This window comes from Mustela putorius, unplaced genomic scaffold, assembly GCF_011764305.1.
Source record: "Mustela putorius furo isolate JIRA1106 unplaced genomic scaffold, ASM1176430v1.1 tig00000832_pilon_pilon_pilon, whole genome shotgun sequence".
In the NCBI taxonomy this organism is placed as follows: domain Eukaryota; kingdom Metazoa; phylum Chordata; class Mammalia; order Carnivora; family Mustelidae; genus Mustela; species Mustela putorius.
Window position 1 is genome coordinate 1,588,228 of NW_025421491.1, and position 141,774 is coordinate 1,730,001.

A 141,774-nucleotide genomic window follows, 5' to 3' on the forward strand; every position below is an offset into this window, starting at 1 on the left:
AGTAAGTTATCAACCTTTAAGCAGACAGATTTCTAATTATCAAAACTGACCCAACAAGTAGAAAGAACATTTGAAGAGCCCTGTATCAATTTAAAAAATTAAGTTATGAATATAAAACCTTCTCAAAAAGAAAGCATTAGGCCCAGATGGGTTCACTGGTGAATTCTAACAAAATCTTAATGAAGACATAATATGGATTCTACACAAACTCAGAAAATGGAGAAAGAAGGAAACTGCTCTCAACTCATTTGATGAAGACAGGCTCCTCAGACATCAGAACCAGTACAAGGCAAACTACAGACCAGTATCACTCATAAACGTAGAAGGAAATATTCTTGACAGAATCTCTACAAATTGAATTCAGCTCAGGGCATGATCTCAAGGTCCTGGGATGAACCCCCTGGGGCAGGCTCCACACTCAGCAGGGAGTCTGCTCAAGGATTCTTTTTTTTTTTTTTTTTAAGATTTTATTTATTTATTTGACAGACAGAGATCACAAGTAGGCAGAGAGGCAGGCAGAAAGGGTGGGGGAAGCAGGCTCCCCACTGAGCAGAGAGCCCACTGCGGGGCTCAATCCCAGAACCCCGAGATCATGACCTGATCCGAAGGTATAGGCCCAACCCACTGAGCCACCCAGGCATCCCTGCTCTAGGATTCTTTCTCTCTCCCTCTGCTTTTCCCACTGCTTGTGTGCTCTCTCTCTCTAAAACAAATAAATCTTTTAAAATTAAAAAAAAAATAAAATAAAAACAAAATGAAACAACCTCTCAAGAAACTAATAGAAGGGAACTTCCTCCGCCTGTTATAGGACATCTATGGAAAACCTATAGACAATGACCTAGGTAATGGGGAAAGAATGTTTGCCTCTAAGATCAGACACAAGATACTCTCACTACTTTTATTCAACATTTTGCTGGAGGACTGGTGAGTGCAGACAAGAAAAGCACATAAAAGACATAGACAGTGGTTGGGAAATATAAATAAACTGTCTTTATTTTCACAAGACATGATTGTGAACAAATGACCACCAATATGCATATGTAAAAACACTCAATCTCGGGGCCAGGTGTTAGACTCTGGGGGAGTAGTTCCAGGAGAAAAGAACTTCTGCTTTTGTTTACCATGGTCTCCTAAACACCTAGCACAGTGCCCATCATAGAAGCAGTCATATTTATTTCATGAATGAACGAATGAAATGCATCGGCAAATGTTAGACTGGGGTGGTTCATTTCACTTCAGCCAAGACTTGATTTTCATAACTTTCAATTTTGGAAAAGATATCTTAGATAACAATCTTTTTTTTTTTTTTTTTTTAGATTTTTTATTTATTTATTTATCAGAGAGAGAGGGAGAGAGAGTGAGCACAGGCAGACAGAATGGCAGGCAGAGGCAGAGGGAGAAGCAGGCTCCCTGCTGAGCAAGGAGCCCGATGTGGGACTCGATCCCAGGACGCTGGGATCATGACCTGAGCCGAAGGCAGCTGCTTAACCAACTGAGCCACCCAGGCGTCCCTCTTAGATAACAATCTTAAGTCAGAAAGGAAATAACAAAGAAAAAAAAAAAAACTGTCTTCCTTTATCAGTTACTTGTGATGGTTGATTTTATGTGTCAACTTGCCTGGGCCACAGAATGCCCATGTTAAATGTTACTTCTGGGTGTGCCTGTGAAGGTGTTCCTGGAGGAGATCAGCGTTTGGACTGATGGAATTGGTAGAGTGGATTGCCCTCTCCAATATGGGCGGGCATCTTCCAGATCTGTTGATGGCCTGACTAGAACAAAAGGTGCAAAAAGGAGCAATTAGCTCCTTTTCTTTCTCCTGGCGCTTGGACACCTCAGCTCGTTTTCTCCTGCCCTTGGATTGTAATTTATACCACTGGCTTCCCTGGTTTTCAGGCCTTGGTCCGGGGCTGCAAGCTTTCTTGATTCTCCAGCTTGCAGATGGCAGATTCTATACACACACACACACACACACACACACACACAAAGGGTATATATATAGAGAGAGAGAGACAGAGACAGAGATTAGAATATATAAATATTTTAAATATATATATAATCCCAATATACAGAAAGCACATAGAACAAGAGAATTAGATTATTATAAATTATATATTATAATTATTAAGTATACATAATTATGTATTATAGTTATATATTATTAAAGATAAAAATTATATATTTATATATAATCCTAAATTATATTAAAATTAGACACATTAGAATATATATATATATTCTGTGTGTGTGTGTGTGTTTAGTCTAATAGTTCTGTTTCTCTAGAAAACCCTGATTAATAGATTACTCTTATGCTATGTTTACTATCATAGCTAAGATTGTCAGTCCAAACATTATAGGTTTGCTGCACACTCTTCTGTAGTTCCTTTTTAAAGGAGCTCACTCCTTCTGATTACAAAAGTAATACATGCCTTCTGTTGGGAGTCTAAAAAATGCTGAAAAATTAAGAAGGAAATGAAGATTCCCTAAAATCCCATTGTCCCAACTGCTACTAAGCTCTTCCTCCTTCTAGTTCCTGTTTTCCTCATAATCTGTTCCACTAATTTGGCATCCTACAGGCATGGAGACAGAGATTGACATGAAAAGGAATCAGGTGGGTACCTTAGGGACAGAGGGGGACATCCATGTGGAATTTTCCAACAGGAAATGCAGCCATAAACTGAGAGATTTTCAGTCCCTATGTGGGGAGGGAGAGGGATTGCATAGGTATCAGATGAAATCTCAGGAAGGGGAGGAGGCTAGCCAGAGAAGAGAAGCAGACCAAGAAGAAAAGTCTCTTACAATGTAATTAATTTATACTCGCTCCAGATAGCATATGGAATAAAGCATTAGAAAGAACCTATTTTCTCTTGAATTCTTTTTTTTTTTAAGATTTTATTTATTCATTTGAAAGAGAGAGAGACAGAGAAAGCTCAAGCAGGGGGAGCAGCAGGCAGAGGGAGAAGCCAGCTCTCCACTGAGCAGGGAGCCTGATGCAGAGCTTGATCCCAGGACCCTGGGACCAAGACCTGAGCCGAAGACAGAGGCTTAACCCACTGAGACACCCAGCCGCCCCTCTTGAATTCTTATCTATAAATGTTTTCCTAGGCTCTTCAGGAGATGCTTTCTTTATTCTCTATACCTATGGACTGTGGCCAGCATTCCTTTCAAGAGAAGAACAAGTTGACATGTGAAGGACACAGAATTAACCAGAATTATTACTTACTGAATGCCATCTTTTCCTTCCTCTGAATATTGATTTTACCTGCTCTTTAAAAAATACGAGTTTGTTTGGAATGGCTTTTCAGAATTATTTTCACACCCACATTAAGAACACATGAATCCGCTTAAATCTATGTTCTCTGAGACAAGGCAAGTTTGCAAGTCGATCAAATTGTCTTGCTGAGTTTGATCTGTTGCATGCACGTATCATCCTCCAACCATCTTCTTCATAGGCTGCATTCCTACTGTATCAAGGTCTGCTCACAAAGGATAGCCCTCCTGAGTTTTTGTCATTTGCCAACAATTTCCTGTTGGAATATTTGACTTGTCTGCCTGAGCAGATCAAGAAAGAAATCCACTCACAGCTGTAAGAATGGCTGCCACGTGTCCCCAAGCAGAGAGGAGTTGCCATCTTCCAAAGAGAAAAATGGGAGAAAATACCACCAAGGCACCCACGATCTCGCTGATAACGCAAGTTCCCCAAACAACTTGTTTAAAAGACTTCCTGAACATGAGCAACGTAAACATGAACAACCCCATCCAGCAATGAACCTTCTAAATCTAAATTCTTTTTTTTTTTTTAAGATTTTTATTTATTTATTTGACAGACAGATCACAAGCAGGCAGAGAGAGAGAGAGAGGAGGAGGCAGGCTCCCAGCTGAGCAGAGAGCCCAATGCGGGGCTCGATCCCAGGACCCTGGGATCATGACCTGAGCCGAAGGCAGAGGCTTTAATCACTGAGCCACCCAGGCGCCCCTAAATCTAAATTCTTTACCTCAAGCACGAGAATCATAGAAACCAAATCTTCCCCCTTATGCATTCAAATCTCAGTAGGATGGTGCACAGAAAATGTTCTGTCAGGCCCTCAATCCAACAGTCATTCTAGGGCCCAATCGCCACAATGCATTGGATCCCAAAACAACTTTTTTAAAGATTTTATTTATTTATTTGACACACACATACACACAGAGAGACAGAGAGGGCACAAGCAGAGGAAGCTGCAGAAGGAAAGGGAGAAGCTGGTTTCCCGCTGAGCAGGGAGCCCCAAACCAGGACCCTGGCTGGGATCATGAACTGAGCCGAAGGCAGACGATTAACCAACTGAGCCACCAAGTGCCCCAAGAACTTCATCTTCTAATGCAATGTTGATAGTCCTACAGATGACAACTCTTATGGAAGCAAAATGGGTTTAAAGAAATGGTAATAGTAGCTCAAATGAGAGAGAAACAGGTAGTAATATGAAGTAGATAATGGGTGAGCCTGAAAAGAATATTTGGGATCAGGGTGCCTGGGTGGCTTAGTGGATTAAGCCTCTGCCTCCGTCCGGTTCAGGTCATGATCTCAGGCTCCTGAGATTGAGCTCCGCATCGGGCTCTCTGCTCAGCCAGAAGTCGGCTTCCCTCTCTCTCTCTGCCTGCCTCTCTGCCTACTTGTGATTTCTGTAAAAAAAGAATATTTGGGATCAATTTTGTTTGTTCCTGCAGCAAATAATTAAGACTACGTTTCTCTCATTTTAAAAGACACAGGCAAAAATTGACAAGGCAAGAAACAAGTGTTGGAGAGGCTGTGGAGAAAGGGGAACCCTCTTACACTGTCGGTGGGAATGCAAAGTGGTATAGCCACTTTGGAAAACAGTGCGGAGGTTCCTCAAAAAATTAAAAATAGAGCTACGCTATAACCCAGCAACTGCACTATCGGTATTTGCCCCAAAGATACAGATGTAGTGAAAAGAAGGGCCATCTGTACCCCAATGTTCATAGCAGCAATGGCCACAATAGTCAAACTATGAAAGGAGGCGAGATGCCCTTCAGCAGCTGAATGGATAAAGATGTGATCCATATATGCAATGGAATATTACTCAGCCATCAGAAAGGATGGATACCCACCATTTGCATCGATGTGTATGGAACTGGAGGGGATTATGCTAAGTGAAATAAGTCAAACAGAGACAGACAATTAACATATAGTTTCACTTATTTGTAAAACATAAGGAATAGCATGGAGGACATTAGGAGAAGGAAGGGGAAAATGAAGTGGGGAAAATCAGAGGGGGAGACAAACCATGGAAGACTATGGACTCAGGGAAACCAAGTGATGGTTTCAGAGGGGGAGCAGGTGGGGGGGATGGGTGAGCCCAGTGATGGGCATTAAAGAGCGCAGGGATTGCATGGAGCACTGGGTGTTATATGCAAACAACGAATCATGGAACATGACATCAGAAACGAATGATGTACTGTATGGTGATGAACATAATAAAAAAACTATTAAAAAGTAAATAAAAAAATAAAAGACACAGGCGTACCCTTCCTTCGTCCTGCAGCTTTCTCTTGATGCCGTTACAACCTGCCTTCACAGCCAAGTGTCCGTGAAATATCTCCTTTTGCCTTCCCCTCTTGGATGCACGTCAGTCTGGCTTCTCTCGGCACCCACTCCTGCCAGCGTTCCCTCCTGGGATCCTAGATGCTGTCAGGTACTTTCCAGTCCGTGTCTTGCCACCTGCCATCTTTAGCACGAGGCAGGGCTGACCTGGTCTCCTGGTCTCTTCTTTCTCAGCTTCTTCTCCCAGCTTCTTCCCCCTTCCAGACCTCTGTTCCCCGCCTGCTTTCCCTATTTTAGATCTTCCCACCCCTGGCTGTGCGCTAATGACTCCCAGGTCTCCGCTTGCTCTCAGCCAGCTCTCCAGGCTCCACAGGTGTTTACCCAACTGCCTCCTAGACATCTTCACTGATGTGCCCCTGGGGCACCTCGAACTCCACCAGCCCCAGAAGGAAATCATGTGGCTCTGGGCATGTTAATAGAATCGGGCCTCACTTCCTCAACTATGAAACAAGGCATTACTGATAGCCACCTCAAACAGAAGCCTGTTACAGAGATTAAATAACACGGAATTGTGTATTGCATAGACTCCAGCACATGGTAAAGAATCTACAAGTGTTTACCATCATTCTACCTTCACTCAAACCCATTCCTTCCTCCCCATAGTCCCCAAATTGACTTACAAATCCACCACACACAGCTCTCATCCAACCAGAACCTTGAGCAGGCTCCTTGACAACTCCCTGTTCCTCAATCTGTCATTCTGTCCCAGGCAGTTCATTCTACTTCCTAAAAATCTGACCTTGTCTTTCCTGCTCCACTCTGTTGCCTTAAGTCCCCGGTATCCCCTGGGGCTTAGAGCCATGCTTTCCCTGACCCCACTCTTGCTGCTACACCTTCGTTCTGAAAGAGCACAGGGCATGACACCACCCTCCCCTTAAAACCTGTCTGTCTCCCCACTGCCTCAGGGACAAAATCCAAACTCCTTGTAAGCCTACAGAGGATCTTCAGTACCTAGTCTCAGTCACTCCCTCTGAGTCCACCCCAGCCCCTAAGTTCCGCGGGTCCTCCTCAGGGGAAGGGGATGGCAAAGTACTCATCAGGCTCAATCACTCCACAGCTTCTTCTCCAACAGCTGCTGCTGCTTCCAGATTTACCCTGGGGGCCACTTCCTCTGAGAAGCCTTCCTGGACGTCTAGTCGGTTGGGTATCTTTCTTCTTTGTTCCCCTGGGTCTCCGTCCTTAACATTTATCATGCGTTAGGTCTTATCTGCTCATTTATCTTTCCTCCCCACTAAACTGAGTGGTCTGCCGGCAGAAAGATTGCCTTTTACTTCCATATCCCCAGAACCTAGCAGAGTCGCCAGCCAGCACACAGTTGGTACTGGAGGCACGTGAACCGGGGCAAAGGGCTTCCACCAAAAAGGAAACGTTTGGGGTAATCTGCAGCAAGGGTTAGCGAATCCCGCGACAGAGGGCTTCACCGGGGTTCCTTCGAGTACCCACTGCCTGCACGTCCTTCTCAGGGCTTCACTCTCGAAGTTAGAGCAGGCAGGGCTGCACAGGCAGAGGCTGCACGGGAGCCAGCAAATGCACGCTCAGCGGGCTGAGGTTAAACCCTGCGCCCTTTGTTCCAGGCAGCGGAGAGCAAGTGGGTCCGTGCCCGCCCTCCCGCCCGGGCCGGGTGCAGGGCCTGCTTGGGCAGAATCGCACAAAAACGCACCGGGGAACGCCGCGTCGGGCAGGGGCGCGCGTGTGCGCGGGCCCTTTCCGTGCCAGCCTCCCGACTCCGCGGCCCCGCGCTCCCCAGAGCCCTCGCCGGGGCTCAGCCTCACTGCCCCGCTGTCTCCCGGGCCAGCCGCCACCGCCGGCGGGAAAGCGCCGGGCGTCCCGGCGTCACGCGCCAGCAGTCGGGCGCGCGGCGCGCGGGACGGGGGCGGGACGGGGGCGGGGCCAGCACGCCTGAGGCGGGGCGGGGCGGGGCGGGAGCCGGGCACAGGAAGCGCTGGGAGGCCCGAGCCGTCCCAGGGTGCCCCGCGCGGCGTGGACTCGGGCCGCTGCCGCCATCCCGCTGGCGAGAGGGAGAGAGAGGCCCGCCCGCTCGCCGGTCGGGCCAGTGTGGGCTAGTGCGTGAGGGCGCGGGGGGCCGTGTCAGCGAGACGCAGAGCGCAGCCGCCACCGCCAAACGGACATGTTGGAGCCCAGCGCCGCCGCCGCCTCCTTTTCCTCATCCTCCGAACGGGACTGAGAGGGGGCCCGCCACCCTCCGCCTCTGCCGCCCGCCCCGCCGCCTCGGCCGCAGCCTCTTCCTGCCCGGCCTCTAGCTCCGCCGCTCGTCGCTTCCCACCGCCCCTCAGGCCCGGCCGGTTCCCCGGCCCCGCTCCGCCGCGGCGCGAGGTCTATGTGACCGGCGGGCCCGGAGCAGCCGCCGCCGCAGCGCGAACATGGACGCCGTCAACGCCTTCAACCAGGAGGTGAGGAGTGCTCCGGGCTGGGGGGTGCCGGGCCTGCCGCGGGAGCCGGGGCTCCGTTTCTCCCGCCGCCGGAGATTTAAAGCTTTGGTCGGGGTGGGGACGCTTCCTGCCCGGGTTCCGGGGCGGCGGGGCCTGCGCGGAGCGGCCTGTGGTCCGGGAGAGGTCGCGGCGGCCACGGGAACCGACCCTATACCCCTCCCCCATCGCCCACCCCCGGGCGGCGACCTCGGGCTGCTCCCCTCGCCCCTTCCGGCCTCCCCCAGCCCGCTTCGGCGCTGGTACCTCTAACTTCGCCCTCTTTCAGGTCCAGGCTCTCTCGCTGTCTGCTCCCAGCCCCGTTACTGGCTTCGCAGTGCCGGGAGCCAGCAAGGGGCTAAGAAAGAAGCGCGGGCGGGCGTGTGGGGTTGGGGGCGGGGGAGCGGGAGCATCTGCCGGTCGCTGGGCTGGCGGAGCGGCGGCCTCGGCTCTCCTGTTGCTCAGGCCGAGTCTCGGCGGCGGCTGGACTCTGATCCCGGGTCGGGGAGGAGGAGTTGGAGAGGGTGTTCATCCTCTTCTCCCGGGATGCACACACTTAGGAAATGGGGTTCCCAAATGAAGAGGGGTGGCTCTTTATCACTTCCAGTCATGAACGCAATCCTCTTAATGGACTCCGTGGCCCCAGCGTGACACCTAAAAAGTTGAATGGGAGAGGAGTACTTGGTCCGCCTCGGTCCGGTAGAAAGTCGGCTTTGGCCTCCAGTCCCCCACCCTCGCATTTCTTCCGCGGTAGTTAATTCGCGGCTCCCTTCTAGAGGAACATTTACATGTGAAAACCTCCCAAAACCAGGAACAAAGCTGCCTGCCGCCCTAAAGCGCTGTAGTTTTATCTCGAGTCATTCCAGGTGCTCTTTTTGGGGCATAGAGTCCACACGTCTTCTTCAGAATGACTTGGGTGGAGGGGACTTGACCATTTAAAATGCAGGTACGGAATGGAAACTGTTGTCATGTGTTGAATTGGATTATTTTCCTTTTCCAAACACTCGAGATAAACCCAACATTGAAAAAGTCAGATGTAGTTCTGTAGCTCTAGACGTCTTGATACGGCGTTAAAAACTTGTATCTCACAATAAGATTTTGTAATTTCACTTGTAACAGAATTGACGTGCGATAATTTTCCTTTAGATTTGCAGTGCCGTAATAGCGGTAATATGGGATCCTCCAGTAACACTGCATGTAGGATCTTTTATTGCCTTACACGTTATCCTAGAAATGATTTGTCTTCAACCGATGAGTGCATAAAATGTCTTAATTGGAATAGCGACTGGCGTTGGACAGTGGGATGATTTTCAGAATAACGAGATAATATTTGCTAATGTTTGATGGCTAGAGAATTTGTGATAATGCTCCAAAGATTTCAGGTTTGGAAGTTGACTTGGTTTCCTGAAGGCAAAATTCACTGGAATGTTGGCTCTATGAGGGCAGGGAGCTTTGTTCTTTCCTCCTCCCTTCAACATAGGAGGCAAATAATGGTTGAATGCATGAGAATTTTACAAATGGTACGGCAGTTTTTTAAAGATTATACATACATTTCTTTTCCAAGATGAACGAAGAAGGGGATTTTTAATCGGAAGTATTTGATTCTGAGTTAAACAAAGTGGAAGTTGACATTAAGCAAAATATCTTATGCTCTGGAAAAGTGTGAGCAGAAGTTTTTACTCTGAAAAACCAAAATAAGGTGTAGCAGTGACTTCTCAAAAAAGGAAAATGGTGTTTTAACCTTTTTAAAATGTACAAGATGAGAATTTTCCTGTCATTTTTCACCTTTCTGCTCAAATTTTTATTTCCATTCCTACTCTTTATGAACTCCAAATTACGTTATGTTAGGTGAGTGTTGCCAGTTTTAACTTTCTTCTGAAGAAACTTTCTGGAGAAATTAAAATTCATCCTCTTGTGCTGTTTGATTTGCAGTACTTCTCAGTTATTTCTCCCCACTCATGAAATGTTATTGGTTAGTTTTCCTGTAACCTCAAATCTCCCAAGTCTTAACTTAGTTTTATAAACTTTTAAGTACGTGCTCCGCTACAAAGCTGTGTCCTGAATACTGTGGAGCTACCAAGGATCTCTGTCTCTTAGGAGCCTGATGGAATAGAGGACACAAGACTTATGCAAATAATTTTAACATGTGATAGAATAGCTTCCTTTGGGGCCCTTAAAAAGGTTGACTATGGTGGGATCAGCAAAGACTTGGGAAGAAAAGGTGGAGTCAGTTTTAGGATTTCAGAAGGTGTAGAAAGTGATTGAAGGGCAGCAGTGCTGAGGAGTGAATAGTAGTTTGATTCCAAGTGCTACTGGAAAGTAAAGGTGGTTAAGTAATTTGGGGCCTGACAAGTTTCATGTCTGTCTTATGTGTTTAAGTTCCACTTTTAGGCTCTGGGTAAGCTGAAGATTTTAAGTAGTGAGGTGATATAATTAAGAAAACTGCTTGAATTGTATATATATTGTAGAAGGCAGAGATTTGAGGGAGATGGGCATTTTGAGGACGGAGGTAGAGTAAAATCTGAACTTGGCACATCTGTAGTGGCAGGGAGAGGAGGGGAAGGATATGGACCAGAGGAGTCCATGCACCTGCCATCTGAAAGGGTTATAAGCACCTTTTACCCCCACATTTTGGGTGCTGGGAAAGTGGTGATGCTACTTACACAAGTTAAGGAGTCATCAAAAGCATATTTAGTGGAAGAGGAAATATGTTTGGGTTTTGAACAGGTTGAGTTTGAGATTGAGTGGAAAAGTCATGTGGAAATTTTTGGCAAGCAGTTAGTTGGGCATGTAGGACTCAAACTCGGAAGCAACCAAGAAATTGAGGAAGACATCTGGGAGTCACTTTCAGATGTACCCTGGAGAAAATTGAGGGGGGGGGTGCCAGGGTGAGAAAAGGAATTAATATTTACTAAGCATCTCTGGTGTATCAGGCATTTTATAAATACATATCTGATAGTCTCACAACCTTGCATAGACATCCACTTATAGATGAGGTAACTGATTTTCAAAGAAGTTAAATAATAATTGGCCCAGGGGCATATTGTTAGCTAATGGTAGAGCTGGGATTTGAATGCACATCTCCTCATCTTAATTGTTGCCTAAAGATAATATTTTGTATAATACCGGGGGAGTGGTTAGAAGTTAAGACTTAGGGGAAAAGCGACCTGTACCCCTGGGGCAAATAATACATTATATATTGATAAAAAGAATTAACAAAAAATGTAAAAAGAAAAGACTTTTAAAAGCTACTAGAATTTGAGAGTAATGGGATCTGAAATAAGGTTGAATGGTGTTAAAGGAGGTAAGGAAATAAAGATCACAAATGAAGTCTTTTTTAGAAGTTTGGTTCTGAGGGATTTAAGGACAAAGTTGCTTCAAGAATGAAGGGAAAGAAGTACAGTTAACAGTGTAGTAGACACTTATGCTAGGCCATTTGTATGTTTATATAGCATATATGTGATCTTAGCTTAATAAGTAATGTTGAAGCCCTGATCTCAGATGGGAGTAGAAGTTTGAGCATGTTGGGGGAGGGAAAGTGTAGAGTAGTACAGTTTAAAAATAAGAGGGCTTGCTTAGAACACAGTTGTGGATAAAAGGAACGGTACAGATCAGCACAGGTAAAAGAGGTCCGTATTTCTGATACAGGAAGGAAGATAAAAAGAATGAAGTTATTAAAGACACCCATTAAACAGAGGACTTTTATGGTGAGGCAGTTTGTTAAGTGTTGTTAAAAAATGTTGTAAAAAAATGAGTGACCAATTATAGCTAATACTTAATTGTTTTCTCCTGTGTTTATATACTCCTCAGTGTGAAGAGTTTGGTATTTTATAAGCTTGTTTAATGAATAAAAGTTATAGATTGGATTTTTTAATACATTGATTTCATTTTTAGCCTTTAACCAATCTCTCTAATCCCAAGAAAGAGTGTATTTTGGGAGGGGAGCATCATCTGTGATTTTAAGACTTTTAATTAGGGGCAGCTGGGTGGCTCAGTCGGATAAGCACCAGACTCTTGATTTTGGCTCAGGGTCCTGAAATCAAGCACATTGGGCTCAAAGCTCATCATGGAGTCTGCTTGAAATTCTCCCTTTCCCTGTGCTCCTCCCCCCACTAGCGCAGGCACCTGTGCAGGCTCTCTCTAAAATAAAATCTTTTTTTTTAAAAAAGACTTAATTAAAATATAAAAAAGTGCAGAGATGATATAACAAGAATGGACAGTTGTTACTGTTATAAGTGTTTTTAATTTAAACTTAAAATACTTTCCTCCTGCAGATGCAATCAAAATGAATTTTAGTATCAATCTGTGGTACATAAGTAATATATAATCTGTATTTTGATATCTGTAAGTGGTATATTGTACATATTTGTGGGGTTTTTCCCCTCAGACATTGTTAATATTAAGATCTCATTCTAATGCTGGGTAGTGTGCTGTCATTTGAATAAACCATGTTTTATGTATCTGGCTCCCCAGTTGATGAACATTCAAGTTGCTTCTCAGTTGTTGCTGACAAACACTGCAGTAAACTTTCTCAAACATGTCTGTATTGTACAAGAGTTTCTCTGGGACAGCTGTTCTCAGGACTACAGAGAGCTTTTGTATCTGTGGCTGATATCGTACATATATATATCATATATCTTTGGGATATTTATCATTTTAGAAATTTAGTCTGAGAAATGCATTTATTGAAATAACAAACCCATTATATTTTAACATATATTTACCATTTTAAATGAAAAATAGTGTTTCCCCCAGAAAATGAGAAGTGACATTGTTTTACATTTTGCAAATCTCATTTAAACTTTGGTTTATAAACCTGGATTCTCATATGTACTTCTTTATTCAGTCTCTTCCAATTAGACACATCAGGTAGCCTCTGGAAAACTTTGCTGTACACTTGTGAGAAAATGAATGAAGGGGGCAAGAAATGTTTTAGTATTAAAATGAAAACGGTTTTTACCTCACAGACCACTGAAAGGAACTCAGACCCCCAGGGATCTGCAGACTATTGTTAGAGAACTACAGCGCTGAGTTCCTGAGGTTAGGGTTAATACTGTGTTGGAAATGCAAGAAGAAAATACGAGAACTTTGGCATTCATTTTTATCTTTAAACTCAGACTAATTAAGTTTTATGAATATTTTATGTATGAATTTACATTGATGCACTTAACCACTGGGTTGTCAGTCTTGAACCACCACGTTATCCTGAAGGAGGAGTTGTGTTCCACATCTCAGTGGGGAGTTGCCACCCCTTTGTTTTCCCACTGGAAATTTTTGTGTATGAACTGTTGTATGTTTTACCTACTGATTTCTACGTATGATTATCTTCCAGAATTTAAATCATATGAAGATACTTTAAGTATTTTTTTTTCTTTATCTGTTAATGTTCGTCTTCACTTGTTTTTGATCATTCCCTCCTTGGAGAGGTTTGTCTAAAGCAGTGGATAAAGAGTTGACACAAGATTCTTACTGTGTGGAGGAGACATAGAGGACCAGGCCACAGTTGAAGTAAAACTGGAGGTTTTTTTCCTTGACTCATTTGATCATGTTACGCTGCTACCACAGGAGTTTTAGATATTAAAAGTTCTTGTGGTATTCCTCTGCTTTTTCTTGACTCTCAGAGAATTGCTCATCTCCAACAACGGTAGAGGTCTGGCCTTACGGTGAGTGTAATAACGCTGGCTCTTCAGAGCTTTCTGTTGCAGCATTTATCACTGATGTTCTTTTTGAAAATGTCTCCTATCCTAGAAGTCTGGCCTTTCATTTAGTATTATGTTTCAGAAAAAATTACATGGATGCATGATAAGGAACTTCAGAGAAAAATTGGAATCCTAGAAAAGTTGGCTTATAAATCTTGTGAAACAATTCAGAACTTAAAACTACGTGGCAGAAAATTAACAGATGGTAGTTGGTATTGGGGTAGGGTTTTTTTTTTGCCAGATAAAAATTGTAGGTTCTCTGCCATGGAACCTAAGTGAATATAACTTACTTCAGCATTCCAGGTAACTTCTGCACACATTGAAATCTTGTTTTAAATATATTTTAGTAACATGGTAGGAAAAAAGTTGTTACAAACATGATGAACCTTAGTATTATTCATAACATTTGTTGAGATAATATGCCAGATTTTTTTTTTTTTTAAGCATACTTCAGAGCAACAGCATACATCTTTAATGATGAGCTAAAAACAAGCTACACTACATTATTGGCTATATAGAATAAGCGGTGTACCCATTATTGGTTCAAATTTTTGGTAACATTGGTTGATTAATACTCTGTTCCTATGGAACAAGAAAAAGTAGAGTTTGGTAGGACTAGGCCTTTAAATGATCTGTTGAAAGTTTAGACTTGAAGAGACATGTCTACATTTCTTTGTTAATACCACATGTGACTAACAGTGTACTACCATGATTTTTTTTGGAAAACTGTTAAGATTTCACAAACAGTATTATAATTTTATTATACCCTGGTCACCTTTGTCCTATTAAATATTTGCATGGTTTATTGATTACATTTCATTGCTGTATATCTAAAGCTCCTTACTGGTGCTTGTGAAGGCATAAGTATAGAAACTTTGATATTTCAGTGAAACACATTGTATTGACTTCTAATGAATTCTGCAAGAAATCCAATGTAACTCTAGAGTGAAGTTAAGAATTAAGAAGCTAAGGTTTAGATGGAGTCACAGGGTGGGGGGTGGGTGGGTATTGGTGACAGCAGGGCTTAATGAAAAGTAGAGAGCCATCCAAGTTCTTCTGAAAGTTATCATTTGTGTTTGGATAATTGGTGATTTTGGTATAAACCCATGTGGGTCAGTAGTCCTAGTTGGGAGAGACTGTAGAGCAGTGGCACGCCTTGCATAGGTGACATCCAGAGCACAGTTTTTCTTTTTAATAGATCCCTTTTCTACAACAAAATTTATTCCAGAAACAATCATGAGAATGGCCAAGAAAAACCTGAACTTTATGCCCATTGCAAATATATATTACAGTGGGAAAGGTTAATATTTTTAAATTGCATTGATACTTTTTTTTTTTGGGAAAAAATAGAAAAATTTGCCTACATACGGTCTGTCATAATGACTTACTAGGATATTCCAGTTTCTTTTCAATCATTACCTTCTACGTATTTATCGGTGACTGTCAAGGTGATCTTCAACATATTTGTGTTCATAGACCGTTATAGCCCGTTTGATCAGTCTTCACCTGTAATTGAAGAACACTTTTATTGGTTTTAATTATGAAAAGTTGTAAGTAAAGCAACAGACATACACTAGTTAAGGAGTCTTAAACATAAGTTATCTTTGGTTAGAAATTTAGGGGAAAAAACCACTTCACAATAAATTCTAGAAATCTCGAATGTCTTTCTTCCACATTGATTGTAGTGATTTTCAAATATCTCCTCAGCCCCCAAAAAATTAAAAATTCACTGAAATGTTTCCACCAAAAAATTGAGTATAGATTTCTTATAGTTAAACATTCTTTAAATTATCTGTAAATGTCTGCTTCCTTACATTTTGTTGAGTAGTAATGGCATTCTCCGTGATTTTTATTCATGGATCTTCAAGCTCTGTATTCCGCTATACCTTTGTTCAAGGCTGATACTGGCTGTTTGTAAATATTTATACCAGAAAAAAAGATCTCAGAAAGGAGAATTGCATTCAGCTATCGTATTTTGAATGTACTCTTTAACTACATACACACTCGTATATGGGAACCATAGGATTGGAGAAACAAACTGAGCCTGAGTGCAGGCTGTGTACACTAAATCTCTTTGTAGTGACTCTCCAAATGAACAGGTAGGGCGAATCTGCATTTTTGGGGCACTGACCACATAACTGGGGGATTTCCTAATGAATTCCCACTTAGAGTAGACGGCTTAGTAAAGGACATGTAGTAAAAATGTATAAATTTGATGCTTACATATTGTTGAAACTTAACAGTAACCACAGCAATAGATTGAAACCTAAACATCTCAATCAACATGTGTTCGGAGAAGGAATATTTTATACCTGATATTATTTAGAATTGCTAGTGCTCAGTGATGACAGAATGATTTCAGTCAGTTTTATTACTGTGCTTAGAGTCTTCAGAGACAATTTACCCACTGACTGCTTGACCTGTGTTAGTTTCTCCCATTGTCCCATTGTCGGTGCTGTTAGAGAGCAATAGTGGACCAACTCTGTAGTCTCTCAATCTCCCTCTGCAGTGTTTTTAAGATATCTTTATGCATGCATTTCTTCATGAGTATTCTACTTTCTTCCCTCCTTTTGACTTTGTCAGAGCTGAGTTTTAGCTGAAGTGGAATTATATGCTGCTTAAAGGAAGCCTATAATATGGAATTTACAGTAATAAGTCCTTTAAGCCTTTAGGAAGCATAAAATACTCTTCAGACTTCAATGGCCATATATCACCTTATTCACCTTAATTAAGAAATGCTGAATGATAAGTTACTTTGGAAAGGAGAGCCAGGTTTGGGGTTCATTGGAGATATGTTCAAATCTTTATAAAGGCTCTAATTATTGATTAATACCAAAAATGGGCAAATTCATAGAGACAGTAGATTATTGGTTGGTGGGAGGGAGGAATGGGTATAGAATTTTTTGGAGGGGATCAAAGTATGCCAAAACAAAATAATGCTGATGGCTGCCCAACTCTGAATATAGTAAAAAAGCAACAACAACACTGAATTGCATACTTTAAAGGGGTGAGTTTTATGGTATATGAATAGGAAAACATTAGTTTTTAGCACATGATTTCCATTATTTTGTTGCTTGATCTGATTTTCTTTCCATTGAAAACAGTCCCTAGTAGCTGCTGAGTGGCTCTGTAAATTATTTTGTTGATCTTGAGTTCTAAGTTTGTTTTATAGGATATCTTTAGTTTTTACATGCTATTTTAAGAAGTAATCCAGTGGGGACAGTCCAGGGGAAGGATAGGAAAGGAATCCTGCATTTGCTCCTTAACTACCAGCCAGATGCCAGCTAATGGGCTAAGAGTATTTTTTATAGGTGTGTCTTTCCATTCTTTTCATTTTGAAGTTAGGGAAATAGAAGAGGTGGTGTGAATTGACCAAGGTCACACCAGGTAATACGGCAGTTCTGAGACTTTTCTGAGTATTTTTAAGTACCCATCTGAGCCCAGTCCATAGCCCCACATGGTTGTGCTGGAGATTTTTAAGCAGTGGCTCTTTGTCTGCTGGAGTGTTTATGAGGGGAGAGGGCTCACTAACAACTTTTTTACATTATACTATAATGTATACTTCTGGAAGGATTTGTAGAAGTTTAAGAATAATGAAGTTTGGTAAGTTTTTGAGTCATGCATAGATACTCCATATTTAAAACTTAAATGCACTTCTAAGCATTTATATTTCTTTTACTAATTTATATTCACAATTAAAATTTTAAATTGAGGATTTTATAAATTTTAACATTTTCCTTTTTAGTCCCATACTTGTGCATAAATCCATTCATCACAACTTTGTGGAGAGAACTGGTTATAAATGAAATACATTAAATATGGGATAATTTTTCTTTTTTTCTTCTAATCAAATGATTTTATATCCAGGAACTAATTTTATTTCTTCAGTTGAAGTCTAGGAGAAAATTATTTAATTCACAAAAAAATAAATAAATAAATAAATAAAAATCCCCCCTCCCCCAAAGATTTGATTTATATGAGAGAGTGAGAAGAGAGAGCAGGGGCAGAGGGAGAGGGAGAACAGGCTCCCAGCTGAGCAAGAAATCCCTTGTGAGGCTCAATCCCAGAACCCTGGGATCATGATCCCAGCTGAGCATGGACACTTGAACTACTGAGCCACCCAGGCACCCCTCACAAAACTGTTTGAAGACAATTTGGGGGTGGGGGACGACACAAAGTTCACTAGTGTGAGGCACAGTAAAAGTAATTTTGCAATCTGGAATCTGCTAGTAGAACAATGACATAGAGAAAATATTTGCCATTTCTTAAAATCACCTTCTGGCCTATTTCTTGATCAAGTGAAAAGAAGTGGAGGATTGATTGGAGTTCAGTGAACCAAAATGTAGCTAAGGACTAAAAAAATGACCTGTTGTCCTGAGCTGGAGCTGAATGGGTTAAAAGCCCTGCTAAAGAGACACAGCCTTGGTTCTAAAGTGGGAAGTTTGAGTGAGGGGCTCTTGGTTGTTGGCTGGGTCAGTTGAGCATGAGACTCTGGATCCTGGGTGGGGTGTAGCACCAGGTTGGTGTAGAGATTACTTGAAAAAAAATTGGGGGGTAAAGGATAGATTCTTGGAAATTCTAGCAGAGTTACTCTTAAGTGAAGAATTAATTAAGGGCATACTTTACAGAGTAAGTTGTGAGAAATTAACTACTTAGACAATTAGTTCTGCCAGCAGCAAAGGGTGACAAATAGGGCTTGGTGATATAATTAAAAAGTGTGGAATAATGCAGAGGATGTTTAAACTGATAGCCATGCTCTGTTTTCTTTCTTTTTTCTTTAAGATTTATTCATTTATTTTAGAGAGGGAGAGGGAGATAGAGAGGGAGACAGAGTCCCAGGTGGACTCTGCACTGAGGGCAAAGCGGGTTCAAGACCCTGAGATCATGGCTGGAGCTGAAAGCGAATTGGACACTCAACCAACTGTGCTACCCAGATGCCCCTGCCATATTCTCTTTTCTTTCTTTTTTTTTTAAGATTTTTTTTATTTATTTGACAGATCACAAGTAGGCAGAGAGGCAGGCAGAGAGAGAGGGGGGAAGCAGGCTCCCCACTGAGCCACCCAGGCACACCCATACTCTCTTTCCTTAATGCGCACAGAAATAATAAGTAGTCAACTCAAAAATAGTTTCATAGTTAATATTCACAGTTTTTATTTGCACTTATAGGTGTGTATTTTGTAAAGCATTACTCCAAATTCTGGAACTAAAACTTGGAGAGTTTGTAGGAGGATATAGTAAGGTAAAGATATAGGAAAATTATGAAAATTTTTTTTGAACTTGAGAATATTCTGTGCAGCTGTGTTGCTTGTAAAAATATCTGGTTAGGATAAAAAAGAAAAAGAAAAAACCCCAAATCTTGCCATTTACGACGACGTAGGTGGATCTAGAGGGTATTATGCTAAGCAAAATAAGTCAATCAGAGAAAGACAATTATCATATGATCTCTGATACAAGGAACTTGAGAGGCGGGGTTGGGGGGGAATGAAACAAGATGGGATTGGGAGGGAGACAAACGTAAAAGACTCAGTCTCAGGAAACAAACTGAGAGTTGCTGTGGGTAGGGGGGAGGGATGGGGTGGCTGGGTGATGGACATTGGGGAGGGTATGTGCTGTGGTAAGTGCTGTGAATTGTGTAAGACTGATGATTCACAGACCCCTGACGCAAATAATACATTATACATTAATTTTTTAAAAAAGAAGGAAAGAAAATATCTGGTTTAGGGATCTTTAGAAATCTGAAAAGTGAATTTTGTGGAGAAATAAATGGAACGATTTTCTAGTGTTTAAGTCAAATGAAAGACTGCTTAGTAGGAGCAGGGAGACCATGGTTTCTTTTTCCTGACTTTTTGTTTCAGTGGCCTTGTAAATTTGCTCCATCTTAGGAATAGTTTGTGTTAATGCCAGACTGTCTTGTCTCTCTATACCTTCCTCTAAGCAGGTTGAAAATTGGCTACCATTGGGGTTTCAAAGGGCTTCTGACTCTGGAAAGTAAATAGAATTTGCTTGGCAGTAAAGTATGTCAGTAACTAAAGGGATACTTTCTTTAGTGTGCAGAGATCAACAAAATACAAAGATAGTGATTTCTCAAATTTGAGTTTTATATCCACAAGGGCATCAGGTATTATAAATATTTAAAGGGGCAAAATTTTAAATTTATTTTTAAAAATGTTTTAATAATTTTGAAAAATTTTGATAACTCAAGGTTGACAAGGTTCAATCCATGAATAAGCTATATCTGATAATGATGGTTCTGTATATTATTTTATTATACTTATAATCAGAAGTTGGGAAGTGCATTTTTGTCTGATTTTGAAAATCAATAGATTTTAATCTCTTCCCCTTCAAAATTAATGCAAGTTATATAAACTTAAATTAGGAAAAAAAGAAACTACCATCCCACTGAATACCATTAATATTTTAGGGTGTTTTAGTCTTTTTCCCCCTCCACTTGTGTTTGGAAATTTTTATACGGTTACCAGATCAAAATTTTTAGTAAGTTATTTTCTGATTTTAAAATGGTCCTTATGGAAGATTGGAGCATGTATTATTGTTTTAGATAAATTTCTAGAAGTGGTATTGTTGGCTTAAAAGATAAGAAATTTTTTTTTTCAGTTCTTGATACATAGCTTTAAATTTTAAATTTCTTCCTGAAATTAAAACTCCTCAATTAGGTCTCATCAGCAGAGGGCTCTGTTTGCTTGATGCCAAGCCACATTCATGCCAGTAGACAGCTGAAGAATTGTGTCTCATTGTTTTACTTTGTGCTTCTTTGATTATTGGTAAAGTTTAGCTTTTTTTCTATGTTTATTAATTGGCTGTTGCAGTATCCTTTGTTAATTGAGTTACTTTCCTCTACATATTTTTCAGTTTCACCGTCTCTTACTGTTTGCATATGTTCTACTTTCAGGTAAAACGGCATCATTGGTAGAATGGCATTGTACATGTGATTGGTTTGCAACTCTCTGTACCTGTCAACCCATCATGTCGAATTGCCCAGTACTAAGAAAGTATTAGATTAAAGATTTTATTTATTTATTTGACAGAGATCACAAGTCGGCAGAGAGGCAAGCAGAGAGAGACAGGGAAGCAGGGTCCCTGCTGAGCAGAGAGCCTGATGCAGGGCTCGATCCCAGGACCCTGAGATCATGACCTGAGCAGAAGGCAGAAACTTTAACCCACTGAGCCACCCAGGTGCCCCAAGAAAGTATTAGTTTGAACAGACTTTTGATACAGTGTACTTAAGGCATAAAGTGAAATGCCATGTAAAAGGAGCTGTTAACTATCCCTTTCCTAATTGTTCCAGCAGTATTTTATGGGGTGGTCTTCCAGCTGTAATTAGATGAACAAAGCATCTTTGCAGAAGAAAGTGATTATATTGAGTCAAATGAATGAAAGAGGAAGAAAGATTAGAATTAAATGCTTTGATACCTGCATCTATTAGGAGGGAGATTTGACTATCAGCTTGTCACTTTAAGTGTACATACTTCCTTTTAGAAGGATTCATATCTTTTCTTCAAAGTTTGTAAATAAGTATTAATAACGCCAGTTTAAGGCAGAATTTGTCATCGTGGAGAAGATAATAGCAAGGAAGGATACTGCATATATAATCAGTATGATTCATTATAAAATAAATTTGAGGAAAGCACATTTTTTAAAGTTCAGGGGGAAAAAGGTAGAGGTAAGCATTCCATTGGAAGATTCCTAAAGGAAACATTGAGGGATTAGGTACTAGTAGAATTATTTAGGCTAATATGGTCTTCTAATTCTTTTCACTGCTTTGATAACTCTATTTCAAAGAACAGGAAAAGGTATACTCCAGAAATCAAAGACTCAGTGCCAATAGCTTTTATCTTTGCTGATTCTGTTACTAGAAATTTCTAAAATACTCAGAGCCAGAACAGGTTCACTAACAATTCATAGCAGACCAAATTAAACTTTTTTGTGATGTGTGTTTTACCTAGTGAGGACTATAAACTAAGTATTTCAGAAAGATATGTGTCTTGATTTCATCATGAATACGTTAGAAAAATAAAGGCAGGATAAGAGTATTGTTAAGTCGATTTTAGCTGACAGGCAGTGTCCAACGACCGTATGGGTCATCCCTCAAGTAGGTCCTGTTCTTACTAATTTTAAAAAACCATTGAGTTGGAAGAAATAATATAAAGCACATTCATGAAAGTTCATGAAATTTATAAGCTGATTGGAGTCGCTGCTTCATCAAGTAGCAGAAAATTATTTCCAGATGATCTAAGTAGATTGAAAGGACTGTCAGAAAACAACAAAGTCAACGTGAAGATCTAGTTTTGATAGAGATTCCATTGAAAACAGTTTGAGGGTTTTGGTTTGTTATAGATGTGGGTTAACAAAAACACATAAACTATTTTTTTTTGTTGTTTTTTTAAATATGTTCTGGGGTCCCTGGGTGGCACAGTCAGTTAAGCACCTAACTCTTGGTTTTGGCTCAGGTCATGATCTCAGTTGAGGTCTAGCCCTGTGTCTGGGTTCCGAGCTCAGCAAAATCAACGAAAGTTTCTCTCTCCCTCTTCCTCTGCCCCGTCCTGCCCACACGTGGTCTTTCTCTCTCAAATTAATCTTTTTAGGAAAGAAAATTCCTCCCCCATCCACTTTAGAATTCTAGAACCTTATTATATTGCCTTACTTTGCAGATCTGATGGGGTTAAGGATCTTGGAATGGGTTAATTTTCCTGAATTATCTAGATGAGCACAATGTAATCCCAAGGGTCATTATACAAGAGAGGGAGTAGAGTCAAGAAAGTGATGTGACAGCAGAATCACAATCCTCAAGTCAGGGAGGAGAAGATGCTACCATCTTGGTTTTGAAGATGGAGGAAGAGACAGACCATGAGCCGAAGGAATGTTGGCACCCTTGGCTTGGAAAAGCCAGGGAATACATTCTGCCCTAGAATCTCCAGAAGGAATATAGTAGCCCTGCCAACGCCTTGCATTCAGACTAGGGAAATTCTGACCTCCAAAACCATAAGATGAATTTGTGTTGTTTTTAAGCTGCTAATTTTGTGGTAATGTGTTACTGCAGAAATAGCAAACTTAAAAAAAAAAGCAATCCACTGGATTCCATTAACACAGTAATACATATGGACGATGTCCATTTGGGGATATCATACTTAAAAGGAATTAGCCATATCAGTAGAAGTACAATCTCACTAATAGTTGAAGAAGATACTTCAGTGGGAAACATGTTTAGTCAGCTTTAAATATTTTATCCTGCAAGAGAGCTCACTAACCAGAATTGGAACAGGAGAGAGAAGGTATCAGAAAGGAGATTGGGGGTTAGTACACAGGAGGCCCCTGTAACTATTGGAGCTGATTAGTTAAGAGTTTTAAGCCATATGACACTTGGCTGCAGATACGTTATAAAAGTTATAAAAGTACTTTATAAAAGTAGTTACAAATTCAGTTTATGTACCGGGTTAGATATTAAAGTGCTATATGGCTTTAAGAGTCTTTGAGACTATGGTATTGCCATTGTAGAGAAGATTTCTCTTAAGTGCAGTGTTTGAATAGTAGATGTATTACAAAAAAGATACTACAGTAAGCCATAACAAAAAGTGTGTGTAGAGATTCTCAGGGCATTGTATAGCTTTATTTAGTGAGTCACTTATATGTTAGGTACTAGGCTGAGATTTGTGTCTATTATCTCATTTAATCCTAATAGCCTTAGGAGATGAAATGTATGCTGTTAATCCCCGTTTTCATATTCAGAAGATCCTTGAAGTTTAGAGAGGTTAACTAAACTTGTTAGAGTTTATAGTGTTAGTAAATAGCAGAGTATCATGTTACGACTTTGACTACCTCAAACTGAATTCAGCATGTGTCACAGGCCAAATAGTCTCATTCTTTACCTTCTCTTGAAACTATTCCTTATTGGTATAAGGGATTGCGATGAATGATTCTTCATAATTTTTAGACTGCTTTGTGTATCAGGCGTCTCTATATGTCCCGTAGCAAGACTGTGTTCACATTTATTACTTTCTGTAGTTATTTTGCTTGTGACAGAGGAAAAAGCCAAACACCTCTATTGCTGGCAAGTACTTTTTTCTACTAATGCCTTCCATGTGGGTCTTGCACCTTTTTCTGCCTACGCTTTCTCTATTTTGTATTAGAATTGCATGGGTTTCTTTGGCTGCCTTGACATACTTGCTTTCATTGACAGATGACACAAGTGGTGACTAGAGGCTGTAGTAGTAGGGAGAGTGCAGCTCTTAAGTGATACTGAGCACTCGCAGATGATACACTAGTCATTCATCTGCAAAAACTCACTCAGTTCTCATTGAAGCCTCTGCAGTAGGTAACTGCCATACCTTTTTACATACGAGGACACTGCATTCTATAGAATATCTAATTTCCCCAGAATTGTTTACATTGCTGGACCCAGAATCAAAACCAGGTTGTTCTGACTCTTTCCAGAGTACCCATGTATCTGATTTTTTTTTTCCACTAGTAGAGTTTGTTGGAATTATATTAAAGTTTATGGTTCTCATGCTTCTATATGAAGCCAGTGGGTTATTTTCTTGAGGTTTGTTGGCTGAGATTGGATGTTGGTCAGAAATAACAAGAGCCCAAACTATCTTTATCCCTCTTTCTACTCTCTATATGCTGTGTATTCTAAACTTGATTGAAAAATATGAAATTTTTTTTTAAGTTGACGGTGCTGCTTTTTTCCCCACAGATTGTTCATAAGAAATATGTTAATGGCTTAAGGACTCTCTTCATTATTGAAAGTTGACAGCACTTAGTTTGGGGCTTTATTTTCCCTCATTTCTAAGACAAAAGACTTTTTCTCTGAGTCATTGCCTTTGACTGTCACCCTTGTAGTAAGATTTATAATATTACATAGGTGTTTTTGCATACATACCCACACACAAAACTGAGAAATTTCACTAAGTAATACTTACCTTGCTGTATACAATTCTGTTTATCTTTTTATACTCTATTCCACTAAAAATTTCTGTCACCCATTAAACTCATTTTTATATTCTAATGTATCTTAGCCCACAGTTTGAAAAAACACTCATCTTGATTATTTCCAGGATTTTTTCTCCTTTCAACAAAATTATGTGTGGTGGTAGTAATAGGTGATGTCTGTTGGGTACTTTGTGCTAGGTGCTGCATTAGTGTTGTTTGTATTAAACTTGCCTTAATAATTCTCATTTTACAGATGAAGAAACAACGAAGAAACAACTTCTCATTCCTAGCAGATGGGGAGTCCGGATTTCCCAGACAGTTGATTATTGATCTTGTTCTTATCATTACTTTAACAGAAATTTAGTGTTTTTAAAAATTCAGGAACTATAACCCTAGGACCCAGCAATTGCACTACTGGGTATTTACCCCAAAGATACAAATGTCGTGATCTGTCGTGACAGGGACACCTGCACCCCAGAGTTTATAGTAGGAGTGTCCATAATAGCCAAACTATAGAAAAAGTCTAGATGTCCATCAACAGATGAATGGATAAAGAAGATGTGGTGTATATGTATACAATGGAATCTCATGCAGCCATTAAAAACACCGAGATCTTGCCATTTGCAAGGATGGGGATAGAACTAAATGCTATTATGCTGATGATCTCACTGATAGGAGGAATTTGAGAAACAAGACAGAAGATCATAGGGGAAGAGAGGGAAAAATGAGACAAGATGAAATCAGAAAAGGAGACAAACAATAAGAGACTCTTAATCTCAGGAAATGAACGGAGGGTTGCTGAAGGGGGGCGGGTAATTGGGTGATGGACTTTGGGGAAGGTATGTGCTATGGTAGTGCTGTGAATTGTGTGAGACTGATGAATCACAGACCTGTACCCCTGAAACAAATTGTATATTATATGTTAACTTTTAATGAAAAATGAAAATAATGAATAATAAATAAATAAAGTGAGTATACCTGTGGGGGGAAAAATTCAGGAACTATAATCTGAGTCTTCTTAGATCACCACCACAAGGTTGTATACTTCTGAGAGATTTCTCAGCCAACATGTCAATTAACTCTTTCTTATCTAAGATTATTAAATTTCAGTTTTGCTCTAGATCCAATTAAGAACTTAGTACATTACCTCTAACTTACTGCTTCGCTGGACATAGCACTTTATCTCTGTTCACTTATTTTTTGTTACTAAAAAAATATTTGGGTCCGGTCCCTCCATAACAGTTAAATATTGGTATACTTTCTTATTTGGGTCTTCATGTGTACACACACACACACATAATTGCATATATATGTGTATATTTTATATAACATTTAAAAACTTAGTTGTATAGTCTATCATCTTTAATATCTGTGTGCTATTTATTCCTCTAGGATAATGTAGTATTAATGAAATAATTTCTTTATTGTTAGGCAGTTATTGGAAAGAACTTGAGCTTTGGGTAGTGGTAGACCACAGATTAAATTTACCACCTGAATTATGATTTTGAGCAGATTCTTGAACTTTTATGCCTCAGTGTTCTCATGGGGAATTATAATAATCTAACTACCACAAAAGCAATTAGTGTTTCTATTTAAATAGGTAGTGTCAGTGCACATAGTTACAGTAAGGTATATCAATTTCAGCATAATTTCTGGGTCTCTATATCCAAGGAAGGTATTGATCTAGATATCAGCGAAACTTTTTGCCTTGCAAAAGGTAGAAACTGATGAATTTATGCTTCAAAGAAGTCAGTAAAGTATGAGTAACATTCATTGAGCTTTAAAAGGTAATTTTTTTCAGCCTCTGGTTTTGAAACTTCTCTCTCTGCCTGCAGTAGTGTTTTTCTTTATAAGTTATATCAAATACAGATTTTTGGCTTTAAGATCTAAAAAAGTCATTTGTAAAGGAAAGCAAAGACCGTCTAAAAAGAAACTTAAATGTGACAGAGGCATCGTAGTGCTTACAAGTAAGAGATATTTCAAGGGCGATCATCTGTAAAGCACTGAAACATGGCTCTGCCTCCTCTACGTACCACTCGCTGAGTTTGACACTTCCTGAGAGCTCAGAAATTTGTTAAATTAATGAAAAATTACCCAAAACTGCATTTCTACCTCCTAACCTCCTGCTTCTTTACCAGTTGGCTTTTGAAATCACTTTCAAAAACTAGTATCTTAGTATCTGTTCAGCCACCTAATAGTCAAACCATGCACCTCTGACCACATTTGACATGGCAAATGCCTTTAATTTCTGGTATTTATCCTGATATTATTCATTTGTGCAACCCCTTTGTCTATACCACAGTGACATTTTGATACATCCTAGCTTATGTGTTCTTTCTTGGCTTTCTTCTTACCACAAATTTCTTCTCACCCACACTCATGGTCTTGACTCTGTGACTTTTCATTTTCTAGACTGGACCATTTCTGTGTTCAAGAGCCGTATTCTCATGTCTGCCTGAACTTCAGTATAAATTGAATATGTTTAGTCATTATCCCTGAGTCAATAGATAGATAGATAGATAGATAGGCAGGCACAGATGCCTGCTTCATGTTTTTGTCTGTATTCCCCATCATAATGGTCTCGTATATATTTAATCTAAAAGCAGCATTGTATTAAGGGTATAAATGTGCTATTAGGAATTGTGAGCTATAGGGGCAGCTGTGTGGCTCAGTTAGTTAAGTGGCTGCCTCAGGTTATGATCCCAGGGTCTTGGAATCCAGGCCCTTGTTGGGTTCCCTGGTCCTCTGGGAGCCTACTTCTCCCTCTCCCTCTGTCTGCCACTCCCCTTGCTTGTGCTCACTCTCTCTGTCAAATAAATAAATAAAATCTTTTAAAGGGGGGGTGGATTTTGAGCTATAAAATCTACAAATTATAATTCAAACCCATTCCCTGGGCATCATCCGAAACAGATGTGTAAGTAACCCTTTTGAGTATCATCTTAAACAGGTAGAAGAGAATCTGTGTTAGTTGTTAATATGGATTTTTTTTTCCTCTCAACTTTTTATATAAATTCTGGTTAATTAACATATATGGTAAAATTGGTTTCAGGTGTAGAATTTAATGATTCCACACTTCCATACCGCACCCAGTGCTCATCCCAGCAAATGCCCTCTTTAATACCCATCACCCATTTAGCCTACCCCCACCCTCCTTCCTCCAGTTGTTAACATGATTAAATAAAATTATACACCACTAAATTTAATTCATCCTTATACATCATAGGCCCTCAGATGCTGGTTCCCTCCTCTCTTACCAAGTCATCCTTCTTCATGAAATAATTAACATCCTTTTTACTGGCTCTTTGATAATAGCACTTGAGGGTTCTCTTGCTGGTGTTTTGCATGAATGGTTATAGTGCTGTATGATATAGTCTGTATTTTTATTTTTTAACAAGTTGTAATTTAAATAGAGACTATGGAGTATTTTATGCGATGGTACATTGGTCTGTCTTGTGTGCTCAGTTGGCTGAGGTTTTTTAATAAGGCAAGTTGCTCACTGCTGAAGTAATCAAGGAGTGCTATTCGATACATTAAATGAGTACTTTTTGCTTAGGTTTCATGAAAATATGATTCTCTAAGCTTTTAATGACCAGAGAAGTAGTTCTCACTGTTGTTCATTCCTAAAGATCATGTATAAACTTTTTTGCATCCCTTTTCTCTGCATTAAGTTACAGAGAAGAAAATAGAACAGCAGTAATAACAATTGCCTTAATAAATTTTATGACTTATAAATGGTAAGAAAATATCCTTTATAAAAATGCATACTATATATCTTATGCAGTGTTTATATTTTTAGAATTTGTATTTAAATTTTAATATTTTAAATTGTTTTTTCATTTCCCATCATTTTATATTAGTCTCAAAGATTACTGTCTCCTTTCTAATTGTTTTCTGTTAATGAGCATTCTCAAGGATAACTTTTATTACCTTGGTAAAGAAATAATAAAGAACTGTGACCCTCTTCAGAGAATAACATTTTTTAAAACTAATTCCTTTGTTTACTATCTATGTTTTCCCCAATTTTTAAAATCTTAATATTACTTACGAAAGAATTCTACTTTTCTCTGCTTAAACCAGAGTATCTAATTCTTGTATTGATTATCTCTGGCATTCCATGCCTTTTCTAATATTACTGTTACTGTTATCTGTAGTCACGTTGTGTCTATAGTTGTGTGAAAAGCTGTGAAAATTTTCTGAATTTTGGGGGTATATTGCCAAATAGGGCTGTTTACCTTACAAAAAGAGACTTTTGTACTTTAGGTTAACTTCTTAGTGATCTAGTAAAGATCTGTGTCTTAGAGATTACATATGTGGAGTATCAACATTGTTTGGAAATATGATTCATATATAGCCCTGAAACTTAATTATTTCACAGTATCTTTTTAGGAGTGCCTTTGTTGACTCCTTTGGTTAAGCATATGACTCTTGATCTCAGCTAGGTCTGGATCTCAGGGTGGTGAGTTCAAGCCACACTGTTGGGCTCCATATTGAGGGTGGAGCCTACTTTAAAAAAAAAAAAAATCCCACAGATTATCTTTATAGAAGTCCTAGGGTGAGTGTGTGCCCATGATTAAACAAAATGCAAATGGGCACCCGGGTGGCTCAGTTGGTTAAGCTGACTCTTGGTTTAGGCTCAGGTCCTGATCTTAGGGTCCTGGCGTGGAGCCCCCTACATGGGCTTTCTGCTCAGTGGGGAGTCTGCTGGTTTCCTCTCCCTCTGTGTCCCCCACCCTGTGAGTATGTGAGCATGGCCTCTTTCAAATAAATAAATTTTTTTTTAAACCAAAACAGAAACAAACAAAAGAATTTAAGAAGCTAGATACAAGCTTCTTAATGTCAGGATTTTATCTTTGTAACTCTCTGTGGTCTCTGATTATGTCTTGTTTTGATTTAAATATTGGGGGGAAAAGTGTGCATGTGTGGTTGAATCTCATGGGGAGCACCTTATTGTTGGATTTACTGTCATGAGATTTGGTAAATATGGTGCTGTTTTTATGCCTGACTAAATCAAGAAATTGTGAATTCCAGCATTTTCAATTTCTTGCCTAATTTAATACATCTTTCTCCAAATGAACCTTAGAATTATTTGAAGTTCTCCAAAATCTCAATGAGGTTTGCATTAAATATTGAGTCATACTATTGCCAGTCTCAGAAACCCCTGGTATGTTTCCATTCAAATTATTTCTGAGTTCTCCAGTAAAATTTTCTAGGTGGTTTTTTTTCTTTCTTGCTCTTTTTAGTATCTTTTCCATTGTATTTTCTTGGTAGCGATGCAGGGATATAGGAAAGTGCTTGGATTTTCTTTACGAGCTGAATTGTTCAGCTTAGTTCCAAAAGTTATTCTTTTGATTAATAAATTGTATTATCTTTGCAGAAGTGGGAGGAATTGACCTCTAACTTCTAATTTCTAAATTATTTTTGTTTTTTAAGCTCTTTTCACTTATGGATATGAAACCTCCCATCTCTCGAGCCAAGATGATTCTTATCACTAAAGCTGCTATTAAAGCTATTAAGGTAAGAATAAAATATATTTAATTCAAAAAATGTTTTTGAAATTTTGAAAATACTTTTAAACGTGAGAATTCATCCTCTAAGTTTAGGTGTGAATCAAAGAAGTAACTAGCTTTTGCTGAAGACACGTGATAATACGGTACAATATATTTGAAATGTAATACATTATTTCAAAATCTGCTTTTTTCCTTTTTTGTTGTTTTAGTATCTCCCATTTATATTTTTTCCAACTTATTTAATTGACAAAATCAAATTTATTTTAAAATATTTGTTTAAATACATTATTTTTTTAAACGATGGTTTGATACACATTATGAAATGATTAACACAGTCAAGCTAATTAGCACATCTGTTGCCTCATGTATTTGCTGTTGTGTGTGTGTCAGAAAGTTGAATAGAAGTAGAGAGTAGAATGAAAGGATATATTCTTTGTTTTAGTTAATTCTTGCCATAAATCACCTGAGTATTAGCCTCATATTTACTTTAAAAAAAAAACAACTCAGTCTCCACGAAGTTAAATGCTTTCCTCAAGATCACACCTAAGTAGCTGACTCACTTTAGAAACTGCATTATTTAGTTCCAGTTCTACTGTTCTTATCAGGCTCAGAGTTGCCTGAATACACTGCCTTATTAAGGTTTATTGATTAAAAATCTTTAATAAAAGGACCTTTTGGGGGTATTTTTGTAGTTTCTGTTTTGATTAATTCTCTTCTGATTCATGAATGTTCACTTACTGATTAGGGATTATTTGTCATGGTTCATTCAGTATTTTGAGAATTCACATTGTGCAAATTTTAAGGTTTGAAGTATTTTCTAATTATATTACTGAATATGTAGAAATATGTAAACTGCACAATAATTTTCTTTTAATTCTTTTCAGCTTTATAAGCATGTAGTTCAAATAGTAGAAAAGTTCATCAAAAAGGTAACTATCCATTTCCTTATTACTTCATTTTAGTTATGATCAGTATTTGTAATTTACTTTGTAAATTGTAATTTGGTTGCTTGCTTCTAAAGCCACTCTACCAAAAAAGTTGTCACTGGGTGTTCTTATTAATCGCGTGAGTTTGTTTTTTAACCGAAAATGTATAGCAGTGCTGTTTATTAATTAGTATAAGGTGGGCACTCAACAAGTTTCCTGTGTACTCAGCATGACTCTTCTCTGAGTCTGATACGCCTCCTGTGCCATTTGCCCTGTTTACTTCGTTGACCTTTAACTCATCTTGAAGTAGTTCAAATGAAATCAGTTTGTAAAATTTTCCAACTTTTTCCTGCTCCTATCATAATTAAATCATTTTTCACTTCTACAGTTGTATTTGGTTTTATAACCATGCAGTTAGCATACATCTGTCTCACCAGAGGAGGACTGAGAACAGAGACTTAATAAACCTCTCTGTCTTCCCCTCCCCTCCCCAAAACCTGGAGCTGTGTTTTGTAGTACAAACCAGTAAATGTGCGTGGCATTGTCTTTAATCCATGGCCTTTGAATAATAACTGAGAGTTAGGAGTTAGAGTCCCAACAGACCAAAAAAATGATCAGGAGAAGTTTTTATAGTAGCAAATCAAAGTACCAATAAGTAAAATGGAAAAAAATTAAAATTACCTGTTTGCCACCACCCCAAATTACTATGATATTTATATTTGGACCTACTCCTTTTTTAATTCTGTACACATACATTCATAAAAGAAACTGGTGACATCAATAGCTGCTTTCCCACTGAATTTATCATAAAATGTCTGCAAAAAGTACTCCATTGCATGATTGTTTCCACAATTTACTCAGCTAGTTCCTTTTGGACATTTCAACTTCAGGGGCTGGCCTTAAGGAAAAAATTAGCCACATCTTAATGGTTTTCCTTTTGATAAATTTCTAGATGTAGAATTGTAGGATCAAATAAGGCTTTGCTTTTATTGCTAAATCATCATCCATAAAGGTTGTACCACCAGAAATATATATGTGTCTGTTTCTCCTTTCTTCTTATTAATTTGGTGGGCGAAAAATGTGATCTCTCCTTTCAGTATTTCTTTTCTCTGGTACTATACTTGAGTAGATTTAAAATTGATGTTACTAAAACTATCTTTTTGATAACTTTAAGAGGTAAGAAATTATTTTTTTAAGCAGGATGAATTGGGAGTAGAAAGTATCATAAGTGGATTTGTGTGGAAGTGGCTTAGGGATTGGTAAAAGTAATGTTGATTTTGGGAAATTGTTGGGGGAGAGAGGGATCAGAGGAAAGTAAAATATTGGGGATCTGGAGAGTCAGGAGAATTTTGGTAGTTCTGTACAGGCCTGTGGGAAATTTGACAAGCTAGCCAGTAAAAGAACCAAACACTCAAACAGTTTCTAAATAGAAACAGTCATTGGATACACAGAGTTTATCCACATAAAAGAGAGATTATTTGGCATCAAATTGTGATTTTGCTTTTCTTGTATTAACTTTGCATCTTTATCTTTGTAGTGTAAACCAGAATACAAGGTTCCAGGATTATATGTAATTGACTCAATTGTGCGACAGTCTCGTCATCAGTTTGGAACTGATAAAGATGTTTTTGGGCCAAGATTCTCTAAAAACATAACCGCCACATTCCAATATTTATATCTTTGTCCATCTGAAGATAAGGTATAGTTAATAATTTTTAAATTAAAACTTGTATTATTTCTATATTTAAATGTATGAAAATGTATATTATATATTTGAAAGAGAATTATATGTGAACTTGAAATAAAACCCAGTGTTTTCTCTTGTGGCCATCTCATGTTTATGTATTTTCTTGTGAAATTCTTCTGGAATGTTGTACTGTTGAAAAGGGAGTTGGAAATATTGACTTGTAGTTCAGTGATAAATTCTGCCATAGAAAAAGTCAGTATTTATCTCATATTGTTGCTTATTGCAGAAAGAAGGGACCAATAATTGATGGCTTTTCCTAGCATTTTGAGAGGCTGGAGCATAAATGGTATTCATTAGCAATCAGACTACAGTATTTAATTCCTCATTTTTACAGCTGACTTTACTATGTACTATAAAAAGGGTAGAAGAAAGAATATTATAGACATGATAACTGGACTCCCAGCAGGTGGGAGAAATACACTGCTAAATCCACTCAGAAGAATGAAGACATTTACAGTGAACACTGTATAAATTTGGGTGTTGTGGATTCTCTATTTATATTCTTAGACGAATGTTCTTAATGGAAAAAAATATACAAGACAAAAAAATCATTTCCTGAGTAGGACATAAGAGTTATTTTTCCCATGAATAGCACATCTTCTCTCGATTGCCATTATATTTACTGGGCCATAAAATGACTTAGCTATCGGTTAAAGGCCATTTTCTTAAATATTTTAACGGTTAAAATCATCCTGAAGAAATTCTTCTTCACTTCATTTACTTTTTCTAAGATAATTACTTCTTTTTGTCAGTGACGGTATTTCTTTGTAATCATAAATACAATGAAAGCCTGAGGTAGATTTTTTTATCATGTTTGTTTTTATTATCTAGCTTATATTTTTTTCTGTTTCTTTTTCCCCCTTGCTTTTTAGTTTATACTACTGAAGAAAGGCTGATTAGGGTAGTTTTAACCAGGTGGTAATTCTAAAGATACATTTTTTTTATTTAGGAAACAGACTTAGTATGGAATTATTAGCTTAGAGATTTCTTTCTTTTTTAGAGGTATAATACATTATTTGTGAAAATATTTATTGTATATTCATGTTTTATTGCACGTAACAGAGTAAAATAGTTCGTGTGCTGAACCTTTGGCAAAAAAATGGAGTATTCAAAATTGAAATTATTCAGCCTCTTTTGGACATGGCTGCAGGAACCAGTAATGCCGCCCCAGTAGCAGAAAATGTTACTAATAATGAAGGTATGGCCAAGTATATCTGTCAACTTAGAAAAATACTTGTATAACTTGTACATGAGAAGTTTGTGGTCTGATTATATTGGTGGAATTTTTCCATAACAAAGACTTTTGAATTTACATCTTGGAAGGAATGGTTTTCTTTTCACAGTTCTTATTTCTAATAAAAATAAGCTCTTTCATGTATTTGCTATAGTACAGATCTAGTACCATGATCTTTATTTTTCCTGTATGTTAAACTAAATGCAGTGTTCAGTAAAAAAGCTAATGGAGTTTAAAAAGGAAAATTTGAAGATAAAAGTTTTTGCCGGTCTTCATGGCCTTTTCTTTTTTAGGTTCACCTCCACCTCCAGTTAAAGTTTCTTCTGAACCGCCCCAAGCCACTACAAACTCTGTACCAACTGTACCACAGCTGCCTAGCTCTGATGCTTTTGCTGCTGTGGCCCAACTGTTTCAGACAACTCAAGGTCAACAGGTAAACTACCATCTCAAGATTAAATTCCATGCAGTTAGGTACTATTTTCAGTTTTTATTTTCCATTCCTAACTAATGAACATGTTCAAGGGAGGAAATATTTCTCCTTTTCACCTAGAAAAGCACTTACAAGGCAGGTAACAGCATAGGGATAATGGGCAGTGAGGGGCAGGTGAGAAATAAGGGAGCTGTGTGCTGAGCAGTAGCAGAGCCCTGCGGAGAGAACTTCAGAACTGCTGGCTGGTTGGTATTGTTGCTCATGGTTTTAGCATTTCAGACTGACTTCAAAATTCTTTTGGGGTTGGAGATACTTTTTACATTTTCCTAGAAACATTTCTTCACCTTGTTCACAGTTCAGTGTATTTTCTCTTTTTGACTGTTGTTTTCTGCCTGTTGGGGTATCAGCATACATGTTTAACCTTAAATGACACACATTGTGTCCCTGGTATTTACAACAGACTTAACCTTTACTAAAAGGTGTATTCTTTTTCCAGTTTACTTTGTACCTGTGCTGTTTTGAGTTACCTTTAAGATTTTTTTTTTTTCCAGTAAATCAACCTTTGATACTGTGATTATACTTTGTTATGTGGTTTATCAGTTCTCCCATTCTTTAAGCTTCAGCAGATCCTTCAGACTTTTCAACAGCCTCCAAAACCGCAGTCGCCGGCCATTGACAATGCCGTGATGGCTCAGGTCCAGGCTATCACAGCTCAGTTAAAGACCGCTCCTGCACAGCCGCCTGAACAAAAAGCTGTTTTCCCCCCACCTGAGCAAAAAACTGCATTTGACAAGGTAGGCTTTCTTCTCTTACACCTTGACTGTTCATACCACTCAATTTAGCATATGGAAGTTACTTCTCTCTTTCCCTCTGGATTGTTCATTTTGTTGTTTTGTGGCTTAAAGGATTTCCACCCCTCCTTGACAGCAAAACACTGATTATTTTTCCTGGCTGTAAGTGTGTACTATATACTCAGTGCAAAAATTTTAAGTAAATTGGAAGTAGGAAAGTCAACAGGAGAACTTTCACCATTAACCCCTGTACTTAGAGATAACTACTGTAAGTTTTTGCTGTATGTCTCTTCTGAACTAATTTCCTGTGGATAGGTTTTTCTTTATTGGGTCATAGTATGTATGTATATTATAATATATAATATATGCATGTTTTATGCATAATATATAAATATATACGCACACAGTTTTTAACTTGTCTTGATCTTAATTCTCTTGTCATTTTGAAGGTTTAGATTTAGGTCTACATTTTTACTGAATGCCTACTGTGAGTATTCATTACACGTGCACCTCACAGTTTAGCCATTCCCCCTGTTGACAGAGACTGAGGTTGCCTTTTGCTTTTTGCTCTTAGAACTTACCGTATATAACTTGAGAGTTTCCTTGATTCAGTGTCTTCCAGCTGCTCTGTTGGAGGCATGTTTAAGGAGCTGCAACTAAGGATAGAGATGTGCTGGATTCATAGAGCTCAGAGCTTCCGCGGAAATGTCAGCCTAGACAACTCTGTCTTACCTGTTTTATGTCTTGTCTGTTTATTGGGTTTATGACTATATAAAATTTCATTTTTTTGGTCTCACTGCCAAAAATACAAATGTTTGAAAACCCTAGAACTAAGTGAAATCTTTTAGCTTAATCATCTGTAAAATGTTTTATTCTTTCCAGATTTTAATTTTAAGACATAATTTTATTGCTGGTAGTCCAAATTAAGAATCCATTTGGTAAATACTAGTTGTCATTATATCTTCATGATTTATGAACAAACTCACTAAAAGAAGTTTGGATAAAATTTGAAGTCGAAAAAGAGTGCATGCTTATAGGGAAAAAACACAATACAGGAAGTTCTAAAGTGAAAAGGGAAGCAATTACCTGCTTGGAACAGGTTTGTGTATGTTTTTTCAGAGTTTAAGAAAACTCTCCACTCATATATTTTTTTAATTTTATATTTTCTTTTCGTAGTTTTATGTTCGTCTCTTCCTTCCATCTGGAACCTATTTTAGAATATGGTTCAAGATAGTTGTATCTTGAACTTTTTGGAAGTAGCCAATTCTCCCTCCCTATTTTTGTCATACATTGAATTCTCATTTGTTTCTGTGTCTGTTTCTGGGCATTTGAACTCTGTTGTGTCCTCCTAATATTATTTCTGCATCATAACAGTTTAACTACTTGCAGCTTCTGTACTAGATTATTTCATTTCCAAGTATTACACTCATACCCACACACATGCAAAGTGAGAGAGGGACAGATTGGTTAATTTGTAAGGAATTGTTTGACACAGTTGCGGAGGCTGGCAAATTTGAAATTTGTAGGGCAGAAGGCAGGCTGGAAATTTAGGCAAGAGTTAATGTTGCAGTTCTGAGTCTGAATTCTACAGAGCAAGGTTTTTATGTTGCTGTCTTGAGAATTCCTTCTTGGGGAAACCAAAGTTCTTACTTCTAAAGCCTTCACTGAGTGGTTGAGGCCCACCCATATTATGGAGGGTATTTCTTTATTCAAATTCTATTAATTTAAATACTAATCACATTTTTAAAAGACCTTCACAGGAACATTTAGATGAATATTTGATCAAACAACTGGGCATGGAATTGATAAAATTAACCATCACATCATACTTTTCAAGATGAACTTTAACATAAATTTTAGAATTTATAAGTTAATTTAAGAAGTACCAAGAGCTTTACACAGAATATCCATTTATTAAAATCCGTTTTCATACAAGTCTTTTACATTTATTACATCATTTATTTCCAAGATGTTTAGTCATTTTTCCTGTTTGTTTCTTTTATCTTTTAAATGTTCATAATACTAAACACTTAGTTTTTTAGTTGGTTCTCAGATTTCTGGGTAGGTGCTAAATTTGACTTCTCCTCTTCAATATGTATGCCTATTTCTTTTTCTTATTGTACTGGTGGCTGGGATTTCAAAAAATACTGAATAATAGTAATGCTGATGGAGTCCTTTGTTTGTCAAGTGGTTTGGCTGGTCAGTGTTTGTCAGTTACATGAAGTTCAGAAAAAGAAATTCTGTGATTTTCCATTGACTAAAAGGTCTGTTTTAAGCTAGTAGAACAGCTTCAGCTGCTTCACAGATCTTCACTTTCCTAAAAAGCAACAAAAATGTCTTTGAATCTTAGTTTTAATTTTTTCAAATCATTTTCAAAGCAATAGCTTTAAATCTTAAAACTTTGAAGAACATATCTATGTGTGAAAAACAGTAAAGACCAGAAGTTTTGTTTTTTGTAGATAGTCTAGACCTGAGTTTTAATTTTGACTCCCATCATTGACTCTGTCTTGATGCTGAGTCACTTAAGTATTCATTGTGCAGCACTGTAAAAGTGACGGCAGTGTGTAGGCTTTGCTGCTTTGAGGGTTAGATGATATGCTAATGTGTGTAAGACAACAAGGTGTCTGGGTTGTAATTCGATCACTCAGTTACTATAAGAATTTTTTTTTAAGATTTTATTTATTTATTTGACAGAGAGCATGCACAAGTAGGCAGAGCAGGAGGCAGAGGGAGACAGAGGGAGAAGCAGGCTCTCCGCTGAGCAGGGAGCCTGATGTGGGGCCCAATGGGATCATGACTTGAGCCAAAGGCAGACGTTAACCGCTTAACCAACCGAGCCACCCAGGCGCCCACTGTAAGAACTTTTAATGACATGGCCTGGCATTACAAAGAAACAATGTTATCCAAGAAGGGGACTTCCTTTCCCAATTCAGAAATCTCTTATCCAGTAAACTAGAACCATAATTTCTAGGCAGAACTTACCACAGAACAACACAAGTTTAGGAATTTGAGGTTGAAAATCCATGACCAGAATGGGCACAGCTTGAGGGAAAAGACTGCTTGTTTGAATGCCAGAGATTGGGAGATTTGAAGTCAAAAAGAGCAGTGTCCGCATCCTAGTTCTACTATTTGGTGGCTCTGTGGTCTGAGTAATGTTTCTTAATCACCTGGGTCTTAGATTCCTTGTCTATAAAAAGAAGAAATTATATCTAAGCTATGTGTACATTGCAGGCCTCTTGTGATGGATGAAGTATCATACATAGATATGTAAACAGTAGATGGTGGTAGGAGTAGGTGTTTGTGATGTTACCTTCCTTCCTTTCTGAACAAATGTCATCTTATTTTTAAATGGCTCTTCTAGACATGTGATCTTGTGACGTGTTGAGCTAGCTTGCTTGTTTCCTTCCTTCCTTCCTTCCATGTTTCTGGTACTCTGACATGAGCTCTGAAGTTTTAAGGAAGAAGTTGGTGCCCAGGGAGTAAATTCTTCATGGCCGTGTCTGTGCCATTCTCTTTTTTCTTTGTCATATTAGTATGTTTTTGAGCAAGCAGCATATGGACATTTTTCTTTACGGATTTATAGTGGTTGGATAAGACGGTCTTAGTACATTTTACAGTTAACTGAAAATGTACACCCATTTTCATGTGTGCAAAGTTCCAAACGTTTTTAGTGTGTGAATATTTTAATATTTATATTGCTAAATTAACTATAAAATAAGTGTATAGAAAATAATCAGAAAACACTGCATTTATAATTGGTGAAGAAAAACAGTAAAAAATTATTTTCAGGGGTGCCTGGATGGCTCAGTGGGTTGAAGCCTCTGCCTTCGGCTCAGGTCGTGATCCCAAGGTCCTGGGATCAAGCCCCGCATTGGGCTCTCTGCTCAGCAGGGAGCCTGCTTCTCCCTCTCTCTCTGCCTACTTGGGATCTCTGCCTGTCAAATAAATAAATAAAATCTTGGGGCGCCTGGGTGGCTCAGTAGGTTAAGCCACTGCCTTCGGCTCAGGTCATGATCTCAGGATCCTGGGATTGAGTCCTACATCGGGCTCTTTGCTTGGCAGGGAGTCTGCTTCCCTCTCTCTCTGTCTGCCTCTCTGCCTACTTGAGATCTCTGTCTGTCAAATAAATAAATAAAATCTTTAAAAAAAAAATTCTTTTTCAGATGACATTTGTGTGGCATTGGTTTGTCTGTGAACCAGGGTGCTAAGGGGCGAGTGGAAACATGAGATAGTACATTACTGTGCTGGGATCATAGGTGATAGGAGATATCTGTTGTTTTTTATCAAGTCTTTTGTCTAGTGTATCCCAGCCCAACTTTATTATTTTTTTTTCCAATCCCAATTTTAAAATGGAATATTGATGTACCTATTCCAGAAGCTACTCGATAGATTTGATTATGATGATGAGCCAGAGGCTGTGGAGGAATCCAAGAAGGAAGATGGTGCCACCGCTGCCACCGCTCCACCTGCCATGGCTGTTGCGCCTCCCGCACCCTCCGCTACCACGCCGGCCCCCGCACCTGCCGCTTCCCCTCCACAGGCACCCTTGTAAGTTCTTTCCTACGCTCCTCCATGGGTAGAGTTGGGAATCGTAATCAGGCATAAGACAAGTGCAATTGATCGTTGGCACAGCATGGTGATTAGGTAGGGGTGCCAACCTGCCCAGAGTCTAAAGTCTGCATTATAACTTGCCTCCCCCCAAAACTTTACATAGCCTACTCTTCACTGGAAGCCAAACCTGTACACACACTGTGTTCTTCGAATAAAGTAAGCTAGAGGAAAAACAGGAAAATATGTTTACAGTACTGTTCTGTAGCCAAAAACTGTAAGTGGACTCACATAATTGAAACCCATGTTTTCAAGGGTCAACTATAACTTCAGTAGCAAAGTCATTTTTCATATAGTCATTGTTTTTTAAAATGATACTTGGGTTTTCTTTTGAATGGGGAGGAGATGCTATCAGATTTATAGTTAAAAATGGCGTTTACATTGGGAATAATGCTCGATGTGTAAATTAATGTAGGCAAGTACATGATTCAGTAAGATGTTAATTTTTTTTAATTAAATTCATTTTCAGCATAACAGTATTCATTATTTTTTCACCACACCCAGTGCTCCATGCAATCCGTGCCCTCTATAATACCCACCACCTGGTACCCCAACCTCCCACCCCCAAGATGTTAATTATTAATGACTCCTGAACAGCATTCTTAATGTCTCTGAGTATAAATGTGGCTTAGAATCTTACGTGTTTTTGAATGGACAAAATGAAGATAGCTCCTATTTTTTTAGTGGGTTTCCTGGAGATGGCATGCAGCAGCCAGCATACACACAGCATCAGACTATGGATCAGTTTCAGCCTCGAATGATGACGATGCAGCAGGACCCAGTGCATCATCAGGTATACACATTTTTCTTGCCACTGAGTTTTAATATGTGAGGATCTGTTCATTAGAGCATACGGATTACCCCTCCCAGCCCACTGTTAGTTAGCTGTGTGCTTGGCTAAGTAGTACTGCAGCCGCAGTCAGAGCTGTTGTGCAGGAGATTGACTTGAGTTATTATTTATAAAAAACTTTAATTAAAACAAGCATACTAAATATTACATGCTTATAATTTAATAACAGGTAGTTTTGTTAAAACCATTTAGAGAGAGATTATAGCTCTGTTTTAGGTACCTGACCTGCTTAATGGTGTAGCTTTTTCCCTTGTGAGGATCTTTTTTGGGAGTTAGATGTTTGAGATGCTTTAGAGGGTTTTTAGCTCTCCACATTCAGGAGTGTAGTTTGAAATCTGCAGTGAAAGGAACTCTGGAAAATTGCAAGAAGTTCGTAGGGGTTTGCTATTGGGCTTATTTTAGCAAATCCTTTATTCAGAGTTTCCTAAACTTGACTGCACAGCTAAATGACAGAGGTAGGGATCTAATGCTAAAGTCAAATCTAAAGAATCTGTATTTATTTTTTTTTAATGTACAGATTCTGTTTTATAACCAGCCTTGGGAAGTACTACTTCGTATCCTTGGTTTAGAAAGGGTTCTGAGAAATACTCTGAAGAGTATGTTCATGTTCTTATGTGTATCGTGTTTGATCCATTCTGTAATTTGCTAGTAGGAAATTGATACTGTGCTTTTTAAAAGATTTTATTATTTTGAGAGAGCAAGAGAGCACAAGCAGAGAGGAGGGAGAAGGAGAAGCAGACTTTCCACTGAGCAGGAAACCTGATGTGGGCCTTGATCCTAGAACTGTGGGATCATGACCTAAGCCAAAAGCAGATACTTAACCAACTGAAACCAACTGAACCACCCAGGAGCCCCTATAATTATACTTTTAATATTGTCCATATTGGAATGGCACATGCAGACATACGTTACGTTGTGGTTTACTCTCATTAATAATATGTTCTTTTTGAACCCTAAAAGTAGGGATGTTTATTGAAATTCCCCTTGGAGTAAATTTTTAAAAAGTGAACCTGTACATCAGTGCTATAGCTACTCTCCCTCTCAATTGACTTAATTGCCTTTGAGGTGGAAGGGAGACAGATTGCAGTACAGTACCTCTCTGAATTTTAAGTTTATTCAGTCACATTGTTCCTCTTATAAATGAAATTATGTCTTTAAATATATGAAGTCAAGCCTTTGTATTCATAATTTTAAAAATGAGTTCTAGAATTTTTAACCTATATACGTGATGTAAATTCTTCAGATAAATACTACACTTAGGGAAATTGTTAATCGTTATTGTATGTCACTACACGGTTTTTGCTTGATCAAAATTGCCTGAAGATATTTTAGTTTTACATCAAGTAACTAAGGACTTTCCAAATTATTTTAGGTAGCTTTTACTTAAAATCTACTCACGTGCTTTCTTTAAAAAAAAAAGGTTCCACTTCCTCCTAATGGACAGATGCCAGGATTTGGCCTTCTTCCTACACCTCCATTTCCTCCCATGGCTCAGTCTGTGATTCCTCCAACTCCACCTGTGCAACAGCCTTTCCAAGCTTCTTTTCAGGCACAGAGTGAACCACTAACACAGAAGGCACATCAGGTAAAACTTTATTCTCCGATTGGTTATCTTTGTGGTTGCTTTGACTTATGTGCAGATTCCTGCCTGTTTGCTTTGTTATCTTCATTTTTGAATGTGAAGAAAGACTTCTTTGGGCACATATTCACCCTTTCTGTGCCTAAAGCTTTTCATCTGGAAAGTGGACATAGTAATAACCAATTTCCGTAGAATTCTGTGAGGATTGAGTCAGAGTCCAGAATGCTTAACTAGAATGCCTAGTTTACCACTGTAATCAATGGTTTAATAAAATTATATGTAACCTATATGAATTTCCAGAAGTAGAGAAGTGTTTCTTCTAATCTTGTAAACCATACAAAAACTTTTTTCTCTCACTGATGGACAGTCATTATTAAACTAGTTAGTAAATTATTAAACTAGTAATGTGGTGTCAAGTATTCAACCAGAATAAAACTGTCGAGGCAAAGGATTTGTAATTTAGCATTTTTTAGATTTTGTCTTCTTGCCTTTATAATTTCCATTTCTCTCATTTAATGATGGGTGGTTGTTTTAGTTCTTTTTGTTTTTATTGGTTTTTAAAGGAAATGGAAGTCGAACAGCCTTGTATTCAAGAGGTTAAGCGGCACATGTCTGATAACAGAAAGTCAAGATCTAGGTCAGCATCCAGGTAATCGATAGAAAATATTTTTCCAATCCTGTGTGTCTTAGGAGACAAATTAAAATGAAACTGGATTATTTTTAGATATACAACATTAATAAAGTAACAGTTAGTGTATTTGTATGTCTGTGTAGAGTGGGAGCAGAAGTAGTGATGTGAAAACTAAGACCTGTCATCTTACCCGTGCTTTTCCCCTGGAGTTGCTCCAGTGCCTACATGCATATATGCATAGAATGATAGGAATTCTGTATTCTGTATTCACAGTTCCTTTACAAGTTGATCAGCCAACAAAAGTGGAACGGTAATAAACAATACTATAAACAGATAACATTTTTATTTGCTGCAGAAAAGAAGTTAACTGAGAAGATAGATACCAGTAGCAGCAGTCTGTCTCAGTGATGACAGCTTCTTACACTCCCAGGCTCATAATTTAGTATAGTATCAAGTTACCAAAGATGAGAGAATTTTTTATAAGCTAGCAGCCTTATTTATCTGATTTAAAATATGTGCATGCTTTCTAACTTGCAACATATTAAACTTTTTAAAAATGAATTCTCTGCTTTTGAATTATTACATGTCTAAAGATTAAACTACCTAGTTATATTTTTTCTTTTTCAGATTAATACCTACTTACGTTTTCAGTTCTTTCTCTGTATTCTATCCATTCTCCCCCTCATGAAAATGTTAGGTCACCAAAAAGAAGGCGATCTCGATCTGGCTCTAGATCTCGAAGGTCCCGCCATCGACGTTCTCGATCTCGGTCCAGAGATAGACGCCGACATTCTCCTAGATCTCGGTCCCAAGAAAGGCGAGACAGAGAAAAAGAAAGAGAACGCCGACAAAAAGGCCTTCCCCAAATCAAACCAGAAACTGCGAGTGGTAAATCAACTTATATTCAGACTTCTTGCATTATTTTTTGTGTATCTTGGGTATAAAATGTTTCATAACTATTAGCGACATATTTTATTTTCGACATATTATTATAGTGACATGCTTTATTTTCTCTTTTTTGTTTGTGCTTTGGCATATACCCTTGACTTTGTTTTGATGTGTTAAACATAAGGAATAACACAGAGGACATTAGGAGAAAGAAGGGAAAAGTGAAGCGAGGGGGAATCGGAGGGGGAGAGAACCATGAGAGACTGTGGACTCTGGGAAACAAACTGAGGGTTTTAGTGGGGAGGGGGGTAGGGAGATGGATGAGCCCAGTGGTGGGTATTGAGGGCACAGATTGCATGGAGCACTGGGTGTTATACATAAACAATGAATCTTGGAACACTGCATCAAAAACTAATGATGTACTGTATGGTGACTGATATAACACAATTAAAAAATAAACTAGCTGTAAAGCAGCAGTAAGGAGTGAACCCAGCTAATAGTGATGAAGAATAAAGTGATAGCATGTCTTGAATTTAATGTATGAAATAGAAGCCAATGAACTAGTGCTTCTATACATGGAGAGGTTTTACAGTTTACAGAATGTATTAGCTTGCATTATCTCTTGAATTTCATCATGTATTTAAAATATGTTTAATAAGGTATGCTGGACACATTTATGGTATAAGTTTGTAGTTACTATTGAAATTTTTATTTATACTACAAGTAGGGCATATGTAGAGCTTTTGATTGGGAGATATTACCTAGGATACAACATAAGAGAAAAACCATTCGTGTATACTCAACAGTCAGGAAGAGACAGGTGGACTGTTTATTGATCGAGAGAGTTAGGATTGGGTCTTCTGCTACTCACTTGCCAAGGGTGGCCTTGGACCAGTTATTGTATCTCTGGCCCCAGTTTAGACCTGCCCACAAAAGGGCCAGATTTTTTTCAACTCTTACGTTGTTCAGCTATCCTATTCCATTTCTGGAAGTACTACCACAGTTTTCTAGGATATTTTTGGATGTGTATGGGATTTGTTACTTAATCTTACAGTATCATGTGACTTGTGCATCTTTTTATAACGATTTTCTTTTTATTGTAAAAAAGTACAGTGCTGCTCATTATGAAAATACGTGTATTTTTATGATGATAATTTTATTTTAAGTTTGTAGTACTACACTCTGGGTGGGACAGCTGGACAAAAGGACTACTCAACAAGATGTTGCCAGTCTCTTAGAAGAGTTCGGTCCAATTGAATCAATTAATGTGAGTGTTTATTAAATTATGTAATGATGGACAGGTGTGATTAATGTCATAGGAAATTAAGGACCTGAGACCCAAGTTAAAATTTGCCCAGCTTTGTGGATGTGGCTAGTGTTAAGTGTTAAGTCCAGTTTAGCACTCTCTGCATTTAACCACAGTTCTTAGATAAGCCAAGTTTAATTTGAAACCCTTTTCTACAAAAATCTATATTAACAAAGCTTGGAGAACTATAAGTTCATTATAAACTGGCAGCTGAGACCAAACTTGAATTGCCAGTTTATGATACCTTAATCTCAGATTATAGAACCTGGCTTCATGGGATGGGTAGGGGTCAGGGGAGTTGGGGTTGTTGGAATTGGTTATTTAGTATTTATTTAATTTTGTTGCTCTTTTATTTTATTTTATTAAATATTTTGGAGCAGATGATTCCTCCCAGAGGTTGTGCCTATATTGTTATGGTTCATAGGCAAGATGCCTATCGTGCCCTGCAGAAACTGAGCCGAGGAAACTATAAAGTAAACCAGAAATCCATAAAGGTACAGTTTTTATACCTTGTAGTTCATTTTTTAAAAATTTTAACACATAACATTACTTGGCTTTTTAAAAACTAATTTTGGACACTGAAGCATTTCCTATATATAGCTTATCTCCTAAATATTAACATAACATTTTCAATGTTAGGTTCATGTGGAATTCATCAAGGTATTTTTAATTAATTGGTGCTTTAAATATAATTTCATTTTGTCATTCAAGATATTTTGGATTTTATACATTTTTAAAATATTTTTCTAAATATTATACATTTAAAAAAAATTTTTTTTAAAGTTTTACTTATTTTGAGCACCTGGGTGGCCTTCAGTCTGTTAAATGTCTGCCTTTGGCCCAGGTCCCGCATTGGGCTCCTTCCTTGGTGGGGAGCCTGCTTCTCCCTCTGCTGCCACTCCCCACTTCTGTTTTTTCTCTCTCTGACAAATAAAATCTTTTTAAAAAAAAAAAAAGTTTTATTCTAGTAACCTCGACACCCAACATGGGGCTCGAACTTAAGACCCCAAGATCAAGATTTACATGGTCTTCCGAATGAGCTATCCAGGTGCCTCTGAATTTTACACATTTTTAAAGTTTGCTATCTCATCCTTAGAATACTGACTATTAAAAATAATCAATAGTCGGGGCACCTGGGTGGCTTGGTGGGTTAAAGCCTCTGCCTTCGGCTCAGTCATGATTCCAGCATCCTGGGATCGAGCCCCTCATCGGACTCTCTGCTCAGTAGGAAGCCTGCTTCCCTCTCTCTCTCTAGAGACTCTCTCTCTGCCTACTTGTGATCTCTGTCAAATACATAAACAAAAATCTTTAAAAAAAAAAATTTCAACAAAGAGGAAAAGATGTAGGTACATGGATATTCTTCCCGTAAGGGGCCAGAGTCAGCATTTCCTTAGTGTCATAACAGTCTACCCTTTGACTGCACTGCAAAAGGATTTTGTCTAATGTGGAATAATTCCAAGGTACCCAAGACTTTGAAAGTGGTCCCTGTGCAAGGAACTTCATTCAGCCTTCCCTGCTAAACATTGTTTTCCTTTTCTCTGAGTTTTATGTTGGCTAAATTGAGAAGTGAGTGGTTCAAAGAGCGGATAAGGAGGCAATGCCAGTTAAATTTGCATAAAGTGGGAGAAAAGGTTAACCAGTTTCCTGCCATCAAATTGAAATCTGGGGATAGCAAGGCCAGATTATTTCCCTTTTGCCCCCAAGTCTGAGTGACTAGAAATTCGAGAAACAGTTAATCCTCAAAATTGACCTTCTTTTCCTTTTCTTTCTTTTTATACTTTGACTAATGGTGATACAGATTGCGTGGGCTTTAAACAAAGGAATAAAGGCAGATTATAAGCAGTATTGGGATGTAGAACTGGGTGTTACTTATATTCCGTGGGACAAAGTCAAGCCTGAAGAACTGGAGAGTTTTTGTGAAGGAGGAATGTTGGACAGTGATACACTTAATCCAGGTAAAACAGTATTTAATTTCTTTTAAAATTCATCTGTTTTCTTGACTGTACATATGAAAAATGTTTTTTCACAGTAGGAACTGATTTTTGAGATTTTTCAAGTACCCTATATGTGTTAATCCGTAATAAACTGAGGAAAAGGTGGTAGATAAGACAGATGTGGTCTTTACTCTTAAGGCAACTTCTGTTTAGTGGGACAGATTCAGACATAAATGAAATAATACTCATTGTGGGGTTAAATTATTAATTACAGTATAAGTAGATCAAAATGGAATTTTTCACTGTGAAAATCTAATGGATCAAATGAGTCTTAAACTGAACATTACTGGTATTGTTTTAATCCAGTGCTTTATAATAATTTCTTTGAAAACATTTAAATGTCCAGAGAAACAGTCGTAATAAACATATCAGACAAGGAGGTAGAATTACCTGTGCGATGAGCATTAAAAATGCCAGGTTAACAATAGGATTACACTGGGTGAAATAGCCTCAGATGTGGGCATGAGCTGGAGATTGCTAGATAGTTGGACAAGGTGGAGTGCAGGGTGCTGTGGCAAAATAGGAGTGAGTGATTAAAGGAGTTTGAAGCAAGTAGAGTTGGTTTGAAAGCCAAAAAGAGGTGAAACCACGTTGGGCCATTCCCATACCTTGACCTTGTTTCCCACAGTGTATGGTGCCTTCACTTGAGGGTAGAGCTAGGTTTCTGTTCAGGCAAATAGGTATCAGGGCATGACTGTGTGCCAGGCATTCTGGTCCGGGTAGAAAGAATCTTGCTCCTCCCTCCTGGGACCTTTACTCCAGACAGTACGCTATTATGGTCAAGAACATAGACCGTATAGCCAAATGTGTGTATGTTGAATCCCGCCTCTGCCATTTAGCAGTATTTGACCTTGTTTTCCTTAATTTCCAAATTGTTTTTCTCATTTATAAAATGGGAATAATAATGGGGCCTACTTACAGGTGGTTATGAGAATTCACTGAATTAATACATATTACTTAGAACTGTGTCTGAGACACAATTGGCATTCTTTTGCATGTTTGTTATTGTTTATTCGCTTAATATTTATAAGATTAGCATAGGCATTTCCTTAATAATCATACTGCTGGGTTTTTTGTATAATCAGCATTTTAAAAATGATTTCTATATTTAAAGCTATAAACTGAAAATGGCAAACTTATATTGTTAAATTTCTTTAATTCTTATAGATTGGAAAGGAATCCCCAAGAAGCATGAAAATGAAGTTGCTCAAAATGGAGGGGCAGAAACTTCACATACAGAACCAGTATCACCCATACCTAAACCTTTACCAGTGCCTGTCCCTCCTATTCCTGTCCCCGCACCTATAACAGTGCCACCTCCACAGGTAAGAATATTTGGAGCATTGCTTAAACTTGTGTCTGAAAGATAAACCTTTCTAAATCTCATTTATTTAGATGTATGTCTAGATTAGTGTTCAAAGACATGAATGAATCCATAGATGTTCATACTCCTATTTTGGTAAGTCGGACCTACTTTTTATAAACTCTAATACATTCTCCATAAACACCAACAAAATCAAAGTAAACTCATATTGCCTGACACCTGTCTAGATTATTAAATGTCTTTTTATAATGTTTCAGGCTTGAGATCCAAACCTAAAAGCATTTTACATTCTGTTTCCTCTTGTCTTCCTTTATTGGATCTTCATTCTTTGGAGACTTCATGATCTGAGGGAACTTAAAGTATATATCCCAACAAGCTGTTTTGAGGGAAAGAGGGTTTCTCAATTTTCATTTTGTGTGGTGCTATCGTGACATTTTTCAATGGATCAGTTATTTAATAAATTGAGGTCCACTTAAAATGAAAGCATATTCTTAAATGTCTGCTGCCTGGTCACTCAGTACATTACTTCAGAGGAGAGAATCTGGATTCTAACAGAACGTAGTTTGAATTCCAGCTCCATTATTTGTTCTTCACAATGTAACTTTGGGCAAGGCACCTAATTTAAGCTTTCATTTCCTATCTGTAAGTGTGCAAATTCCCTTTCTTGGCTTTGGCTCTGGTGTTCTTCCTAGGTCAGAGTTGTTTTGAGAATTAAATGACATAATGTATATTAACTACTCAGCGTGTTTCCTGTGCCTTTTTCAGTTGTTCACATTAAGTCAGATAAATCTGAACTATCAAAAAACTACCACCTAGCCTTTTTTTTTTAAATTAACATATAATATATTATTTGTTTCAGCGATACAGGTCTATGATTCATTAGTCTTAACACAATTCACAGTGCTCATCATAGTGCATACCCTTCCCAAAGTCCGTCACCCAGCCACCCTATTCCTCTCACCCCTCTCCCCTCTGGTAACCCTCAGATTGTTTCCTGAGATTGAGTGTCTCATGGTTTGTCTCCCTCTCTGTTTTTGTTTTTTCTCATTTTTCCCTCCCTTCCCCTATGATCCTCTGTCTTGTTCTCAAATTCCTTCTGTCAGTGAGATCATATGATAATTATCTTTGTCTGATTGACTTACTCGCTTAGCATACATAATACCCTCTAGTTCCATCTACCTCCTCACAAATGGCAAAATTTGGGGGGGTGGGTTTTGATGGCTACATAACATTCCTGTGTGTGTGCGTGTGAGTGTGTGTATGTATGTATATACACACCACATCTTCTTTATCTGTTCATTTGTTGCTGGACATCTAGGCTCTTTCCATAGTTCGGCTATTGTGGACATTGCCGCTATTAATGTTGGGGTGCACATGTGCCCTTAGATCACTACATTTGTACTTCAAGGGTAAATACCAGTATTGCAATTCCTGGATCATAGCGTAGCGCTATATTCAACTTTTTGAGGAACTTCCATACTGTTTTCCAGAGTGACTACACCAGCTTGCATTCCCACCAACAGTATGAGAGTTCCCCTTTCTCTGCATCCTCACCAGCACCTGTCATTTTCTGACCTAACTAATTTTAGTCATTCTGATTGGTGTGAGGCGGTATCGCACGGTGGCTTTGTATTTCCCTGATGCTGAGTGATGTTGAGCACTTTTTCATGTGTCTGTTGGACATTTGGATGTCTTCTTTACAAAAATGTCTGTTTGTGGGGTGCCTGGGTGGCTCAGTGGGCTAAAGACTCTGCCTTCGGCTCGGGTCATGATCTTGGGGTCCTGGGATCGAGCCCCGCATCGGGGTCCCAGCTCATCGGGGAGTCTGCTTCCCCCCCTCTCTCTGCCTGCCTCTCTGCCTGCTTGTGATCTCTGTCTTTCAAATAAATAAAATCTTTTTTTTTAAATGTGTCTGTTCATGTATTCTGCCTATTTCTTGATTGGATTATTTGTTCCTTGGGTGTTGAGTTTGGCTAAGTTCCTTAAAGATTTTGAATACTAACCCTTTATCTGATACATCATTTACAAATATTTTCTCCCATTTTGTTGGTTGTCTTTTGTGTTTTGTTGACTGTTTCCTCTGCTGTGCAGAAGCTTTTTATCTTGATGTAGTTCCAATATTGCATTTTTGCCCTTGCTGGCCTTGCCTTAAGCAGTGTTTCTAGGAAGAAGTTGCTGAGGTCTAGGAGGTTGCTGCCTGTGTTCTCCTCAAGGATTTTGATGGATTCCTGTCTCAAATTTAGGTCTTTCATCCATTTTGAGTCTATTTTTGTGTGTGGTGTAAGGAAATGGTCCAGTTTCATTCTTCTGCATGTGGCTGTCCAATTTTCCCAACACCATTTGTTGAAGAGACTTTCTTTTTCCCATTAGATATTCTTTCCTGTTTTGTCGAAGATTAGTTGAGCATATGGTTGTGACATAATGTATATTAACTACTCAGCGTGTTTCCTGTGCCTTTTTCAGTTGTTCACATTAAGTCAGATAAATCTGAACTATCAAAAAACTACCACCTAGCCTTTTTTTTTTAAATTAACATATAATATATTATTTGTTTCAGCGATACAGGTCTATGATTTCTGAATTCTCTGTTTTGTTCCATTGATCTATGTGTCTGTTTTTGTGACAGTACCATGCTGTCTTGATGATCACAGCTTTGTAATAGAGCTTGAAGTCCAGAATTGTGATGCCCCCAGCTTTGGCTTTCTTTCTCAACATTCCTCTGGCTATTCAGGGTCTTTTCTGATTTCATATAAGTTTTAGGATTATTTGTTCCATTTCTTTGAAAAAAGTTGATGGTGTTTTGATAGCAATTGTCTTAAATGTGTAATAGATTGCTCTAGGTGGCATAGATGTTTTCACAGTATTTGTTCTTCCAATCCGTGAGCATGGAACATTTTTCCCTTCCTTTGTGTTTTCCTCAATTTCTTTTATGAGTATTCTGTAGTTTTCTGAGTACAGATTCTTTGCCTCTTTGGTTAGATTTATCCCTAGGTATCTTACGGTTTGGGGTGCAATTGTAAATGGGATTGACTCCTTTAATTTCTCTGTCTTATTGGTATATAGAAATGGCAACTGATTTCTGTGTGTTGATTTTCTATCCTGACACTTTAATGAATTCCTGTATGAGTTCTAGCAGTTTTGCGGTGGAGTCTTTTGGGTTTTTCGCATAAAGTATATCATCAGCAAAGAGTGAGAGTTTGACTTCATCTTTGCCTGTTAGGATGCCTTTTATTTCTTTTTGTTGTCTGATTGCCTAGGCTAGGACTTCTCGTACTATGTTGAATAGCAGTGGTGATGGTGGACATCCTTGCTGTGTTCCTGACTTAGGGGAAAAGCTCAGTTTTTCCCCAATGAGAATGATACTTGCTGAGGATTTTTCATAGATGGCTTTTATGATATTGAGGTATGTACCCTCTCCCTACACTGTGAAGAGTTTTGATAAGAGGATGCTGTACTTTGTCAAATGCTTTTTCTGCATCTACTGAGAGTATCATATGGTTCTTTTTATTTTATAATGTATTGTATCACATTAATTGATTGCCGTGAATGTTGAACCAACCTTGTAGCCCAGGAAAAAAATCCCACTTTGTTGTGGTGACTTATCCTTTTAATGTACTGTTGGGTCCTGTTGGCTAGTATTTTGGTGAGAATTTTTGCATCCATATTCATCAGGGATATTGTCTGTAATTCTCCTTTTTGATAGGGTCTTTTTGGTTTGGGGTTCAGTGTTTTGTTGGCCTCATTAGTTTGGAAGTCGTCCTTCCATTTCTATATTTTGGAACAGTTTTGGGAGAATAGGTATTAATTCTTCTATAAATGTTTGGTAGAATTCCCCTGGGAAGCCATCTGGCCCTGGGCTCTTGTTTATTGAGATTTTTGATGACTGCTTCAATCTCCTTATTGGTTATGGGTCTGTTCAGGTTTTCTATTTCTTCCTGGTTCAGTTTTGGTAGTTTATATATCTCTAGGAATGTATTCATTTCTTCCAGATTGTCTAATTTGTTGGCATTAGTTGCTCATTACATGTTCTTATAATAGTTTGTATTTCTTCCGTGTTGGTTGTGATCTCCTCTTTCATTCATGATTTTATTAATTTGGGTCTTTTGTCTTTTGTTTTTGATAAGTCTGGCCAGCGGTTTATCAATCTTCCTAATTCTTTTAAAGAACCACCTCCTAGTTTTGTCAATCTGTTCTACTGTTACTTTGGTTTCTATTTCATTGATTTCTGCTCTCATCTTTTTTATTTCTCCTGTTGGTTTTACGCTTTACTTGCTGTTCTTTCTCCGGCTCCTTTAGGTGTAGGGTTTGTTGTGTATTTGAGACCTTGTTTCTTGAGTAAGGTTTGTATTACTATATACTTTCCTCTTAGGACCACCTTTGCTGCCTCCCAAAGATTTTGAACAGTTGTGTTTCCACTTTCATTTGTTTCCTTGTTTTTTTTTTTTTTTTAATTCTTTCTTAATTTCCTGGTTGACCCATTCATTCTTTAGTAGGATGCTCATTAGTGTCCATGTATTTGAGTTCTTTCCACCTTTTCTCTTGTAATTGAGCTCTAGTTTCAAAGTATTGTGGCCTTAGAATATGCAGGGAATGATTCCAGTCTTTTGGTACCAATTGAGACCTGATTTGTGACCCAGTATATGATCTATTCTGGAGAATGTTCCACGTGCACAAGAGAAAAATGTGTGTTCTCTTCCTTTGGGAGTGGAATGTTCTGAATATATCAGAAATCCATCTTGTCCAGTGTGTCATTTATAACATTTATTTCCGGGGCACCTGGGTAGTTCAGTGGGTTAAACCTCTGCCTTTGGCTCGGGCCATGATCCCAGGGTCCTGGGATTGAGCCCCCGCATCAGGCTCTCTGCTCAGCAGGGAGCCTGTTTCCTGCCTGCCTCTCTGCCTACTTGTGATCTGTTTGTCAAATAAAGAAATAAAATCTTTTAAAAATAAATAAAAATAAAACATTTATTTTCTTGTTGATCTTCTGCTTGGATGATCTGTCCATTTCAGTGGGGGAGTGTTAAAGTCCCCTACTATTATTGTATTATTGTTGATGTGTTTTTTTGATTCTGTTATTAGTTGGGTTTTATAATTGGCTGCCCCCTTGTTAAGGGCATAGATATTTAAAATTTTTAGATCTTCTTGTTGATAGACCCTTTAATTATGACATAGTGTTCTTTTTCATCTCTTTATTATGCTCTTTGATTTAAAATCTAATTCATCTAATACAAGGATTGCCACCTCAGCTTTCTTTTGATGTCCATTAACATGGTAAATGGCTTCCCACCCCCTCACTTTAAATCTGGAGGTGTCTTTGGGTCTAAAATGAGTCTCTGGCAGACAGCATATTGCCAGGTCTTGTTTTATCCAGTCTAACACTGTTTCTTTTGATGGGGGCATTTAGCTCATTCACGTTCATGGTACCTGTTGAAAGGTATGAATTTAGTGCCATTGTATTGCCTGTAAGGTGACTTTTAATGTATATTGTCTCTGTTCCTTTCTGGTCTATCTTACTTTTAGGCTCTCTCTTTGCTTAGAAGTTCCCTTCCAGTATTTCCTGTAGGGTTGGTTTAGTATTTGCAAGTTCTTTTAGTTTTTGTTGAGGAGGCTTTTTATCTCTCCTTCGATTTTCAGTGACAGCCTAGCTGGATATAGTGTTTTTGGCTGCATGTTTTTCTTGTTTAGGACTCTGAATATATCATGCCAGTCCTTTCTGGCTTACCGGGTCTCTGTGTATAGGTCTGCTGCCAATCTAATGTTTCTACCATTGTTGGTTACAGACATCTTCTGCTGAGCTACTTTTGATTTTCTCTTTGTCTCTGAGACTTGTAAATTTTACTATTAGATGTTGGGGTGTTGACCTGTTTTGATGGGGGATTCTCTGTGTCTCCTGGATTCTGATGCCTACCCTCTTCCCCTCTCTCTCTTTCTTCTTCTGGGATCCCAGTTATTCTAATATTGTTTAATCTTACGGTATTATTTATCTCTCAGATTCTCCCCTTGTGATCCAGTAGCCATTTATCTTTTTCTCAACTTTATTCTCCATCGTTTAGTCTTTTATATCACTAATTCTTCTGCCTCATTTATCTTAGCAGTTAGAGCCTCCTTTTTTGATTACACATCATTAATAGCCTTTGGATTTCGATTTGGTAGATTTTAGTTTTCTTATTTCTCCAGAAAGGGATTCTCTAGTATTTGCTATGCTTTTTTCAAGCCCAGCTAGTATCTTTATAATTGTCATTCTGAATTGTAGTTCCCACTTCTTATTTGGTCTGTGGCAGTCAGTACTGGCTCTTGTTCTTTTTTTGAGGTAAGTTTTTCCATTTTGTCCAGAGAAGAACAGATGAATGAGAGAAGAAAATGCAAAAAGTGTAACAGTGACCCTAGAAAAAATATACACTAAACAAATCAGAAGAGGCCCAAAATCAGGGGCGGGAGCGTGGGTGGCAACGAAAAGAAAAGGGAATTTTTAAAAAAGAATAAAATTAGGATCAGGCTGGGGGCACCTGGGTGGCTCAGTGGGTTAAAGCCTCTGCCTCGGCTCAGGTCATAATCCCGGGGTCCTGAGATTGAGCCCCACATCATGCTCTCTGCTCTGCAGAGAGCCTGCTTCCTCCTCTCTCTGTGCCTGCCTTTTTGCCTGCCTGTGATCTCTCTCTGTCAGATAAATAAATAAAATCTTTTAAAAAAAAGAAAAAGAAAGAAAGAAAAGAAACTGCCCAGTTTAAAAAAAAAAAAAAAAAAAAAAGAATATCATCAGGCTGGTGAATGGACCAGAGCCACACTCTAGAATTTGGTCTTTTAGGAGAAACTACCTCCCAAAATTTTAAAGAAAGAGGAACTTATATATATACAAAAATAAGGGTAAATACAATGAAGGGACAGAATATGATTGTAAAGATGAAAATTTAAAAAGATTTAAAAAAAAGAATTCGTAAGAAATTGGTTTTTTTAAAAAAATTTTTTTTTTAAAGAAAGAGAATGTGATCAGGCAGGAGACTAGAACAAAGCCATACACTACATTTAGAGTGTATTTTGGTCTGTTGGAAGAAACTGTATCCCAAAATTTTAAAGAAAGAAAAAACTTTCATATATACCAAAAATAAGGTTAAATACAATGAAGGGATAGAATAGGACAGTAAAAGTGAAAACTAAAAAATTCTTTTTTTTTTTTTTTTAAAGATTTTATTTATTTATTTATTTATTTGACAGAGAGAGAGAAAGTAGGCAGAGAGGCAGGCAGAGAGAGAAGGAAGCGGGCTCCCTGCCGAGCAGAGTCCCCGATGCGGGACTCGATCCCAGGACCCTGAGATCATGACCTGAGCCGAAGGCAGTGGCTAACCCACTGAGCCACCCAGGTCCCCGAAAACTAAAAAATTCTTAAAAAGGAATTGATAAGGTGTTGGTTGAAAAAGAAGAAAAATTTTTTAACAATAAAATTTTAAAAATTAATTTGAAAGACTAAAGAATCATGGGCGGGGGGGGGAACCATGATTCTATATGCTGTATTCCCCTAGTGCTGGAGTTTTAGTTTTCATTGATCGATAAACTTGGTCTTGGCTGGATATTTTTGCTGATCTTCTGGGGGAGGGGCCTGTTGCAGTGATTCTTAAGTGTCTTTGCTTGAGGCTGAATGGCATTGCTCTTGCCAGGGGCCTAGCTAAGTAATCTACTCCTGTTTGCTCTCAGTAGCTTTTGTTCCCTGAAAGCTTTCCATACAGCTTTGGAGGATGAGAATGCAAATGGCGGCCTCCCAGTCTCTGGCCCCAGAGGAGCCAAGGGCTCGGGGCCCCACTCCTTTGACCAGGCTTGTGATTCAGCATTTCTGTCTCTGGCATATGACCCCATTTAGGGTTTCTAAACCCATCAGATTCCTGCAGTGTGCTCCCATGCCGCTCTTCCTGGGGAAGGAAGGGGAGTCTCCCCACTTGTTGGGTCCCTGCTCGAAGAGCAGTAGCCAGACTGTGCATCAGATCATGGTTTATGGGAACCCTGAGCTGAGAACCCCCTTCTTAGGTCCATCTCTGCAGCTGCTTCCCCACTTCAATACTTAGGGGCTCTGCCACACTCAGGCACCCCCGCTCTTTCTGTGACCCTCAGGGTCCTGGACTACATGATCCCAGCCAGGGTTCCATCCCCCCCACCCCCCATCCCCCCCTTAGCCACTGGAGCAACATCCCTCAGTGGAGCAGACTTCTAAAAGTTCCAATTTTATGCTCCACTCTTCTGTCACTTGCCAGTAGCTGGTTGACAGAGGCTTCATCCCCCCACTCCCATGGTCTTTTCTTCCCAAATGTCGCCTTGGATTCACTTCTCCACACATCCTGCCTTCCAGAAAGTAATTGCTTTTCTGTTCATAGAATTGCTGGTATTCTTTCCTTTGATCTCCTGTTGAGTCTGTAGGTATTCAGAATGGTTTGGTAACTATTTAGCTGAATTCCTGGGACCAGACAGAATTTAGATTTCCTACTCCTCTGCCATCTTGCTCCTCCCTTCAAGTACCTAGCCTTTTTATTTTCCCTCCCTAAGGAGAACATTACATGCTTTGATACATATTTAGCTGTGATATTTTGTACATGGGTTAAATTGGCAAACTCTTTAGCTGGTTTTTTGGATATGCACATCCAGCACAGGTTCTAAAATAAGAGTCAGAAAACGAAGATGAACTTTTGGGACTTCATCAAAGCAAAGGAAACAGGAAAACAAAGAGGCAACCTACGGAATGGGAGAAGATATTTGCAAATGACAGTACAGACAAAGGTTGATATCCAGGATCTATAATGAGCTCCTCAAACTCAACACACACAAAACAGACAATCATATCAAAAAATGGGCAGAAGATATGGACAGACACTTCTCCAGTGAAGTCATACAAATGGCTATCAGACACATGAAAAAATGTTCATCATCACTAGCCCTCAGGGAGATTCAAATTAAAACTACATTGAGATAACACCTTACACCAGTTAGAATGGCCAAAATTAGCAAGACAGGAAACAACATGTGTTGGAGAGGATGTGGAGAAAGGGGAACCCTCTTACACTGTTGGTGGGAATGCAAGTTGGTGCAGCCACTTTGGAGGACAGTGTGGAGATTCCTCAAGAAATTAAAAATAGAACTTCCCTATGACCCTGCCATTGCACCCCTGGGTATTTACCCCAAAGATACAGATGTCGTGAAAAGAAGGGCCATCTGTACCTCAATGTTTATAGCAGCAATGGCCACGGTCACCAAACTGTATAAAGGACCAAGATGCCCTTCAATGGACAAAGGGATAAGGAAGATGTGGTCCAAATACACTATGGAGTATTATGTTTCCATCAGAAAGGATGAATACCCAACTTTTGTAGCAACATGGACGGGACTGGAAGAGATTATGCTGAGTGAAATAAGTCAAGCAGAGAAAGTCAATTATCATATGGTTTCACTTATTTGTGGAGCCTAACAAATAGCATGGAGGACAAGGGGAGTTAGAGAGGAGAAGGGAGTTGAGGGAAATTGGAAGGGGAGGTGAACCATGAGAGACTATGGACTCTGAAAAACAACCTGAGGGTTTTGAAGGGGTAGGGGGTGGGAGGTCGGGGTACCAGGTGGTGGGTATTAGAGAGGGCACGGATTGCATGGAGCACTGGGTGTGGTGCAAAAATAATGAATACTGTTATGCTGAAAATAAAAAATAAATTAAAAAAAAACAAAAAACAGAAACCAAATGGGATTACCCAAAGTAGTATTAAGGAGGGCACTAATTGCATGGAGTACTGGGTGTGGTGCAAAACAATGAATACTGTTACACTGAAAATAAAATAAAGAAAGAAAGAAAACAAAACAAACAAAAAAGAGTCAGTGTATATCACCACTCATTTAAAGAAACCTGACTAATCTGTTAAAGTTGTTCATACTTTTTTTTTTAAATAATAGCTAACATTTGTTGGGTGTATTGTAAAGTGACAGGCACTAGCTCTTGAACATGTATTACCTCTTTAATCCCCTTAACTATGTGAGGTTGGCATTTTTTCATTTTACAGATAAGTAAACTGATGTCTAGAGTTTGTAAATAGCTTACTCGGGATCATAGAGCTAGTTAGAAGTGGAGAGGGGACAGGCAGTTTGACTCCAGAACCTGGGATCTTAATCCCTGTAAATTACCAGGTATCTTTTCTTAGACTTGTATTTCTCACGCTTACCTATCGATGGAACATGTCATATTCTATCAGAACACTAATAGATACTCGTGAGACAAAATGTGAATTTGCTGTCATAGAGTAGTGAACAAAAATTTGAAGTGTTGTTTATAGTAGGTACTAATTACCACCTGTCATTAGGTAAATTTGTTCACACAATAAGCATAAGTTTAGAAATAGCTTTTTCAACAAGATCCTTTCTTCATCTCTACTTAACTATATGGATGGGAAGGTGGCTAGATATGTGGCTTCATTCTTCTTTCTTTGTTTTTAGGTCCCACCACATCAGCCGGGTCCTCCTGTAGTTGGTGCTCTCCAGCCACCCACTTTCACGCCTCCCTTGGGCATTCCCCCTCCGGGTTTTGGTCCTGGTGTTCCTCCTCCACCACCTCCTCCACCATTTTTGCGCCCAGGATTTAATCCGATGCATTTACCACCAGGTACACTGAGTTGTTTAAAAAGACATTCTTTTTAGAGCCCAAAGTAAGGTGACACAACGTAAGTTGACATTATTTTTCTTATTCTAGGTTTTCTTCCTCCTGGACCCCCACCTCCTATAACTCCACCAGTGTCCATTCCTCCTCCTCACACTCCTCCAATAAGCATCCCAAACTGTAAGCATGTTTTTCCTTTGTGTTCACTCGTCCTCTTGGAGTTGGGAGTAGGAGGGAGAATGGACCAGTAATAGGGTCTATAGTATGGCAAAAGAATGTTGACTGGGGAGATAATTATTCAGCTTCACATGTTGATGTAATTATATTCCTTAGCTACTATCGCTGGTATAAATGAAGACACTACAAAAGACTTATCTATTGGAAATCCCATTCCAACAGTGGTGTCTGGGGCTAGAGGAAATGCCGAGTCTGGTGACAGTGTGAAAATGTATGGCTCTGCCGTGCCACCTGCTGCACCCACGAATCTGCCCACCCCTCCTGTAACCCAGCCTGTTTCACTTCTTGGTAAGTTAATTTTTTTATCATTAGTTTTTTTTTGCCCCACCCAAGTTAGGTGTCTTACTTTTTTTTTTTTTTTTTTTAACAATGCTAATTTTGGTGAAATGTTTTCTGAGACTCGTACTTTTCTTTGAGGAAGATCTTCCTTTTAAATATGTACACTTGGTCTTTACCAAGAGTAGCCCAAGAGACAAACCTCAAAGATGAAATCATGTTTGTTGTCCTGAATGAACGTGTGGATTTGTACATTGTAATGTGGTGTAGGAAGGTTAACTAATCTCTGTGAGACGGAATTGGTACAGAGTCCGTGACTGATGTAACGCCAGACATCCAGCGTTGTAAGAAATAGCATTTTGACAACCCGGAATTTTTTTCTGTCTGGACCAGTTTTTATAAAATCCTGGGCTGTGATCATCTCTGTTGGCTATCAAAGAAATTACCTTTCATACATTGTAATAAAATGGCTTTATTGTCTGAGTGACAGTTGCACAGCCTGGGACAGTGTCTTCTCACCCCTCAGTTTCCTCTGGCTAGTTTATCTGTTGTACCCTTTACCCGCAGTTTTACTACTGCAATCAAGGGAAGTATGATTTAGATTGTTTCCATCTTTAAGAGGCTTTATTTACCCTTGCTTGCTTGAGTTATAAATGATTATTTCATATACTTGTTATAGTGACCATCTTCTAAATTAATACATTGTTGTGTCTTGAAGTGGTTTTGCCAAGTATAATTAACACTTGATTCTCCTAATGGGTAGTTAATTCCTCCTTAGTATTATAACATCGTAGTCCTATAACCCCATTGCATTTTTCAGAAGTAAATGTATGTGCACATATGAGCTTTCATACTCATAGTTTTTTTTTTAAGGAGAGAGAACCTTAGGTGCCTTTGAAATGTAGGCCTGTGGAACATTAGTTTACTTTTTTACAAAAGTAAAAAAACATTAGTTTTTTTACTTTTCACCTACACCTTTCAGTGCTGTTGGAACTTTTTACTTGGTGCATATACTACATTTATAATAAAAATCAATTTGTTTTCAAATAGCATGCTGTCTTCTGCCCTCTCTAAGACTGAGCTTAGTCTGAAAATAAACTTGATTTTTCAACTCCTTTAGTATACATACTGGGTAATGGTAAAAGAGCATTTAGGATTAAAATTTTGTCACCAGTAATGCAGCAATAGTCATCATAATGATGGCAAATAGTTTGTTTAATGAGGAAGTTGCTTACAAGGTCTACACCATAATGAAAATCATGTAGTAGAAGGAACATTGTTCTGGGAGCCAGGATACCTTAAAATCTTTGGATCTCAGTTTTGTTATGCATTTTATTTTTCATATTTGTAATAAGATGGTTGCATAAGAATCACAGAATCTGAGTTGGATAGTATTTTCGGATCTACCCCTTTCCTCCACCTCACACTGACTGTGAATTCTCTTTGTAATGAAATTTCCAAGACTAGCATCCGTGGATATTAGGCCACCTGAGACTATTTACAAAGTGACATGCATTTGTGCTTTTTTTCTGGCGTTAGTAAATCCACTAAATGAAAGCTTTCTTCATCCCCAAGAGTTTAATAACCACTACTTTCAAAAAACCTTGAAGACTAAGTAGACTGCCTCTGATTTAACATTAAGGTCTTGAAGACTCTGCCCTTTATCTTATCACTACTGAGGTGCCTAATTTAAACTCTGCATCCAACGTGTGAAACAAACTAAAGCACAGATCAAAAGTTGGTGAGCTTGAAAAACAAACTTAGTAAGTTAGGCAATGCTAGAAAAATAATTACATTTTTCAGCATTTATCATTGCCTGACACGCCTTTGTATGTCTTTTCCCTTCTTCTCCCTCCCAAATACATACTAGAATAGAAACTCCATGAGAGAGGGACATTTGTTACTTGAGGATTTGATTAAGTGGATGGTTTTTCAAGGTAGGGCTGTTTATACTTTACCTCTGATGATGATCTTTGTAACTTTCCAAACAAAATTAAGAAATTGAAGGCTAGGGGCGCCTGGGTGGCTCAGTGGGTTAAGCCGCTGCCTTCGGCTCAGGTCATGATCTCGGGGTCCTGGGATCGAGTCCCGCATTGGGCTCTCTGTTCAGCAGGGAGCCTGCTTCCCTCTCTCTCTCTGCCTGCCTCTCTGACTACTTGTGATTTCTCTCTGTCAAATAAATAAATAAAATCTTAAAAAAATAATAAAAAAAAAAATTGAAGGCTGTTCCAAATCTGGAAAGATCAAAATGTGAAATAACATAAAAATGAAAACTGTTTTCTTAAAATAAGTACTTTTAACTGAAATGCAGTAGTTTAGTTCCAGTCAAGAGAAAGAAAGCCTTTCATGTTCCTTCAATTAGAAATCTTGAACAGAATATCCTATAAATTTTGGCCTTTAAGAGAAAGGTCACATATGCAAATAAAGGAGAATTCATCCAAAAGAGGAATCATAGTTCCATCATTCTGATAAAGAAATGCAGTAATCACATGTAATACTATAGCCCTGAAGGGTTGCTAATTAGGTTGGGATATTGTTGATGTTGACCAAGTAGTAGAATATTAGAACTAAGATGCTTTCAACTTTCTTCTTGGTGCTCTAATGTTTTCTCTTATAATAAAAAGAAATGCTGTGCTGTACCAGGAAACTTTAAGCCTCTAAGGTGATATGAAACTCCAGTTTCTTCATCTGTTTTGTTTTTTGTTGTTGTTGTTTTTAAAAAAAGGTGGGGGAGGAATAAAAATGACACACCAGGCGTTTGTGGTGATTCAATGGGCTTATGTATATAAAACGACTGACATGTGGGGCCTGCCACAGGGTAGGCCATCTGTGAATGGTGGGGGCTTATTACAGGTAAGGAGTGTCCTAGGAGATACTTAAAATACCTAGACAAGATCTCTACTTTGTAATTCTAAAATTATATTACTTTAGCTATAGTTAGTTTTGAACTGTTCTGTTTGTTGGCAAAGGAAACAGGCTTTTTAGAAAAAAATGCACTTTGACATAGTTGCCTCATATTTTCCTGGTGGATTAGACTGGGTCATAAGTTCACACATTTTCAAGTTCCATCACTTGGCCTACTGAGGGAAAGAGTTGGCCATAGTGGTATTTCGTTGAAATAGCATAATATGATACATGTATAGTCTCATTAATGATACACAGGTAGTTTTCTTACAAGGGAAGCTGAACTTATCCTTGGGACTTAACTGAGTTCTTGGATCTTAATATCTGAAACATGGCAATAGTATTTTTAAAATAGCATGGGCCAAACAACTGTTCATCACATCTCCCAAAATTCAGTAGTAAGACCTGATTATACGGAGAGGAGGCAGTGCAGTGCTGCAAGGATTGGCTTAAAGAATTTTCTGAGTGATCAAATTTAAGTGTGGGTGTTAGTTTGGAAGTGGTAACTAACTACCTGTTTCTTGAGTTGGGCTTAGGTACCCCACACTACCAAATTTGTAGAGAACTAAATCTCCATCTTGTAGAGATTCTGATTATATTATTTTAGTGACATTCTGAAAATATGAAGTTATATGATGCACAGTAATAATTCATTATCACTTAATTTTAAAGAAATCCATTCTTCGTACCTCACACCCCAAAATAGCTAGTTAGGACGGTGGTTTCATAAAAGCTATTGGTAGAGGTGGTTGATCATTTAGGTGAAAGGGAATATTAATGATAGCAATACAGTCTATTCTCTTTACTGTATTAAGTGTATGTGTTTACTTTTCAAAAACTTGTATAACATGTATCCCTTAATATGTATAGCATATTTTTTATTAAAAAGTTCATTGTAAATGTGAAATTTGGGTTACTTTGGTGTTCCAGACAATAAAAAAAAATACACAAAAAAAATGTTTGTTTGTGTTACATATCTCTACTGTGTTACCAGTATATCCAAAATATCTTTTCAAGGAAAAATTACGCTAACTTGAACTCTTTCCTTTGGTGGAAAATTAAAGCCTTTTCTCTTGTCAGATACATTTACTTTAATTAATTGCTAATATGCAAATTCTCCCTAGTTTTGTCACACTGCTATAGATGATGGTGAAATTTGTAAGTAAGAAATGGGTATTTCTAAGATTGCTTCCTACTTACTGATAATTTTGGTTACCAAAGATCTAAAGCAGAAGTCACATATTGGTGGCCTCCAGGCTGAATTGCTAGACAGTGGTATGATGCCCTTCATACTTGGTTTCTACACATCCCTGCATAAACTCAATAAGTATTTGAGTTGATGTTCCCAAATTTGGATGCTTCAAGAAATTAAGTGTACAGACTTGGTTTGTGAATTATATACATAAATAACTGTGTTTGCTTTCATGCAATTGTTAAGATCCTTAAAACTGCCTAGAAGATGAATAGTTTTACCATCACATTCAGTGATTACTTTAAAATTCATATTTGGTTTATGTGATTTCACTTAGCTTAGATTTCTCTGCCCAGAATTTTAATTATTTTTATATTAGTAATTTTTAACATTTAAATTAGAACATTAGAGCACCAATCTAGTGTGAATAACGTTCAAAGAAAACCTGAAGAAATCCTAGAGTCATTTTTTATGATAATATTTAATTTTTAATACAACTTTTATGTTTTAATGGTTTTTTTCTTACTGTGAACTTTGCTATATTTGGTTATTTTAAATTACAAGCTAGAGGGATCTATGAGGTGTTTGATTTGGTACCCCCAAAAAGCCTGTTGACTTTATCCTATAATGTGTTCTCTTTGAAAGCTTTAAAATACTGGAATTGGTACTCTAAATATTACATTGGTAATTATTTCACTAGTGTTACATAGTAGAAATGGTTCCCACATTCTGGTCCCCTACCTTCGGTTTAGTATATAACATTGTTCAGTGGATACAGCAGATGCTTAATAGCTATTAATCCACAACAAATACTTGCCTTGGATATGAGTTGATGCATGAATACACGGTATTTTCTCAGTAGGTGAAGTACTTGAATGAAACACAACAGGGAAGGTCTTGTACAAAAATCTGAAAGCTGTTTATCACTTTGTCTCCATGTCCCTCTGTGCTTCCTGGGCTGTAGAACTCCAGCCTAAAGGGCCTAACGGGTGTCTCTTAAATTTAAATCTTCGGACATACATCACTTTGGGTTTGAGGAAGGTGGGAGGGGCATATACTCTGGGCTCTGAACTGATTTTAGTAGACAGTGATGTTGCTATGAAGAATTGCAGGTAAGATTTTTTTCCAGCTAACATTGAACGTTGCAACTCTTAACTCCAAGTCAGAGCTGTTGTGCTTTGCCAGTTATACTAAAAGAGCAATTTGTGTGCAAATTCTAGAAAGTGACTATAAATGAACTATGGGACATGGACCAGAGCCTATTGTACATTATTTTGCAAAAAGCCATGCATTCACTTTTAGATAATCTGATTTCTCTTCATTTGAAATTCTGGTTTTCATGTATTGGACTTTATCAAAACATAATGTACCCCTATACTAAAAATAGATCCCCCTCTCGGTACACCTGCATTATGTATTACTGAAAACTCCGATTTCTCTTAAAGATCTCTTGTTAACATTCTAGGCACGATTTGATACTGGTATAATACTGTCTAAAATGTGTTTTCTCTTTCTTTGAAAACTAGCTCCTTACTCTTTTGTTCTCCTCAGCTCCCAACATAGTAACTGCTATAAGAATTGCCTGGGAGTGTTTTCAAAATAGTTGCGCTGTAAATGTTACTAAATGGTAAATCTGGGCAAAAGAAAGACATATGTGGGTTGTGCCAGTATTCCCATTTTCTGAAGGTTTGGAATGAAAGACATTTAGTGATTTTTTTAAAAAATTATATATATACATGCACATGCCTAGGGATTTTTGGTATTGGTGGGAGGTTGATAATTTTTTATCAAACCTAGGGATTGGTGGTATTGGTGGGTGGTTGATAATTTTTTTTCTTGTGTGGAAAGTTTCATTCTAGATTCATGCAAATGCCACAGTGACATTCATTTTATTGGGATCAGATCAAAAAAGGTGGAACCACAACTAGGAACAGAAAAGGAGGTTGTGAAAGGAAATTGCAGCCTTTCTGAAAATAAATTTCAGATCTTTGTAGGTGAACAGCGGAAAGACATTCTGTACCCTGGGGGAGAAACCTGGACTTAGAGCTTCTCTCTTGCACCCCAAGAGAGAATTCATCTGCTGATGAATTTGGTCATCACGACTCTGCCACCACCATTCATTCGTACATTCAACATGTATTTCTTCAGTACTTACAGTGTGCCAGGCACCCTTCTGGGTACTAGAGATACCTGAATGAACAAGACAAAAGCCCGTCTTTGTAGAACTTCTATTCTGATAAAAGTAATCGTTTCACATGGAGTTAATCCTGTGAAGAGTGAAGTAGAGAACACTTAGGCATTGGAAGAGTGTCACATGCGATGTGCTCTTTTATTTTTTTTAAGATTTTATTTATTAGATCACAAGTAGGCAGAGTGAGGAGGAAGCTCTCTCACAATCAGAGAGCCTGATGCGGGGCTCGATCTCGGGACCGTGAGATCATGACCTGAGCTGAAGGCAGAGGCTTTAACCCGCTGAGCCACCCAGGCGCTCCAGCGATGTGCTCCTTTTAAATGGGACAGCTGAGGAGGGCATCTAAGAAGGTAATATATAGAGAAATGGTGGGGAAGAGGCATAGACCTAGAGAAAAGACATTTCATGTAGAAGGCCAAAAGGAGGCTAGGATTGAGAATGAATATGGCTTATTTGAGGGACTCCAGCACACTAGTGTGGCTGGAGCGGGTGAACAAAGGAAAGAGCAGCAGGCTCTCAGTTCAGAGAAGGTTGTCAAGGGCCTGCTTATGAGCGCAATGGGGAATGTTGTGGTCCTAATCCGATGTGTGTTTTATAAAGGTAACAGCTGTTTCAGAGAAAGCAGACTACAGGAGTTGTTCAGAGTGGAAAGAAGACACCAGATGCTGTTGCAGTCGATGAGATGCAGGCTGACCACTTGCATCGGGGGTGGTAGTGGAGGAAATGAATTGGTTGGACACGGAATTGATTTTGAAGAGAGGGCCTCCTTGTTGCCTTATTGAATACGAGATGTGAGAGGAGGGAGTCAGGAACGAGTCTCTGACCTGAGCACTCAGTAGGGTATGATTTCTGTTCCTGAGGTGAACGTATGTCGAGGAGGAGTGGGTTCGCAGAGAGGATATCCAGGTAAAATGGTGGGTATTTTAACTTTGAAATTGACGTGCAGATGGTAAGTAAACAACTTGGTGAATAATGTCTCGAGATGTGATTTCAGGGATCGTCTGCAAACACATCGGCAAGGCCACAGGAGCCTGTGAGAGGACTTGAGGGCATGTAGAGACCTAGAGGGATGAGCCCAGGAAATACTTAGTACCTAGTGCTTAAGAATACGGTACTGAGAACTAAGGCAGACACAGTTCTGTATGCCAGGAACTCTTCTGAGGAGTTTGTATGTATCAGTCATTTGAGCCTTATAGCCCTAAGCGATAGGTGCAGTTACCCCATTTTATAGATAAGGAGGCTGAAGCGTAAAAAGGAAGGAAGTAGCCTGGCCAAGTCAACAGCTGCAAGCGGTGGGTTCAGAGCTGAAGCTAGCATTGCTCCCAACACCTGTGGTTTTAACCACTGTTCTGTACTGTTCTGTTCAGCAGAGGTTAGGGAAGGTGCAGCCAATGGGCTAGCAGGCAAAATAGAGTGGGTATTCTGGAAGCCAAGGATAGTTACTAGGAAGGCGGGAGGGATCAACTGTCGGTTGTGTTGCTGGGTCTGGGAAGGACACTGAAGGTTGCTGCCTGGATTTAGCAAAATGAAGGCTCCTGGATAACCTTAGAAATGTGGTTTTCTTGGAATGATGGATCCAAAAAGCCCAATTACGAAGGGTCAGGAGAGAATGAGCTGAAGGAATGGGTGCAGTCATTCTGGACATCACTGAGGATACGTGTTACCTAGAGGAACAGTGAAATGGGGTGATGGTTGGAAGGAGATGCAAGGAAACGGAAGGCTTTTTTTTTTTTTTTTTTTTTTAAATTTCTAAAAGGTGGATGAAACTAAAGCATCTTTATTGGAAAATCAGCAGAGGGGAAGTTTTTGGTAGAAGAAAGAAGAGGTGTTTGCTGAGGACATGCATGGGTTCAGGGTTCAAATAAAGAGCTTAGCCCTTGGAGCATAATGTTCTCAGGAGTAATACGGATACAGGTAAATTGGTAGATGTGGTGGTAGGTAGGTAATGAAAAATTCTTCCAACAACCTTTATTTTTTTCATGATAAACCCCGGTACATATATACAATATATGGTTTTCATTATAATGGTTTCCATTATAAACCATATAGTGGAATAGTACTTGGTAATTTTTTAAAAAATGAAGCCCTTAAACATGCTACAAGATAGGTGAATCTTAACAAGATAAACTAAGTGAAAGGAGCCAGTCCCAGAGGATCGCATATTGTTTGATTCCATTTATAGAAAATGTCCAGAATAGGCAAATCTATAGAGACACAAACTGGAGTATGCGGTTGCCAGGGGGCAGGGGGTGGGGCACCAGAAATGGGGGTGGTAAGAGTGGGTTTTTTGAGGTGATGAAAATATCCTGAAGTTGATTGTGACAGTTTTCCAGCTCTGAATATACTACAAACCATTGAGTTAGAAACACTTGTATGTAAGTGAATTATAAACAGTGTGTATTTTATCTCACTGAATTTGTTATAAAGCCTCCTAAGAATAAGCAGAATTAAGGAGGAACAGGTGAATTAGGTATCAAGGGAAGTGAGAATGAAAACAGACTAGGAAAATGAGGATCACTAACCTATTAAGGAAGCACTTATGGTTTTAATTGTCCACTTAAAATGAGACCAGTTGACGTCTTGGGGGTGGGATGCCCCCCCCAGCCCTGTCGGGGTACAGATTAGGTAGAAGTTGCATTCAGAACCATCGAGTCAAGGCTTTTCCAAGCCAGCTGTGGTGAGGGGGTACCATGGACTCTGAGGCAAGTTAAGGAGGGAAAGGTAAAGACAGTGAAGGGCACTGTGGGGGCCTAACCCTCGTGACATCAACAATTACTCCGAGAAGGGGCTCGGGGAGTGGGGTGCTTGCAGATGAGAATTTGGAAGTAATACAGGTATTTATAACGAAAGGTCCAGGACTTGAAAGAAGCGGTGGTTTTGGTAAGATGAAGGACGAGATTGTTGGCAAAGAGGTAGAACTGCCTTGCCTTTCTAGATGTTTCCCTCTCATCCTTTTCCTCCCTCCCCTTTCCGCCTAGCAAGTCCTTGCTTTCCTTAAAGGATCCCCCTTGAATTTTCATCCTCTTCCAAAGCATCCAGCTAGCTGATGCATTTGGATCACTCAGCACTTACTTCAAACTTCTAGTAATTTTATATGTGTCTCCTTGTCCTCCCTGTCCCCCTACAGTCCTTAGCAGAAAGCTGCCTATAGGGCAGAAAGTTACTGTTTGTGTCCCTTGTTTATGTTCTGGGATTTCAAGGTCCACGTTGGATTCCACCCGTGATACCAGCTTCCTCTTCCTCGCTGCTCCTTTAGCCTTTTAACACCTGTTCTTTAAGTCACATAATTCTGGACAGCTTTGCTCTAGATAGCAGTGTACCTCCCCTTTAATCTTGACTGACTTTTTAACTGTGAAATGTCTGGTTTTTGACTCACAGGAATATTCACAGTTAAGTCTTGGTTATTTTGAGTTGAACTCAAGTGTCTTTCTTAACACTTCTCAAATTTGAATATAGACGTTTGGGGCTGTCCCTTTTCCTGCATTAAAGTCTGCTGTATTAAAATTTTGGAGACTTTAAGGTAGTCTCTCCTCAGGTCTGAACTCTTCCTTTTTCTCACCTGAACTGAGGGTGACACTGGGACTTCTCTTAGGAGCTCTAGATATGCACACCAGTTTCTTCTGCACACACCCACCAGATCTAACCCAGTCTCCTCTAGCTCAGTGGAAATTTGTCCTCTCTCTCCCCCAAAACAGCGTCTCTTCCTAAATTCCTGCACTGCGTGATGCTTCTGTCTACTCCTTCAGACCAGAGAGCTGTGCTCTTCCTCTCTGTCCTCCCTATCTGGGTGGTTCAGTCTCTCCCTTTCTGTCCCCTGGATTCTGGGGATAAGAGTCCACCTGCTCTCTGCTGTCTTTCCGCTCCTGGCTCTCCTCTACACTGCTTGCTAGAAAGCTCTTTCAAAAATGAACATGGGATCATCCTTGCGAATCATGCCTTGGTCATTGCCCCATCACTTGAAGCCAAAGTCCGGCTTTTCTCTTGTGGCGTCTCACACTTCTGAATTGCCCCAGCCAGCCTGCTCGGCCTCCTGAACCTCTTTCCATTGGATGGTAGTTGTATTCACACAGATTCTTGCCTGCTGCTCCAGTAATAAACCTCATCTTGCAGATCTGTCTTCTCTCTCGTCAGAAGACACACTGTTGCAGTTCTCCTGACTGGTGATGTCCTTGCTGTTGGGGCCTGCTCAGACACCCTAAGCCTCACACTCAGATTCGTACACACAAGCGTCAGCAGGCCTGCCTTTGCCCCTGTCCTAGCTTGTGCCATCTCTTCCTAAAGCCGGCATGTTTCCTTCTACTTAGGCTATATCCTGTTTGAAGGAAAGGACAATGTTTCACTTATCTTTATGTCTCTAGCACTTGAAATGAGTCAATAGTGTAAAGCTCAAGTGTTCAATATACGTGAATTATTATTTTTTTAATCTGTAACTAGAAAACTTGTCAGTGGTATTGCATGAAATCCTTCCATGACATAATGAACGATTGCTTTGAAGGCCCTTTAGACCAGACTGACTACATTGTCTGCTGATGTATGTATAATGTCAGCTTTCCTAAATAAAAATGAAATTCAGCTAGCATGCTTGCCAATGGTTTATGCCACCTGGTATATTTTTAGTTAACTATAATTTTGATTATAAAAGCAACACATGTTGACAGCAAAAAAAGAAACAATAATAATCCATAATTTTACCACTTCTGTGGCCTGAAGGTCAACATTTAGGACTATGGGAATATTCTGTCAGGGGAATGTAAATGTTTGTCCATGAAGGATTAAATGGAAATCTACTTATTTACAAATGAGAGAAGGGATTTGAGTTTGTAGTATTTTAGGCAAATACAAACAGCCACACCTACAGAATCAATGAATTAGGCGATATTTTTGCTTTTATAAAAATATTGTATGTTGAAGTTTAAATATAGGATTACTATAAATGTTAACCATATTAAATCAATCTGTTTACTCTCAAATGCATGTTATAAAGGAGATGTGTTCCTGGAAACAGGTCTATATTTTTAAAGCGCATTATTGCCAGTTTATCTGTTCTGTACAAGGCTGAGGTGGTCTTGCATCCTTTGGCCACTGTCAGCTTGGTAGTTGAGGAAGCCCGTCTTACGTAAACCAGGAAATAGGACCTTTCCATTGTCCCTGTTGCCTCTTAAAGATTCATCTGAACCGGATTCTTTTGTTATAATAAGATGCTCTGAACCCGTTTCCCATTTTTCTAGTGATATTTAAAATTTTGGCATTGGCCTCTGGAGCTTAAAGAGAGGTACTCTAATGTGCCGCACTGAACTCTCTAACAGAGTAAAACAGTGGTCATTTTAAAGGCTGGTGGGAAAGTAGTTTGAGTGTATCTCTGTGTGGTATCTCTATGAAAAGGGCAGTAACTTGGGTACATACATTTTATGTTGAGTTATGGTCCACAAATGTAGGGACTAATTTCTTTTAAAAGTGAGAGAAAGGACGTATCTTAGGTGCTTTTGTTGCCCTGCTGTTGGGCATACCACAGTGTTTACTAAGTGATAGGAATAATGTTGGCCATTGTGAATTCATTTAGATCTGAAACGGAGGATAGGTTCTGTATATGTTCATTGGGGTTTCAAGGCGAGTCTGAAGAGTGTGTGAAGAGACAAGGTCTTTGCCTCGTTTGTCCATTTCATAAATTCTACCTTTTTACTGTGGTATTTAGAGTATTTTACCTTTAGACCCGACATGTGGAAGCTCACTGCGTTCACATTTTTCCCAACTGCCAAAGTGATTGACTTTAAATTGTGGTGGCTATTGGGGAACCACGAGAGGTTAATAAGATCCAAATCAGAAATGAAGAACGCACTCATTTTAATGAAGTTAAATATTTAATGTTAGAATATTTATCACCTGTCAAAATAGATATAGTAATTTCAGCATATTTAACTATGTGTATTTTATCCCATTTAATCTCAACAAGAGGCAGGTATTATCTCATTTCTGGGGCACACATCCAAGGTCATTCCTAAGTGAGATTATATTTCACCAAACATACTTCTTTTTAAGCATGTGAAAGAAGGTGTGTCTAAGTAAATACCAAAGCTGGTGAGTTTTCATGTTGAAAGTTATAAACCGCTGTATATGTATTTTCAGTTCTACTCTGTTTAGTCCTTAAGTCTGACAGAATTCTATCGGACCACATATTGCGAGGAGCAGAAACTGAAGTTAGAAACTCATACAAAAAATTTGGGAGGGAGCAGTACTTGTTAAATGTTTGCTGAGCCAGAACCACATTGGAGGAAGGAAGTGGTTCAAACTGACGTTGGGGGGCGTGGGGAATACTTAAAGTATGGGGTTTGCTCTTGAGTTTTTTTTACCTGTGTCACCCAAACGTTTCTGTGAACCATTGCTGATCAAGAGTCCTAACCCATAATTTGCTCAAAGGCCTTTCTGCGGTACATGAGGAAATAGTACATATTCTAACCTCTGGAACAATTTCCAGTGTTAGTGTTACAGTAACAGGAGTTAACTCCCATTGGTCATATAGTATATTTGCCTTGTGATGTTGATATTTGCAAAGAAATAGATGATGCCTTTCTGTTATTAAGTGGTGAACTGAGACATGCATACTGCTTGCCAGATCATTCTAAATGATGGATTGTTGAATTTGTATGACTTAACACCAAAACATGAGCAAAGCCTCATGTAAATGGGAAATAAAACCAGTAAGTCCTCAGCGCTGTCAACAGCACCAACTTCATCCATCTTGTTGCCTTAGGAAGAATGAGTAGATGAAGAATGGCTGAACTTTGAGCATACTTCATCACTGGGGCCTAGCAAGAACCTGTAAAATGAACTCTCCGCTGGTCTGTCAGTCTTTATAAGCATTACTGTACCATATAGTAAGGCATCCTAGCGACAAGGAATCAGAGCCCTCTCTCTTCAGTGGATTTTCTGGGCCCGTGACCCCCATTTGTTTCTAGTATTGACTTTAAAACGTAAAATTTCCTAAAAGTACACCTGAGCTGTTTAAAACGTAAAATTTCCTAAAAGTACACCTGAGCTGGCCTTTAGTTGGCTCAGATAGTTCAGCGCTTTCTCATTAGGCCTAGTACATTGTATTTCTCAAACGTTTTAAGTATTTTGAGTGTTTTAAGTATTTTCGCCAAAACAGCTGCTGGTGAAGACTATAAGAGACTTTCCAAAATGGGTAGACTGCAATTTCCTTTTCCAGCTGATTTTGACCTCTACCAGTATGAGACCCTAATCACCCGTACACTGGTTATATAGACCTGTAGTATCTCCATAGCATATATATATATATATATATATATATATATATATATATATATATAATGTAGTATCTGTAAGACTGCATCCCGTGGTTGTGACTGGGCAGACCCTCACATTGAGTTTCTCACAGGGTAGACTTGGCTGACAAACCACGCAAAACTGGAAGATTCTGGATTGAACTTCATTTTGATTGAAGCTCCACAGGAAACAGATGAAAATTAAATGCCATCTTCTGCATTGCTTTACATAATTTTTATTTTTACTTTCTCTTAGGTACTCAAGGAGTTGCGCCTGGTCCTGTAATTGGGCTCCAGGCACCATCCACTGGTCTTCTCGGTGCCCGACCTGGCCTGATCCCACTTCAGCGCCCTCCAGGAATGCCTCCACCTCACTTACAGAGGTTCCCTTTGATGCCACCTCGTCCCATGCCGCCGCATATGATGCACCGAGGTCCCCCTCCAGGACCGGGGGGCTTTGGAATGCCGCCACCTCATGGAATGAAAGGCCCCTTTCCACCACATGGCCCCTTTGTTCGGCCTGGCGGAATGCCAGGGCTCGGGGGCCCAGGGCCAGGCCCAGGGGGTCCTGAAGACAGAGATGGAAGGCAGCAGCAACCCCAGCCGCAGCAGCCCCCACCGCCGCAGCCCCAGCAGCCTCCACCCGCGCAGCAGCAGCAGCAGCAGCAGCAGCCGCCGCCGCAGCAGCAGCAGCCACCGCCTGCACAGCAACAACCACAGCCGTTTAGAAATGATAACAGGCAGCAGTTCAATTCAGGTAGAGACCAAGAGAGGTTTGGAAGAAGATCTTTTGGAAATAGGGTGGAAAATGACCGGGAACGGTATGGGAGCCGTAATGATGATAGAGATAATAGTAACCGTGAAAGGAGAGAGTGGGGAAGAAGGAGCCCTGACCGGGACAGGCACAGAGACTTGGAAGAGAGAAATAGACGCTCTAGTGGGCATCGAGACAGAGAGAGAGATTCTAGAGATAGAGAGTCTCGTAGAGATAAGGAAGAAAACCGAGGAAAGGAGAAGCCCGAGGTGACAGACAGGGCAGGTGGTAACAAAACCGCTGAACCTCCCATTAGCCAAGTGGGAACCGTAGACACTGTTTCAGAACTTGGTAAGGGGGAGTCTGAGTCGGCCGTTGTAAAACCTTCTGAAGAGCTACCTGCTGAGGCTACCTCATCCGTTGAACCCGAAAAGGATTCTGGCTCAGCAGCAGAGGCTCCTCGTTAGAGACTGGCATTTGTGGAATGTGACCGTGACACTTCCGGAGTGTAGAGCTTGAGGTGTACAGATGCTGTATTATATTGCTCCTGCTATACCGCAGCCCCGCAGTAGTTGGTGGGGAATTGTAAGCAATTTGATTGCTTCCCTTCTATTTAAAAATAGCCACAAAATAACAAAAAATACTGAAAATATGAATAAATATTACCCTTTTTGCTGTAACTTTTTAAAAGTTTTGACTTTAAAAAGTTTACAAATCGTAATTAGAAGTGCTCTCTATTTTTTTTTTTTTTAATTTAAGACAAGGTAACGGTGAAAGCTCCTCAAAACAATAGGGATGTTTTTAATAAACTCTATTTTCATAACAAACTTTAATGTGTGCTATTCTTCCTACACTGCATTAAGGTGGAAAAGGATTGTTCACCATCAAAGTTTGAGCTGTTAATACTGTACTGGAGTCTAAATTAGACTTGTTTATTTGATGGAAATAGACATCTTTATGTAGTTATTCTCACTTTCATTTGTACTATTTTTGAATTATAACATTTCAATCATAAGGTGTAAAGGGTTGTTTTCATGTTAACTGAAAAGCTTGTTAGTTCAGTTCAATCAAGGTTTTCTTTTTTGCCATTGGCTTTATGGTAAATGTTGCCCTAATTAACTTGTAAAGAGAAATTTTGCTGGGGGAAAAACTGGATCCCAAAGACCCGATTGTACTATAGAATTATCTGATTGCCTGGGTATTACTTACTAGAAGTAAGTTTGAGCGTTTCCTTACCGTCCCATTAAATTTTTCAGAAGGGTAAAAAAAAAAAAAAAATCAAGGTTAACATTTGCAACCTAAAAGCTTTCTGTCTTCTATGTTTAAGGACTTAAATGCAACCTATTGTTTCCTTATAAGCCTTGACTGTTGCCTTTCTTTACCATTTGTTAAACTCCCCTGCTGGGCAGAGGTAGACTGAACTTTTTGTCACATATAAGAACATATAAAGTATTTTCTCTTTTGCTTAAAATTGTTGGGATAACTAGAAAAGTAGATGTAGTTTATCCAAGAACTATTACGAGGAGACGTCCAAAGCCAAATCAAACCTGTATCTAAAATAATACAGAAAAGCGGTTCCATAAAACTGCTTTCCCCAGTGCCAAGGAAGAGACCTGTTGTTACACAATCCCAAGTGTTTATGGCCTTGTTGAGGCTTTTTTCCCTTAAATTACCTTTTAAACTGTTCTAGTTCTAGTGTGCTGAGCAGGTAGCTTTTTCTTTGCCCTCATCCCCAGGTAAAGCTGCTTTATTACTCTGGTTTTTAAATAGTGCTTTGCAGCAAGATCTCTGTTTCGACAGGGAGAATGTATCTAGGACACTGTTCATGTGTTCCTGGCTTGAGAAAATGAGAGAAAATCAGGCTGATATCTGCACCTGAATTTTAAGACTTGTCCTCCGTTTGATGTTGGCCCACCTGAGAGGTTTAAAAGTCCTAACTGAAACTGCTTCTGGAAAGAAATAGTACATCTGATTTAGTGTTCAGATTTCAAGGACTTAAAACCCCTATTTCCAATTTTAAGTATTGGAACCATCCTATATCCACATGACAACACCCCTCCCCTGAAGTACTACGTGGTAATGATCACACTTGAGGCTCACAAGCCAGGCCCTATATTTCAGTCTTATCCCACACACATACCACCAAGCAGTCTATTAGTGAAATCCGTTACGGTTTCTAAATTCTGACAGTGATTTTAACCACTTCTGTTCTTTTTATCACCAATTTTAAAACTGAGAACACTACAAAATTGTCCTTTTCCAAATTGGCTTTTCTTCTCCTAACCAATATCCTACATTTGGTAAAAGTATAGCATATATTTATGATCAATCAGAACTGTACCTTATTTCTGATTTCTCTATCAGAAATACTCTACAATTACCAATTGATAACTGTAATCCAGAGTCCAAAACCTCAATTAGGTTAACATTTCATTTAAAAGTAGTTTTTCATGGGTACATAGTTAAATATTTACAACAGGAGAACTACACCTAAACTTACTAATTGGATGCGTAAATTCTTAAGTACCCATAACCCACATTCAAACATTTCCTTGGTCCCATCTTAAAATGCTATGGTATTTTAAATGGCTAATTTGAAAGCAGACTGTGTCAACCTCTACTTTTATTATAAACTAAATAAATGTTTGTAGGTATATGAAACGTGGAATATGTGCCATTTTGGCAGGTAGATAAATTTACTCTTAGCTGAGGCTTACTATTCACAGTTTCACTAAAAGTTATCAAAGGGCTTTCTCAAACCATAACATTTACTTTTTAAAATAAACTTAAAATACTTTTTGAATCAAAATGCTAAGTAGCTAACCAGGGAAACCACCTTAATTTCCCTGAAGCTGACAAAGGATAGCTGTCCAACCAAGATTCAAATTGAGGTGTTAGCTAAAAATGACCAGCTGCTAGAAATTTAAACCCTCTTCCGTCATTCTAAACACTTTGAAAAGCAACCTCTATGAAACAGGTCGTATCTGTCAACACATTACTAACTGTTCCATTCGAGCGCTCTGTAGGAGTATCAAGAGCTAATTATTAGTAGAGTTTCAATTTGGATACTTGAACAGGTTCAAGATGCAGTGCCATATGGTGTATTTATTGCGGGCTTGAATGAGAATTGAAGAAATTCACACAATTTTTAAGTTTAATACCCACATATGATTATTAAGCCTGGCAAAATACAGAGATTGTTGAAACAGACATTTTAACTGAATAGGAGTTTTATAAAATTATATAAATCTTCCAAGTGATCATAAATCAGTTCTCATTACAGGTACTTTTTAAAGCAATTAAAAAGTCACACAAATTACACTCTTAAGGTTACAGTGTTTAATGTTTATCAAGTTAAATTTCTACAACTAGCAAGGTAACAGAGGAGCTACCAGGACTCAGATCACATCCTAGGGAATGTTTACTTGGCGATCCCAATGACACCACAAGCCAAACGACTCCCGGCGTTTCCCGTCTTTGTACTCTCTTCATTGCCACCTCTGCCCAAGTCATCTTGTTTCTCATGGACCTTTAAAAAGTTTTGAGAACATTAACATAGCACAATCAAGTAATTACCACCTATTCCCAACAATACCCAAAAGATTTTTAAGAACCACTTAATACTAGAAAAGACCATGTTAAAATAATCCTAGCATGGAAATACACTAATGTTTAATCTAGTGGTAAACAACAGAAACTACTATTCAAAGCTTTTTCTTTGTGATAGAGACTAAGTTCATTGTAAACACTAGGTAAGTGTTGCTATCTCTAAATGAAATACTAAAAACCCGGGACAAGTGTTACAAGCTGCCATGTGCCAGTTTGAATCCTCCACGAGAAATTTTAGTAGCCTGAGTTAATAACCTTCTTTCATAATAAACACTTTAGAAGAAAAAAAAAAAAGGAAAAGGAAAGTGAATTTTAAAAAACCCAAAAACGTGCCTCATGAACTACCAGTCTGTAAATAAGTATCTTCAACTATTTAAACAATAGTATTTTTAAATTGGCTCCTCAAACATTGATCAATGATTTTTCTGCTTCACAACCATAGCTGAAGAAAACTCTAGGGTCACCCGGAAGGAAAGGACTACAGAAGGTTAACTGTCCTCTGGGGCAGGCAACACAGAGCCCACACCACTTGGGGACTACGAGAACCAGATGCAGCTCCCGTGGGTAACTCAGGGCAATCGCTTCCCACAAGTTTAACAAATGGTGGTGACCTGCAAATATGAACAAATACCAATACTGAGGTCTGTCTCATTTGGACGTCACGAAATGTTCTGTTGAACTACAAGGGGGACACTCAATCACGGCAGGAAAATCCGGCCATTTTAAAACCAGACGGTGACAACTACTGTTTCTCCACGATACAGATCTAGTACGACCAAATGAAACCTACTTAATTACCACATCTCTGCAGAACAGTGTCACAACCAACCTACATCAACCTAATTCACCTTCACTGTGATCATCAAAGTAATTGCTTTTCTTAATCTGGACTGAAGGTACAATGTGCGTGGATCCTTAGAAACCAGGAATAATAATCATGAATCCATGGAAAGATACATGTCTGTGTATTAGAAGAAATGGTATGCACATCCTAGCATACAAAAACTCACCACCATTGTGCGGCCAATGATGGAATAGTCTCCTGAGAGTGAGATCAGAGAATCTTCCATGGACACAATGGCCACGCCATCCTTGCCAGCAGTCACATTGCCCAGGTCTCCAACATGCCTAACAGGGAAAGAGTCATCAGGAACTGGGGCTGACTTCCATTTAACATCAGGCTAGTTGGTGAACTAAGTTAATGACTGAGTCATACATAAGGGTAGGTATGGTATGTATCAAACAGGACCCACTCTTCCAGATCGACAGAATTTTGGGACATACAAACTAGAAACAACTGACATTCTAGACACGCTGCTCTTCAAAGCTTCCAATCTACAAGGTAATGCTATGGGCAGAACTGCGGGATGGGGACACATCTCTGATTTCAGAGGTAAAGTACTGAAGGGGAAACTTGAAGTTACTGAGTTACACCTGTTAATTCTTGGCCTGGCTAAGAATGCTATGCCTCAGGCCTGTTATAAAAATAAATTCAGCCCTGTCCTTAAATTTAATATTTTCCTGAAAGGCTCTCAGGAAACACATGCAAATGGACTCACTGAATTTTCAGTATCAAATTTTTACCTACAAGGCTTCCTATGTTTCACAATGATGGTTTATGTTGCTGGTGGTTGACGTACTGTTACTCATGACATTTCCTGTATTAGTTCCCTCTGGCACTTGTATCAGTTCTATATTCAATAAATGCTACAAAACCAAATCAAGTCCCCATGTGTCAATTCCTCAGCCCAGAGAGTAAGCTGCTCTAGTACCTGGGGCAAAGGGGTTACTTGGTGGGGGCAACAAATTCAAGAGCAGAGGTGGGAAGGCCTACTCAGTGATGTCAGCATGCAATCTGCAAGTAGATACCCGTCCTGACCCCAACAAGCCATCGCCAAAATTTTAGTTAAGAGTTAAAGCACTTCGTCACTCACCTCTCTTGGTCTTTCGGCCCACCGTGATTTTTGGATAGAGGATTAAAGTGAGGACCTGCGCTGGTACAGCCTATTTACCAAAAACAAAAAGGTAGCCAAATTAGGAATCAGAATTTCAAAACAAATTCTAAAAAGAAACTGGTCATTGCTAAAACCTCAAATACAGAAAATGCTGACCTACATCATGACTTCTAGGTTCATAAAGAGAGAAAGCAACACCTCAGTATAAACAAAATAGGTGAGCAGTAGAAACAAGTTCTAACTACTCTGTAACACCATTAAAGGTAATATCCTTCTCTGGGCTTTGATCTCCTCACTGCCCTGTAAAACAACAGGGCAGGACGTGATCATCATGGTTCTTCTATTATTAAAATCCCATGATTAGGATCCTGTGAGGTGGCATACCGTACCTACAAGAAGCTGACCACCCCAGCAACATACAACCAGCAACCACTGTGTCAGTGCCCTTTACTTGGGGCAAGCAGACTGGACACGGCACCTTAGAGCTACGAGCCCAGGCTGTTGCCTCACAGAACTCCACAGAGTGCCATTCAGAATAGTCTGTGAAAATGGCGCTCCTGTGCCTCACGGAAAGCCAATCTCACAGACGACATCATCAATGCAGAAGGCTCGTTAGTGACAGGCTTTCTTCACTTGGCAGGTGACGGAGTTTCCATGGCTTACAGCTTCTACCCAGCATCCCCAGAGAGAAGACACACAGGTCACAGGAAGTAGCACGGTAAATCAAAGACACAGGGCAAATGCCACCCAACACAAAGTGGTTTAAAAAAAAAAGCAACCTGAGGAATTTTAATTGTCGAACTGGCTCAAAGCTGGTCATTAAATCACAATTTTTATAGGAACCAAATTACAGAACAGAAAAACAAATCCAGCAAGACGAATAAATCAAGTTCTCATCATAAAAAGTAAACACTGAGTTCACGTTACTCGAATATGGTAAAAGATGACTAAATGCATATAAGCTTTTGTTAACTTGCTTCTAATCCCAAAGTGAGAAAACGAAACTCAAACAAAAACACCAACAGTTTACAATATTTGTTCAGACTGTATCTTACTTCTGTCCTACTAAGGTTCTTGTGTTGGAGGTACAAGCTACTCTTACAGGTAATGCCAATAAACGCAGACCCGGTGCTGGCAGCACCCACCCTCAACCCAGCTCACAAAGGCCTGAGATTACTATGGAAGGTAAGAGTAGCTTAATTTTTTGTTTTCTTAAAAAATACCTGAGGGCATCTGGGTGGCTCAGGTCATGATCTCAGGGCCCTGGGATCGAGTCCCACATCGGGCTCTCTGCTTGGCAGGGAGCCTGCTTCCTCCTCTCTCTCTCTGCCTGCCTGTCTGCCTACTTGCGATCTCTGTCAAATAAACAAATACATCTTAAAAAAAAAAAAATACTTGAAGCTCTCATAATCAAGGTATAATCATGATTAAAAAAAAAAAATCAACAACTTGGGGCACCTGGGTGGCTCAGTGTGTTAAAGCCTTCAGCTCAGGTCATGATGCGGGGTCCTGGGATCAAGCCCCAAGTCGGGCTCTCTGCTCAGCAGGAAGCCTGCTTCCCCCTCTCTGCCTACTTGTGATCTCTTTGTGTCAAATAAATAAATAAAATCTTAAAAAAAAAATCAACTTCTTGGGGTGCCTGGGTGGCTCAGTGGGTTAAAGCCTCTACCTTCAGCTCAGGTGATGATCTCAGGGTCCTGGGATCGAGTCCCACATTGGGCTCTCTGCTCAGCAGGGAGCCTGCTTCCTCCTCTCTCTCTGCCTACTTGTGATCTCTGTCAAATAAATAAATAAAAATCTTAAAAAAAAAAAAAAAAAATCAACTTCTTCCCCTTCCTTTCCACACTTAAGAATCAGTTTTGCGAGTCATTTCCCTAAGGCTGACCATAGTAATCCTATTGACTTTTTTTCTCTGCATGTTGAGGGTTTTTAATGTTTAGGGGTAGCTCTACCCAGTCTCACTTATCTTACTAGCTGAAACAAGTAGCCACTAGATCAAAACAACACCCACCTTGTGTATTATCTCCAAACTGATGGACGTGGAATCCATGCTCGCCTTCAGTCAATCCTGTAATGGTTCCTGACACCTCAACGGGCCCCTTTCCCTTTAGTCAAAGAAAAGTGCAAAAAGTTTGAGAGAGCAAGTGCTTCTGAACAAAGAAAAGAGTTGAATAATCTTTACCAATCACAGGGAAGTGGAAGGAACACGGACATGGGAGTCAAAAGATCTGTCCAAATCCCAGGCCCACCAATTTCTAGCAAGCTATTTAACTGTTCTAAGGCTGGGGACCAACACAAGGGAGATGTGACCTTGTTCTAACACTCACAGCCCAGGAGCCCTACAGCCAGCATCACAATTAATAGCCAAGAAAACGCACTTAGCTGAATGGCAAGTGAGCACTAAAATGGTGGATTTGTGGATGTTGTAGGGTTTGACTCTCTTACAACGGACACCATATCCACACAGAATATAGCTATTTATATGAATAAGTTCATGACTTTTGTAAATACTTTTTTGAATACATTTGCACCTGCTGAATATATGAGTATGTATCAAACTTGTTGACCCAAATGTTGGCAGCACATGACAACACGTCATTTTCTTCATGCACACACTCTTCCATACAGCAAGCATTCAGATTCGCCACCCAAAAAAAAAGAAAAGAAAAAGACACCCTGGAAACGTCCAACAGGTTACCCTAGGATCCCGGTTCTCCACTCTCTCACTAGGGGTATTTACCTGTCTCCAGCATAGCTATTTTTTATTAATAGCCAGAAAATATCCTATCCCACTTTCCCGGGGGACTGATTCTGGTCTAAGCCAAGTTACTGTTTCCTAAAGTCATTTTAGGCCCTCAAACCTAGAAAACCACCTCCCCACTTGAGACCGAAAAGAAAGGGCAGTTAAAAACACTACAGCAGGGGCGCCTGGGTGGCTCAGTGGGTTAAAGCCTCTGCCTTTGGCTCAGGGCGTGATCCCAGGATCCTGGGATCAAGCCCCACATCAGGCTCTCTGCTCAGCGGGAAGCCTGCTTCCTCCTCTCTCTCTGCCTGCCTCTCTACCTACTTGTAATCTCTCTGTCAAATAAATAAAATCTTTAAAAAAAATTAAAAAAACCAAACTACAGCAGCACACCGCTATCTCCGTGAAAGCAATGGTGATAGGTAACAGTGCTGCAGGGCTGCATACAGAAATAAAGACCTTTTGCAGCTAAGAGATCTTAGGAACAAAAATAAAACACAAGTAGTATCCATACCACACAGTTATACACATGATGGTGTCTTTTTTTTTTTTTTTTAAATAGCCAAGGCCAACAGTTATAAGAGGTGTTAGCCTCCGTGGCTCAAGAAAGTAGTATGTCAACTTCTGCCCTTCTTTGCTTTTCTTTGAGAACAGACTAGGATTCTTCTAAGCTGTAGCTCTGGAAAAACTAAAACGTGAACGTTAGTCCCTCAAATGCACTGTGTTACCGACAGCACAGAGACAAAAGGGCAGGTTCTTCCAAGTTGCCATTAATGGGTAATACACAGAGCACACATGAGCGTTTCAACAGTCAGCGACCTGGGTGCCACCCTATAGGGCCAGACAGTTACCTTAACTGACTGAAACAGGTCAGGGAAGCAAAAAGCATAAACTCATCCTGCAGGGTGCTGTCCTGACCTAATAAGGGCTCAGTGTGGCTTCCCTTTTTCAAGAGAAGCTAGTAATTTGGTCTTATAGGTCAAACTTCTGATTTTTAGAAATTGGAAATGAATCCAAAATTTTAAACACTATACACCAAACAAATACAGTTTATTTTCAATTTAACATTCCTGCATATCCGTAGAGCTGTAATGCTTAACTACACTAGGTACAAACAGCACCACCAAAATGAAGTTTGGAACTTAGAAAAAGAGGGAGCCCCACAAGAGACTCAGGGAAGATGGAAAAAACTCGGTTATGTATGGATTCACAGCTTGACTTCTGAAGGTAACACCCATGCCATTTCTACAAGGCCAAAGGAAAGGTATTCCACAGAGGCTTCTGAGATTTTTTAGTACTGGCAGAATTACAAAGCGAAGAAGAAGAGTGAAACAAAGTCTGGCAAGTGAAAACAGCAAAATTTTAGTCAATGACAAAGCCTTTTTCCAGAAAATTTGGAAACCACTTAAAGGAAAAAATCAAGCTCCCTCGCATAAATTTCAAAGATTACTTTTCCCGTCCTCTCACATTTTTGCATGCCACTTTAAAGATTAAATCTCAGCACCTGGGTGGCTCAGTCATTAAGCATCTGCCTTCAGTTCACGTCAGGATCCCAGAGTTCTGGGATCGAGCCCAGCATCAGGGCTCCCAGCTCAGCGGGAAACCTGCTTCTCCCTCTCTCCCTGTCTCTGTCAAATAAATAAACAAAAAAGTCTTAAAAGAAATATTAAATCTCATTCATGTATTAAGCATTGTTATGATTATCAAGCCAAGTACAACAGACAATTTTCCATCAGTTCCTAACCTCACTAAGATTTGGGGAACAAGTCTTACCACAAGCACGTTCCTTGTAAAACATGTGTTTTGCAATATTATTAATGAGCACTTTTGTATAGTTTATTCTTTGACCATTTCAGTAATGGGCCTATTGGTAGAGCAATTTCAAAAACCACTTTACAGAGATTTTGGTTAAATGAACGCTCCAACAACAGAGTTAAGTGAACTCCACATCTCCTGCCTTCCAACTCCTAAAAACCCCATCCACTTCCCTCTACCAACAGTTCTCAATTCTTGGTGCAAATCAGTACTACTGTGGAAACTTTGAAAACAGCGAAGCTCAGACTGCACCCCAACAGATTTTGATAAAACTAATCTGGAGTTGGCCCCAGAAATCAACACTTTTTAAAAAGCTCCCCAAACAAGCCTACTATACACCCAGGGTTTAAAAAAACAAACAACAACAACAACAAAAAAAAATCACAGGTCTGGAAAACAACCAACAGGGGAGTCCATTAGCTCTCTTGCTTCTGGAGCTTTGCAGGTGGAAAAGGAGCTTTGTCCAAGGCCATTTTCTCTGCCTTTACAGCCTGACCATGACCCAGAGCAAGGGTCAGCAAACTTTTCTGTAAGGGGCCACACAAGGTCTCTGCCCTGTTCAAGTCTAAAAACAAACCGAGACCAGCCTTGAAAATTCCCTGATCAGACAAAACCAATTTAGTCACACAAGCATAGCTTAACTGGCTTATTTTGTAAGACTAACTTGACCTGGGTCATTTCTTATTTATGCCTCTGAAAATCCTAAGCAAAAGGTCAAACTGTTTGCATCCCAAGGCCGGTCTTTGGTAAACACTAACCAATTTCTTATTCTTATTTAAGAAAACTGTGGTGACCCATGACTGTGAAAAATAGTCCAGTCCCTGCCTTCTCACTCTGTAAGCTGCTTCTCGGCAATACACCCCCTCATTCCATGGTTTGGTCTGAGCGCTCCCGGGTCCCGACTACCTCCCGGCGTGTGCACAATAAAGCTTTTACTAATTACTACCTCAGGGACTCAAGGGTTTCATCTCGGACTTGTCAGTCGCATGATTCTTGTTTTTCAGGACCTTCTGAACGAACCGTGCACCGGACACCCTCTTAGCTCCGGGGCGGCACAACACCCGCCCCGGCACCGGCACCGGCTGTGCCCGCAGGCTGCAAGCTGCAGACCCCTGGGCGGAAAGGAAGCCCCGAAGTGGGGTTACGGATGCGACCGAGCCCAGGTGGCCCCGCCGCACTCCCCACCCCCGCCCCGGACGTCAAGGGCGGGCCAGGCCCGAGACTGCGCAACTCCGTGTCCTGGAGCCTCAGGACCCAGAAAACGACCCCGCAAGGAAGGGCCACAGCCGCCTCAAGCACCTCCTCCGCCCGACCTACAGACGCCGGGGCGGCGGCCCAGGCCCGCGGGCCAGCCAGCCTCCGCCCTCCCCTCCGGGCCCGCTCTCTGAGCTCCCCCCCACCCACCGCCCCGCTAGGGTCAGCCACGGCTCCTTCCCTGCACCCCCGCCCAGGCCTCGCCACGCACCGCCGCCCCCGCCGGGCCCGCCCGGTGACTCAGCACTCGGCCGCCACACCGCCGCGGGGCAGAGGCCTCCCGCGGCGCGAACCCGCAAACCCCGCGCGGCGGGGGCGTGACGAGGGCGGCCCGAGGGCCCGCCGGCCGCCGCTCCGGGGCACAGGTGCGCGGGCACCGCCTCGCCGCTGGCCTCCGCCCCAGCCCTTGCCTTCTGCACGAAGTGGATGGTGCCCTCCACCGGGCCCTGGCCCTTCAACACGCACACGGCCTTCATCTCCATGACTCGCGAGGGAGCGCTCCGGTCCGGGCTCCGAGGGCGGCAGGGACCCCGAGGACAACGCAGGACGCCGCAGGAGACGCCGACGCAAACCGAGGTGGTCGCGCCGCGCTCTTATAGGCCGGCGCTCCGCGCCCCGCCCACCCTGGCCCGGAACCAATCGCCGCCCGCGCGCTCAGACCGCTCCCCACGGGGCGTCGGCGCGCGAGTGGCCAGGAGTGACCGGCCGGGGGCGGGGCCGCGGGGCCGCGTGGGGAACCCTGCGTCCCGCGCCGCCGCCTCCCAACGCCCGGAAACATGGAACTGTGGAAAAATTCGGCCTTTCTCTCCCAGTCCGTAGATCTCTGTGCGCCAAAGGGGAAAAATGAGGTACACGTGGCACGCGTTTGATACTCTACGTCACTTTGTGTGGAAGCGTCAGGGGTTGTCAGGGCATAGTCTCGTCTGTGCCTCAGGAACTGGGACGGTCGAGCGCGGCGCTTTTTGGCGTTTCGTTGGTCGTCCTGCGTTCTGGGCTTGGCGACGGTGTGGAAGCGGCGCGTCCTCTCCCCGCCCCGCCTTTGCTTCCCTGCAGTTTCCTCAGCCCCTGGCGCGCGGCGTTACCAATCTGGTGAGCGGAATCCTGTGTTCTTGTCGCCTTTTCCCTGCTGGACGAGGCCCACCGCCGTGAAAACACCGGAGCGCCGGCGCCGTGCCTCCCGCACCTCGCTCGTGTGCTGTCGGCTCTACTGCCTCGCCGGTCAGGGAGGAGGCAGACGGGGCGCCAGTCGTTCCTCCAGACCCGCAGGCTCACTCAGCCTTCAACGGAGATATTTCTCTCTCTTTTTTTTTTTTTTTAAGATTTTATGTATTTATTTGACAGAGATCACAAGTAGGCAGAGAGAGAGGAAGGGAAACAGGCTCCCCGCTGAGCAGAGAGAGCCCGATGGGGGGCTCGATCCCAGGACCCTGGAATCATGACCTGAGCCCAAGGCAGTCTCAACCCACTGAGCCACCCAGGCGCCCCAAGGGAAATACTTCAAAAACGTGTTATGAAATGAGCCAACAGTCCAAAATGTGTGCATTTTGAGAATAAACCTACGCACTGTGCGCTCAGAAATGTCTAGAAAAATGTACAGGAGACTGCAGCACCTTTTACTGAGTTCTCTTAGAATATTTTTTTTCACAACGGGCCGTTTTGTTTGCAGCGATAGCGCTTTGGGAATGCCACCCACCCTCCCCCCTGACACCCGCACTTTTGTTGGGGGAGTAGTTTGATAAGCCGTGGGGGGTTGGGGAGCCTGGCAGGGGGTAGAGCCTTCGCCTTCCAACGCCACAGGGCATGCCTGAGGGAATGCAAGCAAAGGCGGCTGAACTGTGTTTGCAGGAAGTGCCCAGCTCGCCTTCACGTGGCAGCGGGCGTTAGACTCACCCAAAGGGCGCGCGTTTCATTGCAGGTGGCAGTGTTTGACTGGGTGGGTCCGGGATGGGAACCCAGAACTTGCTCTTCTAACACTCGCAGGTGACACCGGTGCCGCTGGTCCAGGACCTCATTGTGAGAACCTGGGATTCGCAGGTGTTCCTCTTGCCCAGTGAAGCAGGCAAATTGGGGCCAAGAGCTGGACATACCTGACTCCAAAGAAGAGATGGGGAAAGAGTCCTGAAAAGAAAAGTGGAAACAGGGAGACCAGGACAGGGACCAAGAAGGGACAGACTGGAGAAGAACCGTCTGCCTCCTGGGGATTTCTGTGCTGTTTGCTTTGTGGTATGATCCTCCCCAATTCCTGACAACTCTGCACCACAGTCCCTGTTTCCCTCTAATGCAGGATTCACTTGTAAGGATGACAAAATACCGAGGCCTAATTCAGTGCCAGAGTGGAACAAAGACAGGGGCTGCTTCAGCCTCATCTGGGCTACACTTTATCTCAATTACTTCTTAAGACCCTCGGATTCTAAGGCGTCCTCTGATTCTAAGGCGTCAGAGATACACAATCCACATTTTTCCATCAGCCTCTAGAAAGTGCACATATTTGTAATTTTCCTGCTTGTACTTACTAGTATTCTCCAGATAATTGGCATATGCTACTAAGTTGCATAAATGTGCAAATGCTAGCCAAAGGGCCTTTGCCCAAGGTCTAAGTTTCTTTGGGTTCCAGGAAGTGAGAGAGTCTGGTTTCAGTTCATTGTATGAACTTGCCAGCGGACCAGCCCAGGGACCAACCCCTGGATACAAAGAGCAGCCCTAGGTCAGGGAGTTGGTCCTCTTTGAGATACTCCCTTGAAGCCGGGACAGCCCCGTTTTGCTCAGTGGAAGGGCTTTGTCTCCTACAGGTTTCAAGGACCCTGGAGATACTCTAAAATCATTGCCAGTGCTGCCCCTACCACCTGGGCAAGGGAGTCCCTGGCCCTGGGCCCTGTACTTTAGAAGGCCCTGTTCTGTCCTACCCTAAGCCCGATCTCCTGTGGGGGAGAGTCTGTGGAGCCAAGAGGGTGTTCCTGCCCAGAACCTTACCCCTCCTAGAACAGGATTAAGGAATTTAAATACAGGCATACCTCATTTTTTGTGCTTCACTTTAATGCACTTTGCAAACATATTTTTTTATGAACCAAAGGTTTGTGGCAACCCTGATCAGGCAAGTCTGTGGACACCATTTTTCTTTTCTTTCTTTTTTTTCCCAAAGATTTTATTTTTAAGTAATCTCTACACCCAGTGCCAGGCTCTAACTCATAACCCTGAGCTCAAGAGTTACCTGCTCCACTGACTGAGCCAGCCAGGTACCCACGGGCACTGTATGTCCAGCAGCCTTTGCTCACTTCATTTCTCTGTGTCACGTTTTTGGTAATTCTTGCAGGATTTCAGACTTTTTTATTACCCATTATATTTGTTATGATGATCTGTGGTCTGTGATTATGAACTAGCTGATAGTTCAGATGATGGTTAGCATTTTTTAGCAATAAGGTAATTTTAAGTTAAGGTATATACATTGTTTGAGACATAATGAATGCTCTTTTTTTTTTTTTTTAAGATTTTATTTATTTATTTGACAGACAGCGATCACAAGTAGGCAGAGAGGCAGGCAGAGAGAGAGGGGGAAGCAGGCTCCCCACTGAGGAGAGAACCGGATGCAGGGCTTGATCCTAGGACCCTGAGATCAGGGCCTGAGCCGAAGGCAGAGACTTTAACCCACTGAGCCACCCAGCCGCCCCTAGACATAATGAATGCTCTTGCACGCTTACTATTTTGTAGTGTAAACATAACTTTTACATGCACTGGGAAACCAAAAATTTCACCCAGCTTGCTTTATTGCAATATTCACTTTATTGCAGTGGTCTGGAGCCGAACCCACAGTATCTCCAAGGTATCTTGGGATCTTGAACAGTATTTGTGTCCACCTACAGCAGGACATCTCAGTCGTGGCACTGTAACATTTTGGGTCAGTTAACTACTGTGGTGGCTGACCTGTGCCTTCCTTGTAGGATGTCTACACATCCCTGACCTCTACTCACTAGAGGCTCTTTTTTTTTTTTTTTAAGATTTTATTTATTTATTTGACAGAGAGAGATCACAAGTAGACAGAGAGGCAGGCAGAGAGAGAGAGGGAAGCAGGCTCCCCGCTGAGCAGAGAGCCTGATGCGGGACTTGATCCCAGGACCCTGAGACCATGACCCAAGCCGAAGGCAGCGGCTTAACCCACTGAGCCACCCAGGCGCCCCCCGACTAGAGGCTCTTAACACCCATCTCCTCAAGCCGTGACAGGTCTCCAGAAATTGCCAAATGTTCCCTGAGGGGCAAAATTGCCCCCAGTTGAAACTACTGTTCTAGAACACTCATTGAAGACTTAAGACTTTGCGATTTCTTAGCATCCTCAGCCTATTTCCAGGACCTAGACAGGCTAAAGATGGTACCACCGTGGGTATACATCTAAGTTTGACCCCTCGGTGCAACAGGGAACCTGCAGTGGGGAAAAAAGGAAAGACCAGGGACAGGGAACTACTCTTCTCCTATTACCAAGTTCCTACCTAGAACTCAAAGAAGCCCAAGATTGCCATATTTGAACCTGCCTTGCAGGTCTTTATTAAGATATATTTGTTAAAACAGAAGATAGGATATATTTTTATCTGGCTGTTAACTTGGTTTATATTATTTAAATATCTAGTGTATGGTGTGAGGGCCTCCATTTGTGCTCTTGCCCCAGTCCGGTAAATATTAAGGCAGGCCTATTCATTTTAACCTTGAGATTCCATGGTAGCTTTGGAGTGTTTCTGCCCCAAAATTTCATCCTCCAGAGTTCATGTGTTTCAAACTGCGGTGTGACCAGGGTACTCAGGTGATTTTGAAAAGTCACTGTCGTACCAGGCCAATGCTATTGAGTCATTATCCCCAAGAATTCGAAAAAATCCGAAAGTAGCCTGGGTTGTCTTGAGCCCCAGAATGTGGTCAGAATCTGACAGTCAGAATGGGGTCCAGGTAATCCAGAGAGGCTTTGATTTTATAGGGAATGATGGGGAGGGATAGATGTCTCAGATATCAGGCAGCCTGTGTGGATGACTGAGCAGCTTACGGCCTGTGTTTCCGGCATTCCTGAGAATGAAAGTCAACGTTTGGGGACTTCTGCAGTTAGGGTGTGAGTGAGGAGGTAGACCAGAAGTTCAGTCTTGCATTTCTTTTCTTTTCCCCTTCCTCCTCCTCTTTGCCCAGGGTTCATTTTCTCCACTTTTTCTCATTTATCTCATCTTTTTTTTTCCCTAAATCATTCTTATTTCTGTGACTCAAGGCAATTTCCTCTTTATACCTTCATCACTCTCAGTAAATACATAGTTTTCTGTTAATCTCCTTTACATCACATGCCACAAAGGGATTATTACCACGGCCCTTGCTTATGGAAGACATATTTTTAAAAAAGATTTATATATTTGTTTTAGAGAGAGAATTGGAGGGAGGGGCAGAGGGAGAGGGGCAGAGAGCATCTGAAGCAGACACCCCATTGAGCCCAGAGCCAACGTGGGGCTCCATCTCAGGATCCTGAGATCATGACCTGAGCAGAAATCAAGAGTTGGACGCTCGGCCCACTGATCCACCTAGGCAGCCTCAAAAAGGCATATTTTTATGTGAACTATAGGAAAATGCTAGAGCTAGGGAAAATCCAAGAGAAGGAAAGTACAAAGAGGGGTTTTTTTAATGCTAAGAAACAAATGCACTAACAACTAGGAAGCCAAGGAGAAACAGAAGTGGCGTTAGCTAGTTCTGCCGGCCTATACTAAAACCCCGATGTCAGTAGATCCCCAAAACTGACACCTATTACCAGTAAACCCTGTAGGAAGATTATATCACAGAACCATGAAGTATCTGAGGCATTCTTAAAAGTTGGAAAGTGAAAAGGGTAAAAATTAATGTAAATTGTTAGTAAGCAGGAGTGAACAGTCTGTGATTAGAAGTTTGCAAACTGTAATTGCAAGTTAACTATATATTTAATAATCTTGTCAGAACCTCTGTCATAGGTTATATTTTTAGCAGTTCTAGCCTGGGCTCTGGCTCCATCTGGCCCACTGTGTCTTCCTGGAATATCCTCCTCTAGACCTCAGCTATAAATCAGAGGTACCTGGGCTGCACATTAGAACTACCTGTGAGCTTTTTTGAAAACACGGGCTTACTGGGTGCCTGGGTGGCTCAGTGGGTTAAGCCACTGCCTTCGGCTGGGGTCATGATCTCGGGGTCCCGGGATTGGGCCCCCTCATCGGGTTTTCTGCTCAGCACGCAGCCTGCTTCTCCACCCCCTCCGCTGCCTACTTGTGATCTCTGTCTGTCAAATAAATAAATAAAATCATAAAAAAAAAAGAAAACAAAACAAAACACTGGGCTTGGGCCCAATTACATTCAAATCTTCAAATTGTATGTATACATGAACTATAAATGCGTATCATGTTGCTGTAAGACATAAGAATCTAACAGTGTTTTGGGGAGCCTGGCTGGCTCAGTCATTTGAGTGTTGGACTCTTGATTTCAGCTCAGGTCGTGATCCCAGGGTTGTGGGATCTAGCCCTGTGTGGGGCTCCATGTTCCACAGAGTCTGCTTATTTCTCTCCCTCTGCTCCGTAACTCACCCACCCCCACCCGTTAGCACGCCTCTTTCTCTCTCTTTAAAATAAATAAATATATAAAATCTTTTTTTAAAAAAATGATCCCTGGGATATCTGAGTGTGTGGACTGACAGGAGGTGGGGTGAGACTGAAGGCAGCGAGTCCCCATTTGGGAGCCACGATAAGGTCCTGGCCTACGGCCATTACTGGAAAAAAGATAATTGAAATGCAATGCAAGCCTCAGTGACTATCTAAAGTGAGGGTGGGGGAAGGCAAATGTAGTTCCCTTTTTTCAGGCTTGGGCCACCGGGGTTGATGGTGATGCCATTTACCAAGAAAAGCAAGTAGAGGGATAAAGATCCTCATTCAGGAAAGGGTGCATCTGGAGTACCTGAGGGAGTTAGAATTGCCAAGGTGGAATTGTCCACTTGGCTGTGGGTCTGAATCTCAGGGTCACATCTAAGTCTGGCCTCTGTCTCAAATTTAATGCACATGCTATTCAGGTAAAGCTAATGTAGTTATTTATGCCCTCTAGGGGATGTCACTATCTTCATGATCCTCTACTACTTTGGGTGGGTAAGAATCAGGTATGACTTGGATGTGCCAGTGATGTTATGTCAAGTTCATTTGGTTTTAAATAGTCCTTGAGACCAGTGATTTGCACACTTAGTATAAGAATTAGGGGGAATGCTTATTAAAACCCAGATGGCTGGTCCCTACCCTCAGAAACTGTTAAAAAAGGAAATTTTTTTATTAATATATAATTTATATACTATTTTAAAAACTCATCTATTGTAAGTGTACACTTAAGTGATTTTTTTTTTTTTTTTTTGTAAATTTAGGTGGCTGGCCATCATTACCAAAATGCAGTTTTAGAACATTTCCATTAGCCCAGTAAGTTTCCTCCTGCTGGTTTTTGCTTAATCCCTTCTCCCATCCCAAGCCCTTGGCAACCACTGATCTGCCTTTTTCTCTATGAATTTGCCTTTTCTTTGTGTTTCTTATAAATGGAACCATACAATATGTAGTGTTTGCATCTGGCTTCTTTGATTTCGTATTTTTTAGAGCTTAATCTGTGTTGTAGCATGTAGCAGTAGATCATTCCTTTTTATGTCTAAGTGGTAATTTATTATATGGATATACCACAACTTGTTTTTCCCCTCAAGTTGCTGGACATTTCGATTTGTTGTGGTTTGAATTGTGCCCCCTCCACAATTCATAACTTGAAGATAACCCCATGTGACCTTATTTGCAAATGGGGTTTTGTAGATTCCTGATCTATGGACTCTTTTATCACTAGGAAACATCTGTTTTTGTTTCTAGTAATATTTCTTGTCTTTACATCTATTTTAGCTAATATCCACATGGGCCACGCAACTTTCTTATGGTTGCTTTTTTCACAGTGTATCTTTTTTCATCTTTCTACTTTCAGCCTCGTTCTGTCTCTGAATCTAAGTGTGTCTCTTGCGTACCACATATGTTTGGACCTTGCTTTTTGTATCCAATCCGAATCTCTCCACTCTTCATTTGGGATGTTTAGGCCATTCACATTTACTGTAATTCATAATATGTTTGGATTTACATTTTCCATTTTGCTGTTTGTCTCTTCTCATCTTTGTTTCTCTGTATCTCATTCATTGCTTTCTTTTGTGTTAAATAAGTACTTTTGGGTATATCATCTAAATTCTCCTGTTAACTTTTCTTACTGTGTTAAAATGTATTTTCTTAATGGTTCCTCCCTAGATTTCAGCATCTTAACTCAGCAAAATCTAGTTGAGACTAATACTAATTTAATTCTGGTAAAATATAGAAACTTTACTGCAGTATAGCTCAATTTTCTCCCCTCTCCTTTGTATTATTATTGTTATTACATTTATATGTGCTGTAAACCCAACAATACAGTGTTATGAGTATTGTTGGACACAATCTTATGTCTTGTAAAGAAATTAAAAGGAGAAATGAAGCAAATATATTTATAGAGTCTTCTATATTAACCTACGTATTTACCATTTCCAGTGCTTTTCATTCTCCCCTGCGCATCCAGTTGTCAGCTGGTGTCACTTCCTTTCAGTCTGAAGGATTTCCTATAGCATTTTCTGAAAGGCAAGGCTTTCATGACTTCCACTGACAGTGCCACTGGCCATGGGCGTCACCCACTACGGCAAATCCTGCGAGCCCCCCTCAGCCACAGTGGCATAGCTACCAGCCCTCACGACGTGTCCTTCCCTGGGAGAACCTCTACCACCCACTGGGCTGGAGGGGAAGGAAGCAGTGCTAGGCCAGGATGCCTCAGACCTCTACTATTCTTACAGTTCAGCAGTTTTGAAGCATAAATGCTTCTCAAATTGTCCTATGCCTTTGGTTGGTTCCCAGAACACTGAAATTGTCATTCTTATCAATTTTGTCTAGCTTTATATGATAGTTGCATTCTGGGGAGAGGATTTGCTCGCCTTTCCACTTGACCATAGCCAGAAGTCAGCTTTGTCCCCTTGTATTTCTGACTCATTAGACCTGGGTGAAGCTGGAGAATTGACGTCTTAGTGAGGGCCCAGGTAATGCTGCTGGCCCAAAGACCACACTCTGAAAACCACTGCTTTAGATTAACTCAGAGTCTTTTAGATACTAGAACAGCTTTCTCATAAACTCATTATGAGGACACACAAAATGTTATTTAAAATTTCTGCAGAGGGGCACCTGGGTGGCTCAGTGGGTTAAGCCTCCGCCTTAGGCTCGGGTCATGATCTCAGGGTCCTGGGATCAAGCCCCGCGAGTCAGGCTCTCTGCTCAGTGGGGAGCCTGCTTCCTCCCTCTCTCTGCCTGCCTCTCTGCCTGCTTCTGATCTTTGTCTGTCGAAATAATTAATAAAATCTTTTTAAAAAAAATAAAATAACATAACATAAAATTGCTGCAGAGTTGGGCACCTGGCTGGCTCAGTCAGTAGACTCTGACTTGCTCTCAGGATTGTGAGTTCAAGACCCACAGTGGGCATGGAGACTATTTAAAAAAAAAAAAAAAGTGCTGCAGGGGAACAAGACCTAGAATAAAGCCAGTTAAGAGATTTCTTTTTGGTAGGAACTTTTTTTTTTTTTAAAGAATGTATTTATTTGACAGAGATCACAAGTAGGCAGAGAGGCAGACCAGGTGGGAGTGGGCAGGGGAGCAGACTCCCCGCTGATCAAAGAGCCCAACATAGGCTTGATCCCAGGACCCTGGGATCATGACCTGAGTTAAAGGCAGAGGCTTTAATCCACTGAGCCACCCAGGCAGGCACCCCTGGTAGGAACTTTTGATAGAAGTAAAGGTGTCTAGGGCGCCTGGGTGGCTCAGTGGGTTAAGCCTCTGCGTTCGGCTCAGGTCATGATCTCAGGGTCCTTGGATCGAGTCCCACATTGGGCTTTCTGCTCGGTATGGAGCCTGCTTCCTCCTCTCCCTCTGCCTGCCTCTCTGCCTACTTGTGATCTCTCTGTGTCTAATAAATAAATCTTTAAAGAAAAAAAAAAAGAAGTAAATGTGTCTAAATAATATTGTTAGCCTCAGGTTCAAAAAGGCCTGTCAGGTGAATGATTGTCTATTCGGTGCCAGCCTGATGGTTAGCTGTTCGGGTGATTCATAACAAGATAGCATAGGTAAATCTAACTGTCTACAGAGGCTCTTAATCTCATCAGAGTCTATGAGAAAATTGCTCTGTCATTTTCTCAAAAATGCTAGTTACTCTCCAGAGGAGGTTGTAATTATCCCAAACACCACAGTGCTCCACACCGTCTTCCTTTGACTGTGGACGGTTTCCTATGTCACTGGTAGATGCAACATTTCCTCCCATTCCCGTGATTGCACTCCAGGATGGACCCAGGGCATCTCACTGGCAGCACTGGAGGAGAGCTCCTCTTACTCATGTGATGTCACCAAGGTCCTTATAAGTTTCTGCTGCAGAGCACCTGGTCCAGTCTGGTTCTGGACTGGTGATGACCAGATATGGCTGGTCCCACCACTGTCAACTGTGGTTCAGACCATTTACCTTGTCTCCAAGTGCCCACTTCTTGCACTGTTCTCAATCTTCTGCTGGTCTACCAGTTGACCTGGTCTTTTTGTAATCTAACACTGGGCCCACAGAATCTTCTGGATGCTGTAGATGGCTAGGCATAGTCAATGTGAAGCTCTTCAGACTTCCCTCTCCTGACTTCTCCCTTCACACCCAGATGTGCTGGCCTGGCACCATATTGAAATGTCTCCCCACAGGCCCTATCCCAGACTTTTGATCTTCTTCCACTCTTATATGCATACCATGAACACTCTTAAAGTTCTCAAGATCTTCTTTTTTTTTTTAAGATCTTCTATTTTTATCTAGATGTTTCTACCTCAGAACTCACAGGAAGGGACACCTGGGTGGCTTAGTTGGTTAAGTGTCTGCCATCGCCTCAGGTCATGATCCCAGGGTCCTAGGATCGAGTCCCGCATCGGGCTCTCTGCTCAGAGGGGAGTCTGCTTCTCCATTTCCCTCTCCCTCTTGCTCCTCTGCTCGCTCTCACTCATTCTGTCCCTCAAATAAATAAAATCTTAAAAAAAAAAAAAAAAAAAAAACCTCCCAGGGAAAGAGAAAGAAAGGACCCATGTGGCTCATCCATGTGGCTTGCTTCCTCTCCAGCTCTCCTTTTCCCTCTCCCCACAATATTGAAGAAAAAGTGTTCCACTTGCTCTGTCTCAGAGGATCTCAGACTTTCTCTGAATCAGAACCCCCTGGAGAGTTAAAGCACAGATGACTCAGCCCCCTCCCTCCAGAGTTTCTGATTCAGCAGGTCCGAGATGGGGCCCAAGAATGTGCATTTCTAGCAAGTTCCCAGTAGATAACTGCTGCTACTGATCTGCTATTCACACTTTAAGATCTCGGGCGCCTGGGTGGCTCAGTGGGTTAAGCCTCTGCCTTTGGCTCAGGTCATGATCTCAGGGTCTTGGGATGGAGCCCCGCATCAGACTCTCTGCTCAGCAGGGAGTCTGCTTCCTCCTCTCTCTCTCTCTGCCTGCCTCTCTGCCTACTTGTGATCTCTGTCTAATTAAATAAATAAATAAATCTTTAAAAAAAAAAAAAGAACCACTGATTTCTACCTTCTATGCTGGTTTCTTGTTACCCCTGATTTATAGTAAAATTCTATCATCTTTTTATAAGGGTTGACTTTTGATTTGTTAATGGATGCTAACGAACTTAGAAAATCCTTTTCTCTCAAGAAAAGGTTTTCAAACTATTATCTTCTATAGCTTACTGTCCAAACTGAGGCACCTTTGGTGGGGAAATCAGTTGATAACTTAAAATAATGCTAAGACCTGGTGCACCTGGGTGACTCAGTGGGTTAAAGCCTCTGCCTTCGGCTCAGGTCATGATCCTGGGGTCCTGGGATCGAGCCTGGCATCCAGCTCTCTGCTTGGCAGGGAACCTGCTTCCTCCTCTTTCTCTGCCTGCCTTTCTGCCTACTTGTAATCTCTGTCTGTCAAATAAATAAATAATAATAATAATGCTAAGACCACAAGCATAGATGGGACTGTGCTAGACAAACCAGGATGGCTGGTTGCCTCATGCTACAGCCTCAGGAAAATCAGCTTTTTTTAAAGCAATTAATTCCTCGTTCTGGGGCTCAACAGCCTCTCCTTTTCTGGGACAAAAAGGCCCATGACTCAAACTTGCAGGTGGGAGGCTACTGGGAAATGTGATTTCAGAGAGAAACAAAAACACAGTAGTTTCATGTTTTCACAACACCATCTGCATCATACATACTTGTAGTTATCCACCTGTAGTCCTGAAGAGCCTGAATAGCCTGCAGCCACTATAAATAAAGACAGTTTGCATTTTCCTCCTGGCACAAGTCCCTACCAGCTCCATTGGTTATCAGCCTTTCGCCTCATCCCCAGGTGTCCTTAGTTATTTCTGGGCATATCCAGAGCATCAGCTCACGTGTGTCCACAAAATCAGAGTATCAGCTGCAGTTTTCACATGCTCTGGCTCCTTATCCCCATCCACCGTCCGCAGAGCCACCTGGAGAAGTTTCATCTCCGCTACTACCCGTCGTGAGGACACCCAGTTGCACGCCAAGGATGCTGCCTCCACATGCTCCTTAGTCTGATGCTGGAGCGTAGCTGGGTTTTATGCAAGCCTTCCCCCCATATCCCTGTTTCCTGGGCCCCAAGTTAGATATATTTTGAAGGCAACATCAGTAAGATTTGCTGATGGTTAGGATGTTGGGTACATGAGGAAAGAGGTCCGGCATGATTTCAGAGCTTTGGCCCAATGCATGAGGTTGTTATTAATTAAGGTGGTTGCAAAGGCTGCAAGTGGAGCAGATCTGAAAGAAAATGGCAGTGGTTTCATCTCGGATATAGTTAAGTTCATGGTGTCCGTTAGTTATCTAAGGAAAGGAAGGTGATAGTGGACCTTCCTTTTCAACGTCTGCACAATTACCATAGACACAGAGTCGAACTGAACCTTAAAGATTATTTTCCAGGGCTGCCTGGGTGGCTCAGTCGGTTAAGCGTCCTATTCTTGAGGTCATCATGTCAAGGTCATGAGATCAAGCCCTGAATCTCTCTCCCTCTCCCCCTCCTGACCCCCCTGGAAAAAAAAATTATTTTCCAGTTCCGTCAGGCACTGTTGATCACCAGCCCAACCACCCAGATTTTGTTTCAGAGTCTGTCCTCCCCTGTGACTGGAGGAAATAGGAAATCTTGATTGTCTAAACCAGCCAGGGTCACCCCATTCTGTAGGTCAGTGATGAGTTTAGGGGTAAGCCTGAGACCAGTGAGACCCGAGGAGCATGCATGTGGAGGCTTCTGGGAAATGTTCCCTTTCTATAAAAAAGATCTGCAAAATGAAGAATTGGTCAGCTTCTTCTGGATGTCCTACGACAACTGTCTTGCAAATGTGACCTGAGCTAAACTGATTAAAACAAGCTGAGGGGGGCCAGGCTGAAAGATGGCATCTTCTAGCCCGTTGATTAACTAGCTGGAACCACCCATCTCCAGAACTCTTCTTCAATATACCTCTTCTTCATCAGTTAAGCCATTTCTAGATGAGTTTTGCTCACCCATTAAAGCATCCTAACACAACATATGAGGGGAAGGTCATCCGAAGGAGGAAACCATAGCCAGGCAGTAAAGTAGGAGGTCCAGGTAATTACCGGCAAAGTCAGTCCAGTGCAGCAGCAGGAGGATTTCCAGTGCAAGGACCTGACTTGCTCAGGAACTTTCACAAGAAACTGCTTGTTTGGTCATAGATCTGTACTTTTTTTTTGCCAGTGAGGGCAGGATTTCCACATGTGAGGGCATTTGCACCAGTGGCCCTTATGGGATGGGCGTCTACTCCTAGCTTGCCCCTCCTGCACCGGGCTTTTCCTTGGCATCCAGAGAAGAGTCCAAATTGCTCTCATGCTCCTTATCCCATGCTGTACTCACAAGCACCTGTTAGAAGGCCAGGATGATATCATAATTCCCATTTTATAAATTGGGGATTAAGACTCAAGGAGGTGGGGTGCCTGGGTGGCTCAGTGGGTTAAGCCTCTGCCTTTGGCTCAGGTCATGATCCCAGGGTCCTGGGATCGAGCCCCGCATCGGGCTCTCTGCTCAACGGGAAGCCTGCTTCCTCCCTCTCTCTCTGCCTGCTTCTCTGCCTACTTGTGATCTCTGTCTGTTAAAAATAAATAAATAAAATCTTTAAAAAAAAAAAAAAAACTCAAGGAGGTGGTCATAGCCTTGAAAGGGTAAAACCCAGACTTTCTAAATTCTAGGCCAGCACCCTTCAACAATACCAGGGAATTTGTTTTAAAGTCTAAAATAACATCTTATCATTGTCCTTGCTTGATTGCTCTAATTTTGCATGTTAACCATGATTAAAGTAACTCAGTAAGATTCCCATGAGTCTTGATTCAAACATAACACACACTGAGTACCTAAGGTCTGTAGGATATGTTTGGTTTTACCAAACTGTCCAAAAATAATAGATATTTTTTTTAAAGATTTTATTTATTTATTTGACAGAGATCACAAGTAGGCAGAGAGGCAGGCAGAGGAAGAGACGGGGAAGCAGGCTCCCCACTGAGCGGAGAACCCGATGCGGAGCTCGATCCCAGGACCCCGGGATCAAGACCTGAGCTGAAAGCAGAGGCTTTAACCCACTGAGCCACCCAGGCACCCTAACAGTAATCTTTTTTTTTTTTAAGATTTTATTTTTAATTAATCTCTACACAGTGTAGGGTTTGAACCCACAACCCTGAGATCAAGAGTTGCACGCTCCATTGACTGAGCCAGCCAGGTGCCCCCCCTTCCCAAAATAGCAGTAATCTTCCTTCATATGCCACTTGCTCTGGACTCCTTTTTCACAGTTTTCTTACAACATGTGCTTTCTGTTAACCTTTCGGTGCCTTAGAGAACAGGGCTCAGAACCACATTAATTCTAGAAGCAATCTTTTTATTACTCTTGACAGTGAACAGGGATTTAAATTTATAGCAACCTGTTGCACATGCATTAACTGTACACGTAGTGGCACGATCGGTTTTTCCTCTTGCGGAGCGCTTCATGTGCACGGGACTGAAAACCCTGAATCGGCTTGAAGTGAAAAACTAGTCCAGTTTTACCAAGGAAGATAATAAGTCAAACCAGATTAACTGAGTGAAAAAAATGGTTCTTAATAAATTGGTCTTATAAATTGAGAGTGAGTATGGAATATCCTTGGTCTTATAAATTGAGTCTTATAAATTGGTCTTATAAATTGAGAGTGAGTATGGAATATCCTTATTAAAAAATAAAAATAAATAAAATATTTATTATAAAATTTTATTTACTTACTTATAAAATAAATTTTAAAAATAAAATCTTTTTTAAAAAATTAAAAAAAAAAGATGAGAAGTATTCCAGAAATGCTAAAAGGCTGAATTTTCCAAAGAACAATTCATATTTTAAATGTTTCAGTGAAATCAATTGTAACAAAACATGTTTGACTTGAAAGTATGTTTATCTTCTTATTTATTATTTGTGTAACACATTTTTTCTTTAGATTTTATTTATTTATTTGACAGACAGAGATCACAGGTAGGCAGAGGCAGGCAGAGAGAGAGGAAGGGAAGCAGGCTCCCCGCCAAGCAGAGAGCCCTAGGTGGGGCTTGATCCCAGGACCCCGGGATCACAATCCAAGCTGAAGGCAGAGGCTTTAACCTACTGAGCCACCCAGGTGCCCTGTGTAACACATTTTATAGTGAAAACACCGTTACCCAGGAGATCTGGGGTTGAGTGTTGATTCTTCTCTTTGGTGTTCCTGGATCTCAGTTTCTTCCTCTGGAAAAGGAGGAGTTAACAAGATGTCTGCTTCCTAAGGCTGCTGTCACAAATTACCACAGACTTACTGGTTTAAAACAACACACCTTTCCTTTCTTATATTTCTGGAGGTCAGAAATCTGATGGGGATACCACTGGGCTAAAATCATGGATCTGTCAGCAGATCCATGTTCTTTTTTGAGTCACTTAGACTGAATCCATTTCCTTGCTTTTTCCAGTATCTAGAGGCTGCCTGCCTTCCTTGGCTCCTGGCCACTTCCTCTATGTTCAAAGCCAAAGGCAGCAATGGCCAATTGAATCTTTGTCACATCGTGTCACTCTGACACTGACTTTCCTGCCTCCCTCTCTGATTTTTTTTTTAAGGATTTTATTTATTTATTTGACAGAGAGAGATCACAAGTAGGCAGAGAGAGAGGAAGGGAAGCAGGCCCCCCGCCGAGCAGAGAGCCCAACGCGAGACTCGATCCCAGGACCCTGAGATCACGACCCGAGCCAAAGGCAGCGGCCCAACCCACTGAGCCACCCAGGCGCCCCCTCTCTGATTTTTAAAGGGATGGCATTGGGCCTACTTTCAAGATTATAGTGATCTGCCTCATCCAGAGTCATCTTTTTTGTTTTAGGGTCAGCTGATAAGCAGCCTAAATTCCCCTTTGACACGTAACCTAATATATTCATAGGTTCTAGGGATTAATATGTGGACATCTTTGGGAACCATTATTCTGCCTACTACACTGGGCAATCTCTTAGCTCTTTCTAGCTCAAAATTTTATAAAAAAGAATCAGTATAAATGTCCACTGTTACTTTGGCTTTAAAGGGCAAAAAAAATAAGCTGGGGTTTCTGAGTAGCTTAGTTAAGTGTCTGACTCTTGATTTCAGCTCAGGTCATAGCTCAGGGCTGTAAGTTCGAGCCCTACACCGGGTTCCACATTCAGCAGGGAGTCTGCTTGGGATTCTCTCTCCCTCTCCCTCTCCCTCTGCCCCTCGCCTTGCTCTTGCACACACACGCATACACACACTCTCTTCTCTCTCTCTCTCAAATAAAGCTTTTTAAAATATAAAGTACATTTCTCTCTGTCAAATAAATAAATAAAATCTTTAAAAAAAAAATATAAAGTACAATAAATAAAGCTCAAATAACTAGGTTATAAAGAAATAGAACCATTTTTATTGTCTGACTTTTATTTAATTTTTTTTTAAGATTTTATTTATTTATTTGACACAGAAAAAGAGAGATCACAAATAGGCAGACAGGCAAGCAGAGATAGAGGGGGAAGCAGGCTCCCCGTGCGGAGCAGAGAGTCCAACACAGGGCTTGATCCCAGGACCCTGAGATCATGACCCGGGCCAAAGGCGGGGAATCTCAACCCACTGAGCCACCCAGGCGCCCCATAATATTTTATTTTTTTTAAAGACATTGTTTATTTGTTTGACAGAGGGAGACTCAGCAAGAGAGGGAACACAAGCTGGGGGAGTGGGAGAGGGAAAAGCAGGCTTCTTGTGGAGCAAGGAACCTGATCCCGGAACCCTGGGATCGTGACCTGAGGCGAAGACAGATGCCTAATGACTGAGCCACCCAGGCACTTCTTATTTTATTTTTTAAAGGGAACTATATTCATGTAGTTCAAAAACCAGAACATAATAAGGACTAGCTTCAGGGTCTCGCTCCCTTCCTGAGTCATGTGTGTATACCATCGTTTATTGACTTGATCCCTTTTGTATCAATTTCCTACATCTACCATAACAAATCACCACAAACTGGTGGGTCAAAATAACAGAAGTTTATTCTCCTATAGTTTTGGAGGACAGAGGTCTAAAATCAAGGTGTCAGCTGAGTTGTGATTCCTCCAAAAGTTCTAAGGGAGAACACTTCCTTGCCTCTTCCATTTCATGGCTACTTCACTCCAATCTCTGCCTGTGTGGTCACATGGCTTTCTTCCCTGTGTGTATGTCTGTGTGTCCTCTCTTCTTATAAGGACACCAGTCCTTGGATTTAGGGCCCACTGTAATCCAGTATGTTACCATCATTACTAACTACATCTGTGAAGACCCTGTTTCCAAAAAGGTCATGTTCACAGGTACTAATGGTTTGGACTTACCTTATCCTTTGGGGGTAATATGTCAACCCGTTACACGTCTGGACAGACTTATTGGTGTTTCCCATGATTTGCTGGTAGAACAGATGCTGCGTATTTTTTTATGGACTTGCATGCATAGTCTCATGGACTTGCAAAACGTCTCTAAAGTACGAATCCCTGCAGGTATACATGCTGAGTCGTAGGTTTTTGCCAAATTGTACTTGGAAAAGGTTGCATTGGGATGCCTCGATGGCTCAGTCAGTTGAGCAACCGACTCTTGATTTCGGTTCAGGTCACGATCTCAGGGTTGTGAGATCGAGCCCCATGTCTGGCTCTGCCCTTAGGAGTCTCCTTAGGATTCGCTCTCTCCTTCTCAGTCTGTCCCTCCACCTGTTCCTGCACTCTCCCTCTCCAATAAATCATCCTTTTTTAAATAATTTTTTAAAGATTTCGTATTTATTTTATTTAAGAAAAAGAGAAAGAGGGGTGCCTGGGTGGCTTAGTGGGTTAAAGCCTTTGCCCTTGGCTCAGGTCATGATCCCGGGGTCCTGGGATCAGGTCCCACATCGGGCTCTCTGCTCGGCAGGGAACCTACATCCTCCTCTCTCTGCCTGCTTCTCTGCCTACTTGTGATCTCCGTCTGTCAAATAAATGAATAAAATCTTTAAAAAAAATAAAAGAGAAAGAGAACAGCATGAGCAGGAGGGAGGGGCAGAGGCAGAGGGAGAGGGAGAAGCAGGCTCCCCACTGAGCAGGGAGCCTGACACAGGGCTTAATCCCAGGACCCTGAGATCATGACTTGAGCTGAAGGCAGTCGCTTCACCAACTCGGACACCCACTTGCCCCATACGTAAATAAATCTTTAAAAAGGAAAAATCCCTTCTTTAAAAAACAAAAAAGGTTGCTCTTATTTTCATTCCCACCCTCAGTGTTTGTTTCCCTGGAGCCTCACCAGACCTTTGTAGGACCAGTGTCTTTATCTACCCATGAGAGCTTAAAAATAAAATCTTATTTATTTTAAAGATTTTATTTTATTTATTTGACAGAGAGAGAGCGAGAGTGCGCTGCGAGAGAGGGAACACGGCAGGAGGAGTGGGATCCGGAGAAGCAGGCTTCCGCTAAGCAGGGAGTCCGAAGCGGGGGGGGGGGGGGGGGTTGAATCCTAGGATCCTGGGATCATGACCTGAGCCAAAGGCAGACGCTTAACGACTGAGCCACCCAGGAGCCCCTAAAATCTCATTTAATTTCCATTTCCTTAATTATTCGTGCAAATGAGCACACCTACACGTGTTCACTGTCTCCATAAGTCTGCGAATTACTAGGTGTTTCCTGTTCCGCGTTGAGCTGCTGTTCTGCTTTTTATTTACTCCATTTCAGACACTTTAAGGGCTTCTTTCTTTAGGCCACCATCCTTTCTTTGTTCTGCCACTTGATTGGAACTTGATCTTGTACAGAAACCTAAGGCACGGGATTGTGTGAAAGGATATATCTCCGGTGAAGGGGTATTAGCTTCTCAGTGTTGAAATCATTGGATGCAGCTGTGCTGTGGGCATTGAAAGCACCTAATAAGATTGTGGCTCTGGGCTGGGTGCAGTTTCTGGACACACACACTTGCAGGGCATAAGTAGTTACACCAGAAACAAGATGTGTTTGAAAGTATGTCCGTAGGTGGGACTTCTGTGAACCTGCGAGAAGGCACATCCCTCTCTCTCTCTTTAAATGAGAGGGCTTCAGCTGGGTCATCAAACTGGTGGCAAACATCCAACAGATGACCTGTCCATCCTGACTTTTTCTTGCAACAGAGTCATTTAGTCTGTAATTAAGGAAAGCAAGAGGGCAACTCCCCTCTGGGCATATACACAGAGGAACTGAAAACGGGACCCGAACAGCAATATCTGTACACCCATGTTGACAGCAGTGGCTCTGTGTGCAGTAGCCAACAGTTGGAGTCAACCCAGGTCTCCATGGACAGATGCATGGGGTAAACACGACATGGCAAAAGTAAGTTACAGTGGAATACTATTCAGTCTTAAAAAAGGAAGAAAGGAAGCCCGTACACTTGCTACAACATGAATGAACTGTCAAGGTACCTCTCATTCTGATGAGTGACATAGGCCAGACACAAAATGACAAATACTGGATGATTCTACCTGTTGGAGGGACCTAGAGTAGTCAAGTCATAGACACAGAAAGTAGGGTGTCTGGGGCCTGGGGTACCCAGGGCCAGGGGTGGGGGGAAGGGGGAGCTGTTATTAAATGGGTACAGAGTTTCAGTTTTGCAAGACTAGAAGAGATCTGGAGTGGGATGGTGGTTATGCCTACTCAAGTATGAATGCACTTGGTACCACTAAACTGAGTACTTAAAAATGGCTCAGGTCGGAGGGCCCATGTGGCTCAGTAGGTTAAGCGTCAGACTTTGGCTCAGGTCATGATCTCAGGGTTCTGGGATCGAGTCCCCATGTTGAGCCCTCACGTCTGGCTGTGCGCTCATCAGGGATTCTGCTCGTCCTTCTCTCTCTGCTCCAACCCACTGGCTACAAGAAGGCCTCCTAGAGGGCGCCTGGGTGGCTCAGTGGGTTAAGCCGCTGCCTTCGGCTCAGGTCATGATCTCAGAGTCCTGGGATCGAGTCCCGCATCGGGCTCTCTGCTCAGCGGAGAGCCTGCTTCCCTCTCTCTCTCTGCCTGCTCTCCATCTACTTGTGATTTCTCTCTGTCAAATAAATAAATAAAATCTTTAAAAAAAAAAAAAAAAAAAAAAAGAAGGCCTCCTAGAAACCAGAGATGGCTCCTTGACCAGAAGTGGTAGTGCAGAGCACTGCTTGGAGCCAAAAAAGGGTGACTCACTGAACCCCTGTGTTGCGAGGTCCCATTTTTGTCGTTGAAGGAAAGCACTGTAGAACAACGTTTGGGATCGCTTGTTCAAATTAGAGGCGTGGGTGGTGGCCACAAAGTCCTTGCACTGTAGATGATTAAGGAGAAAGGGTACTTGCCCTTCCCAGCTTAAAGCCCTTTAGTTTGCAGTTAGAGTCTCGAGAAGGAGGATTTTTTGCCCTGGCTCTCACACCAGGCCCTCATCAACCCACCCCTCCCCAGCTCTCCACCTCCAACAAGGAGGGATGGCTAATTCGCATAATTTACTTATGATATTTATTTTTCACTCTGTCCTCCCATGTCAGGATGTAAGCTCTCATGAGTGCAGAGACTCCTGTCTATTGTACTGCCTGGTGTTTTCCAAATGTCCAGATCAGTGCCTGGCAATCAGTAAGCATTTGAGAATGAGTGACTTGTACCTGTACTCCAAACAGCTGGTTGGATATGAGAACTCAAGGCCTCACACAGGGACTGGACACTTGTCTTCTCCCCTGCCCCCTTTGTCCAGCAAGCCAAGATCCTCTGGTCCAGAGATCTTGGATAGGACTGAGGAAGAAGGAGAGCTGCCTAGAAGGCCCCACTGGGGCCTGAAGCCCAAACTTGAGCTACCAGCCCTGGGGGGGTGGGGGCTGGGGATGGGGTAGGAGAAGAGGGAGACGCTGACTTTTACCCGTGTCCCCTTTAGAGCTTTTTTTGACTTTGCCATGTTCACGTACTGTGTTAACTTTTCCAAAACTATTATAGCTTTTAAAAATGCCTAATTATTGGGCACATGGGTGGCTCAATGGGTTAAGCCCCTGCCTTCGGCTCGGGTCATGATCTCAGGGTCCTGGGATCGAGCCTCACATCGGGCTCTCTGCTTAGTGGGGAGCTGCTTCCTCCTCTCCCTCTGCCTGCCTCTCTGCCTACTCATGATCTCTCTCTCCATGTCAAATAAATAAATAAAATCTCTTTTAAAAATGCTTAACTATTAAAAAAATTATTAAACAATAAAATAAATACTACTAAGCAAACTTTTACAAGTTATAAGATTCATCTTTGGCTGGGACTTACAAGGCACCCAGCCCCAAATCAGGGAGCTTATGTTATACCCCACATCACCAAACCAAGACTTAACCGAACTCCAGTTTTGGCTCTCCCAGAAAGGGACTCTTAAACCAGTCAGGTCAGCACTAGTAGGCAGTCCGCCTGACAGAACCCCTTCATCTCCTAAAAGGAAAGTGACCTTGCAGTAACCAACCCGCTTTTTTGTCGTGTACAACTTCCTTCTTCCTGCTCACTTCTGACTGTAACACTCTTCCATTTTGTGCAGCTCCTCAGGGCTCCCATCTGCTAGATTGGATGCTGTCTGATTCCAGTCGATTTTTGCTGAAAGTCTAAAAATGTTTAATATGCCTCTGTTTACTTTCAACAAGACTAAAGTAAACGTATTAGTTCTCAGAGTTTTTTCCTCCAGTTTTAAAAATAACTGAAAGCCATCTCATAGGGGTGCCTTTCTTCGACTTTGACTTCACCTGGTCACCATTAAGTCTCTCTCTAGTGCCAGCAGAGCATTGCCACAGAGTAAACCCTTAATAAATATTTGATGAATAAATTAATTGGTATCAAAAGAAAATTCAAGCTGTGTATGTTCCTCAGTTCTGTGTTTTGCTAAGGAAAGGATATTTGCGTCAAGTACGATACTGTGAGTGAATATATGTTTGGTCTTCTTTCAGGTCTGGCCCAGAGCTCCTTAAGCCCTTAGAATTCCCTAAGTGTTAAGAGCATTAATGAAGTGACTTTTGGATGCACCTAAGGATGGGAACTGGCTGCCTGAGAACCAGCCATGTGATTAGGGGGTTAGAACTAGAAGTCCTTGACCTACACTAGGGGGAAGTCCTGGACATTGGATCAATCACCAGTGGCCAGTGGTTTAATCAATCAAACCTATCCGGTGATGTCTCCATAAAAACCTAAAAGGACTGGTTGAGAGAGCTTGTGGGCTGGTGAACATGTGAAGATTTAGGGAGAGTGGCCCCCCTGGAGAGGGCATGGAAGCTCCACACCCTTTCTCCAAGCTTTGCCCTGTGTGTCTCTTCCACTTGGCTGTTTCTGAGTTATATCCTCATATAATGAACCAGAAATCCAGTAAGTAGCATGTTCCTCTTAAGTTCTATGAGCTGCTCTAACAAATTAATCAGGCCCAAGGAGAGGGTCAATGGAACCTTCAGTCTATAGCTGGTCAGTCAGAAGCCCAGGTGATAAACTGGACTTATGATTGGCTTCTGAGGCTGGGGGTGGTGGGGAGACAGTCATATAAGACTGAGGCCTTCCCCTGTGGCGTCTGATGCTCTCTCTGGGTAGATACTGTCACAACTGAGTCAATCTGTAGGACACCCAGCTGGTGTCCAGATACTTGTTGAACAGTGTGGGGAGCACCTGCCCTCAACACACACACACACATACACACACACACACACACTCTCTCTCTCTCTTTCTCTCACACAGGGAATTGGTACTAGATCATTTTACAAAGAAAGTAGCTGAGTATAAAATACTTGTTGTTCATTAATTGAGATGATGGGTGAGAACCTCAAATTTTAGGCTGGGCCAAGATGCCCAGACTCTTAAAACTAGAGAAAGATGGAAGGTATCTAAGTAGTCATAGAATCCCAAGATGCTGGTCGATTCCCTTTAGAGCAGCTGGACTGGCCCATGTGAAGGGAAGTCCTATTTCAATCATGTCAGTCATAATGAAGGAGCTGACCATGAAATGATCATCGAGACAGATCTGTCTCTGGGGTCAATCCACAGACTGCCAGATTTGGAAGACTAACAGACTCCTGTCTGGGAGTATCAGCTGAAGCCCCAAACCAAGAATAGCAGTGACATGTGATTAACTTTCTTTGGGGTTTTGTTTGTTTTTGTTTTTTAATGTTTTATTTATGTATTTAAGAGAGAGGAAGCATGAGCAGGGGGAAGAGGGAGATGGAGACTCTCCCTGCTCAGCAGGAAGCCCAACACAGGGCTCCATCCCAGGACTCCAAGATCATGACTTGACTGACTGAGCCACACAGATGCCCCAAGACCCTAACATTCATTCTCCCCTCATAACTTGCTAAGAGGGGTGGCTGGGCTAGTTTTGACCTGCAGCTCTGCCCTCCTGTGGGCTTAACAGGAGAAAGGGAAGGATCTGTCAGCCTGATCAGAGTGAGGATGTTTTTGAAGAGCATGTTGGCTTGTGGGAGGGAAGTGTGATTTTCTACTCCTCCCCCCATCCAAACTCAAGGCAAATAATGCCTAGAGTGTGGTGGTTGCCCACCTGCAAAGGAGAAAGACCCAGTACCAGGCCAAACTAGAGGAGGTTCAGAGAGTGGCTGGTGGGGGTCAGGAGTTGAAGGTATTATGGAATGAGGATGGGTTGGAGGATGGAGGGACATTTTGCTTTTCATTTCACTTTCTGTTCCACTTAAATTTTTTTTTTAAGATTTTTTTTTTTTAATTTGGGGCACCTGAGTGGCTCAGTCTGTTGTGTCTGCCTTCAGCTCAGGTCATGATCTCAGGGTGCTGGGATCGAGCCCCACATTGGGCTCCCTGCTCAGCAGAGAGTCTGCTTCTCCTCTCCCTCTTCCTCTCTCCCTTGTTCGTGCTCTCTCTTAAATAAGTAAAATCTTTAAAAAAAAAAAAAAAAAAAGAAAAAGGAAAAAATATACAGTGGAAAAAAGTCTCTTCAATAAATGATGCTGGGAATACTGGACAGCTATATGTAAAAGAATGAAATTCGACCATTCTCTTACACCGTACACAAAGATAAACTCGAAATGGATAAAAGACCTCAACGTGAGACAGGAATCCATCAGAATCCTAGAGGAGAACATAGGCAGTAACCTCTTTGATATCAGCCACAGCAACTTCTTTTAAGATAGGTCGCCAAAGGCAAAGGAAACAAAAGTGAAAATGAACTTTTGGGACTTCATCAAGATCAAAACCTTCTGCACAGCAAAGGAAACAGTTAACAAAACAAGAGGCAACCCACAGAATGGGAGAAGATATTTGCAAATGACAGTACAGACAAAAGGTTGATATCCAGGATCTATAAAGAACTCCTCAAACTCAACACACACAAAACAGACAATCATATCAAAAAATGGGCAGAAGATATGAACAGACACTTCTCCAATTGTATGTCCAATGAAGACATACAAATGGCTATCAGACACATGAAAAAATGTTCATCATCACTAGCCATTAGGGAGATTCAAATTAAAATCACATTGAGATACCACCTTACACCAGTTAGAATGGCCAAAATTGGCAAGACAGGAAACAACATGTGTTGGAGAGGATGTGGAGAAAGGGGAACCCTCTTACACTGTTGGTGGGAATGCAAGTTGGTGCAGCCACTTTGGAAAACAGTGTGGAGATTCCTCAAGAAATTAAAAATAGAGCTTCCTTATGACCCTGCCATTGCACTACTGGGTATTTACCCCAAAGATACAGATGTAGTGAAAAGAAGGGCCATCTGTACCCCAGTGTTTATAGCAGCAATGGCCAAGGTCGCCAAACTGTGCAAAGAACCAAGATGCCCTTCAATGGACGAATGGATAAGGAAGATGTGGTCCATATATACTATGGAGTATTAGGCCTCCATCAGAAAGGATGAATACCCAACTTTTGTAGCAACATGGGCGGGACTGGAAGAGATTATGCGGAGTGAAATAAGTCAAGCAGAGAAAGTCAATTATCATATGGTTTCACTTATTTGTGGAGCATAACAAATAACATGGATGACATGGGGAGAAGGAAAGGAGAAGGGAGTTGAGGGAAATTGGAAGAGGAGGTGAACCATGAGAGACTATGGACTCTGAAAAACAACCTGAGGGTTTTGAAGGTGGGGGTGGGAAGTTGGGGGAACCAGGTGGTGGGTATTAGGGAGGGCACGTATTGTATGGAGCACTGGGTGTGGTGCAAAAACAATGAATACTGTTATGCTGAAAAGAAATTAAAAGAAAAAAAAAAAAAGATTTTGTTAAGTGATCTCTACACCCAACATAGCGCTCAAACTTACAACCCTGAGATCAACAGTCACAGGCTCCAAGACTGAGCCAGGTAGGCAACCCCCACTTAATTTTTAATTGTTAAAAAGCTGATTAAATTTATTGCTTGCTTTGGCAGCACTAAAATTGGAACGATACAGAGAAGATTAGTATGACCCCTACACAAGGATGACATGCAAATTTGCAGTGTTCCATATTTTCATCATGATGAGCACTGAATAATTATAGAATTGTACACCTGAAATTAATATAACACTGCATATTAACTTATACTTGAATAAAAAATAAAAAGACCGAATAAATGTAGAAACAGCCCATGTTCTTGGATAGGAAGAATAAATATTATAAAGATATCATTTCTCAAATTATTTTACATTTTTAATGCAGTTCTCATGAGAATTCCAGTGGTGTTTTGGTTTTGTGATTGGATGTTTTGTTTTGTTTTTGTGGAATGCTGACAAAGGATTTGAAAGCTTATTTGCAAGAATAAATTGGTGAGAATGACTTGGCAAATTAAAAATAAAAAAAGCTTGTTATATTTATATTTAATTTGTTTCAAAGCCACTTTGGCCCCTCTCTTAGGGGAGTGACACTTGGAGATGTTAAATCAATGCTTCCCCAGTATTTTTTTTTTTCTTTTTAAGTTTTCATTTAATTCCAGCTAGTTAAGGGGTTGGGTCATTGGGGAGACCCTATCTATGACTCTTGATCTTGCGGTTGTGAGTTCAAGCCCCACGTTGGGTGTAGAGCTTACTTTAAAAATACAATAATAATAATTCCAGTTAGTTAAAATACAGTGTTACGTTAGTTTCAGGTATGCAATAAAACGAATGCTTCCCCAGCTCTCAGGTGCCTAAAACCACTTGGAGCTCCAGTAAATGCAGGCTCTGATTCAGCAAATCTAGGGTAGGGCCTAAAGGTTTCCATCAAGCTCCCAGGTGACCCTCTATGGCTGGCAGGAGAACCACACCTTGAGTAGCAAGTGTTAAGCTCCTTGCCCAAGGATACCCAACCAGCTCTGGAATTCTGACCTGTTGTGTCCCAAATAAAGAAATAGATTGACATTTACTCTCGACAAATAAAATATATCTACCTGTTTACTTTAAAAAAAAAAAAAAAAAAGATGGGCTTATTCTCGCCTTTTCTTTTAGTTTATCTTGACAACCCGTGGAAATCAGAACGCTGTAGATGGTCGCCAGCCACCTGCATTGCCTGTTATGCTGGCTGTTTCTGTGTTAGTGTGGGGAAATGGTTTGTTTTTAAACAATTACAAATGATTCTGTTCAATCACAGCTTCCCATAGAGTTAGGTTTCCCCTTAAGCAGTTACGTAGCCAGTTACATAACCAGCAGCTTGAGATAGTGTCCTTTGTCCTTTACTAGGAATTTGCTGGAAAAGAGCCCACCAGAGTGAAGCCGTTCCTTACTCCTTTCCTAACCCTCCCCTTGGGTCACCAAAGGGAACCCTGCTTATCCCACTGAGCAATCCTCCTGGGCCACACCAGGGACCCATTATGTATGGCCATACCTCACACTGGGGGGTCCTGGGTACCAAACCATTGCATCAAGCCCTCCTGGCCTCCCTCAGTGGCAGGGTTCATTATACCCCTTTTAGAGACAAGGAAACAGAGGCTCCATCTTATTAAATTTTTGGCCAAGGTCACACACCCAGGGGTCAAAGCTTTATCCCTTTGATGCCAGAGTCCCTGCTCATGACCTCTTCACTCTGCTGAAAATCATAGGGTCGCCGCTGCGGCAAGTCTTGGAGGAAGACCCTGGGGTCTTTTTGGTGGGTTTCAGTAGAGCAGGGCCCTGTTCTGTAACCTGCCTTCCCTCCTCATGGAGAGGACTGTAGCTTTCTTAATTTTCATATAAAGGAGATTAACTTCTGTTTCAAACACTCAGAAGTCTCGTCTAAGCCAGTTCAGTTCACCTTAGTTGCTTGCACACTTTCTGGGGCAAGTCAGGGCTTCTTCATCAAGTCAAAGGTCGCCTCCCTTTCCTTTTCCCACAGAAGTTCTTAATTGCTGATTCATTCTTGTCTTTCAAGTCTCTATTTCAGTGTCAACTCTCTTAAAATTTATTTTAGGTAATCTCTACACCCAGTGTGGGGCCTGACCTCACAACCCCAAGATCAAGAGTCACATGCTCTTCCAACTGAGCCAAGCAGGTGTCCCTCAATGTCACCCTCTTAAAGAGACCATTTGTGACCATGGGAAAATCACCCAAACACTGTTTCACTCCTCCTGGAAAAAAATGACCACCTGCTGGCATTTTTCTAGTTGGTTTATTTTGTCACTTGTGTCTGCCCATCATCACTCCCACCAGTGCTTGGCATTAATAGATGCTCAGTAAATATTTGTCAATAAGTAAAGTATCCCTGGGAGGAAACTTCTGATTTCTTTGCAGGAATGTGAGAAGAGGAGGGGAGCACCGAGGGAGCAAAATCACTAATGACAAGTCTTCTCATTACTTCAGTCTTGTGCCCAAAATAAGCACCCAACAAGGCTTTAGTAATCCAGGAGTTAGGTTTGGGTCTTTCCAAGCTTTTGTCTGGTATGAAGAAATAAAACAGTTGCCCATGACTGTGGCTTCCTATCCACGGAAGGCTGGAAGAGAATGGAAATCCTGAAAACACCCGGGATGGGCTTGGAAAGAAGGCCTTCTGCCCTCCTTCGGGACACACCAGGGCTCTTAGGGAAAGCTCTGAGGCGAAGTGAACCGGATTTTTCTCTGCACTCTAAGCTCCTGCCTGCCCCTCCTTCTTCTCCACCCCTCTGTTGTAAGGCTTGCCCTCCTCTCTATCGAACTTTGTCCTATTCGGGGATAGACTATTTTTCCAAGCGTCAACAACATTCCCACGGCTAAAATTTTAAAAGCGAATAAAGAGGGTGAACTTTTACACCTTTTGCACAAACTGCAGGCCAATTTCCACTGTAACAGTACCTCACCGGGAAATGTAATTTGATAGAAGAGTGAGGTTTGTTAATCTTTTGGATTCCTTTTTTTTTTTTTTCCCTTTTTGCTGCCTAAACTGAAAATGTGTGCCACCTAGGGGTCCTGCATGCACTGATCAGAGAACGAGACTGTGACCAGCCAGGCCTGACCCCAGAGACAAGTGGGCTCAAGCTAGCACTTGAGGGCCGTCATTAAATTCACTTCTGGGCTCCCCTGTGCCACTCCTCCCTTCTGTTCTGCCCAGTTTCCATTACTTGTCCCAGTGAGCAGGTAACCCCACTTGTTGGAATGGATTACAAAGAAAGGGCATTGCACAATAGAGATTGAACCGTGCCCAAAGAGGGATCTGGTCTTTGCCCTCCAACCCCCAGGAGACGATCTCTAAACCCTGAGAATGTCCTGCCCGATAAGAGTGATTTTACTTGGGTACATTGTGCCATGCCAGATGGTCCAACAATGGGATTTGTGGCGAGGGCTTTGGTCATGCAGTATAAGGTTAGCCCTTGGATAGACTAGAGACTGAGGTCAGCCATGCGGGCTGCTGACCATGCCCTTGAGATCAAGCCCCAATAAAAACACTCCACACCATGGCTTGAGTAAACTTTCCTGGCTGGCAATCCTCCATGCATATTGTCACGCGTTATCTCTAAGAGTTAATGCTCTCCATGACTTCACTAGGAGAGGACAGCTCTGTGTGTGTATGGAGCTCTCCTGGCCCCACCATATGGGTCTCTTCCCTTGGCAGATTTTAATCCATATCCTTTCACTGTAATAAATCATAACAGTGACTACAATGGGTTCCAGCAAGTTCTGAGAGTCTTTCTTGTGAATTCTCGAACTTAAGGTGGTTGTGAGGATCCCTGGACTTGCCATGCGTGTCAGAAGTAAGGATAGTCTTGGGACCTGTTCCGGAACTTCACAGGCACTTACTAGGAATCGGAACATGGGCTCGCCTGTCCTGGATCCGTCACTTACTGCCTGGATAAGCCACTTCATCTCCTTGAACCTCCATTTCCTCACTCAGTGGGGAGGGTGTTGTCTGTGTGCCCTCTAGAGGCGACTTCTGTGCAGACGGACATGGAAGCAAAATGGCTGGGCACGTTGTCCAGGTCCATGTCAGTGCGCCACTGGCACACATGTATCAGACGCCCTCCCTCGTCAAGGCAAATTTGGTAATATGGTGACGACGTTGAGGACCCCATTCCTACAATCTGACTGTGTCCGTCTAGACAGAGAGGAAAGAGTGGTTGGCACCTGGGTGGCTCAGTGTGGTTAAAGCCTCTGACTTCGACTCAGGTCATGATCCCGGGGTCTGAGATCGAGCCCCGCATCAGGCTCTCTGCTCAGCAGGGAGCCTGCTTCCCCTCTCTCTCTCTCTGCCTGCCTCTCTGCCTACTTGTGATCTCTGCCTGTCAAATAAATAAATAAAAAAAAATAAAAAATAAAAAAATAAGGTCTTAGGAGCCGCTTAATCTGGTGGAAGAAGGCAAGCTCCGTGCGCTTCATAAGACACGAATTGAAGCCACAGTACACCTGTCATCAGGACCAAAACTCAAAATCTTGACAAACTACTCTGTGGTGAGGCTGTGAGGAAGTGGGCACTCGCACGTGTCTGATGGGAATACAAAAGGGTACATCCCCTGATGAAGGGACTTGAGCAACATCTAACTAAAGTACACAGTATTTACCTTTGACCTAGAAATATCACTTCTGGGTACTATCCTAGTCACCAACCCCCATATATATCTTCTTTATAGCTTTCATCTAGATTCACCAATTGTTAACATTTTTGTCACATTTGCTCATGAACAGTCTTTCCATGTATGTACGTTTGTGTCTAGATATACGTGTATATATGTATGTGTCTACCTGTGTGTTTATTTAATATAGAGGCATTTTTGCTGAATCACTGAGACTAATTTGTACTCTTTGCACCTAAATAATTCAGAGTCTATCTCCTTTTTTTTTTTTTTTTAAGATTTTATTTATTTGACAGAGAGCGAACAAGCAGGGGGAGCTGCAGGCAGAGGGAGAGGGAGAAGCAGGCTCTTGCTGAGCAAGGAGCCCGATGTGGGGCTCGATCCCAGGACCCTGAGATCATGACCTGAGCCAAAGGCAGAGGCTTAACCTACTGAGCCACTCAGGCGCCCCAAGAATCTATCTCCTAAGAACAAAGAGATTCTCTTACATAATCTCAGATTCAAATTCAAAAAATTATTGTATTATTGTTTAATATATTGTTCATGTTCACATGTTGCTAATTGTCCCAGTAATACCCTTTATAAACCTTTTTTTTCAGGCTTGGCTCCAGTCAAGGATTAAGCAAGACATTTAATTGTTGAATCTCTTTACTCTCCCATGATCTATCTGGAAGCACTTCTCCATCTTACTTTGTCATGCCATGTACATTTCCGAAGAGCACAAGTGCCTAGTTTTGTGGAGGGCCCCTCGGTCGGGGCTTATCTGATTGCTTCCTTGAGCTTATTCTGGTTCCACATTTTGGTCTAGAGTAATGTGATTTCAGTTTGTCCTGTTATTAGTGTTTGAGTATTGGACACATGATGTGGTAGTCAACGTGATGATGTCTGGGATAGTTCTCACGATAAAGGTACTCTCTCCTCTGTATAATTAATAACTACCTGTGCGGAGGTACGTAGAGCCTTCGTTTATACCCCTCTCCAAACTGCCTCGCCCCAAAGAAATCAGTTAATGAACTCGGATTTTGTAAAGAAAATGGAGTCTCCCCTGACTTTGGCAAGATCCCAAAAATATGCCCATCAGTGTGATATCTATTTTCAGAGTAAACGGGACAGCCTCAAGCTCAGGAGTCTTTAGCTGGTCTCCCCAAGGGGTCCTTGGATAGAATTCAGAACTTGGCTAGGAAAGCAATTAGGTTGATATTTTCACCACCCTTTTAGTAAAATTCATTATTCTTTTCTTTTTTTTTTTTTTAAAGATTTTATTTATTTATTTGACAGACAGAGATCACAAGTAGGCAGAGAGGCAGGCAGAGAGAGAGAGGAGGAAGCAGGCTCCCTGCTGAGCAGAGAGCCTGATGCGGGACTCGATCCCAGGACCTTGAGATCATGACCTGAGCCGAAGGCAGCGGCTTAACCCACTGAGCCACCCAGGCGCCCCTCATTATTCTTTTCAATTATGAATGAGACAACAGCATAGCAGTGCCAGTGGCTGTGCCATTGGAAATTACAAATGTTTTTATATCGCATTACAACTGACACAAAATTATTTACCCTCATCATACCTTGGAAATCCTCAGTTTAATTAGACTCCCCACTAGATCTTGCTATTCAGTGTATTAATAAAGAAGGCACTTTGGGTGCCTGGGTGGCTCAGTGGGTTAAGCCGCTGCCTTCGGCTCAGGTCATGATCTCGGGGTCCTGGGATCGAGTCCCGCATCGGGCTCTCTGCTCAGCAGGGAGCCTGCTTCCTCCTCTCTCTCTCCCTGCCTGCCTCTCTGCCTACTTGTGATCTCTCTCTGTCAAATAAATAAATAAAATCCTTAAAAAAAAAAAAAAAAGAAAGAAAGAAGGCACTTATATTACACATCAGAGTTTAAATACATTTTGGTGTTAGGATTTCAACAATATTTCCTTTGTAAACCTGTGTATTTTATTTTATGCACTTGTCTTAATGTGTTTGGGCTGTTGCAACAAAATTCTAGAGGCTGGGTAGTTTATGAACAACAGATCTTTATTTATTACGGTTCTGGAGGCTGCAGGTCTGAGATCGGGGGCCGGCAAGGTCAAATGCTGATGAAGGCCATCTTCTGGCTGCGTCCTCACGTCCTCACGTGGTCAAAGGGTCAGGGAGCTCTGCCTGGTCTCTTTTATAAGAGCATTAATCCCACTCATGGGGGTTCCACTCTCCTGACATAAGCAACTCCCAGAGGCCTTGCTTCCTAATTACCATCACATTGGGCATTTGGAATTCAACAGATGAATCTGTGGGGGACACAAGCAACCAGACCATAGCTGCACTTGGGAACATTATCCTGAGCAGGAGTCCATCGCACAAAAAAGGTTAACAACCCTTGCCTCCGTCCTCTCTCCTCTCCAGCTGGCCCTCCTTACTCGCCCAGGATAACCTTTTGAAAACACCAGGCTTCCTGGTTTTCCTCCAATGGCTTTCCAGCATTTGCTGGTTTAGATACCAGCATAAAAGAAACTGCTTGGAAGTTTGCCGCCATCTGGTCTCCGGTTTCTGGCCCTACCCAAACACAGCTTTGTTAAGTGGCTCAGGATGTGGCCTTGGTGGGGAGAGGAGAGAAAACCTGCTGCTCTTCCATGACCCCAGACCAAATGATTCCTTCCCTTTGTGTTTGCTCGTGTCTTTCCTGTCTTCCTGACTGGATGGGAAGACCCTTAGGGACGTTCTTCATCTTAGCAGCTCCCTGCCACATGCTGGAACACTGCACACGGTTATAAATTAGGTTTGTGGGGTTGAATAGATGCAAATCCCCACTCTGGAGTAAGAACAGGCAGGCTCAGATGAGAAGCTGCAGGGTTGGAACCGAAGGCTTTTGGTCGCTGGCCTGGAGTCCCCAGTACGCTATAGAACACCAAGGGTGTCACCACTTTATGACCTGGGATTTCTCTCAAACAACTATGACTTCTGTGTTCTTACTGGATTGAGGAAACAATCTTTCTAAGACAAGCTTAATGCAAAGATAAATAAGTCAGCAAGAATTATACCTGCCAGTTTCTGTTTGGAGGTGACATTTGCACATAAAGTGGTTCCCAAAACCCCTGAATTTCTTCTTCCCAAGAACCTCACTGGCTCTCTCTAATTTCCATATCTGAAAAATGCCAACGATTCAGAAAAGTACAGAGAATGATTTAATGAACTCATCACCTACATCCAACAATTACCATTTTTTCTTTTTTGCTTCATGCTTCCTTTTATATCATTTCCCGAAGCATTGTACAAACATCATAGCAGCTCAACTTGAAATAAAGGACCGTATATTCCAGAACCGTAATTTCTTTGTCATACAGAAGAAAGTTAAAGTTTGCACAATGGTGACTTTTTATATTGTGATTTTTCTACATTTATTAGCAGGAGTCCTCTGTAAAGCGGAGGCCTTTCTCCTCACTCGGGCCTATTTGGTCACCCTGAAATACAATTTCTGTAGGAAAGGCAAGATAAATATCCACATATTTCCCGTTAACGATTCATGTTCCAAGTAAGAATTTGGAGCAATAGCTACCATCAGTGGTGACGAAGCATTATTTTAGGGACAAAAGAACTTTCTCTTTTTGTTGAATATCATCATGAGTTCGTGATTGGGGGTTTCCTTGTGGGGGGCGGTGGTCTCATTCTAGAGTCTCAGTAAAAACAAGTTTGTTTTGTTTTTTACCTTGTTAACTCATAATTCTAGTTTTCCATCTTATCCATATTGTGATATGAGACAATTTCATTGTGCGCTGGTCAGTAGTATACTTTATGCTTTCCCTTTGCTACACTTTGATTATAAATCCCCTTGGATTGGGCACCTGTATAGCTACCCATACTTCATATGATAGTTAACTTTATGCCTCAGCTTGACCAGGCCATTGGGTACCTGGACATTTAGTCGAACATTATTCTGTGTCTGTAAGGGTGTTGTTGTTTTTAAGGAGAATAACACTTGAATGAGTAGACTGAGTAAAGCAGGTTGTCCTCCCCCATATAGGTGGGCCTCGTGCCATCCACTGAAGACCTGAACAGAACAAAAAGACTAATTAAGACGGAACTTCTGCCTGACTCTGTGAGTCCGAACGTCCATCTTCTCCTGCCCTCCAACTACAACTTACATCCACTCTCCTGGTTTTCCAGCTCACCGACTGCAGATCCGGGGACTTCTCAACCTCCATAATCACGTGAGCCAGTTCCTTCCCTGACTAATGCATTTTGCTACCAAGATGTACCTTCTTGTGTTTCTTTGTGTCCCGGTGCAAGCATGAACTTGCTACATGATGGGCAGGCAGGCACACACTTAATTTCTCTGTGTTCCAAGGCACTTCCCTCCAGACCGGATGAACCTGGTTACACAATGGCAGCTGTGTGAGAGTTTTTTTGTTTTTTATTTTTTTTTAAAGATTTTATTTATTTATCTGACAGAGAGAGATCACAAGTAGGCAGAGAGGCAGGCAGAAAGAGAGAGGAGGAAGCAGAGAGAGAGCCCGATGCGGGACTCGATCCCAGGACCCTGAGATCATGACCTGAGCCGAAGGCAGCGGCTTAACCCACTGAGCCACCCAGGCGCCTCTGTGTGAGAGTTTTTGATGCCTCACATTTTCACTGACACTTTATTTGCATTTTCTTAAGTTTATGGCATTTCCTTTCTGCCCCACAGCCTTACTGGCTTCGTTTAGCCAGAAGTCCACACAGATCAAAGTGCCCACAGGAACTCACATCCCACACTCCTCGCTAGCCACCCATTCAGAGATGAGCTCTTGGCCTCATCTCTCACTCTCAGACGACCCTCTCCTGCTTCCAGCCAAGTGGGCCTTGTGCTGCTCCTCAGCCACACAACTTTGGTTCTCAAGCCCTGTCCTTAGCTGCGTGCTCTGCCTGGACAGCCGCTCCCACAGACACACTCAACTGTAGGACTTGTCCTTGAAAATGTCTGTGATGTTGTAATTTATAATAAGAAATACGTATGTAGGGGGCACCTGGGTGGTTCAGTTGGGCTCAGTTCATGATCCCAGGGTTCTGGTGCAGAGCCCTGCATCCGGGCCCCATGCTCAGTGGGGAGTCTGCTTCTCCCTCTTCCTTCACCCCTCCCCACCTCAGATAAATAAATTAAAAAAAAAAAAAAAGAAATACATATTTGGTCTTTGTCCCCACACCTGGCTCAGAGCTTCTAAAACTCTGGGAATCTCATAAGTAACAATAGCCATAAGGTGTCTTGATATTCTGAACAAGCCCCTCTCGGCCCCATGTGAGTTTATGTCAGTGTGGGGATTTTGGGGAAGCCCCAAAGGTTGGTGGTTGGTTTCTGGGGAAACAGACGTGTGACTGGAGGCTGAAACTCTCAGTCCTGTGTCTCCTGACCTTCGGGGAAGGGAGAGAGGCTAGAGTTTGGATCAATTGCCAACGGCCTGTGATTTCATGAATCCTACCTATGTAATGAAGCCTCCATAAAACCCCAAAAGGATGGGGTTCAGAGAGCATCCAGGTTGGTGAGTATCTGGAGGGGCTAGGACAGCGGTGCACTCGGGGAGGTTGTGGAAGCTCCACGCCCCTTCCCTCGTACCTTGCCCTCTGCATCTCTTTCATCCAACGGTTCCTGAGTTACACTCTTTAATAAACCAATAATATAGTAAGTAAAAAGTTCCTTTCAGCTCTGTGAGCCTTGCTGGCAAGTTAATTCAACCCAAGGAAGGAGTTGTGGGATCCTCCAATTAATAGCCAATCACCAGAAGCACAGGGAACAGCTTGGACTTGCAGCTGGCATCTGAAAGGTGGTGGGAGAGGGAGGGGAAGCCTAGTGGGACTGAGCCCTTAAGCTGTGGGAGCTGACACTATTCTGACACTGTCTGCAGGTAGATAGTGTCAGAATGGAGCTAACTGCCCATGGCCATGGCGACGGAGAAAACACGTATTGGAATTGCGTTCCCTTATCTTTGCTTCTGGTGGAAGTGAGCATAAGTTCATATGCCTTCCATTCACGCACGCTTTCCTTCTGCTCACAGTTTTGTGTATAATCCCCTTGTTTCAATCAGTTATGGTCACTGGTCTATTTTTTTTTTACCCTTACAATATATTTATTAGATTAAGAGAGCATCTTTCCTGGCGATCATCAGTTCTAAGGATTCTTTTCCTTTTAATTGCAGTAAAATATGCATAAATTTACCATTTCTAAGTGTACACTTGAGTGGAGGTAAAGTACACTCATATTGTTATGTAATCCTCACCATCCATTTCCAGACACATCATTCCTGGCTCTAAGTAATCATCTCTTTTTATTTATTCATTCATTCATCCATCCATCCATCCATCCATCCATTTATTTGTTTATTTTTTAGTCATCTCTACACCCAATGTGGGGCTCGCACTTACAGTCTTGAGATCAAGAGTCACATGCTCTACAGACTGAGCCAGCCAAGCGCCACTCATTTTTTAAAAATTGTGGTAAAATACACCATAGTGAAACGCCACTGTGGCATTCAGTACATTCACACTGTTATGTAACCATGGCCACCATCCATCTCCAGAACCTTCTCATCACAAACTCCAACTCTGTAGCCATGACATAAGACCTCCCCATCCCTGTCCCCCAGCAATTGTATCCACCATTCCACTCTCTGTCTCTATAAATCACACTTAACACTTAATTTGTCTTTTTGTGACTGGCTTATTTCACTTAGCATAACATTCATCCGTGTTGTAGTAGGTGTCAGAATTTCCTTCCTTTTAAAGTCTGAATAATACTCCATCGCATGTATAAAGCACATTTCGTTTATCCCCCATCAGTGGATGTTCAGGTTGTGCTTTATTGGTTTTGATGCCCAGATTTTCTCACCTTGGAGCCATGGGCACTCCTTCAAGTTGGTTCTAAGTTTTCATGACAGGATACCACTGGTCTTTGATCTTGTTTTCTGTGATAGAAATGTCACTCCTCTTCTACATTCCCTGCCAAAGACCTGAGGTTTGGTCTTTGTCAAAGAATCCCAGGTTCCTCTTAGTTGGTAATGGGATTTAGACACCAAAATGTGGGCCTGTGTACTACACGTGTCTTAACTTTCCTGCTAGACTGTGTTGTGTGAAGAGAGCAGCGACATCTTATTCACCTTGGTTTTATCACAGTACTTCACCCACAGCAGGTATGGAATCAATTTTTGTTCCTTTAGATTCAAATAATGTCTTCACTCTTGGGGCACCTGGGTGGCTCAGTCGGTTAAGCGTCGGACTTTTGGTTTCGGCTCAGGTCATGATCTCAGGGTCATGAGATGGAGTCCTATGTCAGGCTCCGTGCTGGGCATGGAGCCTGCTTAAGGTTTTCTCTCTCTCTATTTCTCCCTCTTCTCCCCTACCCCACCCCCCACATGCATGTTCTCTCTCTGAAACGAGAAAGTTTTATTGAGGTATATAATTGACATATAACGTTACAGTTGTTTCAGGCATACAACATAATTATTCCATATTCGTATACATTGTGAAATGATCACTAGATTTCCAGTTAACATCTGTCACCAAACCTAGTTAATAAATTTTTTTGTGATGAATCTTTAAAGAATCTACTCTCTTAACAACTTTGAAATATGAAACTCTGTATTATTAACTGTAGTCACCATGTTGTACCTTACATCGCCAGAACTTACTTATTTTATAGCCGCAAGACCATACTTTTCCTCTTCACCCATTCCTCCTCTGGCCTGCAGCCACCAAATCTGTTCTCTGTATCTATGGGCTTGTTTATTTGTTTATTTTTTTTAGTTTCCACATATAAGTGAGATTATATGGTATTTTCCTTTCTCTCTGACTTATTTCACTTAGCTTAATGCCCTCAGGGTCCACCCATGTGTTACAAATAACAGGATTTTGCTGTGTACCACACCTTTGGTCATTTGTCAATCAACATTTGGGTTGTTTCCATGTCTTCACCATTGTAAATAATGCTGCAGGGAACATGCAGGTGCAGATATCTTTTCAAATTAAGTGTTTTCATTTTCTTAGAATAAAACCCAAGAGTGGAATTGCTGCATGATATAGTAGTGCTATTTTTAATTTTTAAAATAAGCTATATATCCAATGTAAGGCTCAAATTCACGACCCCAAGATCAAAAGTCATGTGCTCCTCCTACTGAGCCATCCAGGCACCCCCAAATATACCTGTTTTATCACCAACGTGGGACTTGAATTCGTAACCCCAAGATCAAGAGTTGCATACTCTCCCAACTGAGAGCGAAGCCTGGCGCCCCTCAATTTTTTTTTTTTTAAGGAACTGCCATTTTATTTTCTACAGTGGCTACACCGATTTACATTCCTACCAACAGTATACAAAGGTACCCTTACCTTTACATCCTCACCAACATTTGTCATTTCTTGTCTTTTTTGACTAGCCATTCTGACAGGTGTGAGATGATAGCTTGTTGTGGTTTTGATTTGCATTTCCCCAATGGTCATTGATGTTGAGCATCTTTCATGTGTCTGTTGGCCATCTGTATATTTTCTTGGGGAAGATGTCTGTTCAGATCCTCCACCCATTTATTTTTTTAAAGATTTTTATTTATTTAACACACAGAGATCAGAAGTAGGCAGAGAGGCAGGCAGAGAGAGAGGGGGAAGCAGGCTCCCCGCTGAGCAGAGAGCCCAATTCGGGGCTCGATCCCAGGACCCTGAGACCATGACCCAAGCCGAAGGCAGAGGCTTAACCCTCTGAGCCACCCAGGCACCCCTCCACCCATTTTAAAATCAGATTGTTTATCGCTGTTGAGTTGTATGCGTTCTTTATATATTTTGGATATGAACTCTGCCAGATAATGATTTGCAAATATTTTCTCCCATTCAGTAGGTTGCCTTTACACTTTGTTGATTATTTCCTTGGCTGTGCAGAAGCTTTTCAGTTTGATGTAGTTTGGGTACTTATTTTTGATATAAAAAGGCCCTGTATCCTCAAGTGATTATTTCAATTGATGCTCAATTGAAAATAAACATAGAACAGCAGTTTGCTCATCTCTGGTATCAGAGAAGAGGACTATTTTGGACAGCTAATATGTCACTCATCAGCATATTGTGTAAGATGGTCCCGTACTGAGAACCCAAGATTCATGAAGGTAATTCTGGCAATACTAAATTCCAGCCTTTATGTAGTCTTTAAAATTAAGTTCCTGAGAAAGCAGAGTCTGCTGTTTTTATCCTGCAGAATGGCTGTATCAGTCAGGGTTCTCCAGGGAAACAGAACCCCTATACAGTATGTATGTTTACACACACACACACATACACACACAAGCATGGCACTCATGCATATACTTTAAGAGATTGATTCTAAGAAGTCCCTTTAAATTGATTTTAGGAGATTGATTTTAGGGAATTGGCTCATATGATTCTGTGGGCTGGGAAGTCTGAAAGATGCAAGGCAGGCTGGAGACCCAGGCAAGAGTTAAGTCTTGAGTCTGCAGTCAGACTGGAGGCAGAACTGCCTCCTCTTCTATGGGCCTCAGTCTTTTAAGGTCTTCCAACTGATTGTCTTCAACTGATTGGATAGGTCCCCTCGCCTTGTGCAGGGTAACTGGCCTTACTCAAAGTCTGAAGATACCTTCACAAACACATCAAGGCTGGTGTTTGACTAAACAACTGGGACCATTGCCTAGCCAAGCTGACCCATGAAATTAACCATCACTATGGCTACAGTGGGAATCCACTGAATGAATAAATGCCCAATTAATTCCTTCATCGACTTCATTACTATTGTCACCAAAGGCAATAATTTCGGTTTGACAAACTGAAATCTAAATAATGAAGGAAAATGCCAACTGCTTTCCCTTAGAAGCATCAAGATACAGGCCTTGGAACTCTGCACGGACAGTAACCGTTCCCTGAGACGTGAGAGTACAAGAGGAGTTTGAGAGTTTGAAGACCAAGTTCCCAAAGAGAATCCAAACAGATGGAATCACCAAGATCTATAAAGAACTTACCAAACTCAACACCCAAAGAACAAATAATCCAATCAGGAAATAGGCAGAAGTGACATGGCTCAGTCATTAAGCACCTTCAGCTCAGGTCACGATCCCAAGGTCCTGGGATCCAGCCGCAGGGCACACTTCCCGGTTAGCGGCAGCCTGCTTCTCCCTCCCCGACTCTCCCTGCTTGTGTTCCCTTTCTCGCTGTGTTTCTCCCTGTCAAATAAATAAATCTTTTTAAAAAAATTTTTTAAAGGAAATAGCAGAAGGCATGAACAGACATTTCTCCAAAGAAGACATACAAATGGCCAACAGATACATGAAAAAATGCTCAACATCACTCTGCATCAGGGAAATACAAATCAAAACCACAATGAGATACCACCTCACACCCATCAGAATGGCTAAAATTAACAAGTCAGGAAATGACAGATTCTGGTGAGGATGTGGAGAAAGGGGAGCCCTCTTACTCTGTTGGTTCAGGAATGCAAGCTGGTGCAGCGACTCTGGAAAACAGCAGGGAGGCTCCTCAAAAAGTTGAAAATAGAGCTATCCCATGCAATTGCACTCCTAGGTACCTACCCCAAAGATAACAAATGTAGTGAGCCCAAAGGGCACCTGCATCTCAATGTTTATAGCAGCAACGTCCACAATAGCCAAACTATGGAAAGAGCCCAGATGTGTATCAACAAACGCATGGATAAAGAAGATGTGGTACACACACACAATGGAATATTAGTCATCAAAAAGAATGAAATCTTGCCATCTGCAATGACGTGGATGGAACCAGAGGGTATCCTGCTAAGCAAAATAAGTCAATCAGAGAAAGATAATTATCATATGATCTCACTTATATGTGGAATTTAAGAAACAAAGCAGAGGGTCATAGGGCAAGGGAGGACAAAACTAAACAAGACGACATCAGAGAGGGAGATAAACCATAAGAGATTCTTGGGCATTAAGGAGTGGTATAATGAGCACTGGGTGTTATACAATGCTGAGAAGTCACTGAACTCTACCTCTGAAATGAATAATATACTCTATGTTAATTAACTGAATTTAAAGAACAAAAAAAACACAGTAGTAATAATCTGTTCCAGTCACCACTTGCCTTGTGGCAATACAGCATCTAGTGTTGCCACATCATTTTTGTAAGAGAATCTGGAAAGTTAGATTTTATGTGAAATTAGTTTGTCTGGGACTCTCTCTGCCTCTGTCTCTCCCCCACCAAATAAATAAATAAACCTCAAAAAATTAAAAAAAAAAAAAACAGATGGAATCAAAAGCTATAGCTTCAAGCATGCAGAAGCAGAAAGCCCCAGGGAAGGAGCTTCCGCCAGGCTGGGGAGCTTCCTGAGGATGGATCCTGGATGCCATGTTGCATGGACCCATCTGGCTTTAGGAACTGCTGAGAAACCCTATAATCAACCTTATTAAACACAGTTTATCTTTGTAAGAACCAACAATATGGGGTAAACCGATGGTCTCTTCATGAATTATTAAGTAGAGCTCAGCAGAATATGGGGCAGAATGGACATTAACTAAGTCTGATTTATTTCATTAATTTAATGGATTAATAATTTATATAATTATATTTATTTTATTAAATCTGCTAATCTCATGGTGGAATTTTCTAGATCTCAAAGATTCCACACCAAGCCAGGGACTCTCCCTGAAGAATGAAAAGGTTGATTTCATTCAGTGGGTCGTCCTTTTTGTTTTGTTGATGGTTTCCTTTGTTGTGCAAAAGTTTTTTATTTGGGTATAGTCCCAATAGTTTTATTTTGCTTTTGTTTTCCTTGCCAAAAGAGACATATCTAGAAAAATGTTTCTACAGCTGATGCCATCAACAAAACAAAAAGACAACCTACTGAGTGGGAGAAGATACTTGCAGATGATCTTACCTAATAAGTGTTAATATCCAAAATATATCAAGAACCATAAAACTCAACACCAAAAAACACAAATAATCAAATTAAAAAATGAGAATAGGACATGGATAGATATTTTTCCAAAGAAGATGCACATATGGCCACAGACACATGAAAAGATGCTCAACCCTACTCATCATCAGGAAAATACAAATCAAAACCACAATGAGCTATCGCCTCACACCTGTCAGAATGGCTAGTGTCAAAAACACAAGAAACAAGTATTGGCAAGGATATGGAGAAAAAGGTACACTCATACACGGATGTTAGGGATGCAAGCTGGTGCAGCCACTGTGGAAGACAGTAGGGCAGTTTGTCAAAAAATTAAAATTAGAATTACCCTATGATTCAGTAGTTCCGCTACTGGGTATTTACCCAAAGAAAATGAAAACACTAATTCAAAAAGATAAGTACACCCTGTGTTTATTGCAGCATTATTTACAAAAGCCAAGATTTGGAAGCCACTGATGAATGGATAAAAGAGATTGTGTGTACACACACACACACAATGGAATATTATCCATCCATAAAAAACAAAATCTTGCCATTTGCAATAGTATGAATAGATATAAAGGGTATAATGCTAAGTGAAATAATTCAGTCAGAGAAAGACAAATACGATATGATTTCACTCATGTGAGTTTAAGAATTTAAGAATCAAAGCATATGAACAAAGAAAAAAAGAGGCAAAAAAACAAAACAGACTGAAAAGAATAGAAAACAAACTGATGGTCACCAAAGGGGAGGTGGGTAGGAGGATGAGTGAAATAGATCAGGGGATTAAGAGTACTGAGTGACATATTCACCGAGATGAGCACTGAGTGATGTACAGAATTGTTGAACCATAGTATTGCACACCCAAAACTAATACATTATGTTAATTAGACTTCAGTAAAAAAATTCTTTTAGATTTTGGAGTCTGACTGGCTCAGTTGGAAGAGCATGCGACTTTGATCTTGGGATTGTGAGTTTGAGCCCCATGTTGGGTGTAGAGATTACTTAAAAAATAAACTTAAAAAAAAAAATTAAAGCTCCATAAACTTCAAATTCTGGTAGAAGTGGGTAGTCACCTGCATTTTTTAACCTAGAAACTCCTAATACCTAAGGAGATGTTCATTTCCAAAGATGTGTCCTTAAAGGGTGGACTGGGCAGCACTGGAGGGGGGTAGGGTTGTGCGTCGGGGCTAAGGGTCCCAGGGAATGGTGGTGACATTTTTCATTGTGGCCCCACACAAAGTCATCACACAGGCTCTTTCCGGGGAGGCTGTCTGGAGCCAGGGAGGGAGGGAAGCTGATGAGAACCAGGTTAACTAAGCCAGAGCCTCACCACTGCTGGTTCTGATTCCAACCACTTGAAGTACGGGCTGGCATGGAGAGCCCCAAGACCTCCTCTGAGCCTGGCGGGCTCAGTACAGCATGCAACTCTTGATCTCAGGGTTGTGAGGTCGAGCCCCATGTTGGGCAGAGTGATTACTTAAAAATAAAACCTAAAAATCCCAAAAAAACAAAAAACAAAAAAACCCTTCTGCATGGAAAATTACAAGAACTGGCGAGGATGTGGAGAAACTGGAACCCTTGTACCTTGCTGGTGAGCATGTGAAATGGAATAGCCGTTGCGGAAAACAGTTTCACTTAGAGTTACCATATGATCCTGCAATTCCATTGCTGGGAGTGGAGCCAACAGAACTGAAAACGGACTCGAACAGATACTTGCGCACCATTTATAGCAGTGCCATTCACAAGAGCTAAAGGTAGAAACAACCCAAATGTCCATCAGCATGAATGGAGAAGCAGAAGAGGATATATCTGTATAAGAGAATATTATCATCTGGCCTAAGAAAAACAAAGTTCTGATACGTTCTGTTGGTCGTGCTGGGAGAGGTAAGCGCGGACTTGGGGCTCTGCCTTTATTAGGGTCAGAGGGTGAAGTGTCTAGTGGCTAATTTGAGGCATCAGAGCAGGAATTAGAGCATGGGAGAGTGAAGGCAGAGTCACTCAAGTGGTCAGGGTTTCCATAAAAGGAACTTCATGGGTACTGGAGGCCTCACTCCTTATCTGGTCATTTTGCTCATGGCCGTGTCACACGGCTGGCGATATGTGTATTCGAAAGGAATGTTTTTTTAAATGAACACCTTAGCCTCAAACTTCATGTCGGTATTTACACTACATGCTACAACATGAAGGAACCATGAAGACATGAGGCTCAATGGAGTAAGCCGGTCACCAAAGGACAAATACTGCGTAACTCCATTTATATGAGGTGCCCAGAATAGGCCAATTCAGAGACCCAGAAAGTAGAATAGAGATGATGATGGGGAGGCTGGGGTACAGGAGACTGAGGAGTCATTGTTTAAGGGGTATGAAGTTTTGGGTTGGGATGATGGAAAGTTCTAGAGATGGGTGTCAGCAATGGTCGTAAAATAAGGTGAATGTACTTAATGCCACTGATTTGTACACTTACAAATAGTTAAAATGGTAAATATGATGTTAAGTATATTTTACCACAGGGGGGAAAAAAAAATCCCACCTGCTTGTAAAGTGGCTGTGCACCCTGAAGGCTGTGCAGCCTTTAGGGAAAGAGCTGACCCAGGGTGGGCTCACTTGCATCTAGGGCCTCCAGGCCTAATCACCGAACCGGGCTTCCTCCCACTGCTCCCAGCAATGGCAGGGAGGCAGAGTCCACTGGGAGGTCATTTGACCAGCACCTGCTTGGTGCCCTTTGCTGTCTTGCAACCCTGGCCCCAGCTTTTCCTTCCTCCCACGCTCTGTACCCCGCCCCCCCCCCCCCCACCGAGGCTTCACTGCTCACTTGCAGGTCCCCACTATGCCACCCAGTTGCCCAGTCAGCTTTTCATCCTTCAGGCTGGTGTAGGACTGCAGAAGGCCTAGCTGAGGTTTTGGTGATGCCTCTGTGCATCTCACTGGGCCGTGCTCAGCTCGCTCCCCTGCAGCTCACTGTGGCCACCATGCCCAGGCCACGCTGCCCTTCCTGGGCCCCTACAGTCATCAAGACGGTGGCAGCCCAGCACAGAGGATCCACGTGCCAACTCAAGCCAGATGACTTGGCCCATTCCCTGCTCCACTGCTTCCCAGCTGTGCAACTTTTAACAATAGTTTAACCTCTCTGGGCCTCAGTGTTCTCATGTGACACAGGGATGACACATGTGTCACTCAGAGGATCACTATCAGGACGTCGAGGGTGACTGTGTCACATGTTGCTTTCTGGCCATCTGGAGGTTGGCCTTTCTGTCTTGGGTATCAGATGTGTGGCTCCCCTGGCCCCATCCATCTCCTTCCAGCGGTCCACCAATTAGCTGTAAGCTGTGAGAAAGCACCGACTTCCTCATCTCCCCCCACACCGCCTCCCCCCTCCCAATCATCCAGAGCCTCCCCAACCCTTGCAGTGCCAGCTCAAGTTCCATTTCTTCCAGAACTTTCTCCCGGCCCTCTCACTGGCCTGCTGAGCTCTCCTCTCCCCCAGGCCCCTCTGCCTTGACGGTCCGGAGTACTCGGTGAGAAACAACGTGGGGCTCCTCACATTCTCCCACATGGAATACAGGAAGTCTTCCCTATTTATGGTTGTCTCCATACCGGCGATAGAAATGATGACAGGAGCTGCAGAAGATGCTCTGCTGCCCCTCCTCACTCCCTCACCGAGACCGGCGCTGCTCCGAGCATTCGCTCCCGCTCACAGCCACCCCCTCGCCGGAGAACTGCCCTCTGGGGGCAGGAGCACCGGACCCAGGAGGTTATGCTCCCGCGGCCCACAGCAGGCGTCTGCCCGACCGAGACAGACAAAAGGCCAGCCCCTGCTCCCACGGAACCGGCTGGGTGGACACTGGGAGCCCCAGAGCTCCCCGTGGGATCAGTCTGAAGCCGCGCTCCAGCGGACAGCACGCCTTCGCGGAGCTCACCGCCGGCCTGCCCCAGCCTGCCTCCCTCGCTCCGCTTCCCCCGAGGGCAGCCCCTCAGCCAATCCCCAGAACGCGAGTCCTCCTGCGGCCCTGCTTCCGGGGAGCCTGACTAGGACACTCGTGCTTTGTCCTGGACGCCATTCTGCCCTAAGCCCTTGACCTACACGCACTCATTCAGAACAAGATCCATGACTGATGTGTCTCTAACCCTACAACTCCGTGAATTCGGCCGACTGATGATCACAGGAAGCGCTCCATCACGCCGGCGCATCCCTTATCCATTCTCCCTTCCGGTAAAATCCTTGGTCTTCCTCGACTCCTTCCGGTGTTGGGGTTTCCCCGCGGGGGTGGGCACGTGACCCAGGACTAGCCAATCAGATAATTACATTTCTGTGGCCACAGTCTATTGGCTCAAGGATGGGCACACGATCCAAGCCAGGCCAGTAAGACCCAAGTCCTGCAACTTCGCTGAACCTATTGGGAGAGAAGTTTTCGTTGCGGCAGGATTGCCTAATTGGGAGTGTGGGCGTCCGGGACTGCCTGGCACCGGAGCCGTGTTGCCAGCACAAGGGACGGTCTTCTCGGAGCAGAATCTAGAGCCAGAACGGCTGGAGAGGTGGATTTCCAAAGTTACCAGCTAAGCGGAGGGATCCGCCTCCGGAGCCTCCCAGTTTTTAGGCCAGTTAATTCTGCTCCGTTTAATCCAGTGTGAGTCACAGTTGGGTTACTCACACTGGAACTGTCCCAGCACGGACTGGTTGCTCACCGGGATGCCGGGAAGCGTTTATGGGAACGCGCTTATGCAACAGGACCGCCCTGTTGGTGTCCCAGGCATTACCGCCTATTGTCAAAACCATTTGGGAACATCGGTGATTCACCACTTTCGTTCACACACAATCTAGAAGAACTCTGACAAAATGCCCCCCCCCCATGCTTTCTAAAGTTTTAACATTTTAAAAACCATTTTTCACGTTAAGTTTAAGCTGTTGCAAAGGATGTAATTTCTCCCATATTGGAGATACTGACATTTTCAAGTAAAACTCTTAGATCACTTTTTGGGGGGTGTAAGTTTCCGTTATGCAAGAGGAGTAAGTTCTAGAAATTTGCAGGACCGCACGGAGCTTATAGCTGACAGTTCTGTAGTGCAGGTCAGAATTTGCTCACAGGGCAGGTCTCACGTTAAGTGTTCCTAGCACAAAGCAAGTCTCTCAGATCACTTGCAAATGTGTCTGATGGAATCTAAATACCCCCAGACACTTAATACCTATCTTTATCCATTTACAAAGCACTGAACAAAATCTTTACCGGTCAGAAACTGGCATCATTTCCCCCTTCAACTGCTACTTCTATTCCATATCCCCCCAGAATTCTTATTACAATACAAGCTTGAAGATCTTTTGTCAATCATCTACTATTTCTGTCCAACTGAATTATATAAATTGAAATATTTCCATTTCCAGGATGCCTGCATGGCTCAGTGGATTAAGCCGCTGCCTCTGGCTCAGGTCATGATCCCAGGGTTCTGGGATCGAGTCTGGCATCGGGTTCCTTGCTCAGTGGGGAGCCTGCTTCTCTCTCTGCCTCTGCCTGTTCGTGCACTCTCTTTCTCTCTGACAAATAAATAAATAAAATCTTTAAAAAATATATTTTCCATTTCCTGTGATCATAGGTTATAAGGTTTAAATTTTCTTTAATTTGGGTTAATTTATAATGATTAATAAAATAATTGATTAAGAGAACAAAAATATTGACAGCTATTAAGTGTAAAAAGTAATTTTAGGGTGCCTGGGTGGCTCAGTGGGTTAAGCCGCTGCCTTCAGCTCAGGTCATGATCTCAGGGTCCTGGGATCGAGTCCCGCATCGGGCTCTCTGCTCAGCAGGGAGCTTGCTTCCTCCTCTCTCTCTCTCTCTGCCTGCCTCTCTGCCTACTTGTGATCTCTCTCTGTCAAATAAATAAATAAAAAAAAAAAAATAAATAAAAAGTAATTTTATTAGAAGTACATATCTTCATGAAATGGATGATTTTCTGGTGACACGGAGTTTATCTTGTTGGTAATAAAAATTACTTACTGCTACGATGAATTGGGCTTTGGCATCAGTTCTATCCCCATTCTTCATATAGAAAGATGTATGCATCAGCAAAAAAAAAAAATTTGATTCATGTGACAACTTGGATGGATCTCAAGGGCATTACAAAGACTAAAAAAAAAAGCCAATCTGAAAAAGTCAGATACTGTATCATTCCGTTTATATAACATTCTTGAAATGACAGAATTATAGAGATGGAGAACATGTTAGTGGTTGCCAGGGTTGGATGGTGGGGTAGGGGTGGATGACAGGAGACAGTGTAAGGAAGACCTTCATAGTGAGGGAGTAGTTCTGGACCTCATGTATGAAAATGGCATAGAACTACATACACATTGCACTGGTGTCAGTTTCCTGTTTTGCAATTGTCCTGTAGTTCCATATGATTAATCACTGAGCAAACACTGGGTGAAGGCTACATCATATGTCTCTGCATTGTCTTTGCAACTGCCTGCAAATCTGTTATTATTTAATAATAATTTTTAAAAGGGTGCGTCTTCTGAGAGACTAGCTTCACGTAGATCAGAAGGTGGTCTGTAACGAGTTTTATCACACTGATACCATTCAATTTTTTAAATTCCGTTAGCATAATATGTCAGAAATCATTTAGCAATCTTTCATTAAATTAATTTTAATGATGTAGTAATGAGCAGTTCAATTAGGGGCTCTACTTTTGCTTAAGACAATGCATGAGAAATGACCTGATTTATCGGTCCTTAATCATTCACGTTCTCACTGCAGACACGGATATCCCCATTTGTCCCTTTGTTTGGTGCCCCAGGATCACCTCCCACCCCTTCCCCGGGGACGGGCACTTTAGCTAGATGGAGGGAAGCCGACAAGGGATGCCTTCCTTCTGTGAGGTGGGAGAGAAGAGCCTTTGGAAGAGGGAGACTGAAAACCAGCTTGACACTTCATCCACGCTCGTTGTCAGACAGAACAATCTGGGAATGAGGGCAGGTGGAAGCTGCGGATCTGGAAACTGTTTCTCCCTTTGCAAACTTACCCAAACATTCTCTGCCACCCCTAAGCAGGCATAGCCTGACTCCATTCAAAGACCCTATTAGCAGCTCTTTTTTTTAACAGCAGAGGAAAGGAAACTAAGAACAGTTAAGTAATTTACCCAAGACCACCAGCGAGTGGCTGAGCTGGGAGTGGAACTCAGGTGTACTAATTCCAAAATCCATTTCCTTCAGCCACACTGTCCTGTAAAAACAACGTATGTTTGCCCTAGTTACCAAAGCCCGCTTTCGTCCTCACAGAATTGTTACCTTGTGACCAGCAGGTGACGCCAGCGCCTCATAGTTGTCTTGGTGACCATCAGGCTTGCAGACTCCTTGATTTGAAGAACATTCAGTTTTACAATCTGCTAGAAATAATGGTGAAATGGGAACCGAGTTTGCAGCCCTAGTCTTCTCTCCCACTCACTCACATTTTCCCCCTCGAGGATGGGTAGCCTCATTATCTAGCTCTCATGGATTGGGTTTCCCTGAATTGCACTTCTTCGATGCCCAGGAAGATGTTTGGGCCATGACTAGAAGAACAATATGTTACTGTATTATTGTAAGAACTCACTTCAGGAGTGCTCACTGTGTACCCAGAACTTTGCTTGGATTGCCTGATAGGATCCTTACAAAAGACAAGGAGGCAAAGGCTGTTTTTGTAACAGTCTTTCAAGCCTGGGGCATCTAGATTCTGTTCTATTGTTTTACTCTCCGCTAACGAACATGGTTTTGGAAATGTTCATAAAATATTACATCCATTTATATCGTGGTGGACATATTATTTTTAAACTTTTATTGGATAAAGTGTTCTATTCTGGGTGACTTTAATAAAATAGGATAATCGAGGGGTTCATAAATATATTTTTTTATATTTTCACTTATAACCATTATGTGTACATGTGTTTATATTTAGCATGTAAATATATGTGTGTCCTTGTATATGTATCACTGGGGTAAAGAAGACTGGACAAGGTTTGTTGGTCCCTGTTCTCACCCACTCACCTGGTACCATATCCGCTCCAAGCTTTAAGGAAATATTTACGTGGCTCCTTCCCAGGTGAAATGCTGTTACTAAAATTTACTATATGAGAAAAAGATTTCCAAGCCCAAGTCAGTAGCTCACTTAGAATCATTAGATTGACCTGGAATTACCCAACTAAATCCCTTCCCGTGCACGTGAGGATATCACGCTCCAAAGAAGTGGTGATTTACTTTGGACACACGGTTGGTCATGGCAATGGCAAACTCTGAGACTCCCATTGAGTTCCTTCCACACGGATAGCTCTGACATTGTGTGTTAAACAAAAATTCCCAGGGGCACCTGGGTGACTCAGTCGGTTAAGCATCCAACTCTTGGTTTTGGCTCAGGTCATGATCTCAGGGTCATGAGATCAAGCCCCGGGTTGGGCTCTGTGCTCAGTGCAAAATCTGTTTGTCCTCACCCCTCCCCTGCTTAATCTCTCTCTCTCTAAAATAAATAAATACAATATTTTTTAACAACCCCAAAGACAGGGCTTCTCATTTATCTCTTCTTAAATGTCATCTTGCTCTGGGCTTCATGACTATTTAGATTTTGTTTTAAATATTAAATCTGGGGTGTTTAGGTGGCTCAGTCAGGTAAGCCACCGCCTTGGCTCAGGTCATGATCCCAGGATCCTGGGGTCAAGCCTCACATGGGGCTCCTTGCTGGGCAGGGAGACTGTTTCTCCTTTGCCTGCCATTCCCCCTGCTTGTGCTCTCTCTCTCTCTGTCAAATAAATAAATAAATAATCTTTAAAAATGAATATTAAAGTTATCATCTAATTAACAATATTTCAAATTTGGGGCTATTTACAAATTTCATTATGTTTTCTGTGTCCTCCTCTGTGACTTTAAGAAAAATGTTGAGTGACCAAGTTTGATGATACAACTTACATACAAATTCCATTTAGGATCACACTGATTCATTAAACCCAGAACTGACTAACTTGTGGACTTTAGCACAAAATGAAAATGCGGGGGCCCTTGGCTGGCTCAGTTGGTGGAACATGTGACCCTTGATCTTAGGGTTGTGAGTTTGAACCCTATGTTGGGTGTAGAAATTACTTTAAAGGTAAAGGAAGATACAAAATTAAAATGCAAGTCCTCTTGTTCAAAAATTATTCAGAATTTCGAGGTAAAGCTAGGAGAGCATTAAACCAAGCGTGGCCCTTCTCTGTGTGGGCCCCTGCGTGATTGCACACGTCACACACCCAAGAAAACCTGCCCTGATTTAACTTCTTTGTTTCCTTCATCCAACTTGCTACAAATTGACTTCTCTAAAATAAACTGGAATTGCTTCCAGCTGTGAGTAACAGCTGTCCCAACAAACAAGGGCTTCAGCAAGTAAGATTTTACTTTTTCTATGTCACTAGAGATCCAGAGGCAGATAATCCAGGATTTCTGCCCTTCTCTATTTTTGGAACCAAATTTCTCTTCCTGGCACAGAATAGCTGCAAAACCTCAGGCCGTCACATCTACATTCCATGCAGGAAAAATGAGACATGACAAAGTACAAAGAGTAAAAATCCTCTCCTCTTAAATATTTGCCTTCCTAATCCAGAAACAGAAAATCTCCCCAGGGATTTCTGCCTATATCTCATAGGCAAAAACTGTCACATGGCCACACCTAGCGGTAAGGAAGGCTCAGCATTTGAGTGGCCCCCTTTTGAAGCCTCTGGTGTAGAGAAAGACAAGTCAGAAAGGAGATTAGAGGCTGTGGGAAGTATTTCAATGATCTGCTGCAGAGCAAACTGCCCTGAAACTTAGTGGTTTAGCAGAAGTATTTTATTATAGCCTATGACTTTGGAAGTCAGACATTTAGGCAAGTCTGTGTCTCTAGCTATGATATTGTTGTTTTTCATGGCATTGGTGGGGGTCACTGGGTAGCTGAGGCTGTGTAGTCCAAAGCAGCTTTGTTCACGTATCTAACACGTCTCTCAGTGGCAAACCTTACGTGGCAGCTTGGGGCTCTCAGAGGGCTGTCCCAGAGAGCTCCAGCACCAGAGTGGGAGTTACACACTATCCCACCAGAGTGGTAGTTAAACCTTTATCCCTGGCGTTTTAGAATCACTTCCACTGGGCTCTTGATTAAAGCTATCACAAACCTGACTAGATCCAAAAGAGGAGACACAGACCCAGTAGGGTAGTGAAGCCAGCAAACTTTTCAAAAAATTATGAGTCAGTTGTTAAACACAAACATCTTTGACATCGATCATGGTGGGAATATTTACACCACAGGGGCGCCTGGCTGGCTCAGTCAGTAGAGTGTGCGACTCTTGATCTCGGGGTTGCAAGTTCGAGCCCCATGTTGGATGGATAGATTACTTTAAAATAAAATCTTTCCGGGGTGCCTGGGTGGCTCAGTGGGTTAAAGCCTCTGCCTTCGGCCCAGATCATGATCCCAGGGTCCTGGGTTCGAGCCCCATGTCCAGCTCTCTGCTCGGCCGGGAGCCTGTTTCCTCCTCTCTCTCTGTCTGCCTCTCTGCCTACTTGTGATCTCTGTCTGTCAAATGAATAAATAAAAAACCTATAAAAATAAAAAAATAAAAATTCTTTTCTTTTTTATGTATCCCACAGGAATTGTCAAATACTACAAATCAGGGCTTTTTCCCCCCAAAGAGATGGCCATTAGACATGTAGCAACACAACACTGTATAGACCTGACCTCTCTCCAGGAAGGGTATCAAAACCTTTGCCACCATGCTTTATTTATTTATTTTTTAAGATTTTGTTTTTATTTATTTGACACAGAGAGAGAGAGATCACAAGTAGGCAGAGAGGCAGGCAGGGGGAGGAGGGAGCAGGCTCCCTGCTGAGCAGAGAGCCCGATGTGGGGCTGGATCCCAGGACCCTGGAACCATGACCCGAGCTGAAGGCCGCAGCTTAACTGGCTGAGCCACCCAGGCGCCCCTCCATCATGCTTTAGACCATCCACAAGCAAACCACCCTCACATCCTCCAGAGAAACTTCCTTTGGGCCAGCCCACATTTCTGTTTGGTCCACAAGCATATCTTGAGAGTTCTTTCCAGATGCTTTGTACAATCCACGACCCACTAGCCCATAATTCTATGCAAAACAAAATTCAGATGCTTTTAGCCCAGCTTATTCTAAATAAACCCATGCTGGAGTCTAGCATCACCGCTTTCTTTGCCAAGTACTCACACTGTCAGTTTCATCACTTATCCTAGAATTCTTTTTCCCAAGGATTATTTTGGCTTGTAATTTACAGAAGCCTCCATGCATTTGTTTATTGAAAATTAGAAGAAACTATTTTTTTAAAGCTTTTAACTGTGTAATACAGTGTATTACGTAAAGGTACCTAAAATATAAATATGTACTAATTGATAAATAACTCTGAGTCAAACACCCTTGGAACTACCCATAATCCGTAAATTGAATGTTGGGAGAATCCCAGAACCCCGTGGTGAGTCTTGCCCAAGAAGGAATTACCTCCTTCCCCACAGGGAACCACTTTCCTGACTTGGGTAGCGTTCTCTCCACTGCTTTTCTTTGTGGTTCCAGTCAGTTCCTGCACATTCTTAAGACAGAGTTGATCTAGGGAACATTTTGTGAATGGCTCCAGATTCTGTATATAATTGAGACAAACTCTGTCCAAAACTGACCTTCTAATGCTTCTTTCTTTCTTGGTACTTCTCAAAGATTAACGAGACTGATTTCACAGTCATAGTTGAAAAATCTTTGAGACAATTTTAGGCCCAAACCTCCTAAATCTTTGATGTGCTGGCATGAGATTTCATCAGAATTCATCAAAATGTTAGCTTCTCAGGAAATAGGAGACTGAAAATTTAAGTATGTTTTTTTGCTGGACTGGGTCTAGATCTCATTAATCATCAAATCTACTTTGAGAAAAAACTAATAGTTACAAATATAATATGTATAAAACATAATGTATAAAATATTATACTTAGTTACAGTTATGACGTAATATAGTTTAGTTCTACATTCTAAAACCTGTTTAGCCCTGCTCATTCTGTATGTGCTTCTCAGTGGGGCTGCCTTGACAAAACTCTCTCCTAGATCAAACGTCAGGTTCATCTAGGTCTTCTTCTGGACATTGACCCTGACCCTTACCCTCAGTTTTAGCAAGAGTCCTGCCTTGTCACTATAAAGAGAATCCCCCATTGAGGGGCACCTGGCTGGCTCAGTCGGTAGAGCATATGACTCTTGATCTCAGGGTTGTGAGTTTGAGTCCAAAGTTGGGTATAGAGATTTTTTTTCTTTTAAGATTTTATTGATTTATTTAACAGAGAGAGAGAGCACGCGCACACAAGCAGGGGGAGCAGCAGGCAGAGGGAGAGGGAGAGGGAGAAGCAGACTTGCTGCAGAACAGGGATCCCAATTCAGGGCTTGATCCCAGGACCCTGGGACCATAAACTGAACTGAAGGCAGATGTTTAACCTACTGAGCCACTCAGGTGACCCTAGAGATTACTTTAAACAAAAAAAAAAAAAAAGAAAGAAAGAAAAGAAAGAAAGAAAGAAAGAAGAAAGAATTCCCCCCATCCTTGCTATCTAGTCACTCTTCCTATCTGATTAAGTTCCTCATCCCCAATCTTTGAGGTACTAGTCCTTGGCCCGCATTTAGTAGGAACCCTGTTAGGTCCATTTATTCCCCTACCCCAGGATGTCTCCTCTTCCTAATTTCCCACCTCTTGGCCCCCCTCACACTGACCCTCCACTAAAAACCCCCACTTGTCCTCAGAATTGAGCTGGGTCTCTCCCCTATTGCACTAGTCTTGACACCTACGGTGATCGTCTTGAATAAAGTCTTCCTTGCCATTTTAACAAGTCTCAGAATAATTTTTTCTTGACAGCCTCTTAAATCCAGTTATCATACCTGGTTGATTTCTGGTTCATTTCTTTCCACACGCCAAGCACTGAAATCCCAATGTTTCTTCTTCAGGCACCTCAAACCCCACTGTTTAAATTTGGTGTCTTTTTTCGACTTGTTTTATCCTAATGTTTGTCAGCCCATGTTAGCCGGTCTCATACCTGGAAACCCGTGAGGGCTCAGCAGGAGGGGGAGAGAAACCAGCCTCCCACCCCAGGCAGCCATCTGTCCACCTTGTCCCTGCTCACAGCCTCATTAGACACACATGGGCGCATGCTTGCACACACACACAAACGCACACACACATCCTGTCTGCACAGGACTTCAGGAATGTGGGCCCACCCCAGTCCTCTCAAGATTAGTCCCAAGACTCACTTTCTACTCTGGCACGAAGGACTTGGAAAACCTACAACATCTTCAGGCACTTTTCTAGATTCTCCAAGTCATGATCACTTTCTTTTAATTCTGTTAAACCACAGACCTTCACGCGTGCAGGTGCGTGGAGAACGAACGTGACTCCAGCACACAGAGATAGCCCAGCATGAGGTAAACAAAGGAACAACACATCTCTCTCCCTTCAAAACAACCTTGTGGGATGTGCAACACAGAATGGGCAGTTCACAGTGTAGTGGGCACTGACACAAGTCCCAGGGTGAGTGAGGTCTCTAGGACGTGCAGTGTGACTTGGGGGTGTGAGGGGAGCCTGGCTGAGCCTGACTGATGGGGGAGGGAAGAGCTTTAATCAGTGCACAGAAGCTGGCTTCCTCCCCCCGGCTCCCTCCCACGGCCAGCCTGGTCGTCCCTATATTCCCCGTTGTATTCATTTTCTAGGGCCGCCATAACAAAATGCGCAGACTGGGCAGCTTAAACAACAAATTAATTGGGGTGCCTGGTGGCTCAGTCGGTTAAGCGTCTGCCTTCAGTTCACGTCATGATCGCAGGGTCGTGGGGTGGAGCCCTGCATCGGTCCCCAGCTCAGCAGAGAGTCTGCTTCTCCCTCTCCCTTTGCCCCTCCTCCCACTTGTGCTCTCTCTCAAATAAATAAATAAAAGTCTTTTAAAAAATTTATTTTCTCACAGCTTGGAAGCTGGAAGTCCAAGTTCAAGGTGTTGGCAGGGTTGGTTTCTCCTGAGGCCCCTCTCCTTGGCTTGCGGGTGGCTCTCTCTCCCTGTGCCCACATAACCTTTCCTCCATTCGAGTGCATCCCAGGTGTCTCTGTGCCTTTCTGGATCCTCATCTCCTCTTGTAAGG

At 41.5% G+C, this 141,774-nt stretch overlaps 2 protein-coding genes, 1 long non-coding RNA gene and 1 other non-coding gene across 7 annotated transcripts; 3 read left to right on the forward strand and 1 right to left on the reverse strand.

Annotated features, from left to right (window-relative positions):
* Positions 1-7,544: 7,544 nt before the first annotated feature.
* Positions 7,545-74,756, forward strand: SCAF4 (SR-related CTD associated factor 4). 3 transcript variants are annotated; one of them, XM_045085157.1, is made up of 20 exons: positions 7,545-8,007; positions 30,096-30,179; positions 31,057-31,101; positions 32,636-32,797; positions 33,908-34,043; positions 34,373-34,512; positions 35,127-35,303; positions 39,676-39,848; positions 40,593-40,701; positions 42,179-42,343; positions 42,901-42,974; positions 43,666-43,856; positions 45,023-45,123; positions 45,543-45,656; positions 46,961-47,117; positions 48,324-48,481; positions 58,936-59,101; positions 59,189-59,275; positions 59,429-59,620; positions 73,432-74,756. In XM_045085157.1, the coding sequence occupies exons 1-20, from the start codon at positions 7,978-7,980 to the stop codon at positions 74,394-74,396; spliced, it is 3,426 nt and encodes a 1,141-aa protein (XP_044941092.1). In that variant the 5' UTR covers positions 7,545-7,977; the 3' UTR covers positions 74,397-74,756. The 3 variants fall into 3 exon arrangements, with proteins under 3 accessions (XP_044941092.1, XP_004757553.1, XP_004757554.1); XM_004757496.3 differs by having other exon boundaries at positions 7,546-8,007; positions 42,901-42,986; XM_004757497.3 differs by having other exon boundaries at positions 7,546-8,007; positions 42,901-42,986; positions 59,495-59,620.
* A 2,497-nt stretch (positions 74,757-77,253) lies between these two features.
* SOD1 (superoxide dismutase 1) lies at positions 77,254-85,897 on the reverse strand. Its single transcript, XM_013058840.2, has 5 exons — positions 85,716-85,897; positions 81,505-81,598; positions 79,473-79,542; positions 78,549-78,666; positions 77,254-77,458 (listed from the first exon to the last, which is right to left on the reverse strand). The coding sequence occupies exons 1-5, from the start codon at positions 85,785-85,787 to the stop codon at positions 77,351-77,353; spliced, it is 462 nt and encodes a 153-aa protein (XP_012914294.1). The 5' UTR covers positions 85,788-85,897; the 3' UTR covers positions 77,254-77,350.
* Positions 85,898-86,013: 116 nt separating this feature from the next.
* Positions 86,014-120,201, forward strand: LOC123393388. 2 transcript variants are annotated; one of them, XR_006608158.1, is made up of 4 exons: positions 86,014-86,153; positions 87,286-87,528; positions 92,684-92,735; positions 119,784-120,201. It is a non-coding gene; the product is annotated as an uncharacterized LOC123393388 (long non-coding RNA). The 2 variants fall into 2 exon arrangements; XR_006608157.1 differs by lacking the exon at positions 119,784-120,201 and having other exon boundaries at positions 92,684-94,489.
* On the forward strand, positions 111,228-111,335 carry LOC123393405. Its single transcript, XR_006608170.1, has one exon. It is a non-coding gene; the product is annotated as a U6 spliceosomal RNA (small nuclear RNA).
* Positions 120,202-141,774: the final 21,573 nt, after the last annotated feature.

Excerpts from the sequence above, each read along its gene's own strand:
- SCAF4 (XM_004757496.3), top strand. The coding sequence starts at position 7,978 with ATGGACGCCGTCAACGCCTTCAACCAGGAG. Across the intron at positions 42,344-42,900 it reads TAACACAGAAGGCACATCAG|GAAATGGAAGTCGAACAGCC; the intron begins GTAAAACTTTAT and ends TGGTTTTTAAAG. Across the intron at positions 45,657-46,960 it reads TAAACCAGAAATCCATAAAG|ATTGCGTGGGCTTTAAACAA; the intron begins GTACAGTTTTTA and ends ATGGTGATACAG.
- SOD1 (XM_013058840.2), bottom strand. The coding sequence starts at position 85,787 with ATGGAGATGAAGGCCGTGTGCGTGTTGAAGGGCCAGGGCCCGGTGGAG. Across the intron at positions 81,599-85,715 it reads CCATCCACTTCGTGCAGAAG|GGAAAGGGGCCCGTTGAGGT; the intron begins GCAAGGGCTGGG and ends CTTTGACTAAAG. Across the intron at positions 79,543-81,504 it reads GTTTGGAGATAATACACAAG|GCTGTACCAGCGCAGGTCCT; the intron begins GTGGGTGTTGTT and ends TTTGGTAAATAG.